The sequence below is a fragment of the Motacilla alba genome, chromosome 1 (genome assembly GCF_015832195.1).
Source record: "Motacilla alba alba isolate MOTALB_02 chromosome 1, Motacilla_alba_V1.0_pri, whole genome shotgun sequence".
NCBI classification, from domain to species: Eukaryota; Metazoa; Chordata; class Aves; order Passeriformes; family Motacillidae; genus Motacilla; species Motacilla alba.
In genome coordinates this window covers 28959802-29103980 of record NC_052016.1, presented here as the reverse complement: position 1 = coordinate 29103980, position 144179 = coordinate 28959802, and the positions used below count along the sequence as shown (strand labels likewise).

Sequence of the window (144179 nt, the reverse complement as noted above, 5' to 3'; positions counted from 1 at the left end):
CTAAATCATCCTAAAATATCATGGCTACTGGAAGCTATTTACAAACATTGCTTTCATGTGAAAGATGCCTGCTCTGGAGTTGGAATATTTCTCAAGGAGGTCAGAATCTGCATGGACACTGCCGGATTGAATCTATTTCACATCTTCTTACTGCCTTATTACAGTTCTGCGCCTATCAGTCAGCTGGCTTTCCCTAAATTTGTGTCTGGTTCTAGTTAATGTCAACTTCATTTCAATTACCAATTCTATCACATGGCTGAAATTGCCCATCTGGAAAAAAAACAAACAACTTTGCAAGACTATCCTAGGAACATCCAGCGCTTCCACTCCCTGCAAATGAAGCCAATCAACTGTGACCTAAACTGAGAACAGAAAGTGGCATGAACTACCAAGCTATCACAGCTGAACATTTTTTTCCCATCATCATATCCCTGCTTTACCTAATGCAGAAAAATTCTTTCAGACAGCTGGTTTTTTTTTTTTTTTGGCTTCTTTTATACATCCCCAGGAACACCTCCCAGTGGGTTTGACAGGAGATTGCTAAAATAACATAAGTAATGCAGCACAAGTATTCTATCGTTAGTCATTGGGAAGAGGATCATTCTGGCTTTGCCTGCGTTTCTCTGTGATTTCTGTCACTGCGTCAGTACAGTCCTTTGTTCTCTGTGAACACACTCATCATTCTTCAATCCTTGTAGTACCCATGTGACAAGTTATTACACTCATAATTTTATTATGGGCAAAAGGGGAAATGCCTCATTTGGGAAGCCAGGAATTCTATGTTAGACTAATCAGAATCTTAACAGCCTAACTAAAATACAATAAACTGTTATTACAGTGCAGTTGCAGTGACACTAACCTTCGGAGTCCCAATTATCTAAACAACACAATGCATAGCTCAGTAGTGCAGTCAAAGATCACTGTACAGGAGTGTTCCCTGATGTTCTGTTCTGCTCTGCTCTCCCTTACCCTGCCCCTCTGGCTTTCAAGTATGACATAAATCAGCTTCAAAGATCAGCTCATGGGGAAGGACAGGGGACCAGGGTTGAAACAGTTTGTTAGCATTCCCAGTCCTTAGCTAGAAGGATGTTCATGATGGGCTTTCTTCCTCTCCTTTGCCGAGGATTATGCCACCAATGGCTTCTTTCTTCTCCCTCTAGGGCACCCATTGGAGTAATTCAATACATTTTCTAGGACAGTTCTACACTTAAATCTTTCTTCACTGATGTGCAACATCCAGATTTGCTATAGGTGAGAAATTCTATCCATAAATTGAGCACCTCTTTCTTTTCTCTTTATTATGACTAAAACTGGCTTTGTCAAGCTCTAGAATTTTTTAATGTGTGGTTGGGCAGTTTTTAACTGAGAATAATCGGGATGTCAATAGTGTTAGGGCTTCCAGTATCATCTTTTGCCTCCTCCATTGTCGCCCCATGTCTCTACTCCTTTGTACCACATCCTCTGATTCTCTAGTGGCCTCTACTGTCACACTACACCTACATTATCCCTTATTAATTTATGTGATGGTAATAAGTGTTAAATTCAAATAACTGCTACTTATAATTGCCTATACAAAATTAAGCTAATTCCTCATGCTTATACAAAATTAAGCAAGAGCAAAACAAATTAGTTAACAGCTTCCTTGTCATTAAAAATAATAAAGAAATGTTGCTGCTAAACAAAAAAGACCTAAAGCACTAGGATGGCTAAGACAAAATCAGGAAGAACCTAACAAGAATCAGTCTTTATAAAGTAAGCAGGTCACAGGGCTATAACAACCAAGATATCCCACTCTTCCCAAAGCATCATTACTCAGGTCTTGGTGTTCTGGAGCTTTGTGCACAGCTGCAGCCACTGAAAGGTAGAGTGAACTTGTCTGTGCTGTTTCCAGTCCCGTACAGCCAATTACATCCCTTCATAGGCAAAGAAAATGCTTGGGAGGTAACTAAAATGATTTAGGAAGAAACAACCCAAATCCAACCATGCAGATCCAGCTATAAATTGATGCAAATGCACCAGGTTCTTTAATTTGCAGCCTTTGCTCCAGATGGTTATTAGGTTTGCTTTGGCTGTTATGAATATGGATCAGGCTGACAGGGGCAGAGATCATGATGTGAGCAGCTGGAAAGGTGGAAATCATGCATCTCCTCCACAGTAGGTGGACTACAAGCACCCAGTATAGGTCAGTTGCTTGTATGCTTCTACTGCCTGTGCATCTGTTACACCTGTTAGTCAGCCAGTTCTGCTTTTTCTTTTCTGCTGGATGCAAGATCTTTAACGTTTGTTGATGTGTTTATAATCTGTGCTCATTGTGATGAGGTTTCATCCACGTAAGTTGTCATCTTGTTGCGGTCTCACTTGACACAAGTTTGGCACCAAATTTTAGTCAAAATTGTTGTAAATTCTGCTGAAATATACCATGAGAAAACAAACTGCAGCTTTAGGAGGGCACAAAACAAACCTGTGTCACCTGTTACTCATCCCTTCAATGTCCATCTCCAGGTAGGTGGGAGGGGAAGCTGCTGGTCTACTTTTTCCTCCTAAATACCTGGGCAATAGCTAAAGTCTGCAAAGTACTTGCAGATTTTCTTCTCATTTGCCTAGACTAAGCAGCTTTCACAGAAACTAAATATAGTGGATCTTAATCTACAAGGCTGTGAAAAATTTTCAGGCAAAACAGTGTCTTAATACATATTGAAGAGCCTGCACAGTGGAATACTTGTTGAAATCCAGAAAAGTCCAGCTTGTGAAAGCAAGTAATTGTCTACAGCTCTCTTCTGAAAGAAGAAAAGAAGAAAGCCACTGAAGAACCTACCCTCCTATGTTCAGCAGTATCTGCAGTGCTACATCCTCATTATGCCAGGCACCACACAGAGAACAGCTTGTAGAAGACTGAAGACTGTGAGGAGATCTACTGTTACATATATTCACAAAAACAGAATGGTTGCACTGCTTTGAACTAAACCTACTCACCTTATTCCAATTTATACTTAAATAAAGCTGTCCTCATTCAAGCTCCAGTGTCACACAATCCGACTGTATTTTCATAGAATTGTTGAGGTGAGAATGAGACTCTTGAGATCCTTTAGTTCAACCCCTGCTCAGGCAGGGTCAGCTGGAATGGGTTGCAAAGGACTGCATCCAGTCAGGCTTTGAATATCCCCAAGAATCCAAAACATCTCTGGACCACCCACACTGTAAAGCAGTGGTTTCTAATGGAATTTTCTGTTTCATTTGTGCCCAATTCTTCTTATCCTGCTGCAAAGTATTATTGAGGATAGTCTGTCTCTGTCTTCCTCACTCCCTGTCAGATACACATTGATGAGATCTTTCCAAGCTTTCTCTTCTGGCTGATAAGCCAAAGCTCTTTCACTGCCTTTTCTTATGTGGAAAAAGCTCTGACCCCTTAGTCATCTCTGTGGCCTTTATCTGAACTCTCTCCAGCATGTTCCTGTCTCTCTTCTATTGGCCCAGCACTGGACACCTCTCTCCAGATGCAGCTTTGCCAGTGCTGAGCAGAGGAGCACTCTGCTGTCCATGTGGACTCCCAGATCCTTGTCTGCAGAACTGCCTGCCATCATGATCTGTGATTTGAGCCCACAAACTCACACAAGTGCAGGAGAGAGAGTCCTCGTTTCTTGCAGAGACCACCCATGTCCAGAAGATGTGCCAATGCCACATTGGGATAATGGCAGAAGAAGGCTGGACTAGCAAGTACTGGAATTCATTCATTGTCCTTGAGATATTTGGTACAATTTACTTTCCACCAAAGAATGGCAGGCAGCAGTTGGAAAATCTTTTCAACTCAACTAAAACAGCTGATCATCTCTTAAAACACTGTTCCCATGGTCTTCTGTATAAACTACTCTTTCCAGGGAGTCAGAGAACATCTTGCTATCCACATGCCTGTTTTACATGCACTAATTTGAGTTCTTGATCCAGAAGCTGAGAAAATGCCTTGAAATTGCCAATTGCAAATGTCAAGCAATTGAAACCATCTACAATCTGAACCTGGGAACCCTCAAAGGGCTGAATTTAAGCAAAAAAAAAATCTTCATTGGTTGGTATGGCATTATGCCCACTCTGTGTTTATTTCCTGTGCTTCAGACTCAGAAGCAGCACCAGGCTGAAAACATCCATTGCTGACAAAGGACAAAAATCAGGATTAGTCACATTTGAGCATCTGCTTCCATCCCTTCTTAAACCTTGGGAGCCTTTGAGTACTTGCCTAGTTGTTTCTCCTTTCATTTTTATACAAGTCATAGCTGATTCACAGAGGTGGCAGAGGAAAATAATGAGGAAAGCACACATTGCAATACTAAAAAAGACATTGTTAGTGTAAACAGCCCATCTGGAAAATGCAAACAACAGAAACATTATAAAACAGTTTGATCTTAAGTGTCCAGTTGAACTATGTGGATCCTCCCACACACTTGCAGCAATCACCTTCCAGGACTGTTTGGAACTAATTTGCAATCCACCACATGCCATGAGGGCCTGAGTCCATGCTGCATGATCCACGAGCACAAAACTCAACAGCAATCCTTTTTTTCATTTTATCCAAGAGAAAAATCTGTGCTTTCTCTGCTCACTGGTTGTGCTGAGCTGGAGACAAACAAGGTGGAGCATTTTAGAGTGGCTTCCTGCTAATGAGCTAACATTTCCAAAGTGGGCTCAGGCAGATGCAGCTATAAAAGTACTGTAATTCCAATTCATTGGCCTCCAGTAGAAATGAAGCAATGCATAAGACAGCTGCTTAAGAGTGATCCAAGAAAGCAACTTATGATTAATGTTTGTCTTATTGCCTTAACATCTTCCTTTTTTTGTTATATGAGGCAACATGTGTGTTCAATGTAGCATTCAAAGAAAATATTTCTTCAATCTACAAAGCTAAATATCATCTACATCAAACATGTTCCTGGCCTACCGAGCCATGTGGATATGCAATGAGCATGTTTCCTCTCCCTCCAGTGTAGCTCTAGTGTTGAAATAATAACACTTTCCACACCCAATCCCTTTGAGCCTTTAACTTCATATGATGTCCAAAGCAACTCCTGCATAATCTAAACTGAATTTGTCAAATTTGCCATCATTCCGCATCCCTCTCATGTAATGCAGTTGTTTGCTCAACATGCCACGAAATAGCTAACAGTAAACCATCAACCCACTTGGTACATAACCAGTAGGCTGAGCGAGTAAACCTCCCACTGCCTTAGTGCCCAGGGACCTGCTTCACCGGCTGGTTACAGTAACATGTAGCAATTTCTCAATACATCAGACATGACCTGTCCTGGGGCCACAGGCCCTTCAGGGAATTGGCTCTGCCTTTCAGGAGCAGCAGCCTCTGAGCACCAGCCAGTTTGTGGCACTCCAAACCTCCAGAGCTCTGCAGCCACACAACTCTGGCTCCCGTGCAGCAGCCAGTGCACAGACATACTCCTTCTGGAGACAGGCTCACTTCAGCCTTCTCATTTCATCTGGGATCCTTCCTAAATTCTACTACAGCTGGGGGAAGAAAGGCACAGAAATACCACTCTCCAGCAGTAGAAATGGAGGCTGGCATTCAGGCAAGTCCCATTCTCTAAATGAAGCACAGAGGGATGGAATCCTTTCTTCTAAAAGAATAGCTGTTCTATCAAACACTTATTCTGGCTTATTTTCCTAAGGCAGAGAGCCTTTTTTGAGCCCTCTGAGACAAGCTGCACACACCCTGGGCCCCTGCTAGATAATCTGAGTTCACACATGCTCACAGTAAAGCCTTTTCTGCAGCCACATATTTTATTTCCCTTACACCCATATAAGCAAAAATGTGAGGCCACTGTTTGGAAACATTTTTACTTTCCAAGACAGTTTCAGATATAAACTCTAAAAAAGAACATTATCCTATTTACCAAGTGTTTTAATATTTTCTTCCCTGCACTGGCATCAAAGGCATCACCTGGATCCACACAAGACCTTCATTTAATTTATCAGTCTAATCAGTTTAATTTATCAGTCAGGTAAAGCAAAGTGAACGGATGCAGCACTTTTACATATGTAGGTCCCCCTAATGTGAGGACAGGTTGGTAAATACTTGTTTTCTTAGAGGAAGCCATGTGTTTCCATGTTCCAGCCACTTACACCCACAAACATGCCATTATCACCAGAGTCTTTCTAGGCTCTCCCTTTTCCCTATATTTAGCAGATGGACCAGCAGCTCACCTGCTTTTCTTCTTTTAACCAAATTACATTTGGTTGTTGTTTCTTCCAGGCTTCTTGATTGAATTTTTGCAGCAGACACTCCTTTACTCTTCTATCCCTAGAGGCATTTGGGTGGTGTGTGACAGATCCATCCACAGACTCCATCACCTCCCTGTGTCCCACGAGGGCTGACTGAGACATCTGTATCCCTTGGCCACGTCCTCTGCTCCTCTAGAGAGCTGCTGTCCACATACAGTCCCCCTCCTGAACACCTAAACAAAGCCAAAGCCAACGAGTCCTACAACCTGCTCAGGGCTCTACACCACATTTCATGATATGTACTCTGAGGTTGAAAAGTCTCAGGAAGAGGCCTTCAATGCCCACTTCTACAAATGGAAACAATGAAATAGGAAAGGGAAAGGGGCATATGACAACAGATTTTGAAGAATCCAATCTGAGCATCTGCAGCAAAAATTAAACTTCATGTGCAATAAGCACCCTGGGACCAGTGTTTGAATTAGAAGTTTCTGAGTTATTTGTGAGATCAATCCCCGTAAGAAACAGGTTTTTACTGACATTTTTGTACTGCAAACAATTTTTATTATATTCCTCCATGTATTCCAACAGCTGTGCTAGCAATGCCCTTGGTTATAGACTTCAGACTCTCCAGTTTGTTTGTATCTGCTATTTTTAGGTTTGTTGTTCAAACCTCTTGATCTGACTATTGGCATGACTCATCAATTGTTGGCAGCATATTATTACAACTAATCAGCATCTTACAGTCAGAGACAATGGCTTCTGAATAAAATTGTTGACTAGAGTCCTTTTTGAGCCCGTTAGCAGCGGCCATTAGAAAAAAGCTTCACCATTTCCAATTTTGTGTTATTGGTCCAAAAATGCTAGCGATAAAACACTGCTGGAAAACTTCCTGGAGATTATGTCAATACACACTGAGTATTAATACAATAACTTTTAAAAAGCCAGACACAATGATTCATCCCCTGTAACACATGCCTGGGCTTTGCAATTACCTTGTGTCGTTTCCTTATCATTATTTACACTAACTGAAAAACTTACCTTTCTCCCAAAATATTAATTTTAGGTTTTTACAGGAAAATCTATTCCAGACTGAGCAACAGTTTTCCAAGCAGCTCCTTTAAGCGTCCAGGTCTAATAGACTTTGCAACCACACAGGCTGCAAAGTCTGTTAGAACGTGTATGCATTCCATGACGGGCAATTTTAGCAAGTTCCCCTGTGCTGCAGTTTTCTCTTGATCCAGCTTCACAATGGAGATCAGTCAATGCAGTCTCTGAATGTCATTGCCAGTGGAATGTCTGCCCAATAGAGCCTGTGAGGAGATCGGAGTGACATTCTACACTGGTGGAAGCCGTGGTGTTTGGGGAGAGACAGCAGCTTCCAGCTTTGGGCACACTCTGGAGCCAGGTTAGCCAGGAGCCCTGCCTTCTTTTAGGGACAACACACTGCTTGTTGGCTGCTGAGTGGTGTCCAAGAGGCAATATTCCAGCTTCCAGCTCTGTTTGTGGGCATGTTTCACCTATAATTTGGCTAGGCAAATCGTTTTCTGGCACACCAAAAAGGTTGCTGAGTCCAGGTAGGAGCTATTTTAGAATGCTTTTATGCCAGAATACTTTTTCCTCATTTCCATTATCCAGAGAATAATTTATTGCAAAGAAAAATATATTGCCCTACTATCTTTCCTGAAGAATTCAAATGGGGATTAAGCCAGCATTTTCACAAACAAATCTTTATTTGCAAGCCCAGCATACCAGCAGTACCTTCAGAGTGCTAGTGAAGTTTAATTGATGATATCACCCTCCTCAACAAGGCAGGAAACCTTCAAAAAACCCTGTAGAAATTCTGTGAAATCTAATTTTTTCAACAGTATTGATTATTAATTATTTTAGCTCATGCTCATACAGAATTTGCTGTTTGCCAGCTTGCATGGTATTGACTTCATCTACAAGAATTCCTGGCACCCTGTGATACCATGACAAGCCAGGGCTACCTGCACAATTCACAACATCTGCAGATCAGCCTCCCCACACCACTGTCCTGAGCACACAAGTTTTAAATGCTGTCAGTCATCACTCCTGCTCAAATGATAGCACAAAACCAGTAAGAACACAGAGCTTGGTGCTTTTTTCTTCCCCTCCCCATCCTTCAAATGATGTCATTTAAGCTCTGTTTTTACTCCAATCCTTGCTGGTGGTACAAAACTCAGCAGGAGGATGATGAAAAAAGTGCAGATCAATCCTGGACCTACCCTGCTGCAAAACACAGGAGCACAGATTATGACACATTTCTCAGGAGATCATCTTCTCCAGGGCCTCACATTCCAGCATCACTCCTGTGAGACTCTGAACATCTGTTGAGACACTCAACAGCCTCTGGGACACATCTATACACTATGGAAAATTTGTCCCTCCTTCCCACATGTTGAGCTAGGGAAAGGAAACAAAATGGGCATGCTTGATGTGCAGGAGAAATACATCATGTTAGTCTGCACAAGTGGCAGATTCTAGAACACACACTTGGGCTGTTAATATAGGGTTTAAAAGAACTAATAAAAAACCACCCAGGATGACTCTGAGTGGACGTATTTCAAGTCCTAAAAAAGCAGAAAACTAGTAAGCAGGTTCAGGCTTCAGTCCAAAAATTGCTGAAGAAGCTCACAGTGACTGAGCACTGGAAAGCAGGATTTGCAGCAGCACCATCAATTTTATCCTGAAAGGCTTTCCTGCTACTCATTTACCAGAACAATCAGCCACGTCCCAAGTTATAATTTCAAGTGACATCAAATTGAGTTTTGATATGTTAGATTTTATCTTTCACAGATGCTTCTTCCTTGGCTTTTTTATGCAGCCATCACAACCACATCATGAGAACAGTAACACACACAGATTTATCAGTTCCTCAGCCTTTTGTAGGATCCAGCATTTGTACAGTTGTTACTTCCATTCCGAGCCCCAACCCATCAGTTCTCCACACCATATTTTCTTCTTGCTTTTCTCCCGAGTTCCAAAGGAGATGGGAAGAAGGAAGACCTCCTCTTCCAAAACATCCTCTTTCCAAGGAAATCTAAACTGGATGTGTGTTGTGATGCACTAAATAGTTATTTAGATGTTCTGCACTGGGTGTTATGTTACATGAACCGTTTCCCTTTCCCTCAGGTGGTTTGTTCCCTTTGTATCCCTCTGATAAGGTGGTCTGTCCCTTGTAGCCCCTCTCTTCACCCCTCCTCACTGGTGTCCCATTGGCTGCGGCCCTCTGTCCCCACCTCCCATTCCACGGGTATAAATGTCCCTTGGGATTGGAATTCGGTCTCTTTTTTCACCTGGATGGTCCCGATGCAGATGTCCCTTTCCAGCTAATAAAACAGGACATCAGAACCACGTGGAGAAAGAGCGCTTCTCGTCCTTTGCTTCGTCTATGTAGTATCCGTGCTGGCCTAAATCCCAAACTAGCCAGGGGGATTTCACAGCCCGAAACCCACGGATCCTTCAGATGTGGGCAGCCTGAGCAGTTCCTCAGACTGAACAATTTCCTTGATGCATACATGACAGCACAGGATTTCAAATGAGCAGCTGAGTGCTGGAAGTGAACAAATAATTCAGTAGGAGAGATGGCAAGTGTGCCATTCACTAAGATTAATTTATTATGAAAGAAAAAGTTCACAGGAGAAAACTTCTTGGAGGACAGATTTTCTATCAGCCAGTGATTTGTGCAAGGACTGCATTGGTTAACTTGCATTTTAGAGCTGTTGCCAAAAGTGGCTTTTTAATATGCCTGGTTGCATGTTCACATTTCTAAAATGCTGCACTGCTGCCATTGAACACCACTCATTTCCTGTACAACATGAGTCACACACCAGGCTGCCTTGAGCTCAGAGATCATTCTGCTAAGCTTAAAGAGAGATAATAGCTGTTACAGATTCAAGTCTAAACAAATCAAGTTAAGAGATTTGTTTCCTTGGTAAAGTGGGAGATTTTAAATGACACTTTTACAGGTAGTTCAAACCTTACGTTCAAACCTAATACCTTATGTTCAAACCTAATATCTATGCATCAGAGAACATCACCTCATGACACTATTGGCCTCTAAAGAACTTTTCTGTAATTTCCAGTGAGCTTTAATATTTTCATGGAGAATAAATCTCAGCCACTAACACATGCTTAACTTTTGTGCTACTGACCCTATGAGAAAATGCAACAGAACATCTGAAAGAGTTCAGAACTGCGCATGGAAAATTCATTTCTCTTCCCATTTCCACCTCTCTGTGCATTGTGCAGTCTCTTCTGACTGCACTTGATACAAGGCATTGCACATCCTAGCCAGATTCTCACCTTGGGAACAGCAACATAAACCTTAACTATTATATCAATGAAGTTGATTTACTTTGAGAAGCAGCTCCACTTTTAGCCCTCGAAAGAATTACTAATGTATGGAGGTATTTTCAATTTCTAGCAGTTTACCTAGATTAATGTGCTCAAGATCCTCCTCTGTTTCTTTCTTCCAGGGTGACTAGTAATTACTGAAAGAAAGATTTTGAGGGCAAATAATTCCAACCAGGTTAATTAATTGTGTCTGGTCTTTATCAAAAAGCAGCAATAAAGTCTCTGGATTTACACTACTGAAATTTTACTAATTATATATTTTCAGTTTTAAGTGAATACAAGGTGTTAAATTTTAGTGGTAAGAGCTTTCACACTGAACATGTCTAATACATCCAAACAGGAGGCTACAGCCAAAGGGGTGGTCTAGCTACCCAAATGTACCTCTTGCTGCCAAAATATTTGCCCTGTTTCCCATTGACTGGATTGAGCAGTCAGGTGGCTGCAGTGCAAACCTTTGATCCAGCCAGAAAAATAACACCTCCCTAAACTACCCATTATTAGATTGAAGTGACCTCAGCTGTCAGCTTCCTGACAGGCAGACAAGATGAATGTTGGATTTGACACCTAGTGCAAGGAAGCAGTTGGGAGACTGGTACAGCCTCTTTCAAAAATCAGTCACTACACAGTTGAGTTTAAACTACTGTTTTGTGTTGTGGCAAATCACAGCATGGAGAAGCAGTGGGAGGGAGCAGGCAAAGCAGGAGGATGAGTAAATCTTGGTGAGCTGCTTAGTACAGGGAGAAATTACCACGCTTGGTAAAAAAGTGTCTTGGAGGTTGGTCTTTGCTGTAGGTGAAGCAAGGCAAGTAAACTGAGCAACCAGAAAGCTCCATGGGCAAAGTTCTTGCTCAGCAACATTTACTCCATGGTTCCTTTGGCCTAAGCAATTTAAATGAAATAAAAACACTGAAGAATACACCTACATCTTGAGTGTTACCATGGAGTAGATCTCAATGGCACCTTATGTGTTAAAAATTCTAAATTAGAAGAAACTCCAGCATTTTTAAAATGAAAAAAAAAGCAACTTCTTGTCTTGGTTTGGAAAGACAGGTGTCTGCTAAGGAAGGCAGAAGCTTCTCCTGAAATGGAAAAATGTAAACCCCCTCCCTCCAAATTGTTATAAATTTGAAATTAAGGGGGGCTATCAGGCAAAAATATGAGAGCAGGAATAACAGTTCTTTATTAGGGAAGAAAATAAAAAGATAAAATAAACAATGCAGTAGATTACAACTACACTGACAGAGTCAGAACACAACCTGACACCCTGTTGGTCAGGGTGTTGGTAGCAGTCCAATTGGAATTGTGGCTGCAGTCCTCCTGGAGTGTCAGGTGTGGTTCTGTTGGAGCAGGGATCCTGTGGAAGGGTGTAGTCTTCCTCTGAAGATCCAGTGGAAGAGGCAGCTGTTCCTCTGGGAAATCCAGTGGAGAAAGCTGGCCTGGTGTTCTAGAAACTCAAGATTATATCTGGGTAGGAATGCTTGGCTCCTCCCTCTGGGCAGAGCATCTCACAATGGGATGCTATAGTTCTTATCAGTCATGCAGTTACATTCAATAGCCTATTATCAGCAGATGTCTTCCCCCGAGGGAGGATTGGGTCTGGAAAAGATAAGGAAAACTGCCCAATTAACAGAAAACAACTGCCATACAGATAGCAAATGGAATGCAGCAAGATAGTGATGGACTCATTTTAGCTTCTGGAACTCAGTGTGATACAAACCCCTCAGTCTAATCAGGCAAGACAAATGCAGTGACTGTTAACCTGCCTTTGTTACTGTTTTATCATGTGGCACTGTATGACTTTTCAATTCAGCCTTTCTATCGCTGTTCTCTATAAGCAGCTCACCTAGGGCATCTAACTCCCAGCTTTGAATCCAACAGAGCTGTTCAGGCAGCACAAAGGCTATATTAGCCTCTAAGTAAGTGCTTTCCAACATGAGACCTTGGTTGGAACTCATATTTATTTATTTATTTATTTCACAGTCAATAGAAACACTCTATCCTACCAGTTCAGTTTAGTACAGGTGCAACTTTAGTTTCCTTATTCCTCTTATCTATGCATATCCATTTCTATGCTAATTTGACTTTTCACTGTTCCTTAACCATAAGCAGCAGTCTCTCATAAATTTCTTGTTCTGTTATTTACCTATCTGCATTCAAATGTTGTCTTGTGACCAGAATACTCTCAAAGCGTTTCAATGACTACTAGTTTTTCCATTCATTTACAAGCACTACCCTTCTCAGAGTTATTCCAGCAAGGGATACATTAATGTGTGAGCTCATTGCTACAGAGGATAAGGAAGAGAAATGCTGTGCAAATGCACTTCCATTCAGCCCTACTGCAATAACTGGGCAAAATGAGCAGACAACTATGAGAAAGGCATCTACTGTTCTTTTTTTTTTTTTTTTAGTGTGAAAACATTTTTTTTTAGAAGTAAGATGATCTCCAGGTAGGGAGGTCTGCTGCAAATGCCTGCTCTCTTAGCTCTCTTAGCCTTCCTTCACCACAAATGGACTAGTTTTCCAAACACTGGTATGACAGCTGGTCCTGAGAAAGCACCATTTACCTCAGCAGTTCAAACCATTGGTTAATCCAGCCCAGTAGCTTCACTGCAACAACAGCCAGCTCCTCCTGCTGCAGATACATGCAGAACACAACAGGTTTGCCACCTGATGTCAGCCAGTCCTCATGCATTCCCTTGAGGGCTCACAGCTGCAGCCTTGCAGTGTCCACACAGCAGCCCTACCCTCCCTGCTGAACATACTCCCCCAAAATCAATAGTCTAAGCAAGGCAGAGAGGTGTTCGTCAGGAGGACGCCCTCCTCCCTGTGTTCCAAAGTCACCCTTCTCCATGTGCCTTTAGCCAACACCAACCCACAGCACCCAGCTCCCCTGGCCAGGCAGCCCCTAATTGCAGAAGGGGGCAGGAAACACAGTCAAGCCCCCTCATTAGTGCACTGCTTTTCTACTTAGAGACACCAGAGAACTGGGACAGGCCAGTACTGTTTATAATGTCACACGCAGCTGGAGCTCAGACAGACTCATTAGGCATTGACAAATCCACCTTTAGAGCCAAAAGTGAAGCTCAAACACTAAAGCAGCTGCAGAAATGCATCTTCAGACACTCCAGGCAAATTTTCAACTTACCTAACATTTTAAAGAGCCTTACAAGCATCCTACTCAACATGCCATGGCACTGTGAAGGATTTCTTGTGGACTGTTTGATTAGTTGAAACCTTCTTTATAATTCAGTAAAAAGTCCCAATGTTGGTTTTCTAGATTTGCCACTGTAATTACAGATTGACTTTGCTTACTGAGGTGCAGAGGGAGACGTGCAAGGGATATAACCACACCAAAACAAAGATGACATGTGACACTTCAGATTTATATCCAGAAAGGATGCATCCCTGCTTTCTTCTAAAAAAGCCTCAGTCTTCACTTCAGAATGAAGTTCATTTCTGAACATTAGGTAAAGAAATGCTCTCTGCCCTTTTCTGCAGTGACTGAAGAGCCTGCATGTTCTGAGCTGCAGAGCGCACTGAAAGGACACCCCAGCTCCATCTGACACACCAGCCCATATGGTGTTTGTGGCATCTTTCATTTTCCTCTTCCCATAGCCATTGCAAAGGCAGGTTCCCTCCCATGCTTAACCTGCTTTTTGTAGCAACTAAAAATTCCTTTTCCAATTGCAAGCAACTTGATATGTTTCCTCTTTCTCCAGTTGTATGACATTCTTAATGTGCCTTAAATATGAAACTGATCAATGTCTTCATGCTAGCAAGATTTAAAATAGCACTTCTATTTAAACCTGTTACATTCTTCTCCTTAATAATGCTCTTCAACAAGCAGCTTAGGACAGCAGAGACAAGGCTAAGGACTTTCCTAGACAAAAATCAAATGGGTAAGCAAGAAAAAAAGAGAGGGAGAACAGTTATGTAGAAATCCCACAGCATCAGAAAGTTCCTTGCATAAGAGTACCATGTTTTTACCAATAATTAAATGTCAAAGAAAGGAAAAAAAATTATGCATCTTCAGTGTGTGCTCCAAATGTGCATAAGAGAACCTTTTCTTCATTTTCCTATATCCATATCGGTAGAAATGAAGGCACAAATCAGATGTATCTATTCACTCATAACTAGCTGAGCATCCACATTCTTGGTTACACAGCCATCAGTGCCTGTATTTTCATATAACAGTTGATTAGCCTGCACTACATTATGTTGAAGGAAGTACTGCTTCCCTGAAAATGGCTATTTGAATTTAATGGTAACTGTTTTATATCCCAGGGGTATTATCACTATTACAGTCAGATTTCTGCAATTAATTAGTTCATCGTCTGCCCTTGATATTCAGGAGGCGCTTCTCCATGGCAACATTGATTTGTGAAGTTTAGTTTCAGAAAGAGAAGCAACCCACAAACCCTCAGATTTCAGCTACACCAGCAGCAAGAGCTCTCAGGCTGCAAATCCTACAAGTTAGGAGCTGTTTATCCAGCTTGTGCTGTGCTTCAGTGCTTGGCAGCCTGAGTACTGCCCAGTTCACTTGCTGGCCCTCTGTTAGGGCCCTGCAGCTCATTAGTGTTGACTCATTATTTCAGACATGTGAGAAAGTCTGCCAACAGCAAGGGACAGAACATATCAGGATCCATCCTCATCTAAGCAGCTGAGCTACTGGGGAAGGGCCATTTATTTCTTTCCTCTTTACAGGAGGACTTGCTTTAAAATGTTCCCATTGTTTGGCTTAACCATGCCCCTGACATTTAATACTTTGCAGTAATAATAAGAAATAGCACCTAGGCTTTAGACTGTTTTCTATGTTGGAAGATCCTAAGACAATCTGTACATTTGGTGAAACACACTCAAGACATCTAATAACTTTTCCAGCACTTAATTCCTCTGAGTTGCATAACAATAGAGGCTTAGCAGACATCAAAAGCTGCCACAAAGCATTAAACTCACATAGCAAAATCAGAATTACCATGACTCTATCTGGGTTGTAAAGAGTTATTGATGTTGAAAAAGTCAAAAGTTGCCAATACTTCCTCATTACTTCAATAAATTGGAGACCTACTGCTATTTTGTAAGAAGACACAAAACCTCAAGAGAATTAATAAGTAATATGAGAATACGTACTATGGAGTCAAAAAAGCCAATCCCAAATTTTCATTTTCCATACAACTCCATTGTTTGTGGTTGCTAAACTTCAGGATTAATAATGGCTACTCTGTTCTAGTCTGGCTCTGAACATCCCCTACTGAAGATTTTCTGTTTTGAAAATTAGCTCAAGCAGGGACAAAAGCTTTGCTTTCTGCCAAGCAAGTAGCTTAATGGAGGTGGTTAAATTCTCTTGCCTGTATAGCAAACACACCGTTATTTGTACAAAATCACAGATCCCCACCAGAAGAAGCCTTCCCATTTCAAGAGTGCTCCTTGTGGCTAGTCTCCTGCCCCTGCCAAGGAGAGCCACAGGAACCTCACAGTGTCTGGAAGTGCTGCCTAACCCCTGGATCTTCACTGGATGTATCTCTACTGTGAAAAATACTGGGAAGGTTATTTAGACCCCCTGTGTGCTGTTAACAGCAGAGCCTTCTAAGTGAGTTAAACAACAGTTTCAGATCCTGCTGCATGCTCTAGGAGTCTCCTCCAAAGATGCCATTGCTGTTAGAACCACCAGCTTCCCATTCCCATTGTTGGTGAACAAAGTATCTGTTTAGGACTGTGATCTATTCCAAATAAAAAATCATCCAGGCTTTAAAAACAGCACAAATCACTGAGTAGGGCCCTGGCAGCAGGTGCCCTGCAGGCCACAGAAAAATGTTGGGTAGGGGCAAACAGGCAATTACAGTTCCAGATATGCCTGATTTAAGGTGCTCTACTGAACCAGCAGATTAGCAGGCAGCAACATGAGCAAGGCCTAGAGAGCTCAGGGCAGTAAATTGGTAGGATTTCAAGTGCACTTAAACTCTGTTCTGCTGGACTTCCTGGCCACTCTGATGGAATTAATTTCATCCTAATGCCTCATTGTTCATATTACGTATCCTCCTCCTCCAAATATAGCATTTGAAATAATTAAAGCTCTCTGTCAGCCACTGGGAACACCTACAATGCCACCATATGTGGCAAAGGAACCCCATGCAGCTAAAAAACTGTTTCCCAGGTGTCTGGATGGGGAAAAAATACTCCCACCCTCTTCTGCATTTTAATAAATAATACTAACTAAAGCATGGATGCTATGTGTGAGATTTGATGGGGTATCTGGTATGAGATTTAAAAACCAAAGTTACAAGCGCTCACAACAAAGCAGGCCAGCCAAACGCTCAGGAACTATTTGTCTTCTAGGGGGTTACATGCAATAGTCTGGCATTGCCAGCAGAGAGCTCAGCTTCCTTAACCCAGCCCCGTGAAGGGCAAGGGAGAAATACAGCTGCTGGCTACAGAGGCCATAACACCAGGAAGGAAGAATTCAAACTGAAGAAAATTCATCATAAGAGGAAATAGTATGGATTTATCAAATACCCCTATAAGCTGGAAATCAGGATGTCCTAGCCAGCAGAGCCATCACACGTTTAAACAACCTTCTGCAAAACAACAGATTTACACACAAAGCAATGCCAGTCCGTGAAAATGAATATACAAGCAACTAGAAGTGACAGTAGGGAAGCTTACTTTCACAGCCTGAGATATCCCCCTAGTCTTAGTTTTAAGTTCTTAAGTACTCCGTATGTCCCAGCAGATTTACTGGGACATTTCTCACATACCTCCCCCAGACACCAATGTCTCAGCTTAAGCATTTAACAACAGGGAAGCAGTTCACTCTCTAGGCTTTTGATGTACCCACCATCTAAACCAGAGAGATGAAAGCATTTCTGCTCTCTGGGAAGCACAGCTACTACTTAGGATTTCCACAGATAAAATATCTGGAACTACACAAAAAATTTCAAAGTCACAGTAAGCACTTTGTAAGGCTGGAGAGGTACATAGTGTGAAGTCTGTTACACCCAAAGCAACAAGTAGCCCATGTTCTCTCCGATTTCTTTTATAGGTTGGGCAATTCAGCAGCCACGCTTTCATTTGCTGCTGTCAGTTCAGACAGCTTTTGTCCCCAGGTTCATAAATGTTACCCGAGTTTCCAATATAAGTCTGCTTGGATGTTTAACTAGCAATTTAAAACTAATCCTTGTCCCTCTCCCTGTTCATCACATCATTGAGAAGCTTGTTTGCACTGTCACTTTCAGGCAGTCTTAGTCAAGTCTGGGAACAGCCATCTTCCACAGCTAGCATTACAATTGGGATGAAAACGTCTCCTTAGATTGAGCCACTCACCCAAAGTAACAAACTGCATCTTTTACTCTTTCCTTGCTGGTCAAAACTTGTGTTTTCAGGAACTGCAGAATGGATCAACAGTTAAGAAAAGAATAAAAAGCATAGTTTAAAATTCTACACTTTTGTAGTAGACCATTCCCCCTCCATGACATAATTATTTATGGAGCCAAATAATATACAGTTTGCTCCCCAACTCCCTCATGCTGCCTTCAGGAGTTGTTTCCTGTGACTTGGGGTGTGTATATACCACATTGCTATTTGATTTTTTTTTTTTACCAGATTTTCCAAGCAGTACATCAGTCTTTATTCTGAGAAAGAGTGAGCCATGTCCTTTTCCACTCATAACCCTTGGACTTCCTTTTCCATAAACCCTGAATCTGAGTGTTGCAGTGACTCTGAGAGCAAACTCCACTGGTGATTTAACCTAAACCAGATAACATCCAAGTTCTGCCAATAGGGAAGGAAACACACAGGACAGCAGAATTCACTGAATTGGGCTGCTTTACCTTTCAGGTACCTCCACCTTCTAGATCTGAGCACAATAATCAGGCAGATTCAGCGATAGTACCGTGAAAGATAATTTTATTGTACAAGGAGTTTAATAAGCCTGCAAGTTAGAGACAGCCTCCTGAACACTGGGAAAAGTTTGGCACAATGTCTAAGTTACAAATTAATTACCCAAGATGTGTGAGAATGGTAAGAGACTAGTTATACTCTTCAATACATATATTTACTAGAAGCTATCCTGGTTATGAAGCTACATGTTGCAATAAGCCAAGATATGTGATCATTTGCTAAAGTAATTCTGTCCTTACAACAGAATGATGAAGAAATAGGGGCTACAAATGACACCATTGCTCCTTTTTCTGACTACAAATAATGACTTATTTTTATTGTTTTGAAATACAGTACTTTTATTGTATTGAAATACAATCTCCAGAGCAGGTCTCTGGAGATATTTAAGTGATATTAAAGGCACTATAAGAGACCAAGCTTGCAGTGCATTGACACCCACCATAACTGCTGTGTTGCTGATAACTTTGATTCATCACCATGGCAGCAAAGAATGAACCATTCCCCCTGCAGTGTGACAAGTAAACCACAAACACACAGAGTGACCAAACACACTAAGAAAATTTTCCCTTTTTAAGAGAGTCAACATTTTTAACAATGTTGAAGTTCAGTGACCACTACCCGTCACAACTATTATGCACAACACATGTGTATCAAACCAGGATTCAGTTCCTCAGTTATACAAGCTCAGGTTGATCCATACAATAAGAAATGCAGGAAATGGGAAAGCACAGAGCAAGTGTTAGCCTCTGCAGGAAGACATCTGTGTGCGCAGGTGAACTCTACCTTGCAGCAGTGTGCCCTGGCCAGCAGGCCAAGGGAAAAGGCCAGTTCTGTTTGTGAAGCCCCTTGTGGAGCACTCTGTCTATCTTGGCCCTTCCAATACAAGACAGAAATTGCAAGTGTCTTGTAGTGACTGTGGCTGACAAAAAAAATCCAGAGTTCCAAAATGAAGCAACTGTGCAGTTGAAACTAAAGTAAGACACTTTCTTTTCAGAAAACCTTCTCCTCATTTGCAAATTCACACCATCAGTTCAGTATCAGGAGGCTATTCTGGCACCATACATGATTCTATCTGAGAAAAGCATCCCACCAGTTTCTTCTGTGTTCACTAAGATGATCATCATTATATTTTAAGCAATTTCTTAGGTACTCAGGGCATCTTTAGTCATTTAGAACTGCAAGCAAGTGCAAAAGCAGTAGCACCTTAATTACACTCACACTCCATATGGTTCCGCTTCAAAGGCACAGGAGCAGCCTGCCAGGGCTGACAGCTCATCCTGGCATTCAGCAGGGATGTGTGGGGTGCACAGGGCACATTCAGTGTGGCTTGCACTGGTGACACACTAACCGAAATCACCTGCTAAGCCATCCGCTTCAGACAGAGCCATTGTACTGTCTCACAGCTTCTGTCTGCTGTCTCTTCTACCTGTGACAGACCACACCACACCAAGGAGCACATTTCTGGGCACAGAGAGTCCCTTGCAGTACTTTTTACAGCTGCTGAAGGTGTCTCATCCTCATGGAATAGGATTTTCTTTCCTCAGTTCACTCTTGCATCCCAAGGTGCATTCATGCAAACAAGGAGAAATGACCTTATCAACAAATATGTAAGTAAAGGGACATCTATTCTTTGGCTAGACTGTAACTTTCATTTACCAGAAAAAAAAAAACCATGGAAAATTTCAGAAAAAAACTCCTTAATTATTAGGAAGTATTATAGCTTAATTAATTTCTGAGAGACAGATATTAAGGGCAAAGACATGAGTGATGGAGGATACTGATGAAGAACACAAACTTGATACAGCACAGAAACAGAAATAAACCTAAAACTTACTTGTGTTGCAGGACTTTTTTTCCTTGCAATCTGATATGCAGAATTTGCAGAAGACTGGAGAATACAACTAGGTTTCACTTCACAGTAAAACCACATATCTTCAGGTTTCAAAAAGGCTGAATGGAAGTGTAGGTTCTCTTGAAAAATTTCAGTATCAGCTCAAATTAGAACTTCATCTATGTTTTTTCCAAGGTTTGCAATTTGGGAAACAGACATGTTTCAATTTCCATTAAGCAACGTTGATAGTAAAAGGTTTAAAATCATAGAAAATTTGGAGGGCTAAAAAGAAAGGTCCTGGGAAAATGTTAGAGATGGGCCCTGGGAAAGTTAGGCCTTGTATTTGCTGGACCATGTGAAAATACACCTGCGTAACCAGTATATGATAAATGATATGATTGTTAGATGTGATGATTATTTAGTAATTAGATGTAATGATTGTTTACTCATAGGAATAATGAGAAACTATGTTAGGGGTTTGAGGGGGATCACGAGAAATCCATGCTTTGATGAAATCAATGTATACAACAGAACAATGTAAGTTTAATAATTAACATATAAGTTATATAATGATAGAATATAAAAACATGTTCATCTGGAACCCATGTCAGAGTCAGATTTGGGTTTGTACCCCGACACCCAGAGCTCTACAATAAAAGCACTGCATATAATCATTCCATGATTATGTGTTCCTGAACGCTAACAATGTCACTGTACATACAGTGCTTTTTCAAATAGGAAAAAACAGGGAAAATCTATGTTTCAAAAGAGAAAATTCACTTGAAGGGGCACAGCAGCATTGTATCATGAGAGTCACATCATTTTATATTCCGCTGTATCTTCCAGCTGATTGCACAAATGTTAAACTGCAGAATAATTACTTCAGGCAATCACAGACCTAATGAGGGCAGCAGCACTGACCACCTACCTGGCAGTAACCACCAGCTTTCTTTGGTAACCAACTGTACAGGCCTAAGGGGAAGCACAATCACTTTGTCCTGACATTTATTGCTTTAAGTGAAGATACATAAAATCTATTACAGGCAGCCCCATGTGTTCACTGAACATATTTTTTGAACAAGAAGCATTTCAATAACAGCAGAGCAATTCATAGAGGGAAACATACAAAAAGGTACCTTTGATACTTCTTATCTAAGAAAGACTTCAGTTTGGGCACTTGGCCAAGCCGGGGGAGATCCAAACAGCAGGACAAGCAGCTTACCTGGATCAATGTACCAATGGCTCAGAGTTAAACACATTTTACACCTAGGATGAACTCCATCTTTATCCCTTCACTAGGTGACTTGAAATGGCAACTTTCTGGAATTTCAGCCTTGTGGAAGAGCTGTCCTTGCTAGCTTGAGTCTGTGTAAATATCCAAAATGCTTTAGTCTTTTGCATTTACAAAATCAGTGTATGCTTATCCTGGTATTAGAGCCCAACATGCATGAAAAAAAAAATCAGAGACACAATATTATTTTTTTACTTTATTTATGGGAACATTCAGTTTTGAAGACAGTTATTTGACAGTTTTCAAAGTATTCAAGAACATTTCTAATTAAGAGAGCCTGATTATATTTTAATTATTTCCTATTGCTAATCAGGGTGAGATACAAGCTCTTAATACAACGAAAGCTATCTTGAGATAGGGTGAGTGCTATCCAGATGCACAGTAGTCCTCAACAATCACTATTCCCTTCAGCCTTATTTGTTTAGTGCTCCAGTAAACAAGTGGGACTTCAGTGGCAGCTCTTAAAATGGTCTTTTGGCAGTTGGGTAGTAGCATATACCAGCATCCAGTTTGGTAATTTTTTTCATGTGGGTTTTTTTCCCCCTTCTTTTCAGTTTCATCTTCAAAAAATGTCAGGCGTGTAAGTCTAAATTAACTGTAATTCAAAGCAAATACATGTGCTAAATGCACGGACTTACAGAAAATATAAAGCTCAGTAAAGACTTCAGATTCCATATCACAAAGGGAAGGGGATAGGTTAATCAAAAGCCCCAGATACAGGGGTCTCGTTTAGAACTTGTTAGTTATGTCTGCCAAGCATGGCAACAGTGACCTTATATTTCAAAATTAAATTTCTGTCTAAAGTAAATAAAGCACTGCTTAGTTAAATGCAGAGGAGCAGCAAACCTATCTTTGTAGGAGGAAGTAGTAAATAGGCTTCAGAAGAAATATGAAAAATACTTAGATTTCCTAGAGAATTCCAAAATTCCAGTTATAAAAGCCAGCAACATTTGCTCTTGCAGTGTGCTATTTTTGATGCAATTAAACTTGTCAGAAATGCCAAGAGGGAGTTTGTGACAGGGAACAGACAGTTTCCTGAATTGCATCAATCAACATGCATCTAATCATATACCTATTGTGTGTAGGAACCTTACAAGAATTTTCTTCTTTTTATTTCCCTGAATCTTAGAAAAAAAAAAAGAAGTATTACTATGTGACATTAATGAAATATGTTTATCTACAGAAGCAGCAACTTGGCCTGCTGGAGCAGAGGGAAGTTCAATGGAATTTAAAAAACTTTCTTCCCATTTTTTTTGCAAGGTTTAGCATCTCTATAGCTTGGCATATAATGCTGTCTAGCTTGTCTGACTTTTTTCTAAACTATCAGTGAGCTCCTATAGAAACTGCTTAGAGCATAGCCCTTAACATGATCATTTCAGATTAAAATTTACTTGCATATCACCTCAGTGGGTTTTTTTCCTCTCTTTACCAAATGTCTACTCAGGAACTGGAAGACATGAATTGTATGCAATCAAATTAAATGCCATCTGCCTATGAACATTATGCTGTGAGCTGTAATCAAACATTAACAGCAGAAGAAAAGCACTACCACCTCTATGACTCCGTGGGATTTCCTAAGGAAGCTCTTCCTTTTAACCCATGTCAGAACTGTTTCACAGTACTTGTCAAATGGTGCTGGAGTAGGTCCAAAGCAGCTCCAAACACCTCAGGGCATCCTTTAGCCTACTACTACATATTCATATACCATGGTCTGCCATAGTTTGTCTAAGTCACCCCCTCAGAAGCTCACCAACATCAGCTCCTTTAACTCTAGAACATTAGGAATTTAAAAAAAAAAATCCCAAAATATTGCTAAAAGTGTCAGCAGAGGGAACAGGGAGGCAGAAAGCAGTCCAGAGCTAAACCAAACTGCTGATGTCAAGAGAAGCTGAATTGCAGCAGAAGCCCTTCTGCCGAGGTTCCCAGGCAGCCTCACAGACAGGGCAAGTGGAAGGGAAAGTCAAAGGTGCAGTGAGCATGTGCAGCGAGCATGTGCAGCATTCAGGCATCTCCATCTCCAAGCTTTGTCTTTAGACACCAAAGGCTGATGGCTTTTCCAAGCAAAGACCTGCAATGCTCTAATTCGTCTTCTGTCTTCCAGTATTTTTTCAAGAGGAAGACTTACCTGAAAGCTCAAGCTTCCATTACAAGAGAAGTCAATGCCACTACTTGCTGTGGCTATTCAGTTGTAGTTGTTTTCAACTTTCAGCTGAGAATTTGTATTCTGGGGGGTTGACAGCAGCTTCTTCCACCCCCCTCCCTCAGCAGTCTTTAAAAGAATAGATTTCTTTAGTTAATTAGATTTTCTTCAGTTGAAAAAATTGAGTTATTTCCCAATACAGTAACTCAAACTACTTACCGTATAATCAATGCTTTTAGATACAAGTATCCACTGGGCATTTTACTTCACATAGATACACAGGGGGTTAATTACACTTGCTGTGCAAATCACGCACTTGAATGTGATCAGTGACATTAGAAATTCAATTATCTTTGGCTTTCTAGATGAATCTTTGGACAGACTAGGACCTAGCTATGTGGCTAATTAATCTGAATACAGATCCCACGTTAAGCAGATGGTGGAACTTGGATGTGATTTCATAGTAACACATTTGAAAGCGACAATTCTAAATTTCTCACTTTGTCTCCAAACTGGCTTTGGGATAACCTACTATAACATGCAACAATCAGCTAAGTAGCATCAACATCCAGATTAACCAGATTCTTCTTGCTACTAGGACACGTGAAACTGAGGAGCTTTGTATACAGTGGTTACCTTCGGTTTATTTAAAATTGTTTCAGAAAACAGAGAGTCACTGCTTTGATAGAGAACAATATTTTTACGCCCTACTATTACATTATCATTATACTATACTTTATTATGCTTTATTATCACCAGTTATTCTGTCTCAAGAAGGCAACAGGCAAGTAGTATTAATGTCACCTTCCTGTATAAGCAGGAACTGTTTCCTCCAAGCTCCATTCCATGTTTGCCATTTTTCTTGCTTACTCTTCATCACATATCACCTGAAAGTCAGGTGATTCAACCATCTGCAATGTCGCATCATCCTAATTTGTCCAGCTGTAACAAGAATACCTGATTTTAACGAGTTACCCATTTTCCACTTTGAAAAATTCTTGGAGTTAAATGCAGACACACCACATCCCTCAAGCTGTAACAGAATATGAAAGAGGAGAAAAAGAATTCAGCAACACTGAATCTCAACCATTTCCATAAAGAGTTGAAAATTAACTACCACTGGCCCAAAAAGTCAGAGCAGAAATGTAAGAGACAAATATGGAACAAAATAGAACTTACTCTCTATCTTAGAACAGCATTAGGATTTTTTTTTTAATTAATAAAGCCCTAACTAGGTGTATTAGTGAGAAATAATTTAGCCAGTAATATAAAAAAGAATGGAGGAGGCTAAGGAAGAGACTGCTACCTCTCCCAGCTGGAAAAAAGAGAGATATGAGATGACTGAACAAAGAAAAACCCTAAGGACATAGAAGGAGCAAGAGAGAGGGAAGAGACAGGAGACCAACAACCTACCAAATTAGTACAAACAAGCAGGCACTTTTAAGATACCTGACAACTTTTTAATGTGAAACACTTTCATTACTAATTGTCAATGGAACTGAATGAAACACATTGTGAAAGAAGAGGCAAGAAGGAGACCTTGCAATTTCTGGCTTCTACCATTTAGTGTACAAAGTCAGAGGACACCAGGGACTTTGCTGGCTGATCAAGTAACAATCCCACAGTGAGGAATTCTGGAAAACCGTATTTCTGCCCTTATAAACCTTGCTAATGGCCACACCAATCCTAGAAAATTAGAGACCAGTCAGTTTTGTTACATGCAGTAGATACATCTCTGCCACATAACTTAAGGTGTGAAGTCCACCGTGGAAGAATTCAGGGTAGGGGGAAGTGTAAAGCAGATGGCTTGACTTTTTTGTTAAAAGAAAACAAAACAGTGGGACTTTTAAGAACCAATCTTCTAATAGTCAGATTTAAAACTTCATTAAAACACATCCGAACAGGTGAGACATTTTTGCCTTGCCCAATATTTGGTTTTTTTGCCACTAATTCAGGGTCATTAGCAGTATTTATGGCCATAAGAAATTGATCCAGATGAAAGTATGCAACACAACGAGATGTCACAAGCATTACTAAAGCACTGCACTCAAAGTGTGTTCCTTCCCCTGGCCACACCCCTTAAGCTTTTTGTCCATTTGCTTAGCCTAGCTGGATAAACCAATCTACATTTGATGCTACCCATCAATCTGAATTTTAAAGCTAATACAAAGATATTTGCCCACAGCCATTTCTCTCTTACCTCTCAATTCATATCAAAGAAGCAAAGAACTTTGTTAACTGTGGGATTAAAGTCAGGCTCCTTCAGTTTTTATGCTTAATAGGAGCAATCATGTCCATAGCTGAAGTCTGGTCCTCATAGAGCCAGGTTAGTGAAACATCAGACAGAAATCCAACTGCTCTACTTCACAATGAATTAAGCTTTTGCCACAAATAGTGCCTGAAAGCAATTGTTACCAAATTATGACAGCAGTTCAGAAAAGTTATCTCAGAAAAATGTATATCTCTGAATTCTTCTTCTTGTGAGCACAAAACACTATGGTGACAGCAGACCCCATCTGGACAATGGTCTGCTTCTCCGCTGACTAGCCAGGCAGGGCTGAAGCATCTTCTGTGGGTACATTGCTGCACTGAACACAACCTCCTGCTGCACATAGCCATATATCAACAGGGAAAGAGTAATTTTCTGGAGTTTGTTATAAGCTGAACTGGGTAAACAATACTGGCCCAAAATACTTTGCTGTCAAGGAATGGAGCTGTTCCAGCACAGAATATCTTGAGTCATACAAAGGACTGTAAGACTTCTTAATAGGATAGGCAAGATGAAGTGTCAGGGAAACTGAAGCTGCAGGCACACCTTCCTAGGAACAGGATCTAATGTGGCAACACTACTAGAAGTAATAACTCAGAGATCCAAAAGAGTAACAAACAAATAAAATCAAACATTGGGAAAAGGACAAAAAAAACCCAACCAACCAAACAAAAACAAAAAAACAAACACCCCAAAACCCAAAGAAAACCCACCAAACAACAACAACAACCAAAAAAGACAATGGAATCTTTTATACCATATCTTATTCTTCCTCTGACAATCAGTATTAGAGAAGTTCTTTCCCATAAATCTCTGTTAGATAATAAGTCTAATTTAACCTAGTACATTTGAGATTGTAATATAATAAATCTGTGGCTAAACTCAGTCAAATTGAAATGATGTTTTAATATATTTAGCACACTATGCATTCTGTGTGTAGCCTTGCACAGATATGCAAATTTATCTCAGCTGATGAGAAAGCTGAAGTCTACTTGATTTCCAACTTGGTCTCAAAATAAATTCTGATTTACAGTCTTGATTACTAGTCCCACAAAGGGGTAGAAGAGTCACCGTTTGACTTGTAAGCTTTTAAATACAATTTATTTTTTAGTGTTAATTGAAGGATCTAGATTTAGATATAGCATAAAATCAAAACTAGGATCATAAAACAAGTATAGAAAAAATTTCACTGTGGGGTTGTCAGTGCAGATTAAAATACCTAACATATCCTACTGGGTTTTACACATTGTTTGAATAATTAACTACTAAGATTCACAATATTTTTGTGCATTTGCAATATAATTCAGCTAAAGGTGTTAAGCTATTCACCAAGAACTATGTCACACCTTTTAATAAATGCAGAAATATCACATATTTACCTTCTGTCAGAAAGTCAAACCCAGTCTCCCAATACTCTGCACATGTACCACAGGTGGACAAAAAACCCCAGGCCACCTCCCACAGGGCAGTCAAGCAGGAAACTACACAGACATTTCTTTTTTCACCTGAGCTTTATCTGTGCTCATCAGCAATGTTTGAAGTGGCCCAAGTTGTCAAAACAATTTCATCTGCTCTGCAACTTCTTGTTGGTACAGCACTCACTCAGCCTTCACACAACACAGTGGTGCAGATAGAGTGCTTTCAGGTATGTGGCATTAAAAAGTTACTATAATGAATTTTAATCACCTATATAACATAGCACCTGAACTTGCATCCCTCAGAGGACAAAAGAGCAGTAATATTGCCAGAAAGAAGGCAAAATACACAAGTCAGAAGGTGAAAATTCTCCCTTCGCTCTTCTTGAATTATCACATATCTTTATTGTGCTTTCCTTGAGCTCAACAAACAATACATTAGATCATTTGTGACTGAACAGTGGGAGTCCTTTAATAATATTTTGTTGTTTCCTTAATTTTAGTAATATGATTTCTTAGACTGGGGATACAATACAAATGAAAAATTGTATTGTATGCACAGTCATTCTGGACATACTCCAAACATTAAATCTTAGACTTTTTATAATTAGACTACCTTGTAGAATTTAGAGATACTTGGGTGGAGGACATTTTACATTTACCAATGCTAGAGATGCAAATCACTAATCTTCCCCTCCTTCCCTGCCTCCCTCACCAGAGATTCTGGGTGCTCAGTTCACCTCAGTACTGCATTTTCACACAGTACTATATGCTTCCTGTTATGTAAGACGAAAGTTAAAAGGATTTCAGCATGCAACACCACAATATCCCAAAGCGGTAGAGTTAGGAAAAAGAACATGTTCTGCATATACAAACACAGAAGAAACATAACACCAAAAAATTGGATGCATTTTTCCAGACTTTGCATTTTAAGCAATCTTAAATCTAAACAACAGCAGAAATTTTTATATTTTGAATGTTTTTATTCCAGTCAAATTACAAATACAAGCATTTGAAAATGTACAAAAATAAAAAAGGACATTTTCTACATCTTAGAAAAGCAGATCAAACTTACTTCTATATGTACAATCCTTTTAGTGAGAAAGCCTAATTTAGCAGACATTTTTTCTGTTCTCTTCTGAGTATTCTATGCCAAATCTCTCCCCGCAAATTCACCACACTTATAACTAAAAGTAACATTTCAAAAACCTAATATACTAAACGTCCCTGAACAGATTACAAAGAAACCATTTATCACAGGTAATAAACCCGTAGGTGGCAATGTATTTCCCTAATGACTTAAGGGTAAACTACATCCTGATGGGTAGTTTGCAAATCAAGCTTTCTGTACTTTGTTGATATGTAACTTGGACAACACAGTTGGATTACATTTTTATTTTTAAGCTATTTTTACAAATTAAAAAAACAATTATAGCTTTGTTGATAGCATTCTTCCTTCCCCCAAAGCTTTAACTCTTTCAGAAAAAAAAAAAAGGAAAGTATCTGCAAATAATTGTAAAAAGCAGTAGAAGAGTTTTTTTCTGAATCCAAAATAATTTGTTTTTTGCAAAAGAGATTGAAGTGATCACCTGCTCAATACCACATTGTACTAATGAATGCAGAGGAAGCACTGCCACAGCAACAGTTTTGAACCATTCTGTAATGTCTATTCAAATATTTTTGGTATCAAGTTTTGCTCAGTAATATTGATCAAATTATCTTAAGCAGTATAGCTCCTCTCCATTTTCTGTCATTCCTTTGGCCACGACACTGTTTTCTTTCAATGTTCTGACAGCTGATGCTTTTTGGAGCAGCAGAACGTAAGGATATGCAAGGCAATGCTCATGTAAAGAGGTAGCCACTTAAACCAACATTATGGAAAAACAGTTTTGGGGGACACAAGCCCTTCTTTAGGTCTCAAATACAGCAGGAAACTTTAAAATTGAAAACAGTTGCTCAATTTACATGCATGTGCCCAGTTCCTAAAAGAAAAGCAAGGTGCCAATGCTTCAAAGATAGCTCCCAAGAAGCAGGTTCTGTTCAACCTTTCTTTTTGCCATCCCTTCAGCTGTCATCTTCAACCACATAATTTAACAGAAAGCTGCTTAGCAAGAGAACAGCCAATAACTACTTCCACAGGATCCAGAATACAGGCACCCAAGCCATAATCTTCTAGCTGCTACCTGTAACAAACTAGAAGCATTTAATTTACCTGGCCCAATTGTGGACAGGGATCTCATTAACTTGTACTGTGATGGAGATGAATGCAGGTTGAACACAGGTTTAACAACAGCCCCCTGCCTGCAGCACACTCACCTATGCTAGCTTTCAATTCTGCTGCTTTACAGCTTGATTCTTGCCTCTAAAAAAATCCAAACATCTGCAGAAAACCACACTAATATCCCAGAAGTAATGTTCAGTTCTGTACTACAGGTAGTTCAGCATGACACCAGGCATTCTTAACATCTTGTCTTTCATGTCATCTGACCGAAAATCATCATTCTGTACTTATGTGCATAATGTACTTAGAGAATACTCAAGTCTCTCAAGTTTCTCTGGCAAATTTTAGACACAACCCATTTTTCTACTGTCTTAAAATATTTTAAGATTGTCCTATGAGCTCATTTCAGCACTAACACATTATATACATATTTTTACTTGCTAAATATTTACTTTTTAGTTCACAGGAAAACTTATTTTTCTAGAAAGATCCTGAGCACATTTTTTAAGCATTACCACAGACACAAAAGATTCATGTGGAATATTGTAAGCACTGGTAATGTCAGGACATTCTCCAGTTACTTCACACTACTGGTTAAGATTAAAGGACAGTGCTAACAAGCATTTGAAGTTGACTGAAGCTTTTCTTTTCTTGCTAAGACATAAAAACATATCACAGGCAGCTTTGTTGGAAACTGAGAAAAAAACATGGAATGTATCTATTACCAAGGAAAATAAACTCTGCAGCATCTAAAATAGGAGTCATACTTGGGAAAACAGCTAAATAGCAGTTTAAGGGTAAGATGTAGCTTCACAAAAGACACTTACAGAAAGTTCTGTCTACCTAGTCATCTACCTCCTTCACCTAAGTTTCATGTAGACCTAACTGTAAAACCAAAGCCAGCAACAGGCAGAATCAATAGACAATAAAAAGCTTTTGATATAAGGCAATTGCTTCACTTTTAACAAGGTGGGAAGACAAACAGTGCAGTTTATGGACCAGCCAGTCAGTATTTGAGAGGTAGTCTAGCTGTTCATTTGACTGAGAGAGGTAGAGCTGGTTGAGAAATCAATATCTAAGGCCAGTCAAAATCATATCCCAAGTTTGCTAAGATGGCTCAGCCTGAGACTGCTAATGTCACAAGGGATTCAGATTTATTCACTTTTATATGGGTAAGGTTATTGTAAAATATCCAGAGAGAATGCTCCCAGAAATAGCCAGCAAGAAAGCTTAATTATATTTTGGCATGTGCCAATCAATTAATACAGATTATACATATTATGACTTTGAAGGTTAATGAAGTTGAGTGGCTCTCCTCATTTGGCAGATTGATATTACTACAAAAACACAGACATACCAAATACTAGAGGCAAGTTAAATTCCATATGGTTTACCTGTATAAAATTCTCTATACATTTTTGTCACACAATCAAAAAAACCTCAATTATTTTAGAGATGAAAGCCAAAAAGACATGAGGGTCATAGAGTCAACAGGTAATAAAACTCTTGTTAAAGACATCTGGGTGCAGAATCATACATAATGCTCCCTTGGATTGATGTAGGCTCTTCCAGGTCCTGAGTTTAGTGGGTATCTGTTGCTCCAATTTTTGTAGTAAGTTTGCTGATAAACAGGATACATAGGCTGAAGACCCTCTTGTTCCTGTGGCTCTTCAGCCCCACAAGTAAGTTGCCTTCCATTCACAGCTTTCTAAACACACACAAGAAATAATAAGTTTCATAGTTCATGTATAGAACCTGCAATTCCTATTCTTGGTAAAGCTTTAAGCAAAATCAAAGATACATGATCTCCAAGACAACCCTATGAATAAAGAAACAGGAACTTAAAAATTCCACTAACAGTCAGAGTTAACTTCAAACGCTTGTTTGAAATGAAGTTAGACTCTAAAACTCAATAAATCTAAAGAGCAAACCACCAACTACAAAAATGTCTGTCAACACTCCTCTGCTTTATGTTACTCCCCAAGAAATAAAAGCTGGAGTGTTTAAGTATTTAAATTAGTCATCAAACTACCATAGGGTATTAAAACGGTACTGTCACTTTTCACTTAACTCACACAATCCAACAGTTATTGACCAGGATGGACAAATATTTTTTGTTAATGAAAACCAACATTATCAGTTTATTTTTTGGAATAAGATGAAATCAAAGCTTCAATCAGGAATTCAAGCCATCTTATTATTTACCATGTGCTGCAAGTTTCCAGCATCTCTCTCTCTGTACTGGCTCTGCAAAGCAAAATGTTCTTTCTGAAAGAAAAAAAGTTACAGGGGAATCAAGTCAAGATTCAAAACTGCAGATCAGTGTTGGTTAACACAAAAAACCACCAGTCATCCCAAAATACACTCTGCCTTAAGAAGTGTCTTAACTGGCTGTCATTTAGAATCCTTCTTACTATCCAATGGCTGGTGGAAAAAAGACAAGGGATCGGTCATGGTCACCTGTCCCAGCTGTGTTCCCTCTCCCAATATCTTGTCTCCCTCCCAGTCTTCTGTGTACACCCCAAGTCCATCTGCTGGCAGGGAAGTACAAGAAGCAAAATAGGTCCTGATGCTGTCCAGCAATAAAAAACTTCCCTGAGTTATCAACACTATTTTCAGCACACATCCCAAACATGGCTCCAGACCAGCTACTGCAAAAAAAATTAGCTCCACCCCAGCCAAACTGCTCACCATAAGAGATGAGGTTTAAGATCATCTAAGGAATCTGGAGGTGAACAAGTTCGTGGGACCTGATGAGATACATCTGCAAGTTCTGAAGACACTTTCACAGGAAGTGACTAACCCACTATCCATCCTGTATTAGCAGTAGTGGCAGGATTATGGTTCCCACTGTGTGAGAAAGGGGAAATAAGACCCCCACGTCTAAAAACAGAAGGTGACCTGAGGAACTACAGGTCAGTCACACTTCAGCACCCAGCAAGATGAAGGAGAAGAAACTATGCTAAGGCATATAGAAAATAAGGAGGTGGTTGGTAACCATCATCATGGTTTCACTAAGGGCAAATTGAGCCTGACAAATTTAATGGCTGTCTATGACAGGACCATAGTGTTGGTGGAAAAAGGAAGAGCAACTGATGTCCCCTACCTGGACGTGTGCATTTGATGCTGTCTCACGTGACATCCTTATCTCTAAACTGAGGAGATGTGGATTTGATGGGTGGACCACTCAGTGGATAAAAAACTGACTGTATGGTCACACTCAAAGAGATGGCTCATCAGTCGTTCAAAATCCAAGCAAGGACCAGTGACAAGTGTCATTCCTCAGGGGTCCATATCAGGACCAGCACTGTTTAACATCTTTTTGGCAACGTGACAGTGGGATCAAGGTACCCTCAGCAAGTTTGCCAATGACACTAAGCTGTGTGGTGTGGTGACATGCTGGAGGCAAAGGGATATCCTCCAGAGGGACCTTGGCAGGCTTGAGAGGTGGCTCTGTGTGAACCGTGTGAAGTTGAACAAGGCCAAGAGAAAAGTCCTGCACCTTCCAGGTGCAATCATAAACACAGGTAAGAGCAATCATAAACACAAACAGGCTGGGCAGAGAAGTGATTGAGAGCAGTCCTGAGGAGAAGGACTTGGGACTGTTGGTGGATGACTAGTTACTTCATGCAGAAGCACTGAAATCTCCCTTCTTTCACATTTATTTTTTTCTTCACCATTATGATAGAAAAACTTCATTTGTGAAATGGGCGGTTTCCAAGCATTCAGTTAATCACCAACTGCCCGAGTTAAGAGCTGATCTAAATCACACCAAGTAATGACATCTAAGAATTATGATTTAGGGTACAGTTTTGCACTCTGGTATCATCACTCCTAGTTAAGTTCTTCCTTTATGCCACATTTAGTACAGGACCACAACAGGGTAAAGCAACATCTTTGCACAATTGTATGTATTTTTTGTTTTGCAGTTCCATCTTTTCCCAACAGTATCACAGAGGTAGCAACAACACAAAGTAGGCCAGGTTGCTGATCTTTGTACAGAAGTCCCTCCACAGCAAGTATTCATACAGGTAGGTAACATTTTCAGTGGTCGTACATCTGTATTCTTACTTTCAAGAGTTATTTTGAAGAGAACCCAGTCTCAGTAATATTTTGTTCTTACTTTCTCCTCCTCCCCCTTAACTTTTTACCTTTCCACATTTGTTTAGGTAAAGCTTTGAAGCAATTTTGAGTTAAGTTTTAATATGTAAAATTACTTTACAAATAATCTAATATTTCCTAATCTTCTCCACTCCTCCAACAGTTATTCTTCACCATCTTCACAGGTCTATTTTTCAACTTTAGTTTGTAAAACTTTTTGTCTTGTAATTCTATTTCAAAGTGTCCCTTCCTGCCCTTAAAGTCACCAAAGTCACTTGAGAAGCTTTTGCTTCTCAAGTCCTAAAATTTTTGCTTCTCAAGTCCTAAAATGCAGTCTGCATTTCTGAGAATATGTGATTTACCACTTAACAGGCAGCATTGCTCTTTCATACCTGAGCTGAGAGCATGAGTTCACCACACAAGGAAACAAAATACATACAGGGAACAAAAAAAGTCCCATCTCCACCAAAAGCTACTGTTCTTAAAACAAAAATCAAAACAAAACAGCAACAAAAAATCTGCTTGCTTGAGAAATTCTACAAACAGTGGATGTGTGTGGGGTCTCACCCCTGGACTGGGGTGACCCCGAAAGATGGAAAAGTCTCTCCTCCAACCCGTGCTTTCAAAGAAAGTCTCAGTAGTCCTCTGTTGTCCGGTCTCAAGGTTGTTTATTGCTGGTTATCTAAAAGATTCTTTTCCTGAACTGCTGTGGCCCGTTCAGCAGCTCAGACAAAGGCACACTGCCCTCCCAGGGGGCTGGTGCCATCTTTTATATCATACATTACGTACTACATGTTTATACTTTTTCCCCAATGCCTATTATCTATGTTGAATGGTGACTTTCTACTCTAATCCAATCTGTGAGTGCCAACATCACCAAAGACATGGAGGTTAGGAAGGAGAAAGAAAGAGGACAGGGCACACCCAAATCCCTCCATCTTAGAACTCCTGACCCCCATATACAAAACTTGGACCCCTGCATACAAGGCTTAAAACCCCCTTGTACAGCACTCAAAAATCCTTCCTTTCACTTTGTGAGTACTTCTACTACAATACCTAAAGTTGTGTGTGTGGCTTGTAATTCTTCGTACAGAGTTGTTAATTTGCTCAACGGGCTAAGATCAAAACCCCACGTGTCTTTGGCTGCATGCCAGGGTCTCAGAGCCCCCTGCCAGCGGCTCTGGCCATCCAGGACACCCAGAGGGGTGTCCTGGGTTCCCACATCTCCCCTTTCTCTTTGCACCAAAAACACATTTTTGGCAGCCTTATTCATGGCCTGCCACACGCACTGAAGAATGCATGGCTGAATGAGCAGAAGTATTACAAGCCCTATCAAAATGTAAAATCTATCATCTAACAAATGTTCTATAATATCACTGATTCCCACACCCATGCAGAAATTCAAAGTCTGCAATCTTCTGTGGACTGGTGAAGCAAAAGGTTTGGAATCTCTGTGCAGTCTACATCTGTGTGTCTTCTTCTCTGCTTGTCGAGCGCTCAGCGTTTTCTTGCACTTGATAGAGTTTCACATTCTTCACTGAAATCTACCTGGACTTTGTACCTGTTAAAACACAAACAAATCCACGTCCCCGCAGGGACTGGAGGATCTTCTCAAAATCCCAGAGGTGAAGAATGGGTCTTGATGTGTAAGTGAAACCTTGATCTCCTCTGTTTTGCAAAATTGCATAGAGAAATGCAATATAACAGTAATTAGAAATCAACCAAATAACACAGACTATCAATACCACTTGTGAAATCACACACTTATCAAGCACTACAACACTGGACTGTCACCCCAGAGTCTGCTACAGCTGAAGAACCTTAAAACAACAGAGAATTGAAGAAATCATGTCCAGATTCATGTTTCTCCAAGCTCCCGTTGAAAACCAGCTCAGCTGTCATATGTGGCCAAATTGCCAAGTCAAAAGGACTTGAATACTCTTTGATGCAGAAAACTTCTGGGTTGATTGTCAATCACTCCATCCAAGTAGAGCTAGAGCTTGGCCAGAGCCCGAACTCTAATCTGTGAGTATCACTCAACACACTTTCTAAAACAAGACTCTTAGAAACAACAGTTATGAATAAGAAACCTTAGGATTAGAAACCATTCACACCATGAAATAATAGGATAGGGATTCTTCAAGCACAACAAACCTCTTCTTCAGAGATCTGAATTTGGTCACAGTCAGGATTGTGAACCTGCATCTGGAGAGTGAAAGAAGTGCAGCTGAATGAAAGACTGACTACCTAATATAAAATTGAAATCCGAAAAACCAAAAACTTAATATTACAACTGAACTTTCTGCTGAAGTACTTCTGTAATAATGACTGAAGAAAACCATGAGACTGGCAATCTGGCTAAAAAAAATCCAAGAACATGAGTAGTTAAGAAATCAAAAGACAGGATCCTGAAGAGACACGTGTCTTGCAGAGATAGTGCAAAGAGATAGTAAAACACATGAAAGCCGGCTGTAAATACTACAACAATACCTTAATAATAATTCTTATCACAAAAAATCTTGGAATTCTCATTATAGAATCAACTTATCAACAGGAAGTGTTTGAAGACAACCTTTTTAAAGCATTCATATAACATCAACAACTATCATTATTTATCACTATTACTTATAAAAATCAAAAATAACAAACTCAATACCAACAATCCCTAAAACTCTGAACCATTGGGAAATCAGCTGATGACCCCACAGACTCTTTACATGATGTTTTGTCTCCCTAGGAAGCATTTTTCACAGTAGAAGAGTAATAAAAATCCAAGAAATGACTGATATGAAAAGACCCATTTAGAAATTCAATTAGTATAAAACTTTGTTCAAGTGGAACATGGAGCTTCGCACTTGTAGCATTGTCCATGTCTTCTGCATCTGAAGCATGGTCCTCTGGTAAATGCTGTTGCCATCACTTCTGTGGAACCTGCCTGTGGAAGAACTGAACCAATTGCCCCACATAACATCTGCTGCATTTTTTCTGGAGTAGACCCTGTTGAAAAACTGGATAAAACACTGCAAGAAATCTCAGAATTTTTTCACCCTGCTCTTTGAAAAGTTTCCAAAAGTTTCCAAAAAGTTTCCAAAAAAAATTTCCAAACTCCAGCCTGCTTGGAGTTCTGGCTGCTGTGGTTGCCTAGCAACTCTGACAGAGTGCTGCCTTGAAGGACATCTCCGCCCTGACCTTGTCCCGTCTCTGCCTGTGTCTGACACCCACGCTGTTCAGATCCCACTTTGGGGTCTGCCGTGTCTACCCTGCTTTGCTGCCCACTGGGATCCGCCTCCCCTGGCCCCATGCTAATGTCCACAACTGAGCGTGCGATTCCCGTCCCGTCTGTGCCCGTTTCGCGTCTGCGACGTGCGAGATGCCCCTCCCCCGACGTGGCCTCCGGGTTTCGCTCCACCGACACGCGCATGTGCACTGGCGCTGCCGTTCCTGGACGAGCATCTGCCGCGGTTCTGTGCTCTGTCTCAGTCGGCTGCCTTGCCAGCACTGCCGCTGCAGTGTGGGAGCGGTCCCCCGGTGCCTGTCAGGCATCCGTCTCCGCGGCCGCGCGGGCTCTCACCATGGTGCTTGTCACGGGACCCTCGGAACGTGTAACCGCCGCGTTCGTGCTTCCCGTCGCCACCGCTGGCACCGCACACGCACTCGCCGCCGCCGCAGCTGCCGCTGCTGCGCCTGCCCCGCTGCCTCTGCGGCCCCCCCCGCCAGCCTCTGCAACCCTCACGGCCGCCTGTGCGGGCCCCCCCCGGCTGCCGGCTGACTGGTGCCACCTCAGCATGGGTTCTGTGCCAGCCGCCGAGAAGCAGCTCCTTCTCTGGTCCTGTGATTTTCTCTGCCCCCCATCCTGCCGTCGCCTCTGTGGCAATACTTCACATTGGTCTCTGCAATTCTGGGGAACAAGCCACAGAGAAGACGAAATCCCAGTCCTCCAAGCCGTGCTTTCCTGCAATTGCAAGAGGTGTGCCTGAAGACCCTGTAGGTCCTGAAGGTGATAATGATTCCCCCCCATCTTTTTGGTGAGAGTAATTTCTGTTCCTCCTAATTTCATAGGAGTAAACCTCGTCTGCGGATGGCTAGATGATTCCCTCTCTTGTGGATGGCAAGAAGGCATCCCTCCCCCCTGACTGGTGGGAGTCATTTCTGCTGCCTGCTATGACAGGTGGCCCCTGCGGCACTCCGCGAAATTGCCTCCAGCATTACTCTCTCTGGAGCCAAAAGTTTCAAGGCCTTTTTTTCTTTCCCTGTTGCTAAATGATAAAGGTGTCCATTAATCTCCCTGAGTTGTTCCTGGGAATAAGCTTCTCCCGTATTCCTAATTTTGACTTGTCTCACCAAAAGCTTAATCAGCACGAGGTCATTCAGGAGATGGTCCTGGTCCCTGTCCAGCAGTTTTCAGGTGGGGAATCCCAGTCGTGCGTTTCTGTTTTTCCTCCTCTCCGGGCTGCTCTAGAGACGATTTGTCTTGGTGAAGGTCATGATGTTTTGTCTCGGGCTCTCTGTTCCCTCTCCCTGGAGCTTCGGAGTGTGCCTTCTTCCCAGATTGGGGTTGGAGGTCATCTGATGGTTTTGTCTCTTTGCTTCAGCTGGCCGACCCAAGGGATGCCAGTTGCCGGGGTCTTGTGCCGTACATTGGGTGCCAGTTGTGGGGTGACCCCGAAAGATGGAAAAGTCTCTCCTCCAACCCATGCCTTCAATGAAAGACTCAGCAGTCCTCTGTTGTCCGGTCTCAGGGTAGTTTATTGTTGGTTATCTAAAGGATTCTTTCCCTGAACTGCTGCGGCCCGTTCAGCAGGTCAGACAAAGGCACAGTGACCTCCCAGGGGGCTGGTGCCATCTTTTATATCATACATGTTTATACTTTTTCCCCAATGCCTACTATCTATATTGAATGGTGACTTTCTACTCTAATCCAATCTGTGAGTGCCAACATCACCAAAGACATGGAGGTTAGGAAGGAGAAAGAAAGAGGACAGGGCACACCCAAATCCCTCCATCTTAGAACTCCTGACCCCCATATACAAAACTTGGACCCCTGCATACAAGGCTTAAAACCCCCTTGTACAGCACTCAAAAATCCTTCCTTTCACTTTGTGAGTACTTCTACTACAATACCTAAAGTTGTGTGTGTGGCTTGTAATTCTTCGTACAGAGTTGTTAATTTGCTCAACGGGCTAAGATCAAAACCCCACGTGTCTTTGGCTGCATGCCAGGGTCTCAGAGCCCCCTGCCAGCGGCTCTGGCCATCCAGGACACCCAGAGGGGTGTCCTGGGTTCCCACAGATATGGACATGATTTAGAGACTCACTGGAAATCAGAATAGCAAATTCCAGTTGGTTACTCAATTAAAATTTTAAGTCAAAGGAAATAATTTCACATGGCATGAAAAGACAACACCTTCACTAGATAATGCAATTACATATTTTACAGGCATGGAGCAAGTGACAACCAAAATCATTGGATTTTGTCAAACCAAACTGGTGCTGAGCTACATAGTCTGTTTCTTCCTGCATAGAAACAATCTGGGATTCTGTGCTTGGATTCCTAACAGAAGTTTGCATTGTCTTACCATTACATTTTGCAGAGTTTCATAAAACCTTGGTTTTACTATAAGAATTCTCTTTCTCGAACAGTTCTTCAAAAGCCTAAAACCAATTATCTCGCTAAAAACATCATCATAGCTTTTCTGATCCTTTCCAATTTAGAAATTCCATTACAAAGGCATCCACTAACAAAAAAAACTTTTGCCTCACTCTAACCCCAATCTGGTAAATTTTTTTTTCCTACTGCAAGATCCTTTATCAATACAGATGATTTTATTGATGCACATTTTGTGCTCCCTTCCATTCAATCTTGTTTGTCTAAACAGTTCTTTGGTTTATTAAGGCAAATCATAACAATACTGCTTCCTTTTTCATCAAGGAAGAGATACAACTTCACCTTTTTCCTTCCTGTTTTATCAGTAATACAAATATTACAGTAAAAGAACTTTGCTTGGCTAAATAGTGAGGCAGTTTTCCAAGCTGCAAGTCTCAAGTCAGTCTTCTCATGGCCAGACATACCTACTGGACTGCATTTCCCTTATCCACTCTTATTTCTGTTGCTACAGAAGAGCCTTGTTAAATTCTGAATCCTTCAACAACTCTGAATGCTGCACTGCATTGTGCAAAGCATGTTTTTTTCTTTCGTTCAGAAGCACCTGTCAAGGTAATAATAAATTCAGTTCTTTCACATTGTCAAAGACTGCCAATGTCAAGCATGTTAAAAGGAAAGTAAGTAAGTTCTTGCTCCTTAGTAAAATATGTTGTTTGAAACAGTGAAGCTTACTCTAATGATGCCAAGGACTGCCAGAATTAGTGCACCCTCTTACACTCCTTTTTAAAATATTATGCAATAGAAAAATTCCTTTTTAAGCCACTGGAATTCTTCCATTGCTCAACTTCTTCCTGATTTGCCTCAAAAACCACATTGTTAAGCAGATATTCCTCTCTCACTAAGGACGTAACCTTCAGGCTGCTCACCACTCTTTCACATTAAATGTAATAGATAGGTCTGAGCAACAGAATAACATTTCCATGGCAGTGATTATTAAAAGAACACCTGGACAAAAGTAACAGTGCTGTTGACAAAAGAGTTGGCAAAGATGAACCTACAGTCTTCACAGTAAATAAAGCTATAATGTAATTTTTTTCCATAGTATTCCTATGTTTTGGACTTTTGCCTCTCTCTTTTAGGGCCCTAAGTAAACCAGTTTTTCTCAGTTTTGAAGTGACTCACAAGAATACATGAATTGGTACCTTCAAATACCAGTACAGAGAAATTATGAGTACTCAGTTACACAGTACTTGGACATACTGGTAGCTAATTATTAACACTAGCACGCAAATGAGAACGTATATTTAAAGTAAACTGAAAGTTTCCAAGTCTCAAGAAGTAGAGAAAGACTAGAGTAGAGAAGTCCATGAAAGACTAGCCAGATAGTACTGGCTATCCAGTACTACCACAGGTCCAGTTAATTTCTCTTCATTTTAATGCCATCATCTGCTGACTCAGATATGCATACAATTAGTTAAATACTGATTGCTGGGATACAAAAAGAAGAATTTCAGCATCATCTGCTGAATCTTAAATACTCTGCAAGATAATAAAAAGCTACTGTCCATTATATGAACAATAACAGCAGAGATGACTGAAAAACTTGCACATTATTTATAACAACTTACCAGAATGTGGCTAAATTGAATAAAACTACTTTCAATTTTAAGTTATTGTGAGTATGCAGACACCATTTAAATTCACTCTTTACTTTGCATCTTTGTGCAGCCTATCATTTCCACTCAGGTTGAACTGATCATCTGTTGCGGTTGACAAAGCAGTGACACTTCCCCTACAGTTCTTTTTAGCAGATCCAGAAGTTTACATCTTAATTACCCAGTGAGAGGCTCACCTGGCATCTCATTCTGGGTAGGCATGACAGCAATTGGAACATCAGGTAGTACAGTGGTAAGTACAGACATTTAGTCACACAGGATGAGACATCCTAACAGGCTGCTAACTTGTTTCTCTTGCCTCTTTTCAGCTATCCAAATGTTGGCTTGGTACGCCAAAACAATACAACCAATCACTTCTCGGCTAAAGCTAGAATTTTGACATTTATTTCTGTTAGATAAAATGAAGCTCTTGCCTCAAGCATAACAGAGTACATACTGATTGGAGGCAGTATCAGCTAGGAAGACAGCCTCCAGCTCCAGTTCTTTTCAGTTTTGGAGTTCCACAGAGAGAAAAAGACAGGTACACTAACAGTGTTGTGGCAACATCCATTTCTTAAATAAAGTCTGGTTAACACCTAACCTGAAGGGGAATCTTTCTCCTCCCAAAACAACTTAAAACTCTGTTTATCTAACTTGTGGAAAACAAATATTCAATTCAGTCTCTTTACGATTTTGTCTCTTATTTACAAAATACATTTTCATAACACATTTAATTAAACATTCCAAGAATACAGCCAGCTTCAGCATAAGTTCTTTAGTACCCATTAACAGAAGTCACAGTAAGCACAACCTAGAAAAAATTCAACGACAGCAAAGTTCTGAAGAGGAAAGCAATAAAATACACATTCTCTTATGTCTACCTCCTTTAAAAGTTGCTCTGTAAAGAACAAATAATTGCATTTCCTAGTGTTGTATTTTTGCCAAATAGCGGCAATACAGATAGACCATACCTTTTGATTCAATGAGCAAGAGAATATTTTTCAAATACTTTAAGCAGAAATATTAGCAGAAGAATGATCATCAAAAATTGCAATTGTTGAGTACTTTAGTAACAGAAGAAATAACTATGATGCCCATCCTGAGCACAGAAAAGCATTGGTTCTTTTGTGTCATCTTTGGTACTTTACCACCTTTAAGGTAAGAAGATGAAAACCTATTATTCTTTACGCCAACAAAATGTTTTCTACGATCACAATGTTATAGTCATCAGGCTGCTACTACTAGATCCACTACTGCTGCAGCAGTGGATCTCAGAATAGTTTCCTGTTTCACTCAGCAACAATATACACAAGTATTACCCATTATAACACTTATGTCATCAGGAAAGCTTTTATCAGCAACTGATATTTGGTGAACTTTAGTAACCATCAATCACAAAGAAAATCTACAAGAATGTTTTTTAATGTTATTAAGAACTCCATCAAAATCCTTCTTGAAGGTAGGTGAAGATTTTTCCCCCCCTCTATGACAAAGGATTTTTATAGGTCCTTAAAGCTGCAAAGATACACCATAGTATTAGAAAAATGATATTTCTTATAAACAAATGATTGTTTTAATTAGCTCAGTGTTATGATTCGGCACATCAGTGGCCGAATCACATTAGAATCCCTACACCTCAACCATTAATAATTCAAAAGAATGGCAGTTGTTACTAGCAAGGGAGCTTTTGATAAGGTCAGTTTTGAAGTTTACCAAGCATAATTTTTCCCTCTTATGAAGACTGCTTTATAAAGCTATGTATATTCTCTTACCACAGAATTCAACTACAGGTTTTTCGAATTCAAAAGGTGCTGTGTCTGTCAAAGGCTGTTAGAAATACAAGATGATCTGTCTACAAGTTTCCTGACCTCTAAGGATGACTTTAACATTACAGATAAGAGATTCAGATATCACATACATAAGGAAACAGCTTGGCTGTGAAACCATTGAAAGGTTTCCATATATTACCAGGAAGGCAAAATCAGACCAAGTTAACATAATAAAGCAAAGTCAACACTTTCCCTAAGTCAATTTAAGATGCATATAAACACTTACTCACCTGAAGCATGGCTTCTTTCTGTGGCACTGACAATGTTCTCTCCTCAAATGAGGCTGGTTTGTGAGTGGGAGGAAGATCAATCCTGTAGTAAAGAGGGAATGAAATATGACACATCATGTTTGTGAAGTCCAATTGAACAGTCAGATATTAACTGCCAAATCACCCAGCATTCAGTACTCAGGGACAAACACCTTTCAGTCAGCAATGATTCAGATGTGATGTATTGTAATGGAATATGTGTACCACTGGCTATTATTCAGGCACACACTTTTTGTAGAAAAGCACTATCCAGAATTTGTTATTTATTGCAGACTGAACTTCCCCCCATACACTCCAACTAAGGAGGATTAGAAACTACTGGTATCTAACATAGTTTTTAAGTTACGAGATAACAACTTGAACAACTTTTTAAATTATAACCTTCCCTTAAAAAGCCTTTGAGAAAGACTTACTAGCAATTCTTACATGCAAGACTTTTTCTATTTTAACGTTCTCAGTGAAAGCAAGTGTTTATAAAATAATTTAAATGTCTAAGATCATTCATAGAGATAAGCTTCAGATACAGAATTTCAGAGAAACCATGTTAAAAGTTGTTCAAAAGAAGACTCTTGACTCATCTTGCTAGCCCAATGCAAATGAGGAAACTTATTTTCTGCTAAAGGCTCTTAGTTATTTTACTTTAGCTCTCTTGAACTATATGAGGAACATTTCTCATTCAGTTTTAGTGTTAACTGTATATGGATCTAAGAAACTGAATATGGGATGTAAAAAGACCCATATTTACAAATATTCTAAGCCCATGTCATGTTTTTATGCATGTTCCAAACAGAATCTACACATTATCCACTTTAACTGACATCTTTTCAGATGTTGTTGTTTCCTTCTTTTTTGTTTGATCACATTGAATAAAATAAGCTGCACGTCTGTACCAGAGACTTGAAGAAACAACTAACATTCCAGAAAGCACAAGAAGTCAGTAAGCCTGTATCTTGCCTAATTTTACAAACATTTCAGGATTAATTTTAGGGGGCCTTCACATTTGCAAAGCATGGCCAACTTACTCGCAAGTTAGACCTGCAGTTACAATAAACTAGCAGTCACTGGCACCAGTCAAGAGGGAACCCTTTCTTGTCCTCCAGTTAAATTCTTGAATAGTTTTCTTTCAAAAAACCCCAAACTTCTCAAGAGATAAAGCTCTATATTACTTCCAAAGTAATTCTTACCTTCCTTATTTCTTTTTCAGAAATGTGTGATTTCACATTTGTGTACTCTGAAAATAGAGCCCTGAAATTACAAAAGCTGAATAGCTGCTAAATTAAGTCAGACACCTAAATTACTGTACAGAACAAACTCTTTCTGCATATCGCTTTCAACTGAATTAAAAAAAAAAAGTCCAACCCATACTCACACTTTGTCAAGATAGGCTGGCCTTTTCTTCCTTGGGGTCAGCAGCACTGTCACAAAGATGGTAATGATAAAAAGAGCAAGGACTGCTCCAATCACAGCCCCTGCTACAGCAACAGATGTCTGTTTAAAGGGCACATCTGCAATGTGATAGCATAGATTACAACTTTAAGAAGTTCATATACTTTCAATACTCAGATAAGCTACTTCAGTGTTGTTCTGAGAAATGCTTCTTCCTTCCACTGCCAAACAGAAAGCCTTGCCCTGCACTAGCTCTTTTGCAGTATTGCTTCCACTTACCTAACTAAACAAATGAGGGAATTAAGAGAGTTCATGAAATCAAAATTTTTGATGTAAAAAAATTTATGGACTACTTTTATTAAGTACTAGCAGCATGCTTTCATTCTCAATTTCAAGGTAAGATGACATTACAAAACATATGATTTGCACTTAAATAAGCTAACAAAGCGTTAATTGAAAAACCTGGGCAACTATGGCTTATTGACAATCTTTCTTTAAAGACACTTATGTTTGCAGAAAACAAAAAAGAAAAACTTAAAATCAAGGTAAAAAAACCCTTATACTAACTACTAGGAGCAATGAATATGCAAACAAACACTAAATACGTGGCTTATACCTATCAAAGCAAACCCTAAGACAACCTATCATCTTTAGGAATTCACACTTCAAGCTACAAGAAAGTAATTTTTATAAATAAATTTTAATAAGGGGAGAGAAAAAAAACTGTTTTTTTTCCTTTTACAGCATTTTTCTTTTGACCTTAGCATTGTCAAATCCAATGCTGAACAACCCTCATACTGAATTAGCATACTTGTCAGTCTTTAAAGGCCACTCCTTTCACTATGCTTAGAAATCAATTTTTAAGTCTCAAAACTGAAAAAGCTGCTAACATACTTAAAATCATCAGTGCTTTAAACTTGTGCAAACAGGCTCAACAAAAAGTTTCACAATTGGAATAATTGATGTCAGTTGCACTAAACACTTACAAAATTTAAGCAGCGTACATTAAATGATGCTCTCATTTACACTGAATAATGAATCAGAAAATTTAACAGCTAAGAAATTGAAAATTAACACAGTTCTATACCTTTAATGTATTTCTAAAGCAGTCCACTTTTATTATTATTCAAATGCAACACAACCATTCTCTATTTAATCTCTCACTGAAGGAAATTTTGAGAACCTCTTCAGCTGTATGTTTTATTCACAGATAAAAACCCTGAAACTATGCAATATGATTTATCAATTCCTCAGATTTCTAATGCTGTTCGGCCTGTATGCTGGAAAGCTGAGCAAAACCTCTCAATTAAAAAAAAAACAACCCAAAATATAACACTTGACTTGCACTCTAATACAGCAATTCCTGTTCCCTCACTGCTTATCAAAGATCTGACATGAATATTCCCCTGGGATTGCACTCACAAAGTATATTTAAGTAACTTAAGAAAATGAAATAACTTTTTTTTTTGTGACTTCCCTAATGTTAAGGAATAAAGTCCTAGAGTAACAACTTGCAGAAGTTATTTTGCTTCTCAAAGATGAATGCAACATACCACCTTTGGTTTATATATCGGCTTTCCTGGCATAAGCTCCATGTGTCCATCAGATACCAGCCTGGACACTATAAACTGCCCTAGCTTTGGCTGGGATAGAGTTAATTTCTTCTCAGGAGCTTGTACAGTGGTTTGGATTCAGCATGAGAATAGTGCTGATAACCCACCCATGTTTTGGTTTTTGCTAAGTTGTGTTTATATAAGTCAAGGACTTTTATTTTGTGTGTGTCTCTCATTCTCTGCCAGTAAGGAGCTGCACAAAAGAAAACTGGGAGGGAGCACAATTGGGACAGATCACCTGAAGTGGCCAGAGGGATATTCCACAACACAGAACACCATGCCAAGTATATAAACTGGGGAAATTACCCAGAAAGAAGTATTGTGCATCACTTGTTTGTTTCCCCTCCTTTCATTATCCATTACTATTATAATTTTATTTTACTTTGTTTTCAATTATTAAACTGTTCCTATCTCAACCTATAAGTTTTACTTTTGATTCTCCTCCCCATTCCACCAGGGTGGGAGGAAATGGGGGTGGGGAAAGCAAGCAGTTGTGTTGTGGTTAGCTGCAAGCTGGGCTTAAACTACAACACAAGCATAATTCATATTTTTTTCTGAAGAATGGGCACATGAATCAGTGGAAGGGTCACCTAACCACTGCATTTTAACTGGCTTAAGTTTAGTTTACACTGGGTACACTTTACTCTCCTTGAAGTGAACAAGTCTCAATTAACTAATATACATTCTTAGGTCCAGAATTCTTGAAGATGCTTTGGACTTGTGATTATATCAGAAGAGTTCCTTGACTGCTTCATTCTAAATTCATGGTGCCTTTTCTTCTAGTAAATTCTGCTATAATGTTAAAACATCATAAAGTATTATACTTTCAATCAAAGCCCACCCATTGAGTCTGATTTTGGGTGAGATGCCAAACACCCATTTGCTTCTGAACATCAGGAAAAATAGTAATATCCCAGCACAGTGACACACAGAAACTTAAATGCAGGGCACACTTCATTTGGTTTTTTAAATTGCTTTGGCAAAACATCAGTCTAACCAGTGGAATGATTATACACCCACGCCACCATGCCAAGCTGAACAAGCCAGAGAGCACCTAACATGTATGGCGCCACCTACAAAGCATTTTAACCACCAGACGGTCAGAAATAGATGGGAATTGATTAACTCCAAGAAATATGGTTAAAGCAAATAAAGACAAAAGGATGAAAAAAAAAGACTACTTTGAAGTATGCAATTCCTAGTTAGTTTATCAGCTGTGCTTGAAAACAAATGTTTTGGATGGTAAACACCTTCATCTATCATTCTCTTAATCTTCTTAAAAGAGTTTCTGTAAACACTTGTTTTATAAGATTATACTCTCTTAGGGGAATACTAAACAGCCCATCTCAAACAGCTTAAACACTTTAGTTTACTCTATCCAGCCTCTGGGGTCATTGTGCTTTTCCATCTCCAATTTTTAAGAACATACCTGCAAAACACTTTTGAACACTAACTATGTTCCAGAATGTAAGAAAAAGTTTATTCACGCAACAGCCATTTGTACGTACAATCAATTCTTTTTACAGTAGACTTAATGTACAAAACATTGCAACGCGTGTAAGCCCTATCCCTATTAATAACTTCAACTCCTGAACATTTCAACTTCTCAACCCATAGTAATTATATATATATATATATATACACATATATATATATATATACACACACACATATTCTAAAAATCAAAGCAAAAAATCCACAGAGACAAAAGCAAGATATCCCATGTGGAAAACTGGTTTATGGTTATGTTTATTTCCAAGTAAAACCATCTTTTAAAGATGATATATCAAGTTTTTATTTGAAGAGAGGTATAATCTCTTTATTCCAGAGATAATTTGGATCAGAACCCTCTGCTAGAAATTTCACTCGTTTTCTTGTGTTTGCACACAACTACAGATAACCACAATATCACTCGCTATTGTTTTTGAGACTTTGGTCAATCATGTATCAGTACTCCATTAACCCAAACTTAAGTTGTTTAGGGATGCTTTTCCCTTTGAATTTCAAATAAAGCTGTTGTCTTAATCTTTTTTAAAGACATGCAGTCATATGCAATCACAGTGTATTGTCTACAACACTCAATATAACTATATTTGGGAAGCTCTAAATGCTGTAAGCTACCTAACATCATGAGGACAGAAAAGAACTTCCAGCATCAATGTTCATGGAGCAGCTGTAATTATGCAGCCTATTTCACATCAACAGTAGCAGACTTCTCCCTTTTCAGTTTTCAAATACCAATAGAGCCTTATCAGCTTCAATTTCCTCAAGCTAAACACTTAAAAATGGCACTTCAAAAGATTTAATATTCTACTTATGAATTCATTGTTGTTCTGCAATTCATCTGAAGTTGTTTCATTCCTCCTCACATAATTGGCAGATTTAGTTTGGTGAATCTGCTCAAGATAAAGTAGAACTATTTCACACGTCAGACAAGATTTCCTATGTATAATGGATACAACGTCATTTTAAAGAACATGTAAAATCAGTATGGATTATTTGCAGGGAAAACAAATCCAGTGCAGTACAGAGACTGCACAGAGACTGAATTCCTATTTCATAGACCCTGTAGCTGCACCACTGAAGAGTGCGTTTTCAATACCTGAAGTAGTAGTGCAAGTGTTTACTTCCCTACAAATAATCTGAAACTCTGGCTACCCTCTTCAAAGCAGGTATTGTAACTTAGTTGGAAGCAGCACAAAACCGCTGTTTTAACTTCTGGCCATAGAAACGCTAATGCTTTTTGACACCTGGGAAAATAAGCATATTCACACTAGCCTCCAGCTTTGGAATCTATATGGGTGTTTTCTCCTTAGTTATGTCCAATTAACCAGTTTTTAAATTCAATGGTAAGATTCCCACAAAGCCTCCAGAACAGGTCTCAAAAATTGCACCCTGTGAAGTTGCAAAGAGCATCTTGTATGCATTAATGAGTTTTGACACCCTGCCAATTACAGGCCTAACAAAACACCTCCTTGTATGTATATATACAGACACTAGAGTAAGCTTTAGAAATCAATGACTATAAAAAAATAACTTTTCATCTTATTCAAATACAAGCCTTTGACCTGTTTCAGTTACTCCTCAAAATGTTGTTCATAAGTTAGTTTCAGTGCAATGACTTAACTTTTACGTATATAGTTACAAGAAGGCTCATTAAAATGCTAAGAGGTATTCATTTTTATGCAGAAATAACCCTAGAAAACAAAGCTTTCATTCTACTGTAACTCATTTTAATTGGTAAGGTATTTGCTATACAGAAGCATTAAGTTTACTGTAGATGGTACCTAGATTGCAGTAATTCAAAGCCCCCAAAGATTATATTTGATCATTGCCTTGGGTAAACTTATTTTTAAATCAGAGAGCCAAGACAGCCACTTTTAATTCTTAAACAATATTGAATGGCAACTTTAATTTAGCCTTTTTTTTTAAACTCTGACATAGACCAATATAAGCACTCTGCATTGAAACTCAAACAGTAGTACAGCATTGGGAAAAAAAAGCAGCTCAAATACATTTCCCCCAGATTCAGTATTTCCATTGTGTCAAGTCACAATATAAAAACCCTCAAAGAAAAGTTTCAAAAAGTTTATTCCTCCTCTTGTGTAAGTATAAACAATCTGAAAGGGACCAGCCAATGAAGTGAACTGCAGGTACAAGTTTAGTTTTCAGTGGTCACTACACATACCATTCCCTCCGAGATATTACCGCACCATCTAAGTGAGAAACAAAGTCATCATCCTCATAAAATTCACCATGCATAAAACCCATTCCAAATGTTCCACCTTCATGGTAATCCATTGGTCTTTCATAACGGTCCTGGTACCTGTTAGTATTGTCTACATTGTTCAACTCAGGTTTTCCAGAGTCTTCTAAATAATCTTTAGATATTAAGTTCATTGGGTGCTTTGTTTCTTTTTTTATACTGCCAGGGTAAGAACCCATTTCATCTGACTGAAGAACATCTATTTGGGACTCTTTTTGCATATCTGATGGCGGAATGTAGCTCTTAGCAAAGTAGTCACCACGGAACGTCTTTCTTCTCTTATAATAGACAGCTCCAACCAGAGTACCAAGAAGCATCAGCAAAAGAACCCCACCCACCACACAACCAACAACGATACCCCAAGTGTCGTCTTGCTTTGTTGGCAAGGTGGATGTTGGGAAATTTATTATTCTAGGTTCTGTTGCTAAACCTGTGGTGCCATCAGTCGAAGGATGCCAGGGAACCGTGGGCAGTCGAGTGGTAGTAGTAGGAGGATCTAATGGAAAGAGCAAAGAAGTAGACAAGACACAGAAAAGGCACAGAATGTCAATGCAAGCTAAATCAGTTAAGGGTTTATAAGAAAGCAAAGTTGATGGGTATGTTCTACAAGAATAGTTTTTCATTCTCAAGTTCATGGCACTGTAGAAGTTTCAAATTACTCACAAGCTTTGAATTAGCTTCCTTACACATGGTTTGGAATTAAGCTGCAGCAGTACAGAAAGTATGAGGAGCGAACAAAATAAAAATAACCTTCAGGTACACAATTTGCCCTCCTCAAAGTAAGGAGATGGAGTTTTTCTACTCAGATGTTGACTGATCATCATTATTTAACTCCTCCAAGGAGGAAAAACTCAAGCAGTCCTCTAACTTTCCATCCAGCCATAGGGAATTCTGGATCAAATTAATTAATTATATCACAGAGTCAATTAGTCCACATTAAATTCCCCCTTCAGAAATAATTCAGGGCACTGAATATAAGAATGAAAAACCATAAGTTGTGCACTCAGTCACATGAACTACTGTTTTTTAAGCTATTGTCTCCAAAAACATTTGTTTCATTAATAAAACTAACTCAGCCTCACCTTGGAATTAGTGAAAGCAGCATAGTTAAAAATGGCATGTATTAATCTCAAAGTAACATTTATGTTGAGCAAGGAGCCTTCAGGTTTTTAAAGCATTAAAAAATTGAAACATTTGAACCAAAAATTATATATATGCATTCCTTCTATAAGCCATCTGATCCTTCATGCACAAAGAAATTTCCATATTGATTCCTCATTATAAAATATAAACTGATTTCATGTCAAGTTATACAGGTAAACAAGAGACTGCCAGATATCAAGCTTCTCCAGCATGCAGCTTTTTCCTTTGTTCTTTAGGTCTGCTGGAGATGTATGCATCTTTATTGCAGGCAAGGTTCCATGTGATGGGCTGATGACACTGACATGATACCAATCAACCACAATATTATATACAACTCCACTTCTTTTTTCTATGCCACGCTGAAAAGAAGTTACTTTTTACCTTGCCCATTGCAAGCTAACTATTTTTAAATCAAAAAGGAATTCTAAACATGTTATTATAGCTTGAACCTTTCAGAGAGACTATTGCATGGACAACCAAGTAGTTCATTATATCATGTAATTCAGTTAAATGCCCATAAGCAAGATTCATGAAAGCACTACTACCACCACTACTACCACCACAGAAGCACCCTAAATTTACCACCACAAAAAGTAAACCAGATAGAACTAGATCTCTGTCAAGCTTTCAGTTATTTGACAAATCACAATTAAATAGCCATAAATATGATTTTTAATCTCACCGCTCAGAGACACACATACAATTTTCTCATACTAGACAGAATTCTCACATTTGTCATGATTACTACACACCTTGCTGCTGAATGCAACATTTTAAGCATGACATAAGTAAGGTTTTACACAGTTTTTCAAAAGGCATAATTTTATTCCTTAATTATGTAAAAAGTGATGGTTCATTAGGGAACTATGCATAAATGGAATTAATTTGACAGAAGACAGGAAACTGAACAAGAAAGATGCACTACCGAAATGAGTAAGAGGAATTCAGATTATGATTTTAGTAAAAATTTACTTAGAGTGAGTTTGGTAATTTAACAAAGAAGTAGAGATTAAAGAATCTAAGTTTACCAGGGTTCTATGTCCCACATATCCCTAGGTCATGAAGTTCAAATCCTTCTTCCTTGAAAAGGTATTTGCTTAAGACACAAGATTTACTACCTTAAAACACAATTTCAAACAGTACCAGCAAAATCCTTCCAGGCTATATATACTTGTTTGGCTTTAATTATTTGACTTTGTAATTGTTTTGCTTCTGATACTGAGGTCTTTAGTCTTATCTCTCCACATGCACAAGGATGCAGTATTTGCATCCTGGCAAATTTTACCATTGTATTTGTGAAATAAGCACAGTGGCAATTACAATCTTATTAATATATTAGAAATGCAGTGTTTTACAAAGAGTATTTCCTTCAAAACTTCCCATTCATCCACCAGTTGTCAGGCTGTCCAGCTGCATTACCAACAAGCACTAATTAACATATTAAATAAATTGCAAACACAGGATCAATTCAGCATTTGTTCATATGTATTCCTGCAATACATAACCATGATAGGTCTAAGATTTATTTATTTTGGTACTTTTTATTGTTGAAGAATGACAAAATTAAAACTGTCCCTTCTTGTTTATAAGACCAATTACAACTAAGAATATGTGAGTTCACTTCTGATGTCACTCAGAGCTTTCTAAATGTAAAACGAATTTTTTTTTTCTTCCTGTACCAAGCAAATTTCCCAAATGGAGAACAACTTTAAAATGAGGAATGTCAAAGTTTTATGTCCACCTGATAACATTTTGCTTGCAAATAACATCCCAAATGTCATCTCCAAATCAAGAAAATGCCACTCATATCTGTGGCTATGAAAGACAATATTATTTCATTTCAGCAAGTTCTTTAATATTTCATATAATCACTGATACATGTTTGAGTTCTTAATGCTTTCCACAAAACATTAAGGGCATAATTTAAATTTTGTTTCATATGGCACTTTATTCAAAAGCAACAATTTCCTACTGATGACTTCCTTTAACACTTTATTTCATACCCAGTGTTTAACAGCTCTTGTCTCTTTCACTGATGTAGGCTTCTGTTGCTGCACAAAGCACAACATATTAAAATATCCACGTGGGTCAGGGAGCTGAAAATAGCAGAAATTCTGGAAAATACCTGGGTTTAGTTTAAATACATCTTGATTTCAGTTTTTGTTTCTTACTATGTTCTGGGGACTGTTCAAATCCTTATTACACATACCCTGCAATAATGATGACGACAAGCAAAGACCCCAACAAAATTTCTTCTACGTTTACATAGCTACCACCCCCATTAAATAAGAGACATAATTGAACAAAGCAAAATCCAAGTTTCTGGTATGAATATAGCAAGTGAATTGTTTCCTTCCATTTCCTAGCTGGTTTCAAAGCCTTTGACACAATTTTCTGCCAATAAAAGCAAGACTTGCTCTTGACTTCAAATGAAGCTCTGATACCACCTCAAATTAAAGGACCATGGTCCCGGTGCACTGCTTAGTTTTCACACTCTTAATTGTTTTCCAGATGTTTCCCATCAAACTCAGTACCAACTTTCAACAGTGTCAGCTTGCTATTTTTATTTTTCCCTTAAATGACTATTCTTGATATAGTTTTCTCAGCTCTTACAATACCAACAACTTATCCTGGGCATGGGAGTTTCTACCATTAAGTTCAGTAGAGGCATCCAACTTACATAACATGTTTCACATCCCAAATGCTACATCTCCCTGCTTCAATCCTCCTGCTGTACCACATCCTTCAAATTTCTGGGACTCACCTCTGCTTCTGGTGCCAATTCATAGCCAACAATAAGTCAAGTGTCAGAGAGAAGAAAGTAGAAAGAGATGGATGAATCATCCCTAAAAACCGGACCACAATCTTTGAAGTCTTATTTTTAAATCTTGTCTCAGTATTATCAGCTTATCATTGTTAAAAAATAAAACCAACAAGAGAACACAATACTCTTCAACCATAAACCATTTTGGATTTAGCCCACTATGAAGTATTTGAGAGGTAAAGTGACCAGCTCTACAACAGGTAAGATAATTCAATGCTGCCACAATTTACTTGGGTTATTTGTCACTTAAGCATTACAGAAACAAACTTTTGGAAGGAAAGGTTCCTTGGAGAGTTGTTGGGTGTTAACACAGACAAAGTCTGTCTGGTTCCAAAAGCCACAACTGAGTGGCCAAAAATAGTCCTCTCTATCTGCAAAAAACAATCCCACACCATTCAAGATGCAAATGTCCCCTTTTTTCGCCTCCTACAAGACAAGGATCTACTGTCCATTACTTCTAATCCACAAGTGAGTTGGCTTTGAACAAATTACAAGATCTCTCTTTGCACACGTAATTTTACTGAGTGGCAAGTACCTGACTGTGTATGTATTACTTGTATGTTTGCACAGATACATACATACTAATGTGTCTTGACTTGCTGTTCTTGCTAAATTATCCTTAGATGTTAAAAATATCCTTAGTACTTAAAAATGGAATAATTATTCTGTGCAGTTAAGTCTTAAAAATTAGCTCTTTCTTTCAACTGCTGAAAATCTTATGTAGCAACTCCTTTATGACAGCAGGGAAAGTCAGCTTTCCATGGAAGACAACTCAATGTCTGAAAGCAAATGATTTGGAAATTTATCATTCTTTCTTTCTTTCTCCAACCACTGCTACTCTAATGTCAAGTAAACAGTGAGGATACTGCATAACACTCTCCCCACAGTGTCTTGCCTACAAAGGTTCCACACAGGAGCTAAACATTTTCCTTAGGATTATTTTCAGTGTGTGCTCCCCCACCTCTATTTTGGCAGCATAATACTAATATTGGTACCAACAGCTTCTCTCATCAATCATCGACTTTCAAAGTTCAATGTGCTTTTTTGGTTTCTAGCTGGGATTTTCATGCACCAAATAAAAGACTAGTATTTTTTTGGGACACAAGAGAAACTTATTATTATAACCTCCAGCATGGAAGAATATTCAGGAAGACCACTGAAAATTCAAAGCCAGCTAGATCAGGGAGCAAAAGCCCTTTGCTAAAGAGCCGTTTGTCAACAACCCTCCGATACGTAATTTAGAAATTAAAAGAGTGCCCGTATTCACAAGGCGCTCTCAGAACAGAGGTTTATAAATGAAGCAGCAAAACCTAAAACCAGTGATCAGTCTCTGCTATGTTAATCCTCACAGTGTCCACTCTACAAGAAGGTGACCCCTGTGCTTACAAAAAACACCTTTCTAGGATTCCTGCCTAACAAAGGCTGGCTTTAATTTTAACAAAAGTAATCTCTTCCAAAGGCTGTCATGACAGAAGAAGTATGTCCCAACCTTAATGCAAACCTCACAGGTTACCTCTCGCATGCAAGGGGAGAAAAGGAAAGCCTCAGTAAACAGCATGAAGGTGAAAGAACACAGAGTCAAGAAAACAAAATTCAATTCCTTCTGTAAGAAAACTGAGTAAATCAATATTGTACAAGGAAGAGCTTTATATATCAAACTGACAGCATGTTTTGGAAAACTTACTTCAATGCTTGAACTCCACTAGGAGCATGACTTGCTTTTGCTGGACAACTATGGAAAAAGTTTAGCTTTACATCATTGAATTAATAAAAACTGCAAAAATAGCTGTGCCTTAAATGCAATATAAAAAGTATTACACTTTAAAAACTATTTGAGTATTTCTCTATTCCTATAAAGATGTAGAATCTCCTGAAGCTGGAAGCTGAAGATACTATTTAGTTCCTGTCAACTACTTTGCTTTAATTTTTTGTATTTCACTTCAGGAATATTAACAAGATTTAGGAGCACAACAGAACTTATTAAAAATATAGCTTTGACTTTTTTAACAATGAATATCAGGACCAAAACCAATCTTTTGCTCAGCTTACATTCCAAACCTACAACACATTTCAACTTAACAGGTATTTTTTCCTAGCAGTTAAAAAGCGTAACAACTATGAGCATGGTGACTGTTCAGAAGCATTAACTTCATAAGTCCTTTTTGACAGCTTCATAATTAAAATTTAAAAGATGGTGCGATCATACAGCTTTGTCTGTTAACTTCCAAGTTTCAGTTCAAAATTTATACCAAGTTTTATACAGTGGCTAAGAGCAAAGACAGAAAAATAAGCTAATTGATTATTTCAGCTTATTGCTCTACAGTACATCACTGCCATGTTTACTATTAATAGACACCTGGTGAGTTAAGTCATATATTACAGGTGGTAAGTGGATTGATTATTAGTCACTTGCCCACCCTGCATCATTTAAGGGCATTTCAATTAAAGAACCAATCACTTTGAGAAGTTATTCTTAAGAGTTACAACAGAATATACTTAGTATTTGTTTCTGAAAACAATACAGGTGTTACACTAATAATTGCTTCACCTTTCCTGTTTTTACCAAGTCTCCTGTATACAAAAAGTTTATACACAGTGCTTTTAATCATTTTGTCAGCATGATCAACATAACACTTTTAAAGACTGAAATTTACTGACAGCTAAAACCTTTATTGTTACTGGTGAACCTAACTGGCAGAACCATGACACGATACAATTCTGCACACTAAGTGAGGCTCAGTTTTGTTGCTCCCTGAAAAAAGCCAAGGTTTGCTAATTGCAGTTAAATTGCTACAGTAAAACCAAGTTGCTGAGCACAGCTGAAAAGCAGCACACACATAAACAGTGTCCATCAGTTCACAACAAAGGTCAACTGCTGCAGCTTAATTATCTCTGCACTGAGCTAGTTTAAGCTCTAAGATTTGCATTAGGCTAGAACATAAACCATCACCACTGCCCAACTAGCCTGTATGCCTACCCTGCTTTTCAAGAACTTGATTCATTTTAAGAAATATTATGATTTCCTGGTTGGCCTGTTTTAGTCTGTTGGTTGAAACCGTAATTTGAATGAAAACCTTTAATTTTCGTGCATGAAAGTCATGGTCAAAAAGCATGAGATCTATTTACAGCACATACCATTTACAGAAGTGACAACTTGAATAATCGTGGACTTGAAAAAACTTTTCCCCAATCCTTAGAGATAGAATAGGGCTGAGAACAGAGCTTTAAACTGCATTGTTATTTTTTGAGCAAGTGTATTTGAAAGTTATATTCTAATTGAACATTTCACCCTATTTAATTATGATTTTCTAATTTTTTAATTGATTTTTTTACAATGTGCCAGTTTCTGTAATTGTTTTGAGACTGCTATGCAGCCGTGACGTCTTCTCCATAGAAGGAGCCTTAGAACCAAAACATCCAAAAGTAACTGTCACAGAAATAACTTTCATAACAATTGGCAGCACTTCAAGTCTTTTTAAATTATATGAAATTCTAGCTATTAAGTCATTTACAAGTAATTCAACTGTCTCAAACTATTTATAAATTTCCAGTTAACTAGCTCATTGACTAGACAGTTAATTAGAACTTACTAGCTTTCCACAGTGGCCTACAGTGTAGTTATATCACTGACTTCAACTTATCATTTATTCTAAAGATGCAGAAAACTGTCAAAAGTGAATTCTGACTGATGTGGTTTCAAACACCTTGTACTTATAGTTTAAGTCTTATATTCTCATTCTCATTTTAACTCTTAAATGTTCATGTGGAGTTTTAATAAAGAAGTCATCTATGTTTGTATCCACCATTTCTAAATTCTCTAAAAGGCCAACATGTGCTCTGACACTTAATTTGCTTAATAAAATAACTTATGTCAAGAACTTACTGAAAAGCAGCAACACAATACAACAGAATGAAGTTTTAATTTTCATGTCCATTATCTTCCTTCAAAACCCCTATAATACTAGCATTTACTGATCAAGCTAATTTACCTAATCCCTTATGGAAATCCGAACAGCTTTTCCACACTTGTATAGAAGTATTCACACTTACTGTAAGTCATAGTGCTCTTTCACAAAAAAGGTGTCACAGTAAAACATTAATTACAATGTGTTAATGATGCAAGGATGTGCGTTCCAACAACAGCAGTGCTACACAGACACACAAATTCGCTATATGGTACTAAGTAGATCAGCAAGAGTTCTGCATGAAGTATTTAACTTGATGATTACTGGGTATCTCCACCCCAAGAAAATGACACAAGTAACTGGTGTAAAATGCACACATTCAGAACATAACCCTAACTTCCTTAAAACAGCATCTTTAGCTTTTCTAAATGTAGTTGTTCCCCTTCCACTAACATCTGCTTTCTCAATTTATTACAGACAAGGTACTACTTATTGCAGTCAATGTGTCTTGTCAAACACAGGTTAACAAAAAAACGTTAGTTTAACTACCAAGAGAAAATAATCATCTCAGAATTACCTTAACCGTAAGAATTTCCACTGTATGTTACTATTCAAGAGTCAGTTTAATCCCAAATTGTGCTGTAGCTTTTAAATCCACACTTTCAATGGCTTTTCACACAAAAAGCATACATTTTTTCATTTATTTCATGCAACAACTGGCTCTTCAGTTTGCTAATTCAATCACTGACAAAAAAAAGTTCCAAGTTAACATACTGTCTTTGCTAAGAAGTAAAACTTACCTAATATGTAGATAGTCTTCTGATCACTTTTCTGACCAAGGGCATTAGTCACCTTACAGATGTAAGTCCCAGTGTAGTTATAAGTCAAAGGGCTGCTGAATTGCAAAGTATTGTTAACAGCCAACAGTCCTTCAGGCCATTGTCCATCCAACCTAAAAGAACAGTCATATTTCAAATGTGTATATTTACAACTAGTTTAAACAGAAGGAGTTTAAAACAATATTGCAAATAATCTATAGAATAAATTTTTCTCTGTGCTTTGATACTTCCAGTGGGCTTTACTTCAATATTCTCAGGGTACACCTGAAGGTTTACTCAGTATTTAATTTCTGGGCCAAATGCTTTAAATGTCAGATCTGCTGGAACTAGCAAGCTGTCTAAAATCAACACTACTACAGCTAAGAAAACAGCATCTCGAAAGAACTTGGAGGAACAAGACAACCCAAGCTCTGAAAACTAACAGTCTAACTAAGAAGCACTTCCCTGTCAGGATTAGCTGCCTGTTCATTTGCATCCAGTAGATATTTCTGTCCACACATTCTTAATTTAGAGGACATTTTGACTAGAACTTCCAAGCAAGAATTTAAGCAGTTTCTCCTCTCCTGAACTTCCTTTTCTTATCTCCCATCACTCTTCTTTCTAAACTACAGCACTGAAATGGAACGTGGTACTTGGTGGTACACCTGGGGAAACAACTGGTTAAAAAAAAATTATTTTTTATCAACTGACTCTTCTAAGTCTATCATTTCCCTGTACAATTCTGCCTGAGATTGCAGTAACAACTGTGTAAACACAGGAGAAAAAGGGAAAAGGGCAAAGGCCCTGGAACTATTCTAACATAGCTGCCAACTGTCCATTAAACACCTGTGTAATTCCATGCCATTGAAATCCATTTTGATTTATCTAAGTACCTATTAACAGCCAAGCAGGCCTAAACCAATATTCAACCTAGATAACAGTATCTTGAAAGCATTTAGCAAGCGTGATTTCTTTTAAGTAGTATTGAACAAAAAGGCAACCATCACTTTAAAACAGGTACTCAAAGGAAAAGAAACAAACACTTCACAGTTAACACTAAATGCAATCTTCAGAAAATGTGGTTCAAGACAACATTCCTAGTCCTTTGCTGTGATGATTGCCCAGAATTGCTTCAGCCACATCAAGCTGATAAAAGTCATCAGGCACCTACTTCATAATTCATAGTACCAGAAGTATTTATTTCAAGAAACATTATAAAAACAGTCAAGTGGTTTGAAAGCTCTATCCTAATAAAATTATCATACATGCAATATTTTAAAATATTACTAACCATGAAAACATCACTATCCCAGTAAATACAATGCCATCTTGGATTCCAAGGGATAAAACTGGTTGGTAAGGTAGTTCTGCTACCTATTGTAATCTGACACCAGTCAAACAGCACACAGTTCAACACAGTACTTACTTCTCCAAGCTCAAGCTACCCTTCTTTTATATGGATTTCCCCCTACATATGAAGTTTCTTATTCACCAATACTACAGGTTTTTGGATGGGTTTTGTTGTTGCTTAGAAAGGCACACCAGGTTTATTCCAGAAAATTTAGATTTCCTATAAAAGTTTCTTCCATTTTAAGTTTAGGAAGTCTAACAGTGATCTCTGAAGCTTGAATGACTTTAAAGGGTCATTTAAATGACCTTATTTAAATAGGCTCATTTCTTCTAGAATTGTGAACATTGGTAGTATTGATTAGTTCTTACATATGTTTCAAATTCAAATGAGAGAACTGAGAACCTAGTGCATCTGAAGAAGCAGATGGTACTGCTGTTAGGGGCTTTTTTTAAACACAGCAATTTTTATGTGCTGAAATTTCTCATCACAGTGATTTTGAGCTAAGCCTGGGATAGGAGTCCACAGATTCATGAAATGTGGATGATATGTAAGCTTTAAAATTTTTTCATTAGAGGCATATGGAAATAATAGTTGGATCCTGATTAGAGTTATTGGTCTTTGCTCTACATGCTGCAACACACTGAACTCAATCTACCTTGAGTAACTAGAGAGACTTTACCCTGAGAGTAATGACAAACTGTTTAGGCACATAAATTTACAAGATATCCACTCACCTGTACTCATACAAACACACATCTTGTATTCTCCCTTTAAAAAGCTGGCTGAAACTAATATGACCAGGACAAGTCATATACTCTTTGTTTTCAAAACATGCATTTACTGTAAGCAAAGTGATTATACCACTTGAATCACGTGGCTAGTCCCTTTTCATAATTATTTACCTGGTCCACATAAATTCCATAGGTAATGGATTTGCATCAGCATTACATTTAAGCTGAACATTTCCTCTTCCAATGAACCAGTTTCCATCATAGCCAGTTACTGAAACTTCTGGAGCATCTGACAAAAAAAGATTTCATCTATGAACAATCACAAATTTTACATTAAAAGCGAATCACATGTAAGATTGATAGAACAGATAGGCACTTTTTCCCTGTTTTGTTTTTTTATGTGTGTCTGCTTTAGATGTTGGTTGCCTTTTTGTTTTTAATTTAAAGCCCACCACCAAAATATACAGAAAGCATGATATACTTCCAAACTATAACATTAATATGCAGCAGTGAACAAATTGCTTTAATCGGGGCAACTTTTCCAGTGTGTTTTCAGCAACCACACAGCACCTTCAGGAAGTGAGAGGACTTCAGAAAAAATGAATCAGTTTCATTTTTCATGAAGGAGGAATGATAACTTAGAACTACTTCTCACTAAAAAGATACAGCAAACAACCTTGGGAGAAACCAGGTAATTAAGAAATCACCAAAAAGTTCACAGATGCTAACTATAAAGATTAAATTATCCATTGGCATCAAAATGTAGAATTATGTTATGGCTCTAAAAAGCCAGGAGGTGATTTCAGAGAGGCACTGGAAAAATATTTAAAAGCCAAGGAACAGACAAACTAGTATGATTTGGGATAAGCTCTGGAGCTGAAATGGAGAAGCAGTTGCAAAAGCTAGTAAGTGTCAGGGAAGACTGAAGAGCATACACTGCTTTTCACTTCGTGCTGTGTACCTTACTATTACAACCTTGTTAGGAATTCTGAAACATGCATTAACACCAATCTCAGATGAAAATATTGAAGACTAGCTTGCACCCTCACTTCATTTTCAACAGAAAACAATGATTTTATTCACTGTTTGAGACAATACAAATCCTCTTCAGTTTTATTTCTGTATCAATGGCCCTCCAATCTAGAACTTTATTCCAAGACAATAAAATAAAGCAGTGTTAATCACTATTTTATGCCAAAATAAGTGACTCTTTACCAAACAGAACAAAACCAAGCCAAAATCAAATTCTAGTCAAATCAAAATAGCCAAGCCTACTTTTTCCAACCACTACATTTGTTCTACTTGAACTGACAGATTTCTGTGATTTAGGAACTTTAAAGCCGCACACAGTCAAGACAAGACACCAAAGGAACAACGTGAAAATAGCTGGTTTTGTTCATATATGCATTGTCTAACAAAAAGGGACCACATGCCTAAAACTTACCTGTCTTAACGCCATCCATTTTTTAAAGAAGCCTGGTGTAGGTTTGAATTATATGAGCAATCTGAAGCTGAATAACAAACACTAGGCATGTATGTATTATGTTCTTGTTTTCTTGAGCTAGTTACAGTTGACAAAGCTTGGTGAATAATCTGAAAGTAACTTACTGAACACCACAAGACCTATTTTCAACTTAGCATTTCATACATGAATTTTCATTAGCATTCTTTTTTGATACTGCTGAAATTGTAAGACACTATAAACAACTTTTGGATCAACCCTCATGTTTACCCATGATTCAATATCCAAAACAGTAGAAATGTAACAGCATTCTAGCTCCATGACTTTATTTTCAATACAGAGACCATAGGCTTTTACTCCTGCCTGACCTGCCTCTTATCACAGTCTTTCTATACAGTTTCCATTTTCCTGAAGCATAAAGTGCTCATCTCCTTCCCATGGAAGGTGCACACTGATTAAGGGGAAGTTGCAAGATACAAACCAGGAGTAATTCCCTCACAGAATACTTACACTGTATGTCCAACACGTAAGGGTATCGCATCTCCTTTTCAAAGGCAGGGTGCCTCACAACACAAGTTATGTGTCTTCCTCTTGCAAATCGTGTAGGGACAATCACATAGTGGCTTACAACTGTCACTGTTTCATTTGGAAACAAAGTAGAGGTGGATTCCACTTCACCAAGGCCTCCTTCCCAGTCAATCTGCGCAGCAGGTTTTCCAGTGGCTGCTGTACAGGTGGCTGCTACTGTCCTATTTGCACCATCTATTAGAGGGTTTGGTCCTTTTGTTAAGCTCACAACAGGTTCAACTAAGGAGGGGGGAAAAAAAAGGAGATTTAAAAAAGAACACGTGTTTCAAAGTGTCACTACTTAAACAAGATCTAATGTGTTTGCAAACGCTCATGTTAATCAGACATTCTAGAAGACTATGAATATCTCAAGAGATGACAGCTCTACAAGGGTTTGGCATGCTGACACCATCCCCCTTTGTCCACTCACTCAAGTTCGGTGTTGTTCATTCAATACATTTAATGCACTGAAAGGGAATTCCAGAGTGGTTAGGTCCAAAATGCCCACTGCAGTGCTTAAGTTGCAGTGTCTGACAACAGCGAACTTAAGGTATTAAGTTGAAACAAAACTGCAGGTTTTTTTTTTTTAAAGCTTAGAATCTGCTGCATTTTCAAGCATTCAAGAATTAATCTATACTGTCAGTTTGTCACTTGAAATCTACTTCAGTGTTCTAACACCCAACGTTAAGAGTTTAAACTTTTCTTGATCACTACTGTAGAAATGACTTCCAAACTGCATCTTTATTATATATACAAACCACACACTGAATAAAGAATCTACTAAGTACACAGAAATATGCAATTGTACATAAAATTTATCTAAGTTTTTAATGTACAAAGTAATCCATATATAAATAAAATTTCAAAACCAAAATACAATAAAAATAAAATTCATTGTTCTATATAAAAATAAAATTTTGCCTATCTATATTTTGCCTACATGGAACTCAATATAAGACTAAAGAAATCTGCATGTGGAAGGATGTGACCTCCTTGTAAAGCCACTGCTCACCTCAAAGTTTTAAAAACTTGGGGAACACTTCTTTCTAAAAGGAAGTTGAGCTCCTCATGGACAAGTCTACTGCTGAGGGCTATAGACTAAAAAGCTTCCAAAAAAATTTCCTTTTAGTTTAGTAAATCTGTTTCAGCCCTGTACAAAGCCACCCACCAGATGCAGCCCAAGTCAGAAAAACTACCTGGTGCTTCAGATACAAACCGTGGCTGGGCTGTTTCAGAATGGCCCGTTTGTGTCACCAGTTCTGTAAGGGACAGGTTTGCAGTAGTGTTCCAGCCTGTTCCACAATCCTGGTCTCTTGCTCTTATCTGACTACTGGAGTCCTCTGAAGGAAGGTCATTGCTACTCACCATAATGCTTCAGAATCCACCTCAGTGGATCAGCCCTCACTAATCACAAAGCAGAGATAAGCCTTGCAACTTCTGTGCCTTTCAGTATCAGAAGGAAAATAGTTAGTTCATGGAATTTCTTTCCAATAAATTGAAGCTGACCCACAGACGCATCTTGTAACAGAAGAGAGGAAAGTTCATCATACCTGGCAAGTTCTCCAGCTACCTATACCTTCCAAAGATAACAAATACTTTCAGCTTCAGCCCATTTAGTGCCAAGATCAGTTTTTGACTGTTTTCTGCTCAGTCTAACACTGCTCATGTCTGAACAAGTTGGTTTATTATTTGCTCAATTACACTAAAGGAAAAGGCAACTATTAAATGGATAACCTTATAAAAATGTGCGGTTTGTGTTCTATGCTTAGAAGTGCTTGAAGAATACAAGTAGTTATGAAACTGAAGATTGTTTGGGCAGATACTGAGAGCAAATTATTTTCCACTTTGCTTTTCTGAATGCCCACCCTCTGAGATATGTTAGTAACCCCCATGGAAAATAAGCCAAGAGCAGGTTTTTTCTGCCAAGCTGCACACTCACTCTTCTAGATCTGAAGTATTTCTAATACAGCTTCTTTCAAAATCTGACTCCCTGCTCTGCAACACTAGCAACAGCTAGAGCTTTGTGCAGTAAGCTTGCATATCTGAACTGATGTACATATGAAGCATTGTCTAATCCGCAAAAAAGCCTTTAAAACCTAGTATGGAAAACCTGACATAACATAGCTTTGTTATTTGACCCACAATTTTGTTTTCCTGATTTAACATGAACACTACTGCCTTGTTCTCCCAAAATCACTGGTAGAGACTTCTTCAATAGCTTCTGTAGCATTACTAAAATGCAGAAGTATACACCCAAATTTATATTTAGAATTTTACATGCATGAAAGTTCTAATTTTTGCTGCATCCCTCCCTTCCCAAGATTTCCATATTAGTAAAATAAATTAAATTAGCAGCTATCATTAGCATTTCAATGCCAAAACTGTAGACTCAAATAATTTCAGGTGGAAATAAAAGCTTGATATATTCTATTCCTTTGATTTTTCTTTTAAAAAAAAGTATGCAACCTTGTGAAGGGATATGTAAGTAAACAAGAACTCTTAACTAAGTTGCAGATGTCCAGGCCCAGAGACTACTCAGTACTGTACTTTTAGAAAAAGAAGCCTTCAGGAAGCCATAAAGCATGATAGACTAATTTTAAACACTTACTTTCTCAAATGATACCAGAGATTTGTCAGTTTGAGTTCATTGTGTAATACTTGGTTTTACACTTGTCAACTAGACACAAAGGTAAACTATTCAAAACTACTCACTGTCATAAAATATACTTATTCCCAGTCCTACCTGTTTCCATGTTTAGTTTTTATACATCAGAAATGTTTAGACTTCTACTGTTATTTCTTCCCATAAATTGTGATTCTTGTATTACACACCAACTGCACAGTAACTAAATAATCACATACTGAAAAATGAAAAGCAACTGCTGTTAGGATACTTATTTCTATAGTTTATCATCAGGACTACTCTGTCCCAGCAACTGGAACAAAACAAGCAGAAGCCAAGACACCTATCCTATGGCTTTTCCAGATGTTTCAGTCATGGATGAAGACGTATCTGGTTAATGAATCCATAACTACAAGGGGCCACTGGCATCTCATCTCCCACAAAACCGTTTTACCATTTTCAATTTGGAAAAGAGATAACCTGAAGTATGGGCTTTGGAATTCTTTTTGTTTTAATTTTTTGGTTTTTGAAAGTGTTAATTTCTATATACAGTCCTCTTATCCCAGGACCATTCATTGAGCCACATGAATGTGATTTTCACTGACCTTCTCTGCCCACAGTGGTGGTGGAGGACACAAGAGGCAGCTGGGAGAACATTAGAGAAGCTGCTACACCCACTCAGTAGAAACAATGCTCTATTTAGGCCAAATGAAAAAGCTAGTGAGGACAACACTTTGTGTGGAAAAGGAAGCCATCAATCCCCTCAGATGCAAAAGCAAGACCTACTTCCACAGTGTCAGAATTCCATCTAAAGCAACATTATGGCATGAATTACACTTGAGTATTAAAGACAGGATGGCTGAAGCATGGAAGATAGATGAACAGTTATTCAAAAGGTCTCAACTAATTTGCCCATCTGTGCTTGCCCTTTTACAGATTCATGACCACTACCTGATTTAACCCAGCTTATTCAACCTTCACCTTACATTCAACATAGACATACCAGAAATCTCACTGCTCTGGTCATTATAATTCTTTACAGAAAAAGAACATAATATAGCATCCAGACATGAGCCTTAAATCCTACTGCATCAAGTCTCAAGGGCAAAAAGCTGCTTCTTAGTTTTTCTATACTTCATAAGCCTTTTTCAATTGCTTTTGTTGGTTTTAAAACTATTTTTCTGTGCACACTGGGCACAGGTTTGGATGATGTTGGCATGATTACAACACAAACAGGATTATTTCCTCCTGACATTAAATTCACTAATTCCTTGGCAATAGCATGACACTGGGAACTGTCATCTCCTTCATCGCACCTGACATGTACTTGATTAACTTGTTTCCAAAACAGTATTTCAAGTTTTTATTTCCTCTCACCTCAAAACCAGAAGCTTTATCTTTCTGTGTACTTTATCCTGTTTGCTAATTAATACTTAATTATTAACTTATTAAGGTTTTCTTGTTTTAATAGTTTGAGGCGGGGGGACAGTTTGCTTGCTTGTTTTAAGGCCTGTCAGTTCACTAATTTGCCATCTACCTGATACTTTTCCTTGGCCCTGAGTATTCTGTAGTATCCAATATCTATAGTGCCTGATATACATCACCTTTTAATTCCTAATTGGAAGACTTTCTGCTTTAGAGTGTCTAGGATCTAATTCATGCTGAGAGACCTATGCCTTTGACACTCCTTTGTACAACTCATTCCTCACTTGTAGCATTGGTAAGAGCTAGGCTGCAGAGGAACAAGACCTACTTTATCAATACCCATGATAAGAAATCCAACTTAGCAAGACAGAGTTAAACCAAACCAAGTATTTAAAATAGTCATGGGCAGCACTCAAGTTAGTCACATAAAAATTAGATCAGCTCTGCAAGCTACCCAGCAACAAGCCCGTTCTTCTGCCCCGAGACACGAGTTTGCCTCATTTGGTAAGCATCTTGGGATCCTGGGGAAACAACAGCTTGACACAAAAATGATTTGCCATTTTTTGCAAAGTTTAACAAGGTAAGTTTCAGAAAAGTTCAATATATCTGTTTGACCCTAAAACCATTTTCATATTTCCCCTGTCTTAACCTCCTCTTTTACAGTGCATTTCCTTAAGACAACATGAAGCACTAAAGAAAGCAAACTGGGAGTGGGCAAAGTCACCAAACATGGCTCATCTGTTAAACTTGGGGTGCATAAGAAGTTTTAAATATGGTCTTTAAATATGGTCAGTGCGCTGTGGCAAAACACAGGGCATTTAATCTTGTAGTTATTTCTTTCTTCCATTTGTCTTCAGTGGGTTCACTTTACAGTGTAAAAGCATCTAGTACACGACTAAGTATGTCCACTACACAGGGAAAGTAAACAAATTCTTTGCTAAATAAGAATAGACAGGGACTAGGAAAAAAGGCAGTACTGCTTCAACTGGAAACAGCCTCAGCCTTAGGATAGGAACTTTTTTCCTTACTTAAGGAAGAGTTTTTTAGACCAGTAGGAGAAATCAGTCAATGTATCATTGAAGATAATTTTAAGTTACATCAAGATTTAAATTACAGCGATTGCATGCCTTAAGATTCTTATGAGCTTGGAATTGTTGAGTTCAGGCCAGCAAAGTTCACAATTTATTAATTTACAAGCATATTCTGGACATCATTACTTCCCCAGTATTTTGACTGTTTAAGTCTACAAGTCAGTGTAGTAAAGAGATTCTAGAAGGACAGAAAATGCACAGGTGAGGCCAAAGAATTTAAGTACTACAGAAGGTTGGCTACCTAGTGGTACATGCAAGTGAAGCTGCTGGTAACTACGATGGAAAAGCATCTTTGCAAATAACAGCTGGGTTTTGCCATTTAGAGAGTCCTGAGAGACTTACAGCAAGTGGCAACCATCTACATCAAAGATGAAAAAAGCTATGATCAGAACCACTGTTCTGACTAATACTTCTTTGCCTATTTCAGATGCAATTTTTCATAATGGATATCTAATGAAACAAGTTGTGGTCCTTCTACTCTTCCAAATGTAGAATAATAAGCATATGACACATACGTGTGCTTTCCAAATTCCAACAGAAACCTGATATTATGAGTGCAAAATGGACACAATAACTAATGTTACTTGAAAAAAAACCAATCTTAAAAAGAGGAACTTTCTAGAAAAGGCGAGGGGAGGTAGTAAGAAATTCCCACTGCTTATTGGTAAAGCACAATGGCTGAAACCTGAAGTCAAGAGACTGCTACAATAACCACACACATAGCCACTTGCAGTATTGATGGAAGTCAGGTGAAAAAGAGAACCATAAGACCACATGCTTTGTGCATCACACAGAATTTTAGTTAAGTTACTGGTTTCAAATTGGATTAAGCCAGTTGCTTTGATGCACTTATTTTGCCCCACCTTGTGGCGAAAACCAGTTTACACACTGTGCTACAGCCCTCTGATTAATCCCATTGAATATTCTACCACTATGAAAAGCTGGTACCAAAGACCAAGAGATGATCCTTAAAAGCACACTTGCTTACAGAAATAGTCATTGACAACCATCTCAGCTACAGATAATATCATTTTACCCCTGGCAAGAGATACAGAAGTACCTTACACTAGTACAAGAAGAATACTATTGCAAGGAGAGGGCAACTTAATAACAGGCTTTCAAGTTTCAGGGTAATCATTTTACCTTACACTGCAGTAACACCTGAGTTACTTGCACTTCAGCACTAATTTTTTATGTCAGCAATACTCAGCCCTCAACAAGAAGGACAAAATTAGTGTAAACAAACCCTCAAGTCTATAAAAGTTTCACATTATGACTATCCACAAACAGTCAAGAGCTTAAACTGACTCTTCCCACAACTCCCAGCAGTCATCTAGATAGTTTTGCTTCACATTTACATTGTGCAAAGAACAGTTTGCATCACCAGACCCAAGCTGCTATATTAAATTATCATGTTAGCAGCATATTTATAAAATCATGGAATTGCGTTGGAAGGGACTTTTTGAAGGTCATCCAGTCCAATCCCCTTCAGAGTCCCATCCAAATGTTTCCAGGCGTGGGGCATCGACCTTCACTGGGAACTGTCTAACCTGATTACAGATGATGGACTATTTCACTGAGACAAACAGTTATCAACAAGGTTTAGAAATACCTGCTTTTTCTGAAGACCAGTGACTACCTAGTACTAACTGAGGGAATTTAGCCAAGGCGGTAGCTAAACCTAAGTTCAGCAGCTTCCCAGGACATACACACAAGTCCCTGGTATCAGCACTGTCTGTCAAAGCTCTAAAACACTGCTAATACAAACTGAATGTTTGTTTTCAGCATAATGCCTCATTAGGAACTCGTTATTTATTTTTAATAACTAGACAGTCAAATAACAAGTTTCAAAGAAGCAAGAGCCAAAAGAAGTCTCCTCCATGACATTAGTAAAACTTGCACACCTGTAATGAAAGCCCAGCAAACACATATTGCTCAACCAGCATTTTCTTTGGGTTAAATGGTAAAATTCAACTTATTTGTAAGTTTGCAGAATTTTCCTTTCAAAAAGAAGCTGACTTACCTAATACTGTTACAGTTGTTGACGACTGTGTATTTCCAAGTGGGAATGTAACTGCCTTGCAAACATATTCTCCTGCATCAGAAAAGCTTACATTTTTTAAGATGATTGTTGCATCAGTAAGTGAGTAGTTTTTAAATGCCACTCTTCCTTGGTATTCTCCTTGAACAGATATTCCATATTCAGGGTGATGAACAGCAATAGTCTGTGAACTTTTACCATATATCTTCTCCCAAGAAACTTGTGTAATTGTTTCATTTACATCAATTATGCATTTCAGTGCAACCTTCTTCCCCCAAACTGCTGTCACATGAGGATCAACAACTGGTCCAGCTAAGGCACCTAAAAACAAAGAAAGTCTTAGTTGCTACACAGGAAAGTTATGTTGCTTGGTTTTCACATAAGCCTTCTTCCATAACTAGCTTACCTTTTTAGAAGAGAATTCCTGCTTTTTTTCTGATTAACTGATTCACAACAGTGTGGAAATACTACAGAAACACATTTCAAGCAAAAACATCAAACCTAGGCACAGATCAATCATTTTTCAGAGAATACTACCACTAATAAACAACTTCATATAAAAACAACCCGGCAATTGTGTAACTGGGCTAACAGTCTTTTGGGAATTTAACTAGATATGAACATTCAGTGAATTCAGATTTACCAAAAAAACAAGACATGGTACTTTTTAGCAGTCTGATTACTGATGTAGTGCATCAAGCAAAAACTTAAGTTAAACTACTGCACTTATGTGCTTCTCCTTAAATAATCTTTATGATGTCATATCTTTTATAAGTAGAAATAAGTGAAACTTCTAGCACTTACCACACCAGTAAATACTTAAAAAGCAAAGCAACAATTAAAAAAAACAAACAAAAAAGCTCCTATCAAAATCCCACAAACCACTCCATGTTTACAGTGACAGTCACTCAAAGAACCCAACTTGAGCTTTCCTGCCCTACCTCCTATAATGAAGACATTTACCATCATACATATGCAATCCTTCTGCTTCAGTGCAGTGGGGTGTATTCACACAAGATCTTCTCTCAGACAGTAAATATGCAAGAGTAGACATAGGCAAGTGCTTGCTTAGGATTCAACATATTTCTTCTTAATACCTAAAATGCCTTCCATAGCAACTGCATTCTGAGCTCAGCATTTTACACCACCCTCCTTTCAAAAAAGGAAATCCACTAGGACAAAGCAGTTCAATATACCACAGGTTCACAATTTCTTTTGCCAACAGATGCTCCAGCAAACTAACCTGATGAAAAAGAACCAAAGTCTTAGTCCACAGTGTATTTCTTTTTCCTGTGCTATTTTACAGAGCTATTCAAATGCTCTGATTCTCTCTTCAGATACCAAGTCAGTACTCAAGCTGTTACTGAAGAAGTTCACTGATGAAGCAAAAGTCAAGTATAAATTTTATTAGCCCCATTCTCATAACCATGAAGAAGTCATTCAACTTGAGACATGAGCTGCCTTTTCACTCACCAAGCTCAGACAAAAGGCAAGCCATGTGTTCAGGAAAGATGTCCTTAAAAGCCTTTATCTACAAATCCATTGTTAAAAGCTTTCTGCTTCCCATTGATTGATTTTTCATTGTTCAAACTATTTCTGAGTCAATGAAGTCACCCAAAAAAGTGATTTAGCTATGGATTTCTTCAGTATAAAACTACTGACTAACATCAATAGTATGAACACCTTAAACTACACAAATAAGTCAAACTAAGCCAGAAATTCAGACCAATATTGTTGATACATCAGTAGCTAAGTGGGGCTGGTGAAGGGACAAAAAATAACAAGAAAAGTAAAAAGAAACCAAACCATAGTCCTTATTTGAAACGTGATATCTGCCATGACAAGTAGTGCAAGAACATTCTGTCTATTCTCCTCATGCCTCTTATCTGTCACATTATTGTGACAGACACTGGAAAGAGGGCAACTATTTGCACAGAGTTCTGCCCAAAATTCATCTCCACTTGCCATTGCTACATTTAAACATAAGGTGAAATGTTCCTTAAAAAGTGACTATTGACTATTGCTTTCTACCTTATAAATAAATTATAAGGTTGAATATAGAAATAAATTATAAGATAGAAATACACAATACAATAAATAAATTATAAGGTAGAAATACATAAAATATAAGGTAGAAATAATTCACAAGTTGCATTTATGAAATGTATTTGAGAATGTACAGGATATAAATATTCTGTAATGTAATTTAAGCAAAGAAAAACATTTTCATTCAGGAGTCTGCTTTTTGCAACAATTAAATCTACTGAATCTTAACGTATACTTTATCATAGCGATTAGCTGTATATAACCCCAAACAGCTTAGTACAGAAAAACCTCACAAGTTAAAAACTTGTACAAAAACTGGTCAGACTTCTGTGGAAGGTAACAAACTGAACTGAAAAAACATTCCAGTTAACTGAACACATGAGCTCTTTTGCTTCCTTTTACTTTTTTTTTTTTTTGACAACTCTGCTCCCAGCAATTTGAGGCTTTAACTATATAAAGATGACCATTGTACATTTAAAAAGTCAATACTCAACAATTTTCCCACCAAGGAATACTTCTAACAACTCATCTGTGCCATGAGAACATTGTGTTCTTGCATGAATTACATGAATATTTTCAGAAGTCAAACTTTGTCATTGCTACTATTTTCAAGATTTATGGACTGAACTGAGCAGGATCCATATGTATTTATAGACATAAACACACTTGCAGCTATAGAATGTTGATCAGTTAGATCTTTTTCCTTCCCCTTCTCCAGCAAGGGAGGTAGAAAGCCAACATATCACTACTCTAAATTTTACATTTTTACATTAATCTCATCTTCTGACACATGTTCAGAATCCAAAGACAAAAAAAAAAACAAAACTCCAACAAACAAACAAACTTATCTACACAAATGATTAAAATTGAACTTACATACAGCTCATACAACAGTATATAGACTCCAAAATGTTTAAAGTGCTAGAAATAGTTTAAATCTGAAGTGCCAATGCCATATATTTAATTTGGAACAGTATCTCTTGTTTTAATCTCCATCCAGTTATTATTTAACTAGCTGTAGTTGCAGAGCAATCAAGCTAACAGTTCAAACTAGCAAGCTAATTACCATGCAGATATTCAGGGCTCTCCAAGGCTCAGGATGCTTAAGATAAGTATTTCCTTTGACATAAAGACTTCCACTCAAGAGTCAGTATTCTGCTCACAGATTGTAGCTGAATAACAAGCTACATGTCTCCCCCCAAATAACACATTTAGAGGTTTATAATGCACAATATTCTGAAGAACAAGCCACTTCCAGACCACACTATTCGGGTCCTTAACTGATCCAAAGTACCGGCACATAGGACATACATTTATTGTTTTAATGAGGCCTGGCCCCCCTCCTCTTGAATTCTGACCTTTTCTGCCTCACATTCACAATACTGAAGTCTGTCATTCTCAAGAAAATTTCTGGATACACTTTGTATTTACTTAGTAATCAAGATGTTTTGTAACTTTTCAAGGTAAACACACCATCATGAGGTTTTCTTACTTTTTTCTTTGTATTTGCCCAAGTTTTTACACATCTTCCTTCCTTTCCTTTCTGCTTCCTTGGAATACATAAGATTGTACTGTTTCACATGCAGCCTGATGAGATTGCCATCTCAACCACTTTAACATGATTCAATTTCAGCTAAACCCCTATGCAGTAAATGACTTTTGATCACAGTGATCCAATGCCATGCTTGGCAATAAAGTCAAGAATCCTACCTGAAACAGCAAGGCAATGACTCTACTCATGTAATTTGACAGAATGTTTAAAGAGTAAACAAAACAAAAAGATTCCTATGGCTCACTTGCAGCATTAAAAGCCACAGAACTAGGTGCTATCAAATACTGACCATGATGATATTTTCAACATCAATTTTGAATTAAGCTTCTACCACTAACTGAAAAAAAGATACTGAGGAATATGACAACCTTCATAACACAACAAAGTATTCATTATATGGAATGACAGAATACTTTCCACATTTACAGGCTTGTTATTTTTTTTGCAATAAACAGCAGATTTAGATTTTCTTATGAAGCAGCCATGCACAAGTCTAATTATAAAAGCAATGCATTTTGTTAACCACTTAACAGCACACTTCTGGCAAGACAGGGTGACCATACTGACCCTTTCTAGCCACTGATTTCCCACAACCTGCCAAATATTTCCACAAGACAAAGCCAAACTACAGAAGAGTATAAAACTGAATTTTTCCCCCTCTACCAGCAAGTTATTCAGCTCATGGGTATGTGTGGCCTTAGCACAAACTAGTGGCAGGGAACTCAGAAGAGGTCCAGTCAAAAATGGAGCAAAACAAGAACATCCCATTTCGCAGACAGCAAGTTGCTGTGTCAGCAGAACACTCTTAAAGTCAGGCTAAGTATTATTGTTTGGCCAGTTTAATTTCAGCTGACATCAGAAAGCTTATTCTTGCAGTCTTCCTCCTCCTGTGTCAGCACTTATTAGGTACCTAAAAGACCCCTACCTACAAAAACTCACTTGTTCTCTTCCTGATTTAACCTTCTGAATTAACTCAGTCAATCACAACAGCCGATGCAACACAGGCAATGAGCATAGCTCCACAAACCCAGTGGCATTTTCAGATTTGTTTAACTGGAAAAACAAATCACTTTAAGACACTGCAGAAAACAAGCTGAAACGTCAACTTAAGGCTTTATAAAAATATATGCCTAAATGACTGGGAAGAAGTCAGTGTGTCTTTTGAGCACCAGGGCATGATAAAATTAGTGTGTGAAAAAAATATCAGAACCAAGGAATGGAAGAGATTCAAGATTAAGTAGTACAAAATGCCTCAACACTAGCTTCCTATTAGAAGTGCTAAGCAAGTACTTAGGGAAAAACTGCACTTAAATCAAAGAGAATGTATTATAACCTAGTGTTACTCTCACCTAACGATCTGCTTTGTCACAATCCTTGCTTGCAGTGGAGTGTCAATCAGTTTTTTGGGGGCAAGTGAGCTGAGATCAGGAACAGCATTCTATAAGCATTGCATCATTGCATTTACAGGACTCAGCTCAAGTTCCCTTTTTTTTTTTTTTTGTACAGAACTTGCCTTATTTTTTTAAAGAAGAAAACGAGGAATGTATTACTTCCATCTCAGAGAGCAACACTTAAAACCTTATCAGTGTTTAGCACACAGTATAATAGGCATACAAAAGCCTACCAGAATGTAAAAAGTTTCAGTGAAATGAGGCATAGCAATTCGGTAGTCTGAAGCCAAGACTACTGAAATTCTCAGGTTCTCTCAGGTTGCCTTTCCATTTTATTGAAGTTCAAGGGATTCTATCTTTTAAATCAACTTTACCTAATACCAACAGGAAACTAAAAACATTATGGTGTAGCTCATGCAAATCCACCACTTGCAAATGGTTAAATTCTGAATGTTAACTCCCTACGCCTGCAAATGGCCCAAAACAAGGTTCTAGTCTCGACTTGGTTTATGAGCAGCTCTCCTCAAGGTGACTATATCCTGACTTCTTGCAAAAACCATAGAAAGGGGAATATAATTTCTAGTTGAAAATGATAAAATAAATTTGCACAAAGTTGTATCTTTTCCAAGCAACTGAAAATTCAAAGAGACTGGCAACAAGAACTGTGTGAAGAGGTCAGTCTCAATTTCAGTGCTGTCTCAAAAGTTAGCTGTTGCTGAAGGGTTTTACTAACATCAAGCTCCAGACAGACGAATTCTCAGTTAAGTGCTATCACAGGATGTTCTGCAGAATTCTGAAACACTCTGAACCACCATCTGGCTGCTCCTAAAGGCACAGCTGACAAGATATACCATTCAGCCAGGAGGCTTGTCTTACTCTGCTCCTTCATTCCCCACAGCTGATGGAAGAGACTGTCAGTTATCTCCCTCTAGTTGCTGCATCAACATGTGTATCTACATAGAAGGAGCAAGGAATGGAAATAATTGGGAAAGCTACAGCTACCCAAGGTAGCATCCAGAGCCCAGAGAGAGGATTCACACTGCCTGTTAAAAGGCCATGTAATACAATACTGGACAAAGAAATGTCATCCTAGCACAAAGGAGTCAAAAATTACAGAGTATGCAAACCTCTTCAGCTCCACAATAAACAATTATCTACAAGGCTGACATTTGCAACACAGAAAGCAAAGAAAGAGATTAAAAGAGACACTTTACTCCAATGCACCACGAAGTAAAAAAAAAAAAGTAGTTACAACTTAGAGTTTAACATTAGCTTGAGTCGAACTCATAGAGTCAGGAGTTCAAGCTTCAGAAAAACTCTGCCCTTGAAGTCAGACTTGGCTGTTACCCAGCATTCTTATTTCAGAATGCCATTTTCACATGTGAACCAGTGCTTCTGTTCTAGTTTAACTCCATGTAAGACAGCACCTGTGCCCCTGCATACTCTGCTTACCACCATGCTGCACAGACCTTTAGTATCAAGCAGCAGGACAATCCAAGACACTAGAGGAAGTTAAAAAGGAATGTTAGGCTCATGATTCAAATGGAGTTGGGAAGGACACTCTTAGAAAGCCAGTTTTATAAAGTTGAAACTTTAAATCAAACTACTCACTAAGAATGTTTACAAAGTCCCATGAACTTTAAAACTTCATGTGGAATTTTGACTTAGACCATATTAACATCAATGTCCATTTTACATGTTCTTACATTATAGTCTTTTATACATATTAACACACAGCAAATTAAGACACACATGTTTATCCTGACACTAAACTTTCAGATGTTTATAAAATATGTTGAACTAATAAGTAAGGCAGGCTATGAAGCAGCTGGAAGTTCTTCTGTTATGAATATTTCCAACTCTGTATCACCAAATCTTCCTATCCCATCTCCTTTAAAAGGAAATAAGCAGGACAATGAGGTACTCTTTTTCCAATAAATGGGCCAGGCTCAAAAGCAGGACTGGAAGAAGACATCTTATTTCAAGTCCCACTCCCTCAAAAAACTAGTAGTAAGAGTAAACAAGCAGTTCAAAAGTTATCCATATACACACCACTACTGCCTAACCACCGCAAAATGCTTCATACTCCCATTTAAATACATTCAAATCCCTAAGTATCAGAGCAACAGGTATAAATACACAGAAGAGATTGAAACAAGCAGTCATTAATGTAACTCAAACTCTTACTGGAAAGTTTGTTAAAGAGTTCTAGATGATCTTAGAAATCTTTTGAAAGACAAAAGATGAGTCAATAGTTCTGACAACCTGATCTGGTGGGAAAGGCTGAAGTCCTCCTATGTGGCATCCAGTTTAAACACATAACCAAAACATTAAACAGAAGACTTGAGGTCAAAAGGAGAATTGTACATCTGAATCTTGGTAGGGCTGATGACGTTATACACAGAGAAACAGGTGAAACTACACTTAACAAACCTTTCCCAGTCAGGCAGAAAAATACCTTCAAGCTGCAGTGGGTCCAAATCAGACTAGCAGCCAGCAGGAACAGGTCTAAGTAATAACTGGTTAGAGAGCAAAGTGTGTTCTGAAAGCTACAGCAAGTGCATGGTGATTACATATCAAGAATTGAAAGTGACACTATAGAATATGCTAATATAGAAGGAGATATCTATATCTAGCCAACATCAGTGGGGTTCCATCTGGAGTTGCTCAGCTTGAACAGCACACATCATATATCAGCCATCTAGAGAGTCTGAAAGCGAAGTGTGCTCAAAGGCCCAGAAAACATGACCTACAGGAAAGGACTGGAAGAACTCATTATTATTCTCATAAAAGGTAACCCAATAAAGGTCCGAAAGAACTTACACTGCAAAAAGAGAATGCCTGCAAAGATTAGGAAGAAGATAAACCAGTAAAACAATAAAAAAAGAACAAAAACACAAGGAAAAAAAAACCAACCAAAACCAAAACCCAAGGAACCAAACCCATTGACATAAAGAAAACCTTTGATGCTACAAAATATGAATTCCTCAAATGAACACCCTGGCCAAAATGGCAAACCTCCACACCCTTTAATTTAGAAAGGTTTGATATTTAGTAATTAAAAAAAAATAAAATCAAACTCCCCAACTAACCTAAGCTGAACCTACACATGATCAAGGATTTTATTTGCTTTGTTATCATAAGATTAATAGACATTTTTACTAAAGTAATAATCCAGTCTTCCTTAAAATTCTTGTTAGCCAATATGACACACATGCTGAAGGACTTAATGACAAGGTCTCACTTCAGGAACTTACTTGCAACATTCAATCCCATACACTTATACCACTTGCTCTAGCATGACCATTGGGTTCATCCAGACCTTGCTACTGTGAGAAGACTTCAGACTACACTGCTTTTACAAGTCTCATTCCCAGTCCTCTCCCTAGAAACCTGCTGTTTTTTCAACTGTGTTTAAGACTATCCTCCACTGGCTTTGCAATCAAGAAACCAACTAGGTTATCCATGAACAAAATAGGGAAAACACAAAGTAGAAATTAACACTGACAGTATCTAGAATGGCAAAATCATTTCATTTTCAATGCTCAGTAAGTAGAACTTCAAATACATTATGAAACAGAGCACCAGCGCCTTCTGCTAACATGTAATTACTTTGAGCACTTTCAGATACTTTTCTCATGCTTGGGTCAGCTTGCATTTGGTTTAAGTCGAACATTGCAAGTTGTAAAAATAAACAGCTACTTTCTTATCAAATGTATTTCTCATTTCCTTCTTTGTATCCTTTAGTTACTTTTTCCAGTAAAGGTTCTCTTCATCAGAGGGACAGCCAGCTCACAGCAGCTGACCAGTCTCCTCCGTGACTAATTTTTTTTTTATTCTGATCCACAAGCAGATATTAATCTTTTGTCACGTTTTCTTAAAAGCTTTTAACTCTTCAAAGTTTTATATTTGTTGTATATTTAACTCCCCATGAAATCTGTTAGCCTCATTTTGTCCTCAGCTGAGTCACTGTGGCATCCACAAATCAATCCTTACAATTCTCAGCAACAAGTAAGATTTAGGAGAAATAACAGCCTTCAGCTTTGAGAGAAGTAACTCATTCGGAGCATGGTCAATAATAAGTCAAGTTATAACCTTATGCTTAGATATAAACTCTAATGTTGCTTGCTTAAAATTTATTTTAAAGCTCAATCTCTTCATTTATTTGCAGGGCTGTGAGTTCAGGATGATGAAAGAAATTCCATTCTGCAGATCTACAGGAACACCCAATCACATAGTTTTAGTCAGCTAGTGCTTCAGCTTTTCTAACTTATATAAACTGCCTCTCATGATACAGACAATGTCACACATTGCACAAAAATGACACTTTCAGGACATCAGTTTACTCTTAAAAGGTTTCAATTCTAGTATACTCTTCAGAGCTAAGAAATTTTAAAGCTGGCATTAATACACTTCAAGTTCAAAAAGGATGCCAATACAACATCATGACAGAGGACATGCTTCCCAACAGTGCACTGCCTAGTTCAGACCTTGTACAGGCAGCCCCTTCAAACCAGACCTCTGGCAAAGTTCACAGAAATGACCATCACATACTCCAGGCCTTCTTTGCAACTATACAAATATTTAATATTTATATTAATTCAGACACGAAGTTTAATACTGTCCTCCACAAAGGATGCCTCATGGGCATCACTGAACAACCATCTACACTTAAGCTTGCTTAATTATTCAATCCCTCAGTTTCTTAAGGTACTTCAAAATTCTGTAACTCATTTATTCCAATTTGCTATGAGTAACTAGCAGTTATATATAATTAGGCCACCTCATACTCCAGGAAGTGCAACAGACAAGATCCTACTACCTTCCAGCACCACCTACAACTACAGCTTCCACCACACAAATCCTTCGAGAAAAACTTCCCAGACCACGGTGACTGCTAAATGGTCTGGTCAGATAAATACCCTGCCACTTCCTTCCAGCCTCCAGGCCTCTCCACTCCTTAGTTAGAAAGGCAATTTAATGCTATTACAATATTCACCTTTTTTTTTTTTTTTTTTTTTTTTTTTTTTTTTTTTTTTTTTTTTTTTTTTTTGCGGGGAAGAGAAATTGGGGGTGAGGGATTGACCACTAAAATATTACAGAAGTCTGAGGAATTACCGTCTTCTGCCTCATTTCAAAATGTGAAAGTTACCAATGACATAGCAGCATATTCTGTTCACCTAGCCACAAACTTGCAAAAACATGGGTTGGTGCTCCCAATGCCAACCCAGTCCAAAAAAAAAAAGCTTTCTTTCCAAGTTAAATGGCTGTTGTTTCAACTCTACCATATAATAAACTTGCCATTTCACAGACTAACAGAAAAAAAAAGGCAACTCAATCAGAACCCAAAAATACAAAGTGTTCAGTATAGGATTCTTGTCACTGCTGTTTGTTCTCTTTCATTATAAAGTAGCAAGTCACTTTTCTGCTACACAGTGGTATTTACATAAGCTGCCATCCTAACCATGAGGGTAACTATAATGTGCATCTTGCTAGATTACCCAAAAAGCTCATGTCTATCCCAGAGTCTAAATTTTAACCATTATTAAGATATCCTTGACTTAATCACTCTGACTTCATTTGTCAGACTGAAGCATTCAGACTCAAGTCACAGGAATCCCTACTCATTAGTATTGCAGAGGGGAGGGAAAAACCCAACCAACCAAACTTCCACAGAAATCATGTGAAAAGGTGTTCAACAGGTCATGTCAAACACAGATGTAAGCTACAGCAATCATTTCCAACCAGGTCACCTAGCAACTACAACAAACACAACTGAACTCCTAGGCACAGCTTTCTTCATAATGCATTTATCATTGGCAAAATCAAACAAGCTCTAATATTGAGGTAGAGAATAATAATTTCATGTAGGTAAAGAGGCAAGGGACCTCAAGAGGCCACTCAGTCCTGCTCAAAGTAGGTCCAGTTATATCACACTGCTTGAGGATTGATCCAGTCATATTTGGGATATCACCACAGGACACTGATTCCTCAAATATTTTGGGCACCTTCTCTCTCACAGAGAAGTTTTCCTTCCTTACATTGGCTCAAGATTTCCCACACTCCAGCTGTTTCCTATTCCTTTGTGCAGGGTGTCTCTGAAGAAAGTGTTGATCTATGTTCTTGATATGTTCTCATCAGGCAGCAAATAAGGGCTCCTTTCCTGTAGCTTTCCCTTCTCCAGGCTGATCAGGCCCAGCTTTTGTAGCCTCTGTTCCAGTAGACACAGTGACCCACTTCTGGGCTTGCTCTGTGTCCCTCTGGTACCATAAGCCATAAACCGGATACAGTGCTCCAGTGACAAAGGATATCCCTTCCCTCTACCTGATGTAATGCTTAGCAGAGCCCAGGATGCGGTCTCCTTTCCTTGCTGTGAGGACAAACTGCTGATCCTGCTCAATTTGTTGTTCACCAGGGCTCTATACCTGTGCCTGCCAAGCTGCCTTCCAGCCCCTTGGACCACAGCCTGTGCAGCTGAATGGAGTTATCTCCGTCCAGATGTGAGACTTAAAAATCACAGAACTGTTTAGGCTGGAAAGGACCTTTAAGATCACTGAGTCCAACCATAAAGCTACAACGGTCAAGTCCACCACTAAACTAAGTCCCTAAGTGCCACATCTACACATGCTGAGTGATGGCACTCAGTATGATCTGCTCCATAACCAACTGAGGTCAGGCTGACAGGCTTGTAGTCTCCTTGATCCTCCTTCCAGTCCTTCTTGTAGCTGGACATCACATTTGCTAACTTCCAGTGAACCAGGACTGCTGGTAAATCATTCAAAGTGGCTTGGTGAGCATTTCTGACAGCTTTCTTAGTCTTGGGTGGATGCCACCCGGCCCACAGATTTGTCTGTTTTTATGTGGCACAGTAGGTCACTGACCATTTATCCTTGGATTATGGGGGCTTCATCCTGCTCCCCATCCCTGTCTTCCAAGCTCAGAGGTCTGGGTACCCAGAGAACAACTTATCATTAACATTAAATACTAAGGGAAAAAATTCATTACCTCACCCTTTTGTCACTGTTTCACCCCACACTAAAAAAAGGATGGAGATTTTCCTTAGCCCTCCTTTTGTTGCTCGTGTATTTGTAAAAATCATTTTTTTACTTTCTTTTACAGCTGTAGCCAGATTAAGTCACAGTTGGGCTTTGGCTCTTCTAATTTTCCATCCGCAAACATCACATCCTCCTGAGTTGCCTGCCCCTTCTTCGAAAGCTCATGAACTCTCCTTTTCCTGAATTCCAGCTCTCTGTTTAGCCACAACAGTCTAGCTCCAAGCATTTTAGACACTCTTCCTCACCTTGCCAGCCTGCCTTTCCTGAAAGGTACAAATTGAGCTAATTGCATTACTCCAGTCATGCAAGCTATTCCGCAACATTGCTGCAATCACAATGAGATCTTAAGTCAGCAATTGTGCTTATTTGGGCTGCCTTCACAAGGGAAGGGATAAAAACAATTTCCACCATATCCCCCTTGGACACTTGTTGACTGCTCCTTGCATCTTTGCTTCTTTTCAGCTTAGGGAAAAATCAAAGGCCATCTCTACATGCATAGTTTAAAACCCTCCTCACAAGCTAGCAATGCTTTTGGAAAAGAACTCTCCACCTTACTTCATCAGACAGACCCTGCCTCTGGTTCAGTACACCTTGCTCCTCAGGGAAAGTTCAGTGACTAGAGAAGTCCAATTCATTCATACCTGATCTTTCCTGCATTTCACAATATTTACACCAGGTAGCACAGGAAAGCTGCAATGGTCAGCCAGAATTTACATATTAATTGTAAGACTGCAAAGCACACATGCTGAAATGACAGCCAACCCAGCTGGCTATGAGAAGCAATGAAGATATAAATAAAGAATTACCATATTTCTGTGCCTGTATTTACTGACTTGTGCAGTACTATATCAGTACTCAATTATTTTGTTATTCAGCAACTTAATTTTCTGTATGTATATACCTTCTGTTCTTCCAATACTACACTGCACTTCTCAGACTCCACCTCTACATTCATTATCAAGGCAAACTTGACTCAGAGAACAAATTAACTGCCAATTTCTGAAATTCACAATTACTGTTCAATTTAATGTTCAGACATATGGTCTAACAAAAATGTGATCACATTCAAGCTACACGGCCTAGAACTATGCCATATTTCACCTACTAAAAGGTAGGGGCGGAAAGGAGGATTTCTGAACTGCTCAGTTCAGATGAATGAAGCCAATGAAGTCAGAGTACACAGGTTGTTTTCCTTAGTCTTAGGAATAAATATAAACACAATATAAACACAACACAGTTAAAAAAAATCAACGAAAAACCCCAACGAACTCTGACAGATACCACCAGAAACACTGGCTGGTTTTGACAAGGCAAAACTTTCAACTTTAAGAGGTGTGCCATACTAAAAAGCAAGGTCTGTTGTGGGAACCCAGGACATCCCTCTGGGTGCCCTGGATGGCCAGAGCTGCTGGCAGGGGGCTCTGAGACTCTGGCATGCAGCCAAAGACACATGTGGGTTTTGATCTTAGCCCGTGGAGCAAATTACCAACTCTGTACGAAGAATTACAAGCCACACACACAATTTTAGGTATTGTAGTAGAAGTACTCACAAAGTGAAAGGAAGGATTTTTGAGTGCTGTACAGGGGGGTTTTAAGCCTTGTACGCAGGGGTCCAAGTTTTGTACATGGGGGTCAGGGGTTCTAAGATGGAGGGATTTGGGTGTGCCCTGTCCTCTTTCTTTCTCCTTCCTAACCTCCATGTCTTTGGTGATGTTGGCACTCACAGATTGGATTAGAGTAGAAAGTCACCATTCAACATAGATAATAGGCATTGGGGAAAAAGTATAAACATGTATGATATAAAAGATGGCACCAGCCCCCTGGGAGGGCAGTGTGCCTTTGTCTGACCTGCTGAACGGGCCACAGCAGTTCAGGGAAAGAATCCTTTAGATAACCAACAATAAACTACCCTGAGACCGGACAACAGAGGACTGCTGAGTCTTTCATTGAAGGCATGGGTTGGAGGAGAGACTTTTCCATCTTTCGGGGTCACCCCAATCCGGGGGTGAAACCCGACAGTCTGTGAAACTCCTGACATAACCGAGAAGTTTTAAGCACAAACCTCCCGACTTGGGATAACTTCAAACATACTAACAAATCACCACAAAACCAACTATCTAGAACATTTCAGCCATTTTGGGGAGAACTAGGCAAAAGAAAAAATACTGTTGTATTAACATCTTTGTCTTTAGTAGAATATTACTTTTACATAGGAATTATAAAGTAAAAGTTCAAGTCACACAGAACTGAACATCGCTTCTACTTTAACTGGAGAAAAGGACACGGCAGAATCAGAGACTACCCACTGCATTTAGAGGTACATGGTCCACATAACTACCAAACACTTCTGTACAAGCAAAGTTTCTGAACTGCTTTAAATAAACACTCTTATCAGGATTTTGGGTTCTGGGGAGTTTCTCTTTTGGCTTTTTTGTGAAATTAGTAAGTAGTACATGAAATTGTAAGCATTTAATAACAGTTGTAAACATGCAGCATTCCCTATCCCCAGCACTGTACTTCCTACACTGAAACCAGAAAGCCATTAGAAACTGGTCAGGAACACTGATGCATGTGTGACATCCTAGTGGAAGGAAAAGACCTTCAATCCCTAGGAAAGCCCTGACTGCCTCAAGCAGACCACTCCTTCACTTTTTGTATGTTGTCTTTCCACACACCACCTACTCCAGGGAGAACTGAGGTTGGCAGGAAGAGAAGGGAGGTTGTACTTTGCACTACGCAATGTTGCAAAGTCTCAAACAACTTCAGAAGGATAGCTAAATATTAACTTCACATTTTCAATTACCTGTAAAGTTTTAGTGTTATCTGTAAATATCGAACAACTGAGGTTATACAATGAAACATAGAACAAACGTATTTTGTCAGGAGCAGCAAATCTCAGCTGTCCATAAAAAATCTGATGAGTTACCAGTTACATTACAAAGTTATGGGATGCTTGCTGCCCCCTACATTGCTGACACTGCAGGCTTTTCTTTTAGCTCTTAAGGCCAGCTTGCTGCAGGCCATTCCAGAAAGTTAACCTATTTGTCCAGGAACTGCATCACAACAGTAAGCCTAGGGAATGCTGTTTAATAGCAGCTCAATTTACTGCTAAGCTACATTTTCAGTATGTCTCACACTGTCACCCAGCTCTGTGCTGTACAGGATTGTTCTTACTGGCTACTTATTGAAGTAACAGAAAAGATGTAGCCAGATCTTTATTTAACAAATTCTCTAACATACATAACTTACATAAGAAGTAACAATGGAATCCAATTTTAAAGTAAGTTTTCAGCAGTCAAAGTGATTTACAGGAAAAACTTGTTTCAGACTTTGACATTTTAATCGAAATAGAAGACTTCCAACTTCTTCTACTTTCCTTCCCGGGCTAGCAACTATAGTATACTAGCTCATGCCTGCCCATGCACACACTATGTGGTTCATTTAGACTGAAAGGGACTTGTGGAGGTTATCCAATCCCATCCCCAATCAAAAGCAGAGCCAACTTTGAAGTCAGATCAAATTGCTCAGGGGTCATACCACAGTCAGGTTCTGACTATTTTCAGGGACAGAGATTCCACAACATATTTCAGTGCTTCATTGTCTGTGTCAGAAAACATACTGCTAAAACATAGTGACTTCCCTTGCCGTAGCTTGTGTCTGCTGCCTCTAATCCTTTCCCTTTGCATAGCTAAGGAAAGTCTGTCTTTGTTTTCCCTCTCACTGCCTATTAAACAGTGCCAGCAGCAATTAGGGTGCCCCACTTCAGACATTTCTCAAAGCTGAATAAACCCACTTCTCCAGCCCTCTTCATACATCATGTGGTGACTCCCTACCTTAGTGGCCTTTCACCTCAGCACCTGCCTCATATTTGGAAGCACAAAACTGTGCACTATACTTTTGATGTAGTCTAACAAGTCGCAAATAGTAGAAGTCCAAATTGCTTCATTTAACTGGCTGAGCATGCCCAGTATGCTCTTCACCTTTTGCACCACATAGGCACATACTGTCCCACAAGGACCCTTATGATCTTTCCTGTAAAAGTACCTGACACCAGTCTGCACCACATCTCTGCTGCTGCATGGGATAAACCCCCCCAAGAGAGATTTGCTTTTGAATTTCACAAGGTTTCCAACAGTTATTTCTGACCTGCGGACATCCCACTCAATTAGCCCCAGTCTCCAGCAGATAATTGACCCTCACAGATATCCACAGTATCCATAAACTTGCCTGAAGTGCCTTACAACCTGGAAGAGGGGTCAGAATGCAGCCAAACTGCCCCTGCACTGACGCCACCAGTGAGAAGCCTCCAGGTGGACTCAGAACCTTCTGAGTTCAGCAGGACACAAAAATTTTCACCCATCTAATAATCCACCTCCCAAAACATATCTCACCAGTTTAGCTACAAGGAAATATTAGGAAATCCTATTAAGAGCCCCTTAAGGTAAATAACACCATTCTTTTGCCCAATGTCTTGTCCCATGTACTTACAGCAATCAATTCAGGATCTCTTTTCACAGCAGTCTCAGATTGTGGAGACACCACCGAAACTGCTCTTCCTCACTTCACCTCAGTTTTCACCTGTTTGTAACCACATCAATTTATCATACCAAAGCCATGTCTCTTGAGACTCAGAACACACAGCTGTAGAGTAGCTCTGGAGATTCATCACAAAAAAAACTTCCACTAACAATTCTGTAGAGTCACACAGTCCTCACCTCTTTCTGTAAGGTAGAACACTCTGCAGGATTGTTTAAAGATTTTCCATAAAGCCTACACAAATCTGTTTCTCCAAAAAAGATTACATTCTGATTAATCAGGAGGTAGTTTAAGTTATTAAATATTCAGGTGGAAACAAGGATACATCAGTTGTGATAATCTAAAAAACCTTATTACTTTACAGCTGTTGAACTTAACAGTTGTGTTATACTATCTATCTATCTATCTATATATATATATATATATTCTGTGATTCTATATATAGAATCACAGAATGGTTTGGGTTGGAAGGGACTTTAAAGACTGGAAGTAGACCATATAAGCCACATGTAGGAGCCTGAACTACCTGGGATACCTTAAACAGCTACACAGAACTTAGTATGCTTCTTCCTATAGACCCTATCCTGGATAAATGGCTATATTACACTTGCTAGTTACCAGAGGCAGATTATTTTATGCTACCTCAGCTACCAGTAACACATTGAAACTTTCAAAAGGATGCATTTATTCCCCAAAAAGTGATTCACAGTATGGTCACAACCATCAATTTCTCATAGTTGATTACTTTAGAACTACAGTGTCTCTTTAAATGGTACAATGCCTTAATGAAGTCATACTAACATTACTTCTGTTTCAAGAAAGTTTATCTGTTGAAATCAAAAGTGCATTTAAGTGTTTAAAACACAGGAACAGCAGCACTGCTGAAGGGTTGAGAAGTGGATTTTTACAATGCAATTATCAATCTTTACAAATATATTAAAAATTATATTAAGCTTTACAGCTCTTGACTTCCCTTCTCCAACTGTTAGCAATCAACCCTAGCAGAGTTAGTCATTCATTGTGGCAATGGTCAACAGTCAATGTTGGAGAAATAAAAGGAATTTGGGGAAAGAAATTACTCCCAAGTTATATATGAGTCAGAAGTCTTGCTCCCTAAATTAACCTGTTGCTATGAAGAAGTTACTTGGTATTTGATGTAATTTAACTTATACTTGACTAAAGTTACTATTCTTCTACCAAATTATATACACTGAAAAGAAATTAAGTTACCCATCTTGAACATGTCAACTTCTTCAAAACCTTTCTCCAGCATCTCTTCATACAATAGGCTGGTTTTGGTTATGCTTGTCCCAGCAATAATTAGTTTTCAGCTTATACAAATACACCACATGCAGCATGGGTGGGTGATATTTCAAATTTAAAAAGCAACAGAAATGGGCAAAGAATGCCCACACAATACAGGAATATGAAAAAGTTAAATCCAACACTACTCTGTAATCTTCTAACTGAGGGGCTAATAAAAATAACAAATCCAAAAAAAACCAATAAGCTGATCAAGCCAGCTCAGTTGGTTTTTTCCACTCATCTGTACACATATCAGCTATGGAGACCTGCTTGACTTGTCTTTATTCACCTTTAGCAGGAGATTGCCATTTGAATGGCTCCAAATTTTTCACATGCCACCAAAGTATTCAAAACAACAGTCGCTTTCAGAAAACATTCAGCTCTGTACAAACTAATCCCAGAGCTAGTTTAAGAGCTATCATATTATACAAACCTTGACTAACAGAAAAGGAGAAAACAATGAATCCCTGTAGACATATAACATTACCTTAAATGCCACATAATGAAAATCTGATGTGGGAAGGGGGTCAGGGAAGGGAAATGGGCAAGAGTGGTCTACTGCTGCAGGTAATCTTAGTATCCTTGTCAATTCAAGAGTTACACTCAACTATCCTTCATGCTGAGAATAAGATGGATGATATTTTACACTATTAAAAAATTAAAATTGCTCTTACTTCTGCACAGTACTTGAAAAACAACTGAAAAGAAGCAGAAATACTGAACAAAAGTATGCAGCTATGATAAAAGAGGATTGTCTGGAAGCTTGTTACTGCTTTTCAATACCTGAACTAAAAGTGACCTTCTTGATAACACGCTAAACTTTACCTACCTTTACCTTCCCATACACTTGGAAAAACCAAGGTAAAAGGATAGAGGACACCAACAGAAGCTTTAAGACATTAAAGGTTGGTTGGCTTTTTTTTTTCATTTCTGCTGCTAATTTTCTTCTATTGCTAACCTATGGACAGAAAGACCAATTTTTGGGTTCACATTTGCAACAGTCCAAAGTCTGAAAGTTAATTACCTGAAAAGTAACTCCTGAAGCATTCATGTATTGGATAACACCAAAAAAGTGAGTTTGGTGTTTTCATCATGACTTGGAAGTTGTGCTGCACCTTGAAGCTCTTCATCATGAGCTCATGTACTAAGCAACCATGGGCCATCTTTTCTAGAATTAAATGAATGCAAATATTGTCCATGAGCACCCTCAGGAGCCTCACTCATACACACCTCCACCTCCTTTTAATGCACTGTTTTATACCTTCACATCCAGGACATCCAGTGGAGTAAGACAAGCTTTCACCAAACAGCTTTACCATCTCTCACCATGACAAAGACAGAAACACAGTAATTATTTCCCCTGACACACCCTTTACTGCAAAAGTCACTCTTTATTTGCTTCTCCTATATTTCCTTGCATTTTTTCCACATTCAGCTACTCTCACCTTTTCTTGTGATTTCTTCCCACACTCAGATGATACTATTTTTTAGGCAATCCTTCTGCTTTCTATCCAGGAATAAAGAATAATACTAATGATCCCTTTACCTTTAACAAGAAAGCTTGATCAACCTATTTCATGCCTAATCAAAAATTCATCATCTCCATCCTCTCAATAAAAACACATTACTGCATTTCAGACACCTATGAACTCTGAAGCATGGAATACAACTACCCTCCAAATAAGTACTGCTCAAAAATCTTGTTTTAGACAGGCTAACCCTACCATAAACAAACCACAGAAACACAAAAGTGTTTTTGTTAAAGGCACCTTTAAAGACCATATATACCTCCACCTCTAACAACCACAAAACCCAAGAACATGTGGCATAACAAAGTAATAACAATTAATTAATTGCACTTATACCTATTTTTCACTTAGCAAATCTTGTCACTCACTTCCAACTAACAGTTGCCTTAGAAAATTCCTGACAGAAACTTCTGCATAACAATCCACATACCAATCAAAACAGAAGTCATTAGATAAAAAAAAAACAAAAAACAAAACCAACCAATCAAAGTTCCAAAAATTCTCATCCAATACAACACATTCATTCAAAGCTGGAAACAAGAAGTACAAACACAAACAGCAAAGTAACCTGTCATCACAGGCCACCTTTAAGAGGCAGTGTACAGGCGCTTCAGAACAAGCAGACACCACACACAATCTCAGCACTCTCACTTCCTTGCGCACATATCCAAGCAGTCTGCAGTTGTACCTTCTGATAAAGACCTGTTTGGGCAAAGCTGAATTCAGCCACACAGCAGCGGGGCAGGCCACAGCTACAGGCTGGTGTAACACCAGATGCAAAGTTTATTGCTCTTCAACAGATAACCAACACTAAAAAATGACATTTACCAACAGCACTGCAGATAGCTGGCACTTCGCAAGATTATCTTCTGCATACCAGGTTTTATTCTTCTCTTACCTTAATTTCATTCACTCTGAATTTGGTTTCTACAAATTAGAATTCAGACTTTTGATTCTAGAGTTTCCAACTTATTTTTCCTTCGAGCGCCACAAATGCTCACTAGCCCCAGATACTGCGTTCTGAAGCAACACACTCCCAACTGCTTTTCCCTTCTCACATCAGATGCAATTTACATCAGATTGTGCCTACCTTAAAAGCTTTACTACCAGCACCTGAAGAGTAATCAACTGGTACGGGTAGTCTACAAAGTTTACATATTTTTGCTTCTCCTGCTACAGAACAGTCCTTTGTTTCTCAGTATCACCCTGTCAGCAATACTACATAAAAGGGATCAGAAAGAAAACAAGCTAGATTTGACCATATTTCTAAACAGGATACTCGACTCTCTATCTCACAAAAAGTAAATCCTGCTAGAGCTACCTTTGTTTCACTATCAAAGAGTAAGCATATCCCATGACAAAAAAATTAAGTTGTTTAAGAAGGCAAGAGAGAAACACTGTTAAATCAAGTAACTGTTCAACTGTCATGAAGCATAAGTGGCTAAACAACCATCACAATACTCCAAGTGTTCAGACCCTAACTCAAATAACATTCATTTCCATACATATATATGGGAGTTCTTGCACACCAAAAGCATCACAGTGTAACAGTAACATGGAAAATAACAGACTTAACACAATGAAACAGCTAAGAATTCTTTCAAAAGATCACACCTCATATTCCAATGAGTTATCCTCAAGTACAGGCTGGACAAACTTCAGGCAACTTTAAATTTTTTTTTTTTTGTTAATTATCAAACAAACCAGATCTAAACTCTCCTATCTGTTGTTCTTTCCAGTGCAGCTGCTCTGTTTCTTCACACAGCAGCTTCACACATTGCCAATCCTACTACATGTTTCACCACTATTTCAGTTCAACTTTTCAAATATCTTCTACAGCATTCCTATTTCTTCTTTCCCTGCTGTTGTATTGCTTCACCAAACACCTGTTCAAATGGGCATTCATTTCCATACCATTTTCAAAAAATAAATGCAATATTCATATATGGATTTCTAAACTATTAACATAAAATGAGGAAAAACCACATTCTGTTGTCTTTCTGATCACTCTATTACACCTTCCCATTTCCAAGTTGGTAACCTGCTTTGCCAGACTTTCTAATTTGCTGTGACTTCACCCAAAAAATTAGTAAAACTGTTTCTAGCCAGATTGTTCTTGTCAATAATTACTTGGGGACTTTCTTTTTTTAAAATTATTTTTATATATGGTACACTGCACTCTTATATTATCTACACCTTTATAACCCAATGCTTCCAGCTCTACTGCCAGTCTGGAGTTCTGTGTTCCAGGCTTCTGCAAGAAAAAAAATTCACTGGGATCTCAGAAGACATATGTATATTTCTTTGTCTAGCCCTACTGAGAAGCTTAACATAACCAGCAATTTAAATTGAAAAAAAAATTATTTCTTCAACAAAACACCTAAAAATGCATCCTGAACCTCCTTCTATTTACCTCACTTTACAGTTCTGCTTATTTTTAATTCAAGCTTATGTTAAAAAAAACTTTGCAAAAACTTTTTCACTGTGTGCAAACAAATGAGACACAGGAATTATGAGGAATTCATTATTTAGTAGCACACAGGTCCTCATTTACAGCACAGCTGAAAAGCATTTGCTGCAATGCATAATAAGTTACTTTATAGATTAAAGGTTATGATGATGCTTCTATGGATGCCATACATGTCCCCTTAGTTCAAGGGGACCAAGTTAGTTTGATCATGTAAGTTTAGTACGCACTTTATTGCATCATGCACTGTCTGACAGGGAAGTGGAAGAAGTACTTGTACATATAACCTGAAGCCAGTAGTCTTGCTTCCATAAAAGAAGCAGCATTTATTAAAGCAGGTCTATATTTACTCAAAAATAGAAAAGCTGCTATTTCAGATTTCTATTTTCTCTTTCCCCCTTCAGTTTTTTGGTTTGAGAGGTTTTTGGCAATATTTCTCTGAGGAATTATAGCTGAAATAAATCATCATTTCTAACTGTCACTCGAAATGACTGGATAAAAATTGCTTTGGTTTTGTAGTGACTTTATTCAATTAGGATTGTTTGTGGTAGCATTTTCAAACCTTCCTTTTGCTACCGTTATCAGAATTGGCTGAGTAGCAGGACAAAAGGCAACCAAAAGTAATAAGAAGTTTCAGGTGTCGTCAACATGTAAACATGCTCAAAATATATTTAAAAGCACTCTTAAGAGCCACAGTATTAATATTTTTCCTTCATAGTCACATGTTACAGTTACAGAAACAATGAAAATAACTGTGGGAAATTTCAAGGGAAAAAGAAAACTAAAACCTAAGATATTGACAAAAAACCTCTTCCCCTGCTGATTACTTTCAAGTCCAAAAGTCTGTTTTTCAAGTTTTACCCAGAGATTATACTTCAAAACTTTGTGCTTGAAGAACAAAATTATTTCAACATATTGCCACTTCTGGCTGATGTTCTGAAGTGTTATCAGTCAAGCTCACTTATGCAAAAAAAAAGAATCTGGGAAGACTGACAACCTGAATTACACTTATCAAGACTAAAATGGTTGAGTCGCTCGCTGTATGACACCAGGCACGGATGCTCTTAGCTTCATTGTTGCTATTAATTTCACATTTAGATGTAAAAATAGCTTGTCAGGGTTATGTCAAGTCTGCAACTTCACTTTTTTAATTGCAAAAAAAAAGCAGAAATAACCCTGAACAAAGGGAGAGGAGAAAAGTGCTAGTGCAAAAAGTTTGCCAACCATATGAAAACTAAGTCTTCAAGCCATTAAGTTTGAAACGTGATGCCTTCTCAATATTGACAAACTTAGTAACAATCACCTTTTCTGAAAGCTACATCATTGCCAGAGGGGGGAGACTACTACATGCACGAGCACCATACTACAGCGCTTCAACTCCCTCCCTGAGAGAAAGCATTTCTCAAATACTACACAAGTGTTTTACGGTGGCATGGCTTGCTCGTTCCTGGGTATTTTTATCACATAAACCTCCAGAGAATACCTCCTCTAACTTGTTCCTCCTTCATTAAAGAGGGAAGGGACACAGCGTCTCCTATAATAAAATATCCTTGCCAACTATTCATTACTGCATTGGGAATACAACGGCAGGATGAGGGTTTTCGATTTGCTCTTATCCAAGTCTACTTTTATCCCCTCTCATCTTCCACTGCTGTAAAAATAAAATGACACTAAGCATACTGCACCGCATGCAGTACAACGTAAATAAAGAAATAAATTCCTGCTCAGTTTCCAACTGCTACGTCGCTTGTTTGTTCCCCACAGGAAGATGAACAGGAAGAGGGGGTAGGTGATGGCATTTTCCTGCGGGCGGTCACGCCAAGCCCGGCGGGGCCCCGCACCGCAGTACCCCCGGCAGCAGCTGCTCAGGATGCGGGTGATGTAGAGCAAGCACACGATCCCACCACAGCAGCAGCGGCGAGCGACCCAACACCGAAACCAGCACGGGTTTCACCCTCAATGAGAGGGAACGACGACACGAGCCCACGCCGCCGGAGGCAAAGAGCGTGCTACTCCTCCCCCTAGGCGCACCCAGATAAAACACCAAGACCCTTCTGTCCCTCCTACAGGATGGGAAAGGAGAAGGGAGGGGAGAAGCGCCCGTGAATTCCCGCAAGCAAGACCGCCTCTCAGGACGGGAATTACAGGGGATAACCTGCTGTCCGCCGGAGGAAGCCCCAGCAGGAGAACAGACTTCCCCAGCTGCCCCACCCGGGCCGCGGCCACCCCAGCCCGACTGCCAGGGAAACTTGGCCTCCCGGGACACCCGCTCTCCCGACCGCGGTCGCAGCGGATGCTCCCGGAGGAAAGAGTCCATAAATCTCGGCGGTGCGGGCTCCGGTTCGGACCCGACTCGCATACCTCCCTCCTCCACCATCCCAGCTACGTCCTGCCCGGTTTCCCCTGCGCAGGTGGCCGGCGGCCCCCGCCGCCGGGCGCCAGACAAAGTTTCCCTCAACTCGGCCGCGTCCGCCGGCGCTGACGGGGCTCGGGTTTCTCTCCTCCTCTTCCTCCACCCGCCCCCTCGCCCGTCCGCCAAGGGGAAAAGTTCCACTTACTGCAGCAGAAACGAGAGAAAACCAGCCCCAGGAGCCCCAGCCCCGGCCCGGGAGACACCGCCGAACGCAGCAGCCGCCGCCGCCGCTGCCACCACCGGGGGGAGGCACCGCCACCAGCCGCTAGGAAAAGTTCCCGGCGGACAGGAGGAGGCGAAGGAGGGAAACCAGCAGCAGCCTCCGCAGCGGCTCCAGCCCCTGCCATGCTCTGGGCTCGGCTCGCAGTCGCCGCCGCTACGACGCCCGGTTAGTGCCACCCACTCCCGCTGCCCGCGCCGCCGGCACCTCCCCACACGGAGCCTGTGTCGCTGAGCGGGGCGGGGCGCGGCGCTCCCGCCCTCTCAGAGCGGGCCGCACCACCCGCCGCAGGAGGGGGGAGCAGGGGAAGGCAGGACGCGTGTGTCAGGCGCCTCTACCGCGACCCCCCCACCTCTCCCCCGCCCCGGGGCGAGTCGCTTCGCCCCCGCCTTTCCCGCCCCGCACTGTGGGACTGGCAGACGCGGCCGGCGCATCCGGGGGGGTTCTCGTTGGTATCAGGGGTGCCGCGGGAGGCTGGTGGTAGGGGGCGTCATGGCGTCCTCCTCCCGGGGGCTCTTGGTACATCCCGCTCCGCCCCGCCCCTCCCGCCGCCGCCCGAGCGCGGCCGGGGGCGCCCGCCGTCTGGACTCGGCACTCGCGCCGTCTTTCGGGCTCCTGCTGTCGCCGCTCCCCGCCGCCGGGCCGGGGTGGCCTGGGCGGCCCCTGTCCCGAGGGCTGGGGATCGGCTAGCAGCGCTCACCCCGGGCGGGGAGCGGTGGGGGGCCTGCCGCAGGACTCTCTGCCGGGCGCCCGCATTCCCGAGAGCCGGGATATCCGGCCAGGGCCGCTCCCGGACGGTCGCACGGGCCCGGTTCCTCCTCGGCGGGGTGGGCTGGCCCCTGCGCTGGGGCCGCTGGCGTGCAGCCCGTGCCCACTGGTTTCGCCAACAATTCCCGGCGATGTCCTCGCGTCGCTTACGCTGCCCTTGGCAGAGCCCCGTGCGAAGCGCGCAGTGTGTGCCGGGCAGCGAGGGGCCGGGCAGGGGCTCCGATGCCGCAGGCATCTGGGCGGCACTCGGGGAGCGTGGAGCGCACGGCTCCGAGGCGGTACCGAGACCGCCAGGGATGGCAGGATCCGAAGGTCTGAAACCATCTGGGACCAGAGCGAGCCCTGTGCAGAGCTCACCAAGGAATACCAAAAATGGCCCTGTGCAGCCCGCGCAGAGGGGCCGGCAGGGGTCCGGGGCCCGCAGGCAGCGTTTCTGTCACGCTAATGCCTGCAGGGATTCTTGGCTATGGCACAGCACATACCTTTACTCTGGGAAACGCTGCCAACCGACGAGGGCAGAGCTGCCCCGCAGGGAGCGATGGTGCCCCAGCGACGGGCGGAGACCAATGCTCCGAGTATTGTTAAGGCAAAGAGGTCGCTCGAGGTGGAAAGGGAATTCATGCCTCTGCCAAGGTCCCAGGAGTCCAGCTAAGGGCTGTCTGAGAATTAGAGCAGTCTGTAACCACGTCACTAAACTAAAGGTGACTTTTCTAAGTAATGCAGTTTCTTTACTGCATCTCGGCGCTGATCGTCAGTTCTGTGGGTATGGTGTCAATGGATGTATCCCCAGATGAGATTTTTCAACAGCAAAATACAGAACCTTAAAAGAAGTGGCTTGAGAGTCTTGCCTCTTTACAGTCTAGGTGTTCTTTTTCATTTCAGATGCACTATCCTTGCAAAACCTCAAGGAAAAAATGGAATAGCTATAAATACCATACTTGCTGCTGAAACATCTGTGGCGAGTGGGTTTCATATAAGTACCACATATTCCCCAAAATATTTGCTGATTTCTTTCAGCAGTGGACAGGAAAAGCTGTTTCTCTCAAAGATATGTTTGGCTAAGTTTGTCAGATGCTCACAATGGTGTATGTTCATTCCCTCTTCAGCCACACTGCTTGCTAATTAACTGGCCTCATTAATTTGTAGCTGTGAAACAAAACAGAATTCGGGCGAAGAGTTACTACAAGCAAATTGCTGGCAATGATGGATGTTGGACATTCCTCAACATCTTGCTGTGAAAACCAACATAACTGAAAGGACTTAAAGTTTTATGAAGTCAATGTAATTTTGCCTGTCTAATCCTCAGCTAGTGCAAAACTGTACTTGTTCCAATTTGCATTAGGGACATGGAGTCACTCGGGTGGTACACAGGATGCTGTCCAAAGGTTCACAGACATGTTCATACGGCAAACCTTTTTGTTTAAAAGATGGTTTCTCACCTTGCTGATACATTTGATGCCTGGCCCTTTACTCTGCTGTTAGACTCTGCCTTTTGATTCCATGGTAACCAATGTATTCCCCCATGCCAGTAAACCTGGATAAATATTATACTGAATTAATCATTAGAGACCCATTTTTATTTATGATAAGAGCCTTTTTACCTGGGAAAACTAATGAGCATAATTGTAGCAGAATAATTTATACTGCTATTGCTTTGCTGATGTAACATCCCAGGTAGATGTTTTAATTGGGTGTAATTATTCCATTTCCCTGTATAGACGAGTCCTATACAGAAAAATCCCATTTTATAGTTATCAGTTGAAACAAATTACATTTCATAATTACATTTACACCAAGTTTAAGGCATTCCTAGGATGGGTAGGAAATACAATGGGGCCATAGTGTAATTGAGAGTGCAGCCTTAAAATCCTGTTTGTGACAAGTATATTCAAATTGCCATCTGCTGTATTTTTATTCCTTCTCATTCCAAAACAACAAAAAGCATTAAGTCTGTTTAAAATAAAATGTTTTGAAGGTCTAGCAGCACCAAATTATGTACATCAATTCATGCAGGCTAAGGAAGCAAATGCAATTTGTCATATTTAAGCAGAACTGTGCCCAGTCTGTTGGTAACATCTTACAGTGCCAGATTCAGCACTGTTGTAATCAGGCATCCTGGGGAGTTTGTGGTACAAAAGGAAATTTGACTTCATGATATCAAGTCTAAATTTGGCTCCCGGATGCTTAGAACACTCCTGAAGGCATGATGCTCCAAACAATTAATCTTGCATAATATGGAATAAATGTGTATAGGACACTCTGGCTCAGTTCTTGTAAATCCATTGTTACTGGCATATTTTTTTTCTATAAAAAGATGCTTCTCCAGAGTTGGCAGCAATCCTGTTCAAAAGCATCTTTGAGCTGTAGAAATATTGTATTTTATTTCCAGTCCCTATTTCCCTCTCTTTCTGGCTATTGTTCACCCACCTGCCTTTCCCCCTAAGCAAAAAAAAAAAAAAAAAATCCTTTACCCCTAGTTTAGACTGGGGAGTTTGGCAAGTGTCTCCTTCTCAGTTCTTAACCCTTTTGGTAGTTTGAAAACAAAGTTCTGAAGCAGTGTGAAATTAACTTATATGCATAATTCCCACTGGAATGAAGGGCTATTCACTTCAGTGAGAATGGGCAAATAAATTTCTGGCAGAACTATGTGCTTTTCTCAACACTCTTGCCTCCATTCCAATGGATGGGACAGGGCCTCCCTGGTGATGCTTGTGCACCACCACCCACTATGACCCTTTAAAATAAAACTGCACCAAACCAACCCCAAACAAAACCTGCCTTTTTTTTTTTTTTTTTTTTTTTTTTTTTTTTTTTTTTCCCCGTGGTTCCAGCTGGGTGAAGCATTTAGCCTGTTATTGCACGGAGTTTCTGTGATTTGCTAACAGGTGGTTGTGCTTCTGCATCGTCCCTCCAGCAGAGTCAGAGTAATTGTCTCTGGGTGTGCCTCAGCAAAACTGCTGCCTGAGGGGCTGTTTTCTGTGCTGTATGGAGAAAGGTGCCTGTCTAATTCCTTGTCTAGAAAGCAATGGAAAAGCATCTCTGTAGGCTGTGCAGCAGGCGTGACTGACAGCAGTGCCAGCAAGACCAAAGTACGTGGTCTGCATATTTAAGTGCATGCATTTCCTGACTCAGCGGTGGACTCCTTGCTCTGATCATCCATGGATGCATTTGGGAAGGGCTCAGACAACACCCCACAGCCCACAGTTTCTCTTACCACTAGGAGAGGTGTGTTTTTAATACTGTTGGATACACTGAGGAATTTTTGGGGGAAAGATGCTCTATAACCAAACTATAACCATTTATGCATAACCATATCTGTTATGCATAAATGGTTAATATTAGGAATATATTATAAAGATGGATTATTCTTATGTTTCCCACTCTTTGCATACAGTATAATGAAAAACAATCTGTGTTGTCACCTCATAAAATATCTATCATAATATTTTGATTTAAATCATGAACAAGCTTAGCCAAGAATAATATACATACAGTTATATGGTATATGATATTTTTAAAATCTATTTGTCAATCCTATTAAAGATGACATACTTAAATCTTGTTTTAATCAAGGAATATCCCTTTAAGGATAAATATGAGTGTCTGACTCCTTCTGCATTGCCAAGTATAACTAGAAAATTGGTTCTCTTGGATACAGTGGTCAAACTCTCAATGTGTCTCAGAAAAGTTCCAGACCTCAGGCTTTTTATCACAAAAGAGTAATGCAGTTACTGACAATAATCACTCTCCAGCATTGTGTTTCACACCCGTGATCAGGAGTATGTATCATCCAATCTGCAGTGCAACTGTGATTCATGTTGTCTCAGCCAAGAGATTTAAAACACAGCCAGCTAAGTAAATTCCTCGTACATTTCTGGTAGACAAAAAATTATAGGTGAGGAAATGGTAGACTTTCCAGTTACATCTGACTCCACTTACCTCATTGACAAAAAGAACAGAAAACTTCAGGGTTCCTCTCAGAAGCATATTTGCAAAGCAATGCTTCCCTATTTTCTTTCTGTTCTGCTTCCCTTTACTGTAGTCTCTTGCTCTCCTTCTGCATACTTGTTTTCTTGCCTTTCTTTCTTCTTCTTTATTTATTTGCATTTTTATTGAAGTGTGATATTTTATACTAATGAATACAAAACTTGTTTGATGCATACATGTCTGTTTGGACAGATGCACAATTTGCATACTTTTTTCTAAAACTACAACCTTTCTAGGCACAAGCATTATCTACCTAAGATGAGTAGAAAGAGCACAGGAAGGCAAGAAGGAGAAAAGTGAAGGGAATGGGTGGAGAAGAGAGGAAAAAGAGAACAAGTGAGTGAGGGCTTGTTACAGTGCCATGACAGTTTAAAGCAGGTGTGTGGTTAGAAGGTAGAAAGAGGGAAAGAAACCCAAAGGACCATGCCCTGGTCAGTAGCTGGTGTAGCAGAGGGAGAAAGCTAAGTGATGTCACTCACCCTGCAGCTGCTCCCTGGCTAAAACTCTTAGCCAGAAGCTGAGGGTGTTGCCAATCTGCTTGGTGCCCATTTGGACATCCCTATAGGGCAGTTCCCTGCCTTTGGCACTGGTCTTTCCAGTGGCCAAACACGCCTCCAGGCACACTTCCTCAGTCTGGCTGACTTCCTTGCACCAGGGAGAGACCCTGACCTTCTGATTCATCCAGACCCTGTAGTATAGTGGTGGAGGAGGGATGATTGTCAAAGATGGTCCTCGTCCAGCTCTGTAGGATTATTGGTATCTTCACAGAGGTTTCTCTCACAACTAGAGAGAACCAAAATCAGTCTTCTTTTCTACAGTGCCAAAAAGAAGAAAGATGACTTCCAAAAAGAGATATAGATCTCAATTAGGTCACAATTTTGTAGTGCATACCTACATTTTGCAGTGATATTATATTATGCCAATTCACTGACATGATCTCTGCCCCAGCAGGAGGTTGGTTCCTGATTCAATGAAAAGGAAAAGAGAGTTTTAACATTCATTTTAATGTGAACATTTATTCATTTTTAGTAGCTGCACTGTTACACTAGCTTCACTTAATTATGGGAGTAGAAGCAGGTTTAGAATTCCCTGGAGGAGCTTGCTCTTTTTTTCTTTTTAGACTTACTCTCCTCATCTTCTCAACTGCTCTTCCTTTAGTCTTTTCATTTTCCTTGGGAATGCTTATTCTTACCCCTAGAAATGAGCACATCTTGGCAAGGATTTAAGTACTAAAAATGGTGTAAACTTAGGGTTCTTTTCTTTTCCCTCATCTTTTCCTCTTTTCCTCTGTGGATTGATAGTTAAATGCAGCAGGTTTTCCACTGTATGGTGAGTGAAGTGCATGAACCCAAAGGTTATGCCTGCCTGTGCCTTAGGGATACAGCTTAGAGATGTAGTGTATGAAAGATGCATCAAGGTAAAGTCACAAGATAACTGCAGTAACATTTTGTATTCCTGCTGCTTACATCCATGCTTGATTCTTGGAACCATCTTAACTTCTGTGAATTCAAAAACCAGCATAAGATTGAAACATAGTATGGTTCAGTAATAAAAGATCACATTGTTATACCTGTAGGTTTCTACTGTATGAAGCCTGTGTACATTGCATTTTCTGTTCTGCCTTTTTTTGAGTGTCTACAAAAATTGATGTTGGCCTGAAACTAAGTGAAGGTTTCAGTCTCTGAATGATTTTTGAGCACATTTTATCTCACACATCAAGTATTTTAAAACTTTGAGTGGCAAAGAGGAGCACATATTAATTTTAGACAGCTTTTACACTTTACTTTTGTGCTTTTACATATCTAATTGAATTCTGAAGTACCCCTTCTACTTTCAGCCTGAAAAGGGTAGCCCAGAATGCACCGACACAGTTTTTTGATCCTTTCAGAAAAAAACCCAAAAACCTGAAGAAACCTTATGAAACTTTAAAAACAAGTGTCTGTGGACAAAGAGTGCTTCATTTCTACATGTCTTTTTAAATAGACACTGTTACAGGCAGACCAAAAGCCTCAAAAACTCTGTTGTAACCTGATATCTATCCCAAGGTGTGTCTTCACACCAAGAGAAGCAACACTGGTATGCACAAAGGCATTGCGGAGGCTGGAGTCTTCATCTATGTAAATATCTTGCACCCCTTTAATTATCCCCATATCCAAGAGAAAGCTGCATTTATGGGGAAGCAAAAGGCCTTGTACCTGCAAGGGAAAAAAAAGTTCCTTTATTAATAATAACTACACCTAAATTGCAATTGTGTAACTATTTTATGAAGAAATCACCTCCTGATCAAAATTGTTATGTAACAAGCTCAAAATCTGAGTAGATTAAGAGCACATAATAGCGGATTTTTTTATATGGTCATCCAGGGAAAAATGTAATTTCAGTTGTGCCTTAAAGAAAAAAAAATTGCTCAATTTTTTGGCTTTTATACACATTTCTGACCCCTTCAAATTAGGTCAGTTTTTAAACAAAAGTATAATTTAAATGTGAAGTATCAGTGTTTCATTTCAGAAATATTTACTGTTTCCTTGTTGCAGTCCTCCAGAATGACACATTCTGCAAGTTTCTGGAAGCTGTCCCAAATTCACAAATGTTTTCAGATTCTGCAAAAATGAGGTTTCGATTTGTAATATTTAACTGGTGGGGGTGGAGGGTACACCTACACCTTATTTAAGTGTTCATGAGGCTTGAGGTTTTTGTCCCTTAATTTATAGCAATCCACTCAGAAAGGATCAAGTAATCCAAATCAGCCTATCCTCTAACAGAAATACAGAAGTCCTCTTTTCAACTTACATGAAATATATCAGTTTAAAGAATATGTTACATGAGGTGTACAGTAGCTGAAAAACCTGACATTCTTCTAAAGTCATCCTTTATCAGACACGATCCAAGAGGAATAGAGGCTTGACTAGTAGAACACCCTCTTGTGTGACTTTAGGAATGAGAGTAACCCACTTAAAAGAAAACTCACTCTAAGTGAAATGTAGATGTAAATACCTTGAGAAACACAGGCTGTAAAACATATTTCTCCTGCCCACAAACTCACACCTGCTAATGCCTCATAAAATTAGTTGCATCCTTAATACTATCCTTCAAAAGCAAGTTTTAAGGTCTAATTATATATTTAATTATTTATGTTTTGTCAGTTCCTTTACATCCAAGCACATTCAACAGTGTGTCATATGGGAATAATTCTTCAACAGTGATTTTATTATAGTTTCTATATAATGTCACTTTGGTATATCCACCCTGTTCCTACCCCTGAGCATATGGTATCTCTTTTTAAAATACATCTGAATTAGAGAAAAGTACCAACATTAAATATGAATCTCTTTGTTTTTGATGCTTGCCAGTCATAGGGTTGTTTGCAAATGTTTTAATATCAATTTCACTTCTGTACCACAAGTTAACATCTGTCCTGCAGCAGCTGATCAGTTTTATTTAGTGATTTATTTATGTATCTATATTTTGGTGTGAATACATAGTAGTCACTCTTGGGCTTTAGTGTGCAGAAGAGACGGAGCAGAATGAAATGCAGTCAGTCACGCTTTGCACTTGAAAGGAACAACGCCATTATTTCTTTGTTTTCTGCTGTAATCCTAGGTATAAAGGGCAGAATGGCAAAAATAAATTGGGGTCTTTGTTGCAATTCTTCCTCTCTCAGCCAGAGCAATGCTTTCTCTCATGTACATAGTTTATCAAATGTTTACTGATCTTTTTGCACCAGCTGCTATGCTGTTTCACTTTTTAATTCAGCTAAGCTTTCTAAACAGTTTGATGAGCATGAAAAACCATGCCAACCTGACAAATCCTGTTCTTCAGATTTTTCTCCTGAAGTTACTCGATTGTGAAACACCATGATGGTGGCCATATTCACTTTTGTGGCAATGGGAGCTGTTAGCCCTCTTATCACTGAATCATGGAATCACAGAATCATGGACTCATAGAATCATAGAAAGGTTCGGGTTGTAAAAAATCTTACAGATCATCTAGTTCCAATCCCCCTGCCATGGGCCGAGACACCTAGAATGACAAATCTGAGAAAAGCCATTACCTCATGGCTTTGCGGGGCATGGAACTTCATGGAGTTTTTTTCTCATAGTTTCTTTATTTATTACCTGTTTATGATAATATGATAACAAAAAACTTGTTACTATTTGCAGTTCTGTTGTCTAAATGATTTCATGTGGTTCAGGAAGGGCAGCATCCAGTTCATGAACTGCATTTCCAGAGAAGATAACGTTCCACTATAGACTACTGCCTGGAGTGGGCTGGATATTTTACTTACTCATTTCAAACTGCAAATATTATTTTATGTTATTTCTAGAGATTCTTTATTCTTAATCAGTTATGTTCTTCTCTGCTGGCAATCAATTAAATGAAACTCACAGTAAGTAAAATGGGAAATACAGAGTAGTAGCAGATAGTCCTGGTCATCCTGAATCCCTGGTACCCCAAATCTGACTCTTTTAAACATATCAGGAATTAATGGTTTGTCATGAGTTGTATAATGGTGCAATGCCTTTTTTAGCATGGGGTTTAAATAAACTGCATAAATACTTGTGGTTATATCAGTAACAGATTCTAACAGATCTTGTTGGAGAGAGGCGGTGTTCAGGCGTAAATGCCAACAGCCCCCAAAACCATGTAGACAATTCAATTCAATGAGAAACCAAGGACATTTTCCCCAGGACAGAAATGTTTCACATTTTGATAGCACAAGATGTATAGCCAATTGTTATCAAATTTCCAAGGATTCTTGGCTGGCTGATCTAAGGACTGATTAAAAGACTAATTCTAAACCCTGACAGCCATTTTTAGCTGTGTTGTTTGTTGGTTGTATCACTTCCATTTTCCATCAGGTACCTCCATCAAGGTCGTAAGTTCTCAGAAAGGCAAATTAATAAAAAAAGCTTCTCCAAAGTCAGACTGACTTGATTGATAATATTCTTATTAATAATCTCAGAAATGACATTCATAGAATCATAGAACTCTGGCTTGGAATGGACATCAAGGATCATATGGTTCAATCTTTTCTGGCAAAAGCATGGTGTGGAAAAGATGGCCCAGCTGAATCTTAAAGGTGTCCAGTATTGGGGAGTCACTGGCAGGATTCCAGTGGCAGATTATTCTCTTTCTGAAAAAATTTCATCCTGTGTCTAATCAGAATGTCCACAGGAGTAACTTGTACCCATAAGGAACCCATGAGGGAAGAAAATAACTCAAGTGAGGCACTAATAAATAACTTCATTTGTAAGGATGTGAGCCCTGCATGAGAACTGGGGTGTTAGAACTCTCGCCAAAAAGGTGATTTTGGTGCTCTGTTCAGTCAATAAGCAGAAGACATTGTACCCTCCATTGTATGTGTGGAGAATAGGATAAATTATGTACTGCACAACTCCTTTCCAGAAGGAAAAGTGCTATAGTCCTTAATTTTGGTGTATTATGAGCAGAGCTCTATGCCATTAAATATTTATATGTCCCTGACCAGTAATACATAAGTACATCTTTTAAAATTTAAGGTCTCAGAGGTAGAAGACAGAGAGTAATTTATGGTTTTCTAGTTATAAGCTACCAGAGGAACAATTCTTGTGTTCTACACAAAATACAAGTCTAGTGGCAACCAAGCATCATTCTCGTATCTTCTCTATCTCTCATCTTTCTACCTGTGTATGAATGTATTTATATAAATAGGTGTGTTAGATGCAGCTTTTCTTACAAGTAACCTGAGTCTGCAAATACTTATGCATATGATTTATTTTATGTCTGGTATGACCAAAACAGTGTCTCTGGCACATGTAGAATTCAGCCTATGTGTTAATCTTAGCAGTACAGAAACACTGATCTGACTTGATTACAGTGAGTTGGGAAATTACACCAAAATCTCCTGTTATAATCAGAAAATGTAGGTGAATTCAAATCAGATTTTCTCACAAGGGAGTTTACACCATTTTCAAAAAAGCTGGAATTTCTGGTGAGAGTGAGAATCTCCAAGACTAAAAGTTATCTGAAATATGTAACCCCTATTTACCAAATAATGTTTATTATATGAAACATATTCAGTAGACAGAGAAGGCAGTGTGGGCCCTGATAAAGAAAGAAGTCACTAAATTACTGATGCAGGGATATGTATTTGAGACTCAAATGCAGACTCTAACTCAGGCAAGAGAGGAACCTCAGCCTGGGAGATGAAAAAATGTTTTACATGAGGTGGTGGAAAGCTTTTAGATATAGCTGTAGACCACTCACAACTGTTAAATGCAGACAGGTTGGAAAATGTCTGCTAAATTACATTCATGAAACAGAAATATTGTTTCTTATTCAGCTATTATGACTTTGTCTATAGCTCCTGCTCCATTTTGCAGAGAATATTTTTATATCCTTTATTGTCATAACAGCAGGGAGAGGTATTTTTTTTCAATTACTGTGAAAGTCACTGAAAGTACAGTTTTAAAGTGACCAAAATTGTTCATGTCAATGAATGTAATTTGGCAAATAATTACAGCTGAAAAAATATGGAAGCAGTGTAAAAAGATCTGAAATGTTTAATTTTAAAATCACCGACTGCTTATTTTGACATATTTTAATGAATCATTTTGGGTTTCTTCTTTCAAACAACATTTTTTTATTGGCAAGTGGTCTATATTTTTTAAAGACAAAATAATTAGAGGCACATAATCTGGGAACAAAATGCAGGATTACAATGAAAAATACACAGAATAAGTCCATTTCTAATTCAATGTAGAAGATTTTTCTATATTTTATTGCAATTATTGAACTAAATAGAATAATAATTTGCTCTGCTGTATTAGTAATAATTGTAGGCATCAATAACCCAGTGTATGGCTGTCAGTTTAGACCCAATTTCATTTTGCAAGAAAAAAACTACCTCATAAGTGTTTGACAATGCAATTAATTTGTTTTTCAATGCTCACAGGTGGCACGATGGCCTAAAGGTATCTAGACCATGTGTGAATGCATGACCAGCAAAACTAGGTCCTCAGAGCTGAAGTATGTTAGAGCAAGGAATGAGGTCAGGATTGCAAATAGGCCAGGCTTAATTCAAACTGTCCTTTGAAAGATGTACAGGGTATGACCAGGCAGCTTTGCAGAAAAAACCTGCAATGGTAAGAAACTCATCCAGAGCCCACAGAGTTCATTGAAAAACTGTCTTAAGGCTATCCTGCATAAAGAGGTACCAGGGGAGGCGTAGGCTTGCTGTATTTCCTGAATTCATGGAGATCTGCTGAAGAAGCAGAATGGAATAGCTACACAAGCAGAAAGCTCATGGCACTCAGAAGTGAGTATCTAGAAGATGTGTTTGGAGCATACCAGACCGCAACTTTAGAGAATTGGCATGGAAGTGGAACACGCAGGGCTCATAAAATGGGCAGAAAAGAGTTAGGATACATGGCACAATTCCAGGGTGCACAAGTGTTAACTATTAAAAAAGCTGTGGTGATGCAAAGACAAAAAGGATTTGGACCATGTTCTTTCACTTATTTTTTTCTGAACTAATGTAAAGCTGATCCAGTAAAACCCCACCAAGTATCTGTCAGCTCCTGGTTGGAGTACAGAAATCCTCAGCATAAAATTCTCCTCATGAAATGATGGGGTTCAGGCCTTTGGACAGAAAACCTCTGATCCACCAGTCAGTTAAGAGCCACCACAGAACAAAATTTAAACATTTTCTCCTACATTGCAGCAACACTGTAATGATTTTGTAACTGCTTATGTAAGTACCCCTCTAAATTAAAATAACTCTATATCCCCTTAGCTTACCCCTAGTGAATTAAAGTTTGCATGTACCAACTTTTTCACATTTGTGTGAAAGAACAACAGAGGGGAAACAGAAGGGATTAGTCTTAATACCTTAGGGCTAAATAAATATTTACTATCTTTGATTCTGCCGTGATTTCATGGCTAATGTTAAGTACAAGGTGACTGCAGGATTGCTGAAAATGTACAAACAACATTAATCTGCTGGGTTTCCCCTCATTTTGAAATGCATCAAAGATTCCAATTTCATGGCATGTTTTGATTTTATATATATCCCGTCCCAGGTGAAATAGCCATTTTTTGTCACCTGTAACACTTTCATTTCTCATATATGCTTCTAAAATGCAAGGCTCTGTTTCCCCCTTTAGATATGCCTTTATGCTAAACTATGGCAGAGATTTACTGCAGCAGCAGCTACTTTTTGACTCAATCAGGCAGCCACCTATTTTCTACAAAATACTCCCTGTGTTAGGATTCCAGACTACCCATAGATCCCTCCAAACAGGAATGTGAACATTCAAAATCAGCTCTCCTCCTAACACAAAGAACATTGTTGCTCTCTATGTAAAATTCAGCTGAAAGTTAATTAGATTCATTCAGTATAGACAACTAATGATATTGATGTACCCATGTAGGTTCAAATGTGTAACTTTCTGATGTTTTATATGAGTAAAAATTCATGGGACTAGTTAACAAAATAGAATGTTTCCTACATTGTTTGCCTCCATGCAGAGTAACTATAATTCACAGAATTTGCAGGTGTAGGCGAAGATGACAAATTCATGTGTTGTAAAGTGTAGCACCTTCAGCTGACTAGCTTCAAACATTTGCAAAAGAGAAGTTCATGCCTCTCTCCTTATTTCGGCTCCAGACCATTCCCAAAGTCAGTTAAAGGCCTTAAACTTAACCCTCAGGGTAATTAATGGATGGAACCCCAGCAACACAACAGATCCCGTTTCAGCCTCTGAATGGCTGAGACAGATTTTTCTTCCTGGAGAAAAACACAGCACAGAGCTAGGGAAACTGCTCTTGCCCACCCTGGACTGCATCTCTGTAGCACATCCAGTTGCCACTAGGAAACCCTGTAAAGGTGCTTGGCGGTGCAGCCACAGTTTATGGCTAATTACCTGTTCAGATGGTTATGGCAACCTCCCTTGAAGGTATATTACATGGATTTGTGGAAGCGTTGTAACAGTTGACAGCTTGTTAAAAGGTTTAGTAATTTCACAAGGAGTGTCCCCCTTCTCCCATCATAACACTCCAGAATAAAAATTTCACAGCAGGATAGGAAAAACTCAGCTAAGGTTATTAAACTGTCACATGGATTATACATAAAGACTGAAGCTAAGGATGAACCTGTGGATAGCTAGAGGAAGTGTCTTTTACAAGGTGTTCTTCAACTTGAAAAACATAGAGGGATCAATCTGATGAAAAATGTGTTTATTATTTCCATTCTGGATTTTCTTCAAAGACAGTGTAGAGGAAAAGGCATCTTTGTGGTGCACTGCATCTCATCCTAAATGGACAATCAAATTAAAGTAGATGAACATACCTTTGAAAGTGCTTGCTTCTAAGTTTGGGCAATTAGAAAAGCAGAACTAACTAGCTCAGGTGCAGGCATTGGTGTTATAGACATGTAAAATAGGGAAAGGGAAGTCTTAAGAATATATTAGGCTGAGATTCATCACAATTTTTGCAAGTCATTTATGTATGAAGTTTGCATCTGGACAAACTTTATGTGACTGGAGACAACCTCAGTGTCCTCTGCACAGGCATGAAAAGGAAATTGAGAAGTGTGTGAAAGTGAAAATGGGCTATATTTTTCAAGGCAAAGGGAAGAGATGATGCACTCTTTCTGACTACGGCCCTCTCTGGTCACTGCTACTGTGTGCATAGCCTGCTGTGCTGTAATGCCAGTTGCTGGCACCATGCTGTAACCAACCCAGACTCAGAACAGCTGCAGAAGGGAAGGTGCAGGATTTCTTGCCATCTGTGTCCCAGTACTGAATCTTGGAGCAGCTCTGTAGTGGAGTACCAGCTTCACTAATTGCCAGAAGTGACTCTTGTTTTCTCACATGCACAAGAAATACAGTAGCTCTACTTTTTGGAAATTCTGAATTTCCTTACTTATTTCTGCTTATCTGAAGTTGTTATATTCCTGTCAGTTTTTGTTTTTTTTTTTTAATTTTTACTGTCCCATATGAACATAAACACTATCAGCATACAGGGAAGCTATTGAGAGCAACAATTTCATGGAATACACAAGAAGTAAGGAACAGCCTCTGTTGAAACCTTGGAGACTCTAATACCATCAGTCTTCCATACTGAGGTTTTGTCTGACTTGAATCACAATCATAACTGTGCATATGCAGCTCTTGTATATGCATCTTTTAATGTGACACACGTACAGGGGTGTCAGGCTCTGAAGGACACAGAGGCTCGTTTGGATGTTGGTAAAAGGTTTTGTGCTGTTACTCTTCTCTCAACATGTATGAGGACATAAATGTACACGTGTATGTGAGTTCATGTCTAAAAGCACTCTTTTCTGAGATTGACCCTTGACTAATTATAAAAAAATAGTGCTACAAAACTATTTTCCACTCTAAGACTTTTCCCTTCAGAGGCATCCATCTCAAATGTGAAATCTGGATGGTGTTTTCTCTGTTTTCTGGCACCCCATAAGATAAGTAATTTGCAGAACATACCCTTACATTTTTAATTCACATGACAAAGCCGTTAGTTCCACTGAAGGATATAGTTTGGGAGAGCTTAACATTTTGGAGACCTATGCACACAGACATGCAATCAAAGTAATTTTTTACTGACCTTAGTGCCATACACTAAGACTTCAGTCATGACACTGAGTAGCTTCTGAACCTAAGCATGTAACACTTGTCAGGTTATTATGAAAATTTCTTACCCATATTGAACAATAGATTCAATATCAACTGACTCCTTTGGTTGTTGTAACATCTCTTCTGTACTTTTCAGAGGGAATATTTTCATCATTTTACCACAAATAAGATTAACATTAAGACAGCCAGTGATATGTCTTGATATTTTGATAGAGTGCAGATACTTTCTGTTGAAGAAAAAAAAAAACTATACCAAAAACAGTAACAGGAAGCAAAATTTAAAAATCTTACCAAACTACAATCAGACATGGTGATGTTTCACATGTGCTCACAAGACTTCAAACTTATGACATCAACTCAGCCAAGTGAAAGCATGGGTGTTCGGCAGGGATACCATGGCTGAGATATTTTAAAGGAGTAAAAATAAAACCCCAATAGAAAATTTGAGAGGACTTAATGGAAACATATTCAAAAATATGGTTTGACCAGAATATTGAAATTTGTGAGTGTAACTAATTCCTTAGGCACTTTTATGATCATTAATGACCACGAGCTTGAGTCCTTTGGATAAGCTTGTCTGGAAAATATGGCAAGTTAAGCAGAGATGATCTCCTGTTGCCATGATAGAATTATTTAAATACTGTCTCAGAATGATGTCTTGGTTGAACATCTTATTCTTACTTAAATATGCTCTAACATATTCTATCCTGTTACTATTTATGGTCACTGCTTACTCAGAAACCTAAAAGATAGGCCAATAAAAATTATAGAGAATCGTGGTATATAAAAAGATGCCGGAGTCACTCCAGAGTTCAAGCCAAATCAGTATCTTGACAAGTTGCATTAAAATGTTATGTTCATCACCCCAGATGCTTATTTTCATTATTTTCATTTGGATCATTACTTCTCATGTATAGCAGGTAAAACTCATTATTGTCTAAGTGATATTCACTTTAAATAAAAACATTTTTTAAAAATGTTTCTTACTGTTCAGGCTAATGATGGCACAGAACTGCAATCTTCCACACAGGGATGCTAAGTGAAAATAGGTAAGTGCTCTAGTCGTAAATATTATGGTGAATACCTCTGTAAAAATGATGAGTCTAATTTGTGTTTCTCAGGATGAAAAAATGTGTCGCAAAATTTAAAAAATGACCTGTTCGAAAAATGAAATACAGTGCCTAGTCCTGCCTAATGCTCATATGTATTAGAGAAAGAAGTGCACTTCAAGAATGCAATTTATGTTTCTTTTTTGCAATTCTTATGCAAAAAAGCAGCCATTAGACTTTCAGTGTTAGACTTACTCTTGATATTTATCAGACCTCTGAAAACATATTGATATAACTCTGCATCCACATCAGTACTAAACATGATCTCTACCTTGGATATATTAAATTCTATCCAGACTGTAATTTACACTGCCATCACTATCAGTTATACCACAGGCATGTCCAGGACTTCAGAATAAGTGTAGAAAATGTAAGTGCCCACTCAAGCACTCTATATAAAAACATTCTATTGTAATATTGGCAATATTTCCTGCATCATGGAAGCATGAGACATCCTTTGAAATTCTCCTAGGAGACATAAATTTGGTAGCAAATCAAAACATCAAAATCTAGGATGTGAGCCCCATAACAGACCATGTTTTTGAAGCAGTCCTATAGCTTTTTATAGTCATAGAAAAGCCAGTGCTCTCCACCCTTTCTGATTATCATTTGAATGATATTCGTTGCAGAATTGGTATCTAAAGAAAGGTAACCTCTCAGGTAAATTATCTGCTAAACAAAAGTTACTTACATTCACCATTCAGTGTGACTGGATTTTCTTGATGGAACCTCCTTTATCACCTTTCTGTGGGAAACAGGATTAAAGGGAGGACAAAGAGGCCCAATATAAGAAAAAGTATAAGAGTATAAGAAAATCTTCTCTTTACGTATTTCTGTACTAGAAGTCAGGGGGAGGGAGTCTGAACATGGTGTACATAATCACATTTATTTATGCAAATAATGATGTAACTTGAGATTTCTCTTTCACCTCGTAATATCTGTATAATTCTCACATTTTCAGTATCTATGCCATTGTAATACCATGCTGGTCTCTGAGTCACTTCATTACATCTTACTGAAAAACACGACTGACCCATGTTTGCATTCCCATGACTGAAATAGCTTTGGAATCTGCATCCAGGCTTCTGATTGTCTTTGCTTGCTTTTGTCTTCTCAGACTCTTAGTAAAGGAGATTTTTGTAAACTGCTCGTGCTTTCTTCTGTGCAACATTGTGCCAGTATCACTTGAAAATTACAGACAACTTTGGTGAATGCATATGTACAGACTGCTAGGAATTTCTGTCCTTTGTATTCTGCTGCAATATGAGCCTGTACAAGTTTTTCTGACATGTGAACTGTGCAAAATCTTTTCTGAGCTTTTTTTAAACTCTGGTTTTATCCATGGGAATGCACGGCATTTTATTACTTCAAATCTGAAGATCTTTATTGTAATGAGGACAGAAAAGCAGAAACCAAAAGCTTAGTGAAAGAATTTTAGTTAAAACAACTAGCTAGCCAGCTAGAACTCTGATCACCTTGACTTACAGCAATTTTGAATATAAAACATATAAGAAAACACTTTTGTTCATACAATACAAACACTAAAATAATAAAAGCATATTTTCAGATACACATTGAATTCATCTGTGTTTTCCTGATATCATATTTGTTAATTCCAGCAAACTTCATCTATTTATTTGAGGTGATTTAATAAGTGATGAATATAACTTCTTTATAGCTGGACAATTGCAGACATGTAGAAAGTAAAATAGTGACAATTCAAATGACTTATTTTGTGACTATGTTGTTGATAGTGAGGTTGAGATAAGAATCACTTCCAATGGGTTTGTATTTTAAGTGAATGCATCCCATCATATGGTGCTGGAAATTAGAAACAAGATGCTGATGTCAGGCTCTGTGAAATAGCACATAACATTGTACACACAGACTAATGCACTATTCTGGAGGTGATTGCTGCAGAAGGAAGGAATGGAATTATTCCCCAAGAACTGTATCAGGAATATTTTATCCAATCAATTCCTGTGACAATTATCAATTATTCTTGCCTTTTTTTTTTTCTTTCAACAATTTATTTTTATTAGCTAACCCCAGAGTAAAATCTTACTAATCTTCCAGGGAAGGTGTTGGACATTCTAATCTTCTAATGAACATTTACATACATGTAGAAAGACACAGCTGTCTGAATACCTATGGTTAAAACTTGGTTGTTTTGACACAAAACAATCATACAATTTTGAATAGGGAGTGGTTTTGGCTACATGTGATTTACATGAGCTGCTTTAACATTAAAACAAGATATCTGATTCTGTGAGCTGCAGATTATATCATTGCTGATACCTTTCAGTCGACATTGCTGTTGCAAGTAAAAATCCTGTAAAGCTAGGATAAAAGCTTTGAAGATAAGAAAGATTACCATGGGAATATCATTATTTGGAGAGACAGAAGTAAATGCACTCCCATAAAAACCTTTAATAATTGCTTTACATAAATGCACATCAAAAGGGAAAGTACCAGGATCAGTAGGTGCTCAGGTTGGGGTTTTTTGGTGGGGTTTTTTTGTGTGTTGTTTTTTTTTTTAATTTGTTTGTAGTTGAATCAGGCTTATATACCAATTTAGTTACTTCCGTTTAGATTCTCATTTAGTATCAAGCATGGCAGTTTTGCTATTATAAGTGATACTACATTGCAATATATGGAAAATGCCTTCTCCCCTCCCTTTCTCTCATCTGCCATCTCTTCTCCCTCCATCCCTCATTCCTCTTCCCTCCCTTAACATTCTGTTCCTTTTTGCTTCCCTTCCTTTCCTTGCTCTCCCTTTTCCTCTCTCTCTCATCTCCTCAGACCATTTTCTGTATGACTTTAGAAATGTGTTAGTTATGAAATGAGTATCAAGAGTTATAGACTTTATAGGATATTGTAACTCTCAAATATGAAGAAGCTAACTTCATACTAATAAATTATATCTCCAGTAGAAGAATGAAGATTGAATTTGAGTTTTCTTTCAGCCTAGCTGAGAGTTGAAAAATTCAGTATATTTTCATTAAAGCAGCCTAATCAAAGTCCAGATCATGCTCTCAATTCTTTCTTTTCTCAGAGCAGATGAAATAACAGGTGTGCTAGAACTGCTATCTTCCCTTTTGACTACACAAGTCAGACATTCCAACTTACAGCTGAAAGTTCAGTTCCCCACAGCTACCCAGAAGGAAGGCAGGCAAATATCTGAGTGGTCATCCTCTGCTTTGGCTGATGAAATTCTTTGCAAGTGAGACATTCTAATACAGACAATTGTTTATCATCAAGAGCAGAAAAACTATTCCCCATCTTTTCCCTCCCATCCAGGACAACTAGGTGTGACAAGAACTGTGTGACTTAATTTGTGAGTTATAAATAGGGAAAGCAAGCTTGTTCTTTAGTTATAATTGTGGTGCAGCTTGGTAACAGGGTGCCTGTGTGCACACCAAATCATTAATTTCTTGAGGGGTTCAGGAATATCCCAGCTGTCTCCTCATGGATGAGATAATGAACAAGCTTGAGACCAAACTGAAACTAAATGATTAACTGGATCTTCATAATGCAGTAGATGACTGTTTGTTATCAGAGCCTACCCAGTGGGAACTGTAGACTGATCTAGAAATTGCCCCTGATAAAATTAATTTCTATGCCTAAATGTGTTTATTGACATCCTGGCTGGAGTGTACCAACATGTCCCTTTTGCTGAAGTGATTGGATTGTACATAGATAAAACATTTGTAAATAGAGAATAGAAACCATTCCTCCAGAAATGGCCATTGTAGAACATCTTATGTCTGTAGCTATGATATTTAAGGTATGTTTTCTATGTGAGGTGTTGGAGTAGCAACGATTTATGCATGTGTTGTGCCGGTCATGTAGGGCCCTGGCCTGCTGGATTATAAGAACTGAGCAAAACTGTGGCTTTAGGGGTCTGTCCTTATCCAGGGGAAGATGGCACTGCAAGGACCCTTGCAACAGATATCCACATTGCTGCTGGCCAGTGGCTGATTGTAGTGCTCGGTAGATTTGATTGCCCATGCAAGCCCAACCTTATGCCAAAATCCCAATAAATATTTTTTTTTTTTTTAGCAAGCAAAGCTCTGCTTGTGCATTAGCCAGTAACTGACTAAAGAAGAAAAAAGCTGATTTCCTGAAGTCCTCAGGCTGGTGAAGAATAATGAACCTGAAATAAGAATGGCTTCCAGCCACATGGAACAAAGTGAGCAGTCTTAGGTCAGAGTTCTTCTGCTGCTTCCCTGCTGACTTAGCTGGCTCCCTTCTCCCTTCCCTCTCATTGCTACTTGCTGTTTCCAGAGGCTTCTGTGTTTCAATAAACTCATCCTGCAGCTTCTCCAACTTGCCCACTGATGTGACTTTGGAACCAACTCTGAGACTTGATTTGATTATGCAGGATCCACTGGCTTGTACACTTAAAGTTTGACTGTGGTCTTCAGGGCAGCCAGGACGAGGGAAGAGACTGAGAAATCTTGACTCCATGTTTCAGAAGGCTGGTTTATTATATTAAGATATATATTATATTAAAAAAAACCACACTAAGACTATACTACAAGAGCAGAGAGAAAGATGCATCAGAAGGCGAGACAGGAATAGAAAGGAATGAATAACAAAGGCTTGTGACTCCTAGAGAGTCTCAACCAGCTGCCTCCTTGATTGGTCATTAAGTAGAAACATCCAACATCAACCAATCAAGAAAGCACCTGTTGCATTCCACCACAGCATATAGTAATTTGTTTACATTTGTTCCTGAGGCCCTCTCGGCTTCTCAGGAGAAGAAAATCCCGACAAAAGGATTTTCATAAAAATGTCATGGTGACATTTGACCACTAAGAAACTTCCCCAACTTAATGTTTTCATAGCCACTTTGATCTCCATACACTTGGAAAACCTTTACTTGAAGAGATAGGTTGTCCAATGTATGTCTATTTGTAATGAGATCAATTTTCAATCCTCAATCTGAAAACACAAACATGGTATTTAATGCATCACAAGGCAGATTTTGGTGTTTTTTTGGTTTGTTTTTTTTGTTTTTTTTTTTTTTTTTTTTTTTTAATTTAAATTTTAAAAAAAAGGAAAAAGAAGGGAAGGCAAAGTGGTGAATGCAGGAGTGGTCAGAAGGCATAGGCCCTGTCAAAAAACTTTCATCTTTCAGCAGTCAGCATGCACAAGCTGAAAGTCCAGAGCCTCTCCCAGGAACTTTACCACTGCCAGGCATTCCTAATAGAGCAGTGTGTGATTTTTCACTGCTGAGAGCAGTGTAGATTCCCCTGTAGATGATGATTACAGGTTATGTATAACTGCATTTATCAAGTACTTGAGGTTGTGGTGAAGTGCTACAAACTACTATTTCAAGGTCATACTTTCTTTTCAGAGCAATCTCTGAAATCGCAAAAATACCAAATAGTCAAAATCAATAACAGGAATTGTTCTTTCCAGAGACTGCTGCTTCACAGAACTTAACTGTTTGGTGTCTCTTTTTTTATTTGTTGTTTAGATCATAAAACTGTGGTATCCTACAGTGCTGTAAAGACAATTGAAATTGAGAAGATGAATACAATAACCAAGCTGAATCCTGAGAAATGTCAATTGTGTGAATGTCTCAAGTACTACCTCTACAACAGCAAATACCTGTAAGCTGTTGAGTGTCCCAGACTTCAGCACACTGGGTCACTACTGAGGAGATGAGCAGAGGGAAAGCTAGGAGGTTTGCTTTCTGCTCTGCTGGAAACTATGGGCGTGCTAATGTTGAAGACTAGGAGTTCTGGCACTTGGGAGTTCTGGCACTTGTTTTAGGAAGAAGTAGAGCAGTCATGAAGAACTCTGGACCTAAGTCACAGGAGGGATTCAGAGGGGAGCCAGAAAGATGTGAAGTCAAAGCAATAGTGTTTCCTCTCCACCAGCTTTGGACACTGACATCATCTGTACTGGGGGCATTATAAAGCAGTTGCCATGATCTTCCAGAAATTATTTAAATGAAAAAAAAAATTCTATGAATAAAATAGAAACAGAGTTTAAAAAAATCATCTGGAGGAAAAGTCCCAGAGGGCCTGGTTTCCACCTGTGCTTATTGTATGTCTTTACAGTGTAAAAGGTCCTCAATGTGCACTGGTTCAGTGTGCACCGTGCAGAAATCACGGCTCGCGTGTGTTGTTTGAGAGCTGATCTTTCAGTCTTCTCTGGCCAGTTTAATAAACAGTGAAGTGCAGAGTGCTTGGCATCAAAAGTAGCACCATCTGTTCTCAAAGCATGGATCCTTGTGTCGGGGAAGGGAGCTGCTGTTGTTTTTCATGAGAAGGTAGATAGTTGCCTCACTGGGGGTGAGGCTGACCTGGAGTTCTCAGACTATTATTTACAGTAACAATTTTATCATTCTCCACGCTGTTCCTTTTCTGATAAGCCCCAGAAGTTATTTACAATTCGAATCATTCCAAGGTTGCTGGCGATTATAGTAAGAGAAGAGATTGTGAGGCAGCGCAGTTTGCGTGGCGGCGCAGCAGCAAGATATTTCTCCAGGTTACTGCCCTGTGGGGCTACATTCATTAAAGCAAAGGCTGGAACAAAACTCCTACAGGGCAGAGGGTCATGGGCTGATTTCAACTGTGGTGTAAATCAAGTAGCTGGCATTCTTGGTGGGCATTTGCTCTTGTTCCACCTGAAAAAGAAAAATCCTTTCCTGCCACTGGAAGCAGGCTGGCCAACTCCAATAATCTTGAATAGAGATACAGGCTTAAAAGGTAGTTCAATTTCAACAAATGTAATGAAAATAAGGGGTCACGGGGTGAACAAGACCCTTTTTGCACTTTTTAAAATGGTAAATGCTGCCATTTAAGATCCAATCTTAATACGGACATGAAAATGCACACATAAAGGGCGTAATAAATGTCTGACCATGGCAGAAATTTTATTTTGGTCTCAGAATGAAAACACCAAAGACAGTGAAGCATGAGATGACACTTCACAGGAGATGAAGCCTCATCAGTCTGGTGCTTGTGGAACATCCTGTGCAATGGACCTTTCACCGGGGACTTTCTTCTACCACTGGGAGTGTCATCTCATTTACAAATCTCGTGGGTAAATAACCATGAATAAATGGAAAGATTGTAAGACAGCCAAATGTTATAGCAACAGAGTAATAACTAATGCCAGAATTTATGAGTTCTCAGGTGTTGTTTTTTTTAAAAAAACTAGTAGCCAAGTTAACAAGCCTGGGTGCTTCAGTCAGTATCTGCATGGCATAAGTGAGTGGGACTTGTTTTGCCACCTGGGTTATCAGAGGGGCTGCACATACTATTTTTTAAAGTGTTCATAAACATAGGAATTGCTATGGTATCAATTGCACTAGAAGATTACCAAGAGCCTTCTACACTGAAGTTTTTAGCAAATTAATTAAAATATCTGAATCCTCATGAGTCCAAAAATTCTTTATTGCTTAAAACCATAATCTTCTTGTTGTAAATAAGGGGTCCAGTCACACAAAATAATCCAAAGCCTATTGCAATGCCTAATCCATTGAAAAGACTGGTTTTGGTTCAAAGTTGGCTAAGATGTTTATAGCAGGTAGGGACAATAGCAGGATTTGAAAGTGGTCAGCTGTTTGAAAGATCCTCTGATAGAAATCTGTGAGGGAGAGCAGCAGGTCACTGTCTAGGGAGGACTTTGTGAAAAGAAAGTTGTTCACATTTGTGCATTTAAAAATAAGCATCTCTGGAATTAGGTTTTTTGAGGCCTCTGTCAGAAACTGCAACTCCAATTTGCACCTCTATTTACATACATTTAAATACAAATAAAATTGCAAATTGATAAGCCAAGATAAGCACAGATACGCCAAGGAAGGGTGGACAACTGTCATTAATATTCATTTATCTATGTTGCCAAATCACTTTTAAAATAAGGGTGGGAAGTCAAACAGAGATGTTTAATTGGGTAAATAACCACTGCTTCCTCATGCTGCTGAAAGGAAATTCAAAGGATTTCCAGACATTAATCTTTTCATTAATCCAAAGGAAATCCTTGGATGATGAGAAACAGTTACAAAGTGGACCTCAGGGACTGTGTTAAGTAAACTGTGGGGCTAATCCAGGGATTTGAACGTGGGTATCATGTCCTGACTATCTATTCAACTGGTGCTTAAATTCATCTTGCAGCTTATTACACTGAAGGATATTCAGTGTGGCTTTTAATGCATTTGTGCAGATAGTGTGTCTATCAAAAACCTCTATCAGCTATTTACAGGACAGTTATAGCTGCACTTCAGACTGCTTTGTTCTCTCCTGGTGCCCTTCATTTTCTCCAGCTGCTTTCACAAAGAGATGTTCAAATGCTGATATGTAGAAGGAACATGTTAACCTGGACCTTTAAAAGATGGCAGAAGATATGTCCAGATGCAGAATCACCAGTGTAATCTGCAGTGTGAATGCTGCCAGCTTTTCATTGATGAAAAGTATCATGCTCAACAAGGCACTCCTGCAGCTTCATAACTTCCCTGAGCTCATTTACAGCATTGCTAGAGGCCTGTAAGTTGTGCATCTTCTCCTAATTTGACAAAAGAATAACTGTGTGTTCAATGCTCCATGTCTAGCACAGACCAATTTTTTTTTTTGATCCCTCAGTTTACCTATTGTTGACTTTAGGTAGCTGAGTGTTCCTCAGTGATTTTCAGATAGATCGATATTAAAAAGTGTTGAGCTGGACACTACTTTCAGATAAACCTTAGAGATTCCTTTAAAAAAAACCTTCATTTTTTTTTTAAACTGAGAGCTTGTTCTAATGATGGGAAAAACTCATGAGTCAGCAAGGAGCGATCTAATGTTTCTAATCTAATCTAATGTTTCTCATGAATGGCTGTATCCTAGGTTTCTAACAACCCAAAGTTTAATGAGGTAGAATAAATAAATTACAGTTGTTTCAGGTAAACTAAATTATACTACTTCTATCTTTTTAATACTTTCACTTAATTTGTTAATAATTCCATATTGTAAAAGACTTTTGCCTTTTGATTAGAGGAGAAGCATACAGGAACTTTCATTCTTCACAGAACAGTGTAAATGAAATTCAGGTAAAAAATAACCATTAAATTTCTTTCCTGAGCTGTTTGTTCCTTGCCTGTGTACAGACAAACATAAGAATATTTAAGGGAATACATTAGGAAAAAAAGCAAAATATGCAATTCTTGGATTTGTCATGTATTGTGTTCCCAGAAACACAGAGTCCAAACAGGTAGCAACATTTGACCTATGGCTTTGTTTCGCCCCTTTCCCTTCTATCCATTCCCCATCCCCACCTCTGGTCTGTCTGTGCTGGGCACACAGAGTAGAGGCACTGAGGGAGTCATGGTGACTTTTTCAGGGCAGAAGGCGCTGTGCATTCTACAGGCAAGTCCCTCTCTGTGCTGCTGACACAATTCAACAGACTTCACATGAGAAGAGGGAAATGAGAGAATCTGTGTGAGAAGCAGATTGGGCTGGAGATGGAGCCCTGCACTAGGGAACACTGGTCCAAGGCTTGCCATCTCCACCCAGCATTGCTCAGGAACCGGTACTGGTCCCCCTGCCCAAGTCCAGCTCATGGGGTCGAACCAGGCTGTGATAGTGACTCATTTCTCTTGCCATAGATGCACTCTGGGATTTTAACAAGCTGAAGTTTTAAGGTGACTCAGTGGAGATGAGAGAAAATCCACCTGTTTGAAGGGACAACATGCAAATACTGATGAAGTAGTGTAACACATAAAATAATCACCTAAATCAGCCCAGATAGTTGAACAAGAAACAAAATTTGTTGTATATATGGTGTTTTTCTCCAAAGCTTAGCTCTGAGCTGTTAAGGCTCTCAGAGAGAGCCCAGCAGTATATTTTGTGAACCAGACTTTTTGTCTTAGCTGACTATGGCCAGGCTCCTAAATCCATATTTTGGCAGCTAGCTAGGAACTGACAGAGCACCAATAAGCCCGACTGAAGTCATCGCTTTTGAAAACCAGGCTTCCTTCCTTTCTGTGCTGAAAATTGACTTAAATGCCTTCATTTAACAACCTAAAATTGAAAATACTGTCTAAATATTTTACATTAACCATAAATTAGCTAGAACTGTCAGTTCAATGAAATAAATTATAGTAATTCCCTGCCCTGACCAAAGTTGCTTTTTCTCTTAAGATCTGATTTAAAAAGATCTAATTCCTTGTTTGGCATGTGCCCCCTGAGCAGTTAATGTGTTTTCAGAGCCCAGGCTCATTCTTCTGCTCCTTTCACAGCCACATTGAAGCTGTTCCTTAAAGGAATCAGCTGGACCTTATGCACTCAGTGGCAAAGAGAGGCAAATAGAATAGAGCAATTTTCTTTTTAATCCTCCTGTCTTGTCATCAGTGTTGCAGCTTTTTCAGATCTTCAATTGTCTCATTTCCGTGGAAGGCATACCACAATCATAAACCACTTTCTTTCTTTCTTTACTCCATTAAAAAAACTTCATCCTAGCTGTTAATTTTCTCTCTCTTCAAACCATATTAACTTTAACATGCATTGATGCCTCCTCAAACCTTTATTTCTCTTATCATCTCCTTTGTGTTATACCCCAGAAATGTGAACTTCTACATCTTGCTGTAATTCTATTACATTTTCTTCTTAACACATGTGATCCTAATCCAGTGCCCTTATTTTTGGAACTTTCTAACTTTCCCATGCAACTCATTTAGAAGTCATTAACCATTTTCTGACTCAATTTTATTTCCCTCTTTATATCTTCCTTTCCCTAATAAGAGAAAAGCATGAGCAATGAAGAAAAAAACCCCAAATTTAAAACATTTTCATAAAAAAAGCCAGTCATTTATTTTGTAGTAGGTCTTAATGTGATGTGGTTAGCAGAAAAATACCTGGTTTAAGTACAACATTTGTGAAAGTGAAGTGGCATGTTTGTTTTGCAGTTCTCTTTTTTTTAACGTTTTCTTCAGTCTGGAAGAAAAAAATCAAAAGCTACATGTCAAAATGAGTCAAAAAGCACCTTTTCCTTTACAGCCTTGTGCTGGAAATGAATGATAAATGCTAGTTCCTGCCTCCTGGAAGCAAGCCTTTAGCAGGCAGACAGCCATTTCAGAGAGCTGCACTCTTTGTAACAGAAGTAGCAAAACAGGGGAAGTTCTATGCAGATCAAAACAAAATACCAAAATCTCTACCTGCACAGCTTTATGTTAGTGATATTGTTGAGAACAGTCTGCACCACCTTTAGCTTGCAGGGTAATGTGCCTTTTCCACTCACTGCAGAAAACAATACAAAGAGTGAGGCATCAGTAACTGAGTGCAAACAGAGACACCCAGCAAAGCACCAGGAGGTGACTGACTGAAATATTCAGAAGTGCCCAAGGACTCTTTCAGCAAAGAAATATTGAACATGGTGACACATGAAGGCACTAAAAAGATGAAGCCAGTGCCTAACTTCTCTGTTTTCTCTTGGGACCTGAGGAGAGCAAACACCACTAGAATAAGTAGAAATATTTTAATAATAAGTAGAAATTCTTATCCTAAGAGTTGCAATAAATTAGGCCTCAGCACAGTGACTGCTAACAGAACATCTGCAAGGCAAAGAACTGCTGCAAAGTGTCCTGTCTGTGGGCATTTCCCTTACTGCTAATGTGTAATTATCCCTGTCCCCTGTGACACTCCCTGCCGGCTGTCACAGTCCCTGTGATGCCCTGACAGGGGACTGGTGCAGTGGGAGCTGCAGAGCCAGTTTGGCACAGGAGCTCCAACATCAGGGAGACAGGGAAAGAGCCTGGGAATGATCTTCTAAGTGAGCAGTGGGATGAAACTGAACCAAGCTTTCCCTCTCACATTCTTTTTTCCAGTCTTGTGGATTCACGTGGTTCATGTTGAAAAGCCCCTTGGTGCTTACTGGAGATGGTACTGTGCTGATGTGCCTGCATGCCAAATATGCTGAGATTTCCTGCTGTGGAAAAAATGAATGAAGGAGAGGACAAAAGAGCGCACAAGTGTATTCCTAATAAAAATATAAACACCACAAGTGTATGGCCTGATACATTAGGATCACATTGATTTGAAAAGTTCCTGCCAGCAGTAAGAATGAAGGAGAAGTCAGCCAAGTGTCATGTGCATATGCTTACAAACCATTTTTTAACTGCATCAGATGGCCTCAGGCTACTCTTGTAAGGATGATTATTTTTTTTTTAGTTCAAAATGTGCCCAAAATGTTTGGCAGAGGGGATCAGCTTAGCTTCACAACTTGCAACTTAACAACTGGCAACATCTTCAGCAATTTCTGGCATAGATAGGAGATCCTCAGACTTCTTGCATGTTGGGTCACTTTGATGCCTTAAGTTTTAGCTTTCATATTATCCAGATTCTGTACTACATTAGTGTGTAACTCTGAACTTCATATAAAGTTCTACACACAGTTCAGTTAGACAAAACAATCCTTTTCCAGCCAGAGAACCAAGGACACTGTTGCAGCTTCAGGCCCAAAAAGTATAAACAACAGCAAATTGTGGAGAGCAATCTGGGAGGATAGGACTTCAAACTCGAAGCTGTAATTGGACAATTAACCCTAATATGCAAATAGACCAAAACTTACAAAAGTGTGAAATCATGTGACCTGTTGTCCATTTTGGGTGTAGCCTTAGCCTAGTTTTTGTACTGCCCAAGGTGTATCCTTTGAAGGCCTTTTAATAAATACCTACTTTATTCCTTTAGCACTGTCTATCCCCTGTTCTAGGTAGCCTCTCAAGGCATCACCTCGGCCTGTGAAGACTTACAGGTCCTGCCCTGTCACAAGGCTGTTTAAGGGTCTAATTAATATGTTTTCACTCACACCCATTTTGATTTGGTGAGCTGAAACTTGTTAACTTCATAGCAAAAACTTATTGTATTGGCCTAAAGCTCAGCTTTTAAATCATTACCAAACCATTTACCTGGTTCATGCCATATGATTATTTCACTTTATAGCTTCTGAAGACTAAATTTGGGAAGATTCTGTAATGTCATGTTCAGTTTAAATGAGCCCTCTGGCTGATAGAAGCAATGCCATTTATTCCCAACCCAGGTGGTATTTCTGCAGAGTCAGCATTTATACATCTAATGTTCTGGGGTAAGGAAACCCACTCTGAAGCCTGTTGAGGAAATAGTCTTGGATTCAACAATGCTGTTGTCAATGTTCAGAATTTCAGATACAAAAGCAGTTGTGGGGAAGGGCAAGATGAAACTTTCAGATTTGGATTCAGTTCAAAATCTGCTTGAGATTGCAACTGATACAGAACTTTATTTGTAACTCCAGACTTGGATTTCGATTCATTTAAGGTGCATGGAAATATTTCTTTGTATAATGATCTCCATTTACCATTCTGAAAGATTTGTTTGCATTTGCCACCAATGTAATTCATGTTCCAAATTCTTCGTGATGACATACATTATCACTGACACACCCATACTTGGGTTCAAAGCTCAAGTATAAACCCCCTTCCCTTTCAGAAATGAGACATATCTTGCATGTGGGAGTATGGGTTTTCTGCACAATGTGTAGAAAATCCTGTCGTGGATGGTTTTGTTATTTTTTATCTAGGCATCTCAAGGAAGCCATCAGCTGTAAGCATATACATACTTTGCAATCCTAAGGAAGGAAAAGTGAGGAGTGCTATCTTTCTGATATCTTTGCAGAAGTCTCACCAATAGATCCATAGGAAACTGCATCAATTCCACTGGTTTAAGAGACGCTGATCATTTTGCATGTGTTTGGCCTTTGTTAGGCTGGATTTTAGGTCTCTCTTGAGCCTGATGAAAGAATTAGCAAGCTCAACAACTTACACAGCAAGTGTTAAGCAGCTAAGCATTATTTGCTGGGATAAGCAAGTTTTCCATATGGAAGTCTTTAGTACTCCATACACTTGCTAGAACTCATGAAACAGGATGTGCTTTTGGATACCAACAGCAAGTCTCTGGTAATGATAAGTAGGCATTGATTACTCTTAGCATACTGAGCATATCTACTACATTTTACAACATAAACATCAGAAAAATGAGAAATTAAGTAACACTAGATGAAACCTGACAATCCATTGCATTTTTACAACTTTTTTTCCTGAAATGCCTATTGCATTAGAGATTTGTAAGTGAAATACATAAAAGGCTGTTTTACAACCTTCTGTTTCTGACTCTGCTGTGTGATGTGCCTGTCCCCTTAGAACCTCTCCCTCCTCTGCTGAATTCCCAGGTTATCCAGTGCTACCACCCTCCTTCTAGGTTGTTTTTCTGTTGCCAGCCCAGTGGACATGTCATAAAATAGCAGGATATCTCCATTTAGGGTAGATTCACTCTGCTCAGCTATGAGCAGCCCATGTTGGCATGGCCCTCTAAGGCTATTCTGATGCAGGAGGGTTGAGATCAACCTCTGATGGGTCAGGTCACAAGGTACGCTCAAACTCACTTCAAGCAAGCTGAGACTATTCTCCACTCCCTGCTGTTATGTCTGTAGCACTTTGTAACTGCTTTGAAGAAGTTCTCAGCTCAGTATTTCAACCTTTTGAGCCCATTCTAGTAAGCACAGCTCATTTTTACTGTTGGCAATATTTACTATACTTTACATTAGAGGATGCTGATTATTAAGACATGTAGTAGCCAAAATAAAATGTGATTTAAAAAATAAAACATGCATGTGTAGGTAATGTGTGAATATTTGGAAGGCACAGTTCATAAATGGTTCTGGACTAGCACTGTGGATAATCCTACTGCAGAGAGCTGGAAACAGGTGCCTTGAAAACAGGACCTTATCTGATGGTGGTTTTGAACTGGTGAGTCAGTGGCTGGTCTTACATCAAAGTGGATTAAGGAGGAACAAATCCAAGGTTGCTGATAGAATTGAGATGAGAAACAGTAATAAAAATTGACTAGATCAGAAAAGAATGGATATAAACCTCTGAACTGCTGAGCAACAAGCTGGGCATGCACACTGTGTAAGAATTAGCCAGAAGGTATAGAAACCCTGTTTTTCACACAGGGATTAAGATAAGCTAAAGCAGTTAAGGTAAGATCTCATAATAGTTGGTGTTTCTCTAAGAGAAAACAAGTATATGATGTTTTTTTGCAGCTAATAAGGGTTCTGAGCCCAACTAGTGTCCCTGTTATTACAGCACCCCAGAAAATGAACCCCACCTGTCCAGCCGGGTTTCTGTCATTGCTTTATTATTGAATAAAGAGCACCTTTGTTGTGGTGTGTTGTTTAGTTCTATGTATTGTTCAGGTTCACAGTACTACGTTCTGTATTCCCCTTGCCGTTTTGGTTCTGCCCTGGTTCTCCCTTCCCGCGCAGAGATGTGTCAATCCCCCTGTTACTATCCATTTTTGGTAATTCACTCTCTTAATCCCTCCCTGGCTCCCTGTCCATAACTCTGCAGCCTCTCCCCTCCTTCGGGAACCTTCTGTCCTTGCTGTCGAGCGATTGGATCGGGAGCCGGGGTCTCCCCGCCCGGCGGACCGCAGTCCCCGCGTCAGTCCCCCCCCCGTTTTACACCCCCCTGCTTCCCGATCGGTTCTCGTGCCGGCTCCGTCCCTGTTCTGCCCCCCCTCTAAACCCCCGTGCACCCATTGTCTCGACGCTTCGCCCGGTTGGACACCCTGGAATTAATGAAGTTCGGACCGTGCCCCCGGACGAAGTCGCTCTCTTTATTCTCCTGCCGCCGCTGCCGCTTGCAATTCCAGGCAGGCGCCCTCCGGATCCCGCCGCGTTTCTGGAGAGTGCCCCCCGGTGCTGGTTGTGTCGGAGCCCGCCGCCGGTCCCGCTTCCCCCACTCGGAGCGGAGAGACACAGCGCAGCGCACTTCCAGAACCACACTGCGTAGTGAGGTCTTAATTCAGTATGGACTCCAGGAAAATGACACCTGTCAAAGGACATAGTAAATGTTAAAGTGTATAATGTGAATTCTTGAAGATCTCCCACCTAAACTCACATCAGGCCTTAGGCTGCCAGACTTTGACATCACAGCCATCTCATCATGGGGCATATACAAACCTGTCGGAAAGCATGTGTTGCTGCACACTGCAAATGAATCACAGATTCTGGTCATTTGAGTGGGCTGAGTAAGGTTTGCTAGATCAATATATGGCCTCTGAACAAAGAAAAACATTTAATGAAAACCTGATATTTTCTTAATATATATTAGGAAGCACACCAATTTGCACTTATATAACTCTTTTCATGAACTCAAGAGCTCAGAGCTCATTAATAGTGAAAGGTGAGTTCTTCTTTACTTACATTTTAAAGAAAAAAATGAAGCACTTAGAAATGACTTGCACAGAGTTGAGTCATAACTCTGGTCAGTTTCTCGCTGTCGTCATATGTTGCTGCATCCTCTTCACTACCCGTTTAATAGTTTATTGTTTCGGTTTCTCTGCTGTTTGCATACAGAGGATTAGTTTACACCAGTTGTAGAATGATTTAGTATTTCATTATATGGATTTTTTCTGCAAGTTTTGAAATGTAAAAATAGTTTCTGTACTATTCATTGTAATTTACAAATAATTAGTAAAGGATGAACAAAGACCTTGGTAGCACAAATTTTCTTTTGACATCAGAACTGGCTTACATAGCTCTCACTTTGTTCTCTTCTAGAACTTTTTCGTGGTGCTCCATTTTTAAATCTGATTCACTGCACAAATAGTTGTTGATTCATGACAGAGAGAGTGGTATGGTGGGAGGGAGTGGGAATGGGCAGTGAGAACTGCCCTATCCAGCTTTGCTAGTCATAAAAAATACACGAATATTTCAGTGAATTAGCTGTGTCCTGGACATGTTGAATATAAATCAATATGTATTTTAAACGTGTAACCCAGATATTGCAAAGGTTCAATGAAGAAGATGCAAAGTCATTATCTTCAGGTCACTAGTTCAAATCACAAGTAAAAGATCTGAGGCCCATTTCTTTGCAGAAGAGAGCTAATAGCACTGATTTTTGCTCTTAGTTCTTTTATTAAAGAGGCTAGAGCAGAAGGAATGCTTTACCCGCTCTGCCCTAGAGGCAGGTCAAGGGGCTGAGCATACTGGCAGGTCTGCTGCTTGCTTTGTCCCTGTTGAATAATGAGAAAATTAATCCCTTGGGTAGTGAATGTGACACTCTCTGACACCACAAATTCAGGCAGATGGAGGGAAAGGATGCAAAGTGTCTATGGATTCATGCTGTGTAAATCAAAAGACACTCAGAAGTAATTTATATTGGACAAGGATAAAACTGATGCAACACAGAGTCACACCAGCTCCTAGCTGATCAATAAGAATATTCAGTAAAGCCATTGAAAATGTCCAGCTTTTAATTGACACATAAAATTTTATGAAACAGAGTCATCACATAAACAGTGACAGCATGTAAAAACTGCACCAAATATACCAACATGAGCTTAATCGTAATTCTCAATTACTGTATTTCATAAGAACCTGTTTACCAATTATATCCTTCATGAACTTACATTGAAATAAAGGCTATTAAATTGAAGTCAACACATGAAATTATTACTACAAACATTCATTATTTTATGAAGCATCTTACTGACATTCCTTAGCCTGCATAAAGAATTATGAATTCTTGTTACACTAGCACACCATGGCTTGGCTTTAGATTACAAGTTCATCACTGTATTCATAAGCTCTCAACAGTGTTTCTTTGCTTATGTGTAAAATGTGTACACATTTACCAGTCTTTCTAGAATCATAGCTAGATAGAAATGATTATATTAAAATGCCAGTACCTGGCACTCTTTCATGTGCAAAAATGAAGCTGTAGTTCTACTGAAAATGAATTACAGGACTGCATATAAACAAGGTATACTTTTTTTCATTGTGTTAACAAATGAAGTTAAAATCTGTGCATGTATAACTGTACTGTTACAGTTGACTCGCAAGTCAATCTATAGTCTTATATCAGAGTTTTAATCATGGGTTTGAAGTTTCAACCTGTGCCTACCTGAAGGATTCTCAGGCTGGTAATGCTAAGTTTTCCAAAGTTCTCATAGTCACTAGTAAAAAAAGTTACTCTAAATAGTCAAAAGTGGGAAGACGGAAAAAGTCTGAAAGATCACAAAGATTCACTCTGGCTCTGGGGAGACTTCAGAAAGAAAACAAAGAATAATGGAGGTTCTGCCAGCCATTAACATTTTCTTTCCGTGTTCTCCCAGAACAAAACTGTCTTCCTAGACCTTGTGAGTAATCCCACAAGCAGTTCTTATTTTATCCCTTTTAGTGAAAAATATCATGCTCTGTCAAATACTTCATCACTGGGTGGCAGATGATGGTGCTGATCACTGTATTAGGTGTTTTCCTGGTCTACCAGTTGCTTGATTATGGTTTACACTAAACAACATTACAATGAAGACTTCTTAGAAGAGTTGGGGGCTTTGAGTTGAAGTGTCTCTGCTGCAGCCATGCTGAAAACAGATGGATTGCTGGTGATGTACAGTAGCAAAATATTTTTCTCATCTTGTGTTTTGTGAGATACCATATGTGCTCACACAGATAATATAAGACAACACATTATTCCAGGATCCTGGAGACTTCTCTTATGTGAACTGATAAATCAGTCCTGATAAAAGCAAACAGTTCAAGTCCAAATGGAGATACTCAATTATGTAATATTTTCACTTGTCAGTGCATTCTGATAGACCCATTTATTATGTCAAAATCTTTTTAAAATGGACCTGAACATTGCTGACAGCATAAATTACATTAAAAATTCTTTTCTGATTTGAGTTACTTACTTGGTCTGTGTAAGTCTTGTGCATAGGAACTGGCTACATGGCCGAGCCCAGAGAGTGGTGGTGAGCGGTGCTGCATCCAGCTGGTGGCCAGTCACCAATGGTGTCCCTCAGGGGTCTGTGCTGGGGCCAGTTCTGTTTAATATTTTTATTGATGACATGGATGAGGGTTTAGAGTCTTTCATTAGTAAATTTGCAGATGACACTAAGCTGGAAGCATGTGTCGATCTGTTAGAGGGACAGAGGGCTTTGCAGAGGGACTTGGAACAGTTGGATGGATGGGCAGAATCTAATAGGATGAAGTTCAATAAGTCCAAGTGCCGAGTCCTGCACTTTGGCCACAATAACCCCCTGCAACGTTATAGGCTGGGGATGGTGTGGCTAGACAGTGCTCAGGTGGAAAGGGACCTGGGGGTGCTGGTTGACAGTCGGCTGAACATGAGCCAGCAGTGTGCCCAGGTGGCCAAGAAGGCCAATGGCATCCTGGCCAGTATCAGGAATAGTGTGGCCAGCAGGAGCAGGGAGGTCATTCTTCCCCTGTACTCGGCACTGGTGAGGCCACACCTTGAGTGCTGTGTCCAGTCCTGGGCCCCTCAGTTTAGGAGGAACGTTGAGCTGCTTGAGCGTGTCCAAAGGAGAGCAATGAGGCTGGTGAGGGGCTTGGAACACAAGCCATATGAAGAATGACTGAGGGAGCTGGGGTTGTTTAGCCTGGAGAAAAGGAGACTCAGAGGTGACCTTATCACTCTCTTCAACTTCCTGAAGGCTGGCTGTGGTGAGCTGGGGGTCAGTCTCTTTCTCTGGGCAACAACAGACAGAACAAGATGACACAGTCTCAAGCTGCGCCAAGGGAGATACAGGCTAGAATTCAGGAGGAAGTTTTTCACAGAAAGAGTAGTCAAATACTGGAATCATCTGCCCAGGGAGGTGGTGGAGTCACCATCCCTGGATGTTTTTAAAAAAAGACTGGATGTGGCACTTGGTGCCATGATCTAGTTGAGGTGTTAGAACATGGGTTGGACTCAATGATCTTAAAGGTCTCTTCCAGCCTAGAAATTCTGTGATTCTGTGATTTGGGGAGCTCTCTTCCTGCTACTTTGGGAAGGACATTTGTATAACATTTTAACTGTTAATCACATTGTTAATCCAGGACATTAAAACAATATGACTGGGTTCAGTAGTGAAATACGGACTTTCCACATCTCACTGCACGGGAAAACAAACTTACATGTACTTTGCATAAGGTCTGGGCAAGGTCCTTTCTACAAGCAAAATACAACATTGCCGTCCTCCCATTATTACAAAGGGAGCCAGAAAATTTGCTTTAAACAAATGTATTAAACCTTTCATTCTTCAAGAGTCTTCTAGTTTTGTTTGAATGAGGTATTCTCCCATTCTGCATTATTTTGTGATGAAAGAATCTTCTTTTCAATTTCTTCATTTTTTTCTTCAGTCCTGTCAATTAATGTAGTGTGCACTGGCCGAGAGTATTTCTCTCCCAGGAAAGGGCACGCTGCCTCTTACACCTCAGGTTCTCAGGTGACATTCTCCTCCAGTTGCGCATGTTTAACTCTAGCAAAATTAGAGGGACAGAACCTTCAACAGGTAAAGTATTTAACTTATGGACAGATATTTGGTATACTGGCTTTTGAGAGGTAGCTGTGTATCCACACTTGAAAATCACTGGTATAGTGCTACTGGCTTACCCTGTGAAAAACAGAATCCAATGTTGGTTGTTACACAATTCTCCCACTTAAATATATATATATATATAACCAAATTACATTACTAAAATATTGTCTTATAAAAATTTTAGATAAAATTCTATTTTCTTTATTAAAAATACCTTGAAAGTTTATTTCAGTTAACATGTAAGTCAGCATTTATAAGCAAAGAAAAAATTTAGGCTAACAGAATATGAGGTACTTCTTATACATTGACACCCCTGGAACTTGGGGCTGTGGTGGATAGCTGACACTCACAGATGAGTGACACATCTGAGGTATCTGACGGAGACAATATGAAATCACTGTTTTCTCTAGAAAACCAGATTAGCTAAAATGTAACTGACTGTGAGAAAATTCAGTGGTGCTATGTTTGCAAAATCATTTGTAATTGCTGCATTAATCAGGAATACAACCCATTTTTCTGACTTAGTAATTATACAGTCATGTAATAAATATAAACTGGAGGTGAATTAGTTGGCTCCATAGTCTGGGTTCTCAGATGTAAACATTTCGAAATTTTGTGATGAAAATATGCTCTCAGCCTGAGTTTGTTTGGAAGGTATGCTCTAATTTGGGGGAAATAAATCCTTCAAATAGACAGAAACATTACCAGAATCAGAAACATGTGCTGATTTTAGTCTCAACTTAAGCATGTGTTTGGGCATGTGTGTGTGTATATTTCAAAGACTGTCACAAGGACATTATAAGTAATTTCCTTTTAATATGCTTAAAATGTTTTCTTGTGCTCTGTAAATTTTACTATAAGAACCACAAAGCTTCTAGTGAGATAGCTGCTTGCTCAAACATAAAAGTTTATTTTAAACAAAGAAACAAGAATTTTCTTCCTCTGGAGTCAGAAAAGAAAAACAAGTGTTCTTACTTCATTCTGAAAATATTGCCTAATTCTCATTAGAAGTCAACTGACATGAGAATGAAAAAGTTTATACCAGCACGCCCTCTGCAAAACTGTGCCTGTATCACTGAAAATCAGACACAAAAAGAACAACTCTTTTTCAGTGAGAACAGGTGCAAAAATAATGTTTGGATGTAGCCAGGAGAAAAACACTGATGACTTCTTGTTCTTTTCCTTAAAAATAATCAATTTCTTAATTTCTCATTGCTAGAATTTTCAAAGCCTCAGTGTTAAAATTAAAGATCCAGTGCACAGATTTGTGATGGGATTACTTTATTTTTGGGAGAGTTTGCATGGTGATTGGCCTTGCAAAAAATGGCTGTTTCTTTTCCTCTCCAAAGGTTTTTCTTTCATTTTCTCTTTTTCTGGGGTGATGTGCAAGCCAAAGATTCTCATACCAACGTTGTAATGCAAAGAACGAAGTGAAATATTTCTATAAGAAAAAGAAGAAATAGTTATCTGTTAATTTTTACTGCTTCATGTAAGCAAATGCTAATTAAATGTAAACCCATGCAGTAGTTCTTTTGAGGTGAGGGAGTAGGTGCTTAATATGAGTCGCATGTGTAAACTTATCTGGTGCTCCTTGGAACTCACCTGCGATAATGGAAATAACTGCTCCATCCTTTCTTCTCCCTAAAGCCTTCATATTTTGAGCGTATGAGGTTTTTCTGTCTTTGACAGAGAATTATTTATTTTCATTTTATTGACAGTCATTTTAAAAGTGATGACATAATACCTCAAACTTCAGGATTTTTCATGAAATGACTGGAAATAAATATTGCAACAGTGTTCTTGATAAAATGCTACTTTTATTTGAAAATTGACTATCTTGCATGGTGTAATGGCTGACTGTTAACTGAAAATTTTAATTACAGATTTTTGCTTGAAAGTTACTCAAGTTTCAAGTGCCTCCTATAAGTAAAATGTACTAGAGATTTATGATAATATATAAATATCCAATAAGAGACATTGTTACTTGGTTGTTGATGAGAAGTGTGGGCAATGAGCAGATGTTCTTCAAATGACCAGGTTAAAAAATCCTAGAGAAAAAAGTTCTTAGTCATAGATTCCCTTCTGTGTTTTTTCCTAACACAAATTCTTTTAAATCGTCTAGTCTGTTCCACAATGCTCCACAGTGTCACACACATTACAGGTATGACGTCTACAAACTCAGGTATTTTTCAGTCTTTGTTTATTTTGGTAGCTGTAAATAACATAGTTCTCATCTTAAAGAGTGCTTTTGTCTGAAGCCTGAGAATTGAACACTTTGGAGTTCTTGCTAATGTGTGATATGAGACCTGATAATAAGTAAGCCCCAAAAGAGACAAAATCAAGAGGTACAGCTGTCAGGCAGGATATATCAATTTGCACTGCTCACCTGGAAGACTGTTGAAGCCGTATCTGTGTTAGGGCGTGCATCCTTCTGATTTCCTCCATGGATAACAGACAGCAGAATTGCAGGTATACTGACAACAACTAATAAGAAAACACCTGCAGAGAGGATTAGCTACAGCCTGCCAAACCCCTTCAATAAGGGTACCAGATGTTTCCAGCCTGCTTTAGTCTTAAGCAAGATGTCCCAAGAACAAAACAAAAATTTATGTCTATATAAAAAGGACAAGGAGCCCTGATAAACTTGTTTGAGTGGATGGAGAGAGGTTGATTGTTGGTGCCTGGAAGAAAGAGCTTGTTAAATAATTAGCTAACCAACCACTGCAATTCTGCTGAGTTGTACTCTGGCACAAATGGGTTGATACACTTTATAACAATCTTGTAGCCCACTACAAAATATATTTCACTCTTAATAAACAGCCCTTCCTGTTAGGCTCCCTTAAGTCTTCATTTCTTCTTTTTAAAGTAGGGTGAGAGGCTTGTTTGTCAGTGGTGGGAGCTGGACTATCAATACTGTATTTTTTTCACAAGATTGCAGACATAGCATAACTGTCAATGATATTTGATGCAAAAATAATTACATTGACATGGATGTTTTTAATGGGCATTTCAGTTCACATTGTTCATCTGGGGCATACATAATGTTGATAGCTAAGTTTGAATAAAGTGTAGTTAGCAGAAACAGCTGAATATTTATTAAGAGTTAGGAAGATGAAGCCAAAATGAATGAAAAAACAATACTGAGCCCATAGAATTGTTCATAGTGGCAATTTTAATGAAAATAACAAGCCTTAATAATGAGCCTTTGTCTGTTGTTTTAAGGAAACTTGAACTTCAACGTATAAGTTTACCTCTGTAAAGACAAACAAAGTTATATCATCAAGGGAAGCCTTATCATTTATTGGAGGTAGGGGAAGGGAAGGATGTGTTACAGAGTAAACCAGTTAGGATTAGACTCTGATTACATCCATTTAGCACTGGAAATACGAAGAGGACTCCTGTGATCTCACCGAAGTTTGCTGACTGATTAATAGATATGCACCTTTACCACTTTCAGTTTTTCCTTACTCTCTTTATGGGCAGAAGTTTTGATCCCATAAAGTAAAACTTGATGTTAATTTTCCTAGTAGCCCATAAAGATAAAATGTATACTTAACCTGTTTAGCGTCTTGCTGTTGAGTTGTCAAGACAGATTGCCAAGAGACCTGATTTGGTCAGAGCCAAATGGGGGTCAGCCTCAGAATGTCTGTGCATGTGAAAATACAAGCTCATACTGATGTAAGTACATGGCATATTGCATTTATCTCTGTCCATCCTAGGGATGTGATCAGCAAGCAATACAAATGAACTTCCATTAGTATGCCATAATAATCTTCCTAAATTTAATTATCTTGTATATCAGCAGTCAGGGATCTGTCCCACCAATATGGATGTTTGCATTTAAAATGAAAAAAAGTTTGCTCAGGCTCACCTATGCAATGGAGTGGAAAAAGACTAAATGTATTTCCCTTTTCTAGTTTGTCATATGAGATATATGCACATAGTTTTGAATGTAATTGACCATTGATGTGACTGTCTGAAATTCAAGACAAATTTCAAAATATAGCTTAACTCTAAGTTGGTTTATGAGTATCTACATTAACATAACAAAATTATTTTGAGATACTTTACCAGTGACCTAAAGTAGATCTCATTTTTCTCTACCAAAAAGCTAAATAATCTTCAGATTATGAAGTTTAGAATAATCTATGCAAATACACATATATTCTAAGATTATACTCATTGAGCAAAACCCCAGTTTAAGTTAATGCCTGTATTTATACCTCCTTGAAAAACCTCAAATGATCCCCCTAAAGAGCAGAACGGGGGACTGTGGTTATTGATAATTGGCTTTACCTGCTCTATGTAATTTCACTGTGAAATGCAGGTACCAGAGCCTGCTACCAGAGCAAGTCCCCAGGATCCTCAGTGAGTTTTAATCCTGACATGAGACATCTACTGATGCTGCATAAGATATGCCTTATTTTCCTGCAATCACATTTGATTTTGCTGTGTAGACCTAAATTCCATTTGGGTAGGAAAGACTGTGGCAGGGAAGAAAGTGACTCTTTCTTCCTCCCCAAGTGGAAACTTTTTTTCTTGGTTCGAGGACTGTGGCTTATTTGTTTGAAAGACATTGAAAGCACTTGGCTTCTTATCATGCTTCTCAAATATGAGAGAAAGTTATGACAAGGTAGAATGTAGAATCTATACAGCTTGAAGTAAAAGTTTTCTGACCTTTTGTTAATTATTAACACCATACATGTAGAATACATCTAGAATATATCTAGAAGAGAGCTGCTTGCCAGTGGCAAAAGAGCTTTAGAAGACAGTATTTGTGTTTGTCTGTGCAGAAAAGGTACCCTGAAGATGCTGATGGAACTGAGCCACGAGTCAAGTGATAGTCAGATATGGGGAGAGGGATTGTTGGCTCCGGTTGAGCTGTGTCTTTGGAGTGCAATGTACCTGTCACAGGCTGCTTGTGGCTAACAGCTTTATAACCTGAAATTGCCTGCTCTAGGACAAGCAGGGCAATACAGCCTTCTCTTGCTTTTTACATTTTACTCTTCCTAGGAAATCACCTGTAAGATGGATTAGCTGTATAAATAAAGGAATGTAATTATTTGCTATTTTCGGGGGAAAAAGAACAAATATAAACGAGCTTCAATAGATGACAAAAGCATGGTAATATGATGATACATTGCAAATACAAACACAATAAAATATTCTCGACAGATGAGGTTCTAAGGCAGTGAAAAAAGAAACTTCTCAGCTTGGTCTAAGTACTCCCTGCAAGCATTAAAATATCATGCTAGATATAAGTTGATTTTCTCTAGTCTAAGGCTTTCTAGGGTCAGAGAAGGTCTCTGTGATTAAAGAAATAGAATGATGGGTAAATTACATTAAAATTATGTAAAATTGTTGTTACTTACAACCCTGCTCATTCACTAATAGTTCAATGTCCACAGTGGTGGCTTCAGTGTGGAGAAACAACCGTAAACTTCCACTGTGAATAGAGAGGACAAAAAAAAATCCCCAGTCCTTCCTAGTGTTTGAGCTACTATAGCACTCCCACCAGTGAACTCAGTGATGGGAAAAGGAGAGGGTTCATCATATGTGAAGACAGTTGTTTGAAGCATTTGAGCTATAGTAAAAATAAGACAATCTTTTAAAGACAGCACAGCTATTAAACAGTAATGAAGAACTGTAAAGCAACTCTGCATAATCACCATTCAGCTAAATGTTGATTTCACAGATGGAAGAATAGATGAAATTCAGCCAAACGATTTTAAGGGCAAATGAATAGGCAATAATGTATTTAGGAAGCATTAGCCTCTCTTCATTCTCAGAGACAGTGACCTATTGTTCACAATTAATAAAGCCCTGAGGCACAAAGGGAACAGGGCAGGGATAGTGGCTGCCTAAGATCTGTTCAAATCCACACAATAAAACAAGAGTAGAAAACCATATGTGGCACTGCATCTTAACATGAAACAGAGATTCAAATTATTTTCATACATGCAGATTAAAATGCAAGCCCTGCTAAATTTTGACAAGTTACAACTCTTTCCTGCATGTGATGAAAGTCACTTTTGCTATAGGTTAAAGGATCGATGGTTAGGGAGCAGCTTGGCTTTCCTTTGCTCACAGGCCTCTTTAGGGCTGGCACAAAGCAGCACAAAAAGGAGTCACCAGCCCTCAAACAGCAGCTTGTCCTTGACAGCTAAAAACTCAGAAATAGTGCAGTATCATCTGCTGGTAGTAAAGCCAGTTAAAAACAAGGAATGCATTGTGTGGGCAAGTACCTAAGCCGGTGAAAACCAGAATGGGTGGCTTTAAGAGATAAGTATGTCTTTTAATTTTGATAACTGCCATATCAGCAACTTGGACAAAAGAAAAATATCCAACTGCAATCAAATATTACCTCTGTGAGGAAAAGGCAATGTTAATAAGTCCATTAGTTCATCTCCATAAATGAGCTTAGCAACATTTGTTACAACTTTTATTCTTTGGGAAGCCAAACACAAAATTTGATTGTTTGGAGATTTTTGCCCTCCAATATGTGTCAAAACATAGTTTGCACACTAAGGCTATTAGGATAGTTGTTTAAAACCTGCCTTTTATTGTGCTCTTTCCCTTGATGTTTTCTACTTGTCAGCATCATGTGATGTATTCTTCTTGGGCTTTTAATCCCATATTTGGATGGGGTTGTCCCCAATTTTGGGGCATGGCATCTAGCTGGTGACTTTGTGAAGTCATTGCATTCATATGGTATGTGATGTCTGTTTCCTGGGAGGGTTTGGTTCCACCCTTAGAGCCAAAGAGGATGCCATCTGCATTCACTTTGCACTGTAAGCCTGATGAACACGCATTAGAAAAGTTTGGACCCAACATCCGAGATGTCTAGGAAGCAACCTTGGAGCATGAGCAAAGAGCCAGAAATTAGTGGTCTGCATATACTACCTTAAAGTATTGTGTGACACTCAGTCTCTTTGCAGATGTGAAAAATCTCTACAGAGAAGCAAAGCAGCTTATGGGAAGGGGATGGTGTTCTGGGGTGACTTTCTCCCAAATTTGCCCTAAACTAGGACAAATGGTGATAGGGCACAGAAGATAACTTCTGAATTCCCAGCATAGCAGCAAAACATGCAAAAAAACGACTGTGTCATTGCAGCAATTGAACCTGACTTGCCTCTAGCAAAGATAAAATGTGGAAACACTCTCTGAGTTACTCTGACCTGAAATGTTGCAGAAAGGTCATGCGTGTATTCTAACTTGTTGTATAAACATGGCAAGTGGCAAGCCTGTAACTAAGAAAGCTGTGGTGTGCCTATCGTAGTGACTTAGTTGGATCATGGTAGAGCCATTACCTGTTGTGATGCACTATATAGGTATTTAGATGTTCTGCACTGGGTGTTACGTTACATGAACTGTTCCCCCTGTATCCCTCGGATAGGGTGGTCTGTCTCTTGTAGCGCCTCCCTTCGCCCCTCCTCACTGGTGTCCCATTGGCTGCGGCCTTCTGCCCCTGCCTCCCATTCCGCAGGTGTAAATGTCCCTTGGGTTTGGAATTCGGTCTCTTTTTTCACCTGGATGGTCTACGATGCGGATGTCCCTTTCCAGCTAATAAAACAGGACATCAGAACCTCGTGGAGAAAGAGCGCTTCTCGTCCTTTACTTTGTCCATGTAGTATCCGTGCGGGCTTAAATCCCAAACTAGCCAGGGGGATTTATAGCCCGAAACCCACGGTTCCTTCAATTACCTGAACTCCAGCAGGTTTTCAGAAGTCCTGAAGCACTGAAAGAATTTTGCTGGAACAGGGAGGAAGATCTTGGGGAAAATTTGTGCAATAATGAGTTAAACCCCCTGAATACTGCAGCTAATTAGCTCTATTTCACATGCAAAAACCAGATTACTGAAAGAAACACCCTGAGCTTGCATTGTTGTAGTGACAAATACAGTGCGTCATTATGTGGCTACCAAAGATGGAGCGATACTGAATGCCAAGATACTTAATGTATGGTTTGCTGGTTTTGAGTGATTTTGATCTTTAAAGAAATGGAGAAACAATGTTAGGTGGTGGAGGAGGAGGTATTGATACTTTGACTATTAGACAAAGAGATGTCATTATTGTAGGACTTAGAAATGGTGTGAAAGTATCAGCAGAATGGGCATGCACATGACCAAAAAAAAAATCTTTTTAGAGATAAAGCCTATGAAATGAACAAGACATGTTAGGCATATTGTGGTCTAGTTTGCACAACACTGTATTAGGAATAAGTAAAAGTATCAGCAAATATTTAGATTTTTTTGAAAATTCTGGGGTTGTGCATGAATGAACAGTAATATTGCTAATGAATGAGCAGTATTCAAATTCTGTTTTAGTCACACCTGAACTAAATGAAACTTGGATTTACCATGTTCATTATGGTTTTTTTTACTTGAAAACTTTTGAAACTCAATATTTCCAGTACACTTTGAGAGAATATTCCAATATGCCACAGTTTCACCACAAAATAAGTAACAGAAAAAATTAGTATTTCCCTTCCCTGAAGGACATGAAAAACCAGATTCTTTTTCCTGTATTGTTGCATCTCTAGAAGTCATAGATAAACCATATGGTTTGGCTTTTCTGTTACTAAATAAGACCTAAAAAATGACTGCTGCTGCTGCAGTGAGAGGAGAAAACTATATGCTTTTGCCCAACAAAATGTAATGAAAAATATGACATAATGCTGTAAAAGAGGTTAAACTGGAAGTTTAACATTCATTGCCCTCCCATACCATGGAGCTATGAAATTTAAATGTGACTGTTTGTGTAGGCAAATTATGGGAAAGGATAAGAATTGAGCTTTGTGCATGTGAGTAACATAAAAGCGAAACAAATTGACCATGTACTAAAGAGCAGGATTGAGGAGAAGGAAAACACTTTAAACTTGAGGATACAAAAGAGGAAGTTTTGTCAAAGTTAAATTGCCCAATTTTAACTCTTGAAAATTATGTACCTGGAGCACTTGAAAGCTGCTAACAGCACTAAAAGCTGTACAGGGGAAAAAAGTCGTCCTGGATTTTATGCCATTAGCAAACTAAAACAAAATCCTTCAGTATAAATATTGTTTCATATGAATAACAGCTTCTTTAACATGGCTCAGAGGGTGGTAAGAAATCTAAATGGAAAATTAATGAAGACTGACTGCTAATGGGAGCAGGTAGCTGATCATCTTTGGGAACATCAATATCTAGAAGCACTGAAATGGAAGAGATGACAGTGTTTAAATTGTGGATTCTCCCATGCAAGCACTAGCCCAGGCTTCTGGAAAAACAGGACGGCCAGGATCCAGAGGCAAAGAGAGCTCTCCACATTGCTTGTCTTCATGCTTTGAGCATAATGGGAACACCTTTGTGCGGCTCCAGTATCCTAACTGTAGTGGCAGTCTTCCACCTCACTTGCTAGCTGTTAGGGCAGAATCCCTGTGCTGTGGCATGGATCCAAGTTCCTCCCAACCTTTCCTCTCTGGCTTGGACAGCAGCCCAGCCTGGCAAGAAACCTGTTTAGAAAAGAACCAAAAGATAAGGAGTCAGGATGCCTACGGAATGATCTAGTATCATTCAGGTTTCCAGAATTTGCAAATTATTGTCATTCAATGCTCAGTATGAAAGCTGTGGGCTACAGCAAAAGAGAAAATTAGACACGTTCAAAGGTGATATGTTAAGGTAGCCACTCAAAACTAAAGATCTATGCTCTGCAAAGAGATATAGCCATTAATTTCAAATAGAATACTAAATTCATTGTTCTATGAAAATTTAAATCATTCTAGGGAGCTTGATGTAAAAAAGCAGTAATGGTCAGGTGTCAGAACACCAAACAATGCATATTCCACCATTGTTCTCTGGTTCATTTGAGTATGGTTGATCCTATTGCAAAGTTTAGCACAAGAAGACAAAATAGTACTGCCAGAAAGCAGGCTTGATCATGGCTTAGTAACAGAAAAGTTAATCAATCAAAGAAACTGAAAAACTAGCTGAACAGGTTTTCTAGGGCACATTGTAAACTGAGAAAAGTAACAATAAATAGTAGAGCTGTCCTGGGAGTGGGAAGGACAAAAAAACTGAAGATGAAAACCTCCAGTGTTTATCACACAAAGAGACTGCATGATTTGCAGTAAGATATTCCACTCAGAAACTATAATATTTGTGCATGAAGTGCATAGATGTACATGGCATGCCAGGCAGGGAGAAGGAACCTGGCAGAGAGCATCTGTAATGTTTTCCAAGAGTGGTGCCCAGGGTTACTAGGGAGGAAGACAAGATCAGCCAGAGTTAGAAGGAAGTTCCACCTGCAACCTGTGCCAGGAAGTGTGAGAAAGTGCACATTTTGCTGCTGTGTGGTCATCCGTGGCACAGAGGGCAGGCATGGCAGTCTCAATTCTGGTTGTGTGCAAGAGTGAACAAGACTTTATATACTTTGCAGAGATGTCAGCCTACTGTGACCTTCAGGTGAAGGAGTTACAGAACAGGTGGCAGCATGGCTAGATAAGGGTCACTTAGTTCCACCATATAGTGTTTGGAAATTCAGTGAAAATTGAAATGGGTCTACCAACAAGACTTCTTTTTTTGTTTCATGCTTTCTGTTGGATGCACATGGCTCCATGTTCACCGTTCATATAAAATGCTGAATATATAACTGTGATAGATTTATGGAAAACCCACTTCTATTGAATAGTTCAAACACACACACAGTATGTTTCCTGTCAAGAACAAGGAACTTGTTGCTCAAAGCAGGTTATTTCCATGAATCAGAGACTACAAACACACAGGTAGGGGAAACTGAAAAGGAGGTTACGAATCCCAGCATGACGCTCTAAAATGGTATCTGCATTTGTGGTAGCCTGATAAACTTGTGACAGATCTTCAGCAGGAGTCACCCATTTGATTTGTGTGCCACACTTCAGTAGTTAACTTGTTCACTTAACTGTTTTGCTTAACAAGTCTACATCATGTGGGTGAGGTCTATTTGTCTGAGACATATCTAGAACTGATCTTATAATGAGAACAAGTTGTACACAAAACTTGACCACAGTTAGTGGAAATAGTCAAGGTAACTCATGCTGCAGGTTGGGATTTAACAGGAAACTTAAAGGAAAAATGCTTGACAATAACCAAATATTTGATACCAGAAAAACAACTTGCATTAGACTTTTAAAAAAAATGAAGAATTCAAAACTGTACACTCACATATGCACTTACATAATTTGATTGACTGAGCATCACTTGCTTTGACAAGGTGTGAAATTCAATGGATTGACAGAATAAATAGTCTTTTAAAAGTAGCTTCATGATTTATACTGGTTTGTAAGGTAGTGCCTAACTAAAGACACAAAGAAGAAGGTGAATGGAAGATAGCCCGGCATTAACCTTCATATAGCCTTAGACTATGGAAGGCATTAATGTTTCAGGCAATAGGCCATGCAGTGACCCCAACAGGAATATAAACATGTTTGTCCTCTGGATACTTTTCTTAAAAGACTAAAACAATGATCCATATCAGAAGTTTTAAGTTGATTTATTGAGTTCCTATAAAGCCTCTAAACAGGGCACAAAAGAGTTTATTGGTCTGTTTCAAAATGAATTATTGGATGTTCTTTATTCTTCTTAGGAAACATGTAACCCTTACTTGGAAGGTTATTTTATTTTATAGCTTGTTGTTGAGTTGCATGGAGGGTTTTCTTTACAGGCGTCAGAGACCCTTTGCGAAGAACTTATTTTGTGAAGTCTTGTATGAATGGAATATAATACACAAAAGTTGTTTTGGAGAGAATTTCTACCATAAATTTGAGTGTTGTTATCAAAAGAAAAGTCTTAAATTCTTTCTAAAGAAACAGTAAAAATAAAAAAAACCCCAAATCTTACCAAATAACCCAGTGTCTTTTCAAGCTGGGTTAGAAGTTAAGTGCTGGAGCTGAATATTTGACAGGAAGTTTTTCCAGGCCACTTCTGTGCTGCAGTAGCAAAGGTGTGAGTATGGGTTATTGCAAGCACCGGGCAGTTGTCAGCGTGGAAGAAGACAAATCAAAGAAATCAAAATGATACAGAGCAGACAAATTTGGAAATTGAAGAAGTATTAAATAAGCAATCCTTATTAATGAGAAAAAATAAAGAATGTTAGAAATTTCAGAGAGAGTTAACTAATTGCGTCTAGCAAAGATCTGTCATGGGACCTTTAGTAAATATATATATTGAATAAGATAGGCAGAAGTACTAAGAGCACTAGTAATAAAATTCACTAAGACAAAGCTTGGGGGCATCTTTAATAGAAACTAGAAATGGAATATTTTGCAAAAAAAAAGTGATATAGTAAAAATGAAAAAAAAAATTCACAGCACAAAAGGCAAGGTCTTGTACTTGTGTGATAGGGGATAATGTAAGCTGGTAGTCTCAGTCTATTATGGCATAAAGAGAGAAAATCTTGGCTCTAAGAAAGGTTATTATAGACAATTCTAGAATTTGCCAAAGGTGTTCTTGGTAGAGAATGAAGCAATAATGATGCTATATATTGCAGTTAGGAGAATTCTTCAATCTCATTTTGAGAAACTTATGCACTGTTACTTCAAAAGGTTGCTCATTTACACAAGGATAGGGATGACAAGCATAATTCCCAGGAATTTTATTTTGTATACTGATGAAACCTTGCAGAAATAATGGGATTAGATGTCGCTAATGCACAGGTACATTTAAAAATATACCACAGGAGAGAATATAAATGAGAAGGGAGAATTGGATGTTTTCTGCACCGTGCCTATGATAGCATATGCTGAATTTGATGCCTGGAGGGTTTTTTTTTATGATGAACATGGTGTAGAACATATTTTTTCCCATCATTTGCAGAAAGCAGGTTGAAAATAATGGGAGCACAGAAGACATATTCATAATGGTAGATTGTGTAATAACCTGGGTGTCACTCTGATCAGTAAAGGTGCACTGGTACTGCTTATTCCTTATTTAATTGTAAAAGAAAGGG

At 39.1% G+C, this 144179-nt stretch overlaps 1 protein-coding gene across 4 annotated transcripts; it reads right to left on the bottom strand.

Annotated features, from left to right (window-relative positions):
• Nucleotides 1–28400: 28400 nt before the first annotated feature.
• On the bottom strand, nucleotides 28401–94629 carry NECTIN3 (nectin cell adhesion molecule 3). Of its 4 annotated transcripts, XM_038126934.1 has the most exons (10): nucleotides 94300–94629; nucleotides 69843–70181; nucleotides 62624–62920; nucleotides 60823–60940; nucleotides 58552–58703; nucleotides 50238–50375; nucleotides 44484–44619; nucleotides 43076–43157; nucleotides 31865–31927; nucleotides 28401–31367 (listed from the first exon to the last, which is right to left on the bottom strand). In XM_038126934.1, the coding sequence occupies exons 1-10, from the start codon at nucleotides 94499–94501 to the stop codon at nucleotides 31191–31193; spliced, it is 1704 nt and encodes a 567-aa protein (XP_037982862.1). In that variant the 5' UTR covers nucleotides 94502–94629; the 3' UTR covers nucleotides 28401–31190. The 4 variants fall into 4 exon arrangements, with proteins under 4 accessions (XP_037982862.1, XP_037982874.1, XP_037982883.1 ...); XM_038126946.1 differs by lacking the exon at nucleotides 50238–50375; XM_038126955.1 differs by lacking the exons at nucleotides 28401–31367; nucleotides 31865–31927 and adding an exon at nucleotides 34721–35321.
• Between the last annotated feature and the right edge of the window lie 49550 nt (nucleotides 94630–144179).

What these genes read in the sequence shown, in the direction of transcription:
- NECTIN3 (XM_038126934.1), bottom strand. Translation starts at nt 94,501, where the DNA reads ATGGCAGGGGCTGGAGCCGCTGCGGAGGCTGCTGCTGGTTTCCCTCCT. An exon ending in AACAACTGTAACAGTATTAG is followed by an intron (nt 62,921 to 69,842) that starts GTAAGTCAGCTT and finishes CCCCCTCCTTAG; the next exon opens with TTGAACCTGTTGTGAGCTTA. An exon ending in GAAGACTATCTACATATTAG is followed by an intron (nt 50,376 to 58,551) that starts GTAAGTTTTACT and finishes TCTTTCCATTAG; the next exon opens with ATCCTCCTACTACTACCACT.